At 39.6% G+C, this 144,179-nt stretch overlaps 8 protein-coding genes across 10 annotated transcripts in view; 2 read left to right on the forward strand and 6 right to left on the reverse strand.

The window, feature by feature from the left end:
* plpp2a (phospholipid phosphatase 2a) overlaps positions 1-18,416 on the forward strand; it is a 24,603-nt gene extending 6,187 nt beyond the window's left edge. Inside the window, exons 2-6 of the mRNA XM_023268995.3 lie at positions 12,508-12,659; positions 12,746-13,008; positions 13,787-13,844; positions 14,693-14,869; positions 17,212-18,416. Coding sequence (XP_023124763.1) covers positions 12,508-12,659; positions 12,746-13,008; positions 13,787-13,844; positions 14,693-14,869; positions 17,212-17,361 — 800 coding nt within the window. The 3' untranslated portion in view covers positions 17,362-18,416. The remainder of the gene's footprint in view (positions 1-12,507; positions 12,660-12,745; positions 13,009-13,786; positions 13,845-14,692; positions 14,870-17,211) is intronic.
* A 2,798-nt stretch (positions 18,417-21,214) lies between these two features.
* LOC111567718 (TLE family member 5-like) lies at positions 21,215-33,998 on the reverse strand. The gene is made up of 7 exons (XM_023269005.3): positions 33,574-33,998; positions 29,444-29,541; positions 28,104-28,167; positions 27,617-27,661; positions 27,464-27,526; positions 27,086-27,160; positions 21,215-25,543 (listed from the first exon to the last, which is right to left on the reverse strand). Exons 1-7 carry the CDS (start codon positions 33,598-33,600, stop codon positions 25,304-25,306), a joined length of 612 nt encoding a protein of 203 aa, XP_023124773.1. The 5' UTR covers positions 33,601-33,998; the 3' UTR covers positions 21,215-25,303.
* Positions 33,999-36,790: 2,792 nt separating this feature from the next.
* gna11b (guanine nucleotide binding protein (G protein), alpha 11b (Gq class)) lies at positions 36,791-62,370 on the reverse strand. Of its 2 annotated transcripts, none has more exons than XM_023269010.3 (7): positions 61,194-62,370; positions 50,665-50,849; positions 49,419-49,573; positions 47,731-47,859; positions 44,183-44,312; positions 43,905-44,058; positions 36,791-41,795 (listed from the first exon to the last, which is right to left on the reverse strand). In XM_023269010.3, the coding sequence occupies exons 1-7, from the start codon at positions 61,327-61,329 to the stop codon at positions 41,605-41,607; spliced, it is 1,080 nt and encodes a 359-aa protein (XP_023124778.1). In that variant the 5' UTR covers positions 61,330-62,370; the 3' UTR covers positions 36,791-41,604. The 2 variants fall into 2 exon arrangements, with proteins under 2 accessions (XP_023124778.1, XP_023124776.1); XM_023269008.2 differs by lacking the exon at positions 47,731-47,859 and adding an exon at positions 46,667-46,795 and having other exon boundaries at positions 61,194-62,366.
* Positions 62,371-62,943: 573 nt separating this feature from the next.
* Positions 62,944-69,979, reverse strand: LOC111567723 (uncharacterized). The gene is made up of 4 exons (XM_023269013.3): positions 69,701-69,979; positions 65,699-66,247; positions 65,450-65,610; positions 62,944-64,563 (listed from the first exon to the last, which is right to left on the reverse strand). The coding sequence occupies exons 1-4, from the start codon at positions 69,863-69,865 to the stop codon at positions 64,131-64,133; spliced, it is 1,308 nt and encodes a 435-aa protein (XP_023124781.2). The 5' UTR covers positions 69,866-69,979; the 3' UTR covers positions 62,944-64,130.
* A 2,027-nt stretch (positions 69,980-72,006) lies between these two features.
* On the reverse strand, positions 72,007-75,086 carry tpgs1 (tubulin polyglutamylase complex subunit 1). Its single transcript, XM_023269012.3, has 2 exons — positions 74,680-75,086; positions 72,007-73,085 (listed from the first exon to the last, which is right to left on the reverse strand). The coding sequence occupies exons 1-2, from the start codon at positions 75,018-75,020 to the stop codon at positions 72,428-72,430; spliced, it is 999 nt and encodes a 332-aa protein (XP_023124780.1). The 5' UTR covers positions 75,021-75,086; the 3' UTR covers positions 72,007-72,427.
* Positions 75,087-76,927: 1,841 nt separating this feature from the next.
* On the reverse strand, positions 76,928-86,910 carry LOC111567717 (inositol-3-phosphate synthase 1-A). The gene is made up of 11 exons (XM_023269004.3): positions 86,746-86,910; positions 86,335-86,459; positions 84,386-84,547; positions 83,665-83,794; positions 83,168-83,361; positions 82,939-83,088; positions 82,096-82,311; positions 80,093-80,257; positions 79,882-79,995; positions 78,008-78,225; positions 76,928-77,848 (listed from the first exon to the last, which is right to left on the reverse strand). The coding sequence occupies exons 2-11, from the start codon at positions 86,446-86,448 to the stop codon at positions 77,653-77,655; spliced, it is 1,659 nt and encodes a 552-aa protein (XP_023124772.2). The 5' UTR covers positions 86,449-86,459; positions 86,746-86,910; the 3' UTR covers positions 76,928-77,652.
* A 4,596-nt stretch (positions 86,911-91,506) lies between these two features.
* Positions 91,507-102,705, forward strand: LOC111567715 (programmed cell death protein 10). Its single transcript, XM_023268997.3, has 8 exons — positions 91,507-91,630; positions 93,754-93,974; positions 94,606-94,659; positions 98,097-98,214; positions 98,434-98,560; positions 99,704-99,782; positions 99,895-99,977; positions 101,828-102,705. Exons 2-8 carry the CDS (start codon positions 93,885-93,887, stop codon positions 101,907-101,909), a joined length of 633 nt encoding a protein of 210 aa, XP_023124765.1. The 5' UTR covers positions 91,507-91,630; positions 93,754-93,884; the 3' UTR covers positions 101,910-102,705.
* Positions 102,706-107,941: 5,236 nt separating this feature from the next.
* Positions 107,942-123,542, reverse strand: LOC111567720 (uncharacterized). Of its 2 annotated transcripts, none has more exons than XM_023269006.3 (5): positions 123,387-123,542; positions 113,733-114,347; positions 111,621-111,951; positions 111,352-111,527; positions 107,942-110,858 (listed from the first exon to the last, which is right to left on the reverse strand). In XM_023269006.3, the coding sequence occupies exons 2-5, from the start codon at positions 114,326-114,328 to the stop codon at positions 110,627-110,629; spliced, it is 1,335 nt and encodes a 444-aa protein (XP_023124774.2). In that variant the 5' UTR covers positions 114,329-114,347; positions 123,387-123,542; the 3' UTR covers positions 107,942-110,626. The 2 variants fall into 2 exon arrangements, with proteins under 2 accessions (XP_023124774.2, XP_023124775.2); XM_023269007.3 differs by lacking the exon at positions 123,387-123,542 and adding an exon at positions 121,620-122,804.
* Positions 123,543-144,179: the final 20,637 nt, after the last annotated feature.

Genomic DNA, 144,179 nt, shown 5'->3' on the forward strand with positions numbered 1-144,179 from the left:
CCTATACTGCACTCATGATCTCAAAGCTTCACTACTCTGAAATAAAGGTAGTGTGACCCACTGAATGTAGACTTCAAGTATAAATCTACCATTTCCACTGCACATTTCATGCAGTTTTTTTTTTTACTTCCTCTTCTGCTATCTGCATGTCACCATTTTGAAAATTCCATCCGATATGGGAAACATAGAAATTTTCAAGTTTTGCTGAAGATTTGCACCAACAGAGCTCAACTGCCTGTGTGCAAATGTTCTACCAAAACATTTCACCCGTTGCTGTTTTGCGGAGGCACCGTTGCTGCATCTTGGGCTTAAACGATTGTTATTGGTTACAAACAGATAAAACAATTAAGTGTATTTCCCCCCTATTGCAGAATGATAACGATGTGCTGTCAGACCATTCTCCAGTAGATGCGAAACTATGAAGAATGGTCTGGTTATCATATAGGTAAACAAGAAAAGCACTCACAGTGCACAGTACTCAGCCGAGAATGCTCAGTCGCTGTGTGATTTCCGACAAATGAAATCTTGAAAAAAAAATTGTGGTCCACAAAGGTCGATTTGTAGTAGGATCGCAGCCATGTGATTGTAACTTGTAGTCATAGTTAAAGTGACACCGTGCCGCTATCTCGCAGTAATACATAAATTAACAAATCCATTGATTGAGACTATAAGCCGCATCGCTGCCAAAATCTTATCAATTGGTCCTTGTGTCATTTCTGACCTTCCCTGAAAATTTCATCTAAATCTGTTAATCTGTTTTTGAGTAATGTTGCTAACAGACAAACCAACGCGGATCGTCACGTAACTCTGCCGCTTTCCTTGGCAGAGTGATAAAAACAACAAAGAAACTGAACCATAAACATAATGGAACAACATAGAGCAACCCAGTAAACCTATAACCTTTATTACAACTGACCTGAAACTCTCCTGACACACCTGTTCAGGCCTACAGTAGACATCTATTTAATCAGTATGACTCATTAAATGTTCTTATTCAGTGAATGTTTTTTTGTCGTAACACACACGACATTATACTGATTATTCCAATATGCTGGGGCATATTTTTGGCTATTTTTTTATGTTGCAGCCAACAAATGGGTAGTGTCGGTAGAATTTACACATTATGATACGTAACAGTTCACTTGTAGACGTACTGTATTTCACTAGCTGAGAATTGCTCAGGTGGTTTCGTGGGTTGTCCACTAATTTTAAGGTTGGCGGTTCAGTCCAGGCTCCTCTATGTGCTGGTGTCCAAACTAGGGATGCAAATTTTGAACAATTTTCCAAAAATTGGCAACCGTGCCAATCATAAGTTGATTAATTAGTAACAGGAAACTAACTAAATGGGCATCATTCTGAGTCCTGATATAGTTATTTTGAATGCTACAGTCGATACAGTGTTTAACGGTAAGAGTGTCCACCTGGTGGCAAAATTAGGTACTACAGCTAAAGCGCATACAAGTTATTCTGCCCTGTTAGCATGTTTTTAATATGTTTTTGTTCATTTAATCATCAATTAATCACTAGCATCCCTAAACCAAACTCCAAGTAGCTTCCATTAGTGTGTTTGTGTGAACACTTAGTAGAATGTTTAAGGTATTTACCAGCCTCCAAATGCCTTTTTTGTACAGTAAGTTTGATCAAAGGTCAAAGTCGCACTAATTCATAGTATTAACTCATCCTCCATCTAAGCAGATAAGCACAAAAGAAGGCCATTGTTAAAAAAGATCAGTCAATATAGATGACATCTGGAATGACTGTATCAAGTGTTATATGACGGGATATTACAGGTTTTTATGTACATACAGTGTTTGCTTCATAAACTCATTAGTGCTTCAGTTGATCGGAGCCCATAAAACTGACAATTTGCTGTCGTATATCCAAAAAAAAAAAAAAAAAAGCCTCTTATCACTCATTGTTGTGTAGGAATTTCCCAGGGAAAATCCCCAGCCTCACAGGAAGCAATGCACTTTCTTTTGCAACAACAGTTTTCCTGGATTTAACAGAAGATGAACCTGAGAGAACAAAAACATTTTGAAACTTTATCAGCAAAACCTGTAACAGAAATCTCGGCAGTGTTACTTTCTTGCTGTTCTTTCTGAGGTCATTTCTTGGGAATGCAGTGCCGGAAAAAAAGCACAGCAATGAAGATAAGAAAAGTTGCCAAAATAAAGAAAAGAAGGCTTTTCGTAAGTCAAATATTGGTTTTCTGACCACCTCGGTGTGATGTGCAACACCAGTCACAAATCCCTGTTAACCAACGAGCTGCACAAATCTCGCAGTCCACTGTTGAGATTTGACATACAGGCCTCAGACAAATGTTCACATACATCGCTGTTGCCCGTTTCTGATTCGATTCCCAACAAACGTCCCAGTTGTTCAGTTATTCCTCAAGTCGAGTGGCTCCTGGGGGTCCAACAGTGCCGCCCCCCCCCCACCAGCATGTGCTCATCTTGAGAGCTGAATAACAGGAACACTTCCCCCTTCCTGCTGGGTCAGAGGTCAAGGGGAAGTTGTACTTGTGTCTGATCCCAAATTCCATCGTGTTTATTTTCTCAAAGTGGAATCGGGGGTTTACTCTTGCCAGAGGAGATTATGAAAGCGTAAAACAATACTTTCCCTTCTTCCTTTTTTATCTCTCCCGTGGACGTTTTTGTTACCGAAGACAAAAATTCAGCAGAAAGTCTGTGTGTGCGTCCGTCTTTCTTTGGAAGCGAGGCTGGAGACCAATTATTACATTGTTTGCACATGTAAAGGTTTCTGGAGAAAGTAAAAGTCGAAGGCTACGTGTAAAATGTCAGCAGGATGATGATGATGTTACAGTCCACCAAAGTATTTCTGAGAGTTTCGTCCAGCTGTGCTAAATACTTTACTAGAAGTTATATATACAGTATATATATATATATATATATATATATATATATATATATATATATATATATATATATATATGCCACATTACAAGCCAATACTGTAGTTTAGTGCCACTTCTGGGGATTTTTCCATTAGTTAAAGAAGAAAAAGAAGGATCTGAGGAGGGACAGGGAAAGACAGGAGTAATGAGGAAGGAATAAAAAAAGGAGGGTGAAGGAAGTCTTGTAAAGATTGATAACATTCTCTAAAACTTTCTAGATAAAGTTTTAGAGAATGTTAAGGTTGTTTTGTGAGTTCCTAAACGTTGACATTTTGCACATACAAGACTTTTATTAATCTGAAAACTGCCATTTGAACTAAGTTCCAACCTGCAGATTGCCAGATAGCTGCTGCTGGTAAACCAGTCGCTGCTTAGATGACCTCTAAAGATCGCAACTCGTGGTTTCAGAATGAGTGTGTTTCAATGTGCAGCATCTCCACTGGTTACCTAGCAACCTTACTTTGTACGACTGCATGCAACTTCCTCTAAAACTGCCTTTTTACATTTATGTTTGTGCACATTTCAGACAATAAAGTGTTTTCCAGAGTTGTAAAGATGTCAGTAAGCAGATTTTTTTAATTCTGCAGTCAGTCCATCTCTCGGCTCACTTACAGTCATTAAGTCATCTTTACCCTCAATTTATTTGTCTGAGTTTGCTGGTATTTTTGAATCACATTCAGGACTGTTTTAATTCGCATAAGCCTGAGTGTTATCTTAATTATATCATATCTCCATTCTCTCTTGTAAGTTTCAATGAGACCTCCTGGTTAGATGAATGAAAACAAACCACAACACCAAAAAAAACCAGACATTTCCCCTTAATGTCTCACAGATAGAGGTGTTACTTCTCATTTACTTTTTACTTAAATGCCATACGACCAGAAAACATGTTCTCTAATCTCAATGAGGAAGAGGAACTGCAACTGGTACATTAGAAATAAAGTAGTAATCAAGATTAAATGAATTAATAATGGAATTAAGCTACACTGTTAAAAAAGGAATCCCGTGAAAAAAGCAACAGAAAACATTAGAATACGGTAAGATTCAAAAACTGTTTTCAAAAATTGAGAAAATAAAGGTAAATATCAGTAAAATCTAACATTTTTAGCTGATTTAAATACAGTAAGAGTAATACAGTATAATTTTATGGTTCCACATTGTAAAAACAAAAAAACAGATTACTCTTTGTTAAAATACCGATTTTTGATGTGGACATTATTAATAGTTTTGGCCTGTTTTTTATTTATTTTTTTAACAGCCAGCATGTAAATTAATACTTTTTTGTGATATTATCTACAGATTAACAAAATGGGAAATCTTTAAAATAGCATTAAAAAACATTAATCCTTCATGTAAGGATTGATGTTTTTAAAATAACATTTTTAAATATTATTTTTAAAATAATGATTTTTTTGCTGATTTAAATACAGTAAAATAGTGTAAATTTACACTCAAACACTGCAAAAGAACAAATGATCACTTATAAAAATACAGATTTTTAATGTGGACACTCAAAACAATAACAAGTTAACATGTAAATTTATACTTTTTTCTATGATATTTACTAGTTATCTGTAATTTTACAAAACAGAGAGAAAATCTGTAAAACAGTACATTGTTCTAGATATTCTAAGCTAAAAACTGTTTAAAAACATCTTTTTTACAGTACAAGCTAGGCTAAGCATTGAAAATAAATTGCTTCACACCGGGATTTTTTTGTGTGTGATTATATTTCTTGGCCGTGACTTAGTAAATTTGAAAATAAATATCTCAAAGAAAGATGAGCTTTTTGCTGTTTATTAATTTTATCTTATGAATATTGTTGTTGGAGTATCACCTGGCCTCCTGTCATTCTGAAATAGTGAGTATCGCCGCTCTACAGCATGTTGAACTACTGAACTCAGTTGGGTAAACATATACTCAGTTATTTCCCATCATATCTGTGTCAAAGCGGTGCAGTTGAACTTTTGGTCATTTCCTTCTGGTTTGATCAGAAAACATGCAAACAGCCACATGCGTAAAACATACATTGAATTCTTTAACAAAGTTGTAATCTGCGTTTGATAGAACAACAAAAAGATAGTTGGTGACAAGAACTTAATACCGAAGGAAATGCTGAGATTCATAAAAACAAAGTAGGAAAAATTTAAAATGTACAAAGGAGTGTACGTCTTTTAGGCATCCTTTAATGAGAGATTTTTGGATAAATTTGTGGAACGAATCCATCCTCTCAGCTTGACCCTGCCTCCGGTTTTGGAGGCCGCCCCACCAGCTCAATCCTACAACAACATACCAGACCTTCTGTAATAATAGAGCAGATAAAAACAGCCCGTCCTGCTCAGATAATAGAAACCCTCCATGTTCTCGGCTCCCAGAGACTCTAAGTGCAGGTCTGATACCAAGGGGGGGGACGGACTTCCTCGCTGGTTCTGTGGTTAAATAAGCTCCACGGTGTCTAATGTTTTTGCCCAACTCCATCCATTCACATCCCCACCCTGGTGATGTTCAGCCACTGGAGACTTGTGTCAAACAAGCAGCCTGTTATCTAAATGTTATCCTTGCACTCTGCAGAATAAACACTGGCTGGGCCTGACTTCAAAGAGGAGCTGAGAGCACGCTTGACCTGCTGGAATAATGAACTCTGAGATGTGAGGAGCAAAGAGAGGGCTTCCTTTCATCATGAAATGAATTCCATTTAATGAGGAAACTGCTTGTCATCAAAGATCATTAGCGGCACTTGACAAATATCACATCAGCCATTAGATCTGTTTAAGTCTTCCTGTTAAAAAGTGCTGCACGTTCATCTGTATCTAGTAACATAAAGAACGAGGTGCGGCTGACTGATCCGAGTTTAAAGACGCAGTCAATAGAGAAAATATGTGCTTTTATGTTCTGTCACAATGAAACACAATGCAGTGCTGCTCCAGAATCAGGTTTGGCTGTTCACAATGACGCTTCTTCTTTTGTTTTTAGCAGAAAGACCTCTGGTTTTACGTTGAGTGATTAGCGTGGCTTGTTAGCTGGCAACCTTTAACCGCCAAAAAGTCCACAGTGTGAAAACCAGGCCTTTATTTCTTTTTTTTATGGCAGCAAACACATCATATAACATCTGAATAGCTGTTATAACCTTCCCGACAATTGGAGGATAAATCTGGCCTTGGATCTAAACACCAATGTTCGGCCCTAAATATTTTGTAATACATGGTTCACAGATCCAGTGTTGAAGCTCCTGACTTGCTGGCAGACTCACTTTGGCCGCCCCAGTTAATATCAAACATGTTCGATATTTAAAAGTTAAAATCTGAATCATTAGGACCATCGTGCTACTGCCCGGAGCAGCAAGCAACACTAAAAATAACTAGCACTTGAGGCTAACTTAACTGCATCTTTCTGACCATTTTCTCCACTTGTTTAGCTCGACCACAAAGCATTATTAACTTTACAGCAAGTTGTTGCTCTACAGTCTCCATTTTGTTTACGTCTGCTTCACCATGAGATCACATGAGGCGGTGCTGACTGCTCCCTCTGGTACAGTTATCTTGATTACATCCTGTAGCGTACGATGTGCCGTTATGTTCCAATCCGAGAGTGCGTGCATGTCTGTGATGTTTCTGTTTATGGTAAATGATGCAACTGGATTTCAAAATTTGTTAGTCTGAGCCCGGCATTAGACTGATCTAGACACTTTATGGCTGAGTACAGAAACTTAATCCTCCCTTTCGGCAGCAATGTTTTGGTAATGTTACTGCTTCACATATATACAAACTCCCCACAAAGCCATGTTCCTTAATGCCCAGTTTCATGAATATCACTCCACCTCAAGTTAAAGCGTCTCTTGTCAGTTAACCACGTTATCATGTGGATGAACGAATGCTCGACTCGAAGAATCCGAACTGAATCAGGAATTTTCGTCTGCTGCTTCAAAGCATCGACTTTATATCATTCAAAATTCCTTTTAAAAAAATTCCATTAATTTGCTGCAAGTGTTTTTTCTGTTTAGTAAACTCAGAACATGATGCAGAAAACACCACAAAATGGAACCAGGATCAATAAAAAGTGTAAAAACTGAGCTTTTTCTTAAACAAACATTAGGAATACATCCTCAGCTGAGATAATCAGATTTTGTTCAATTGTATTTTATGGACAGCTAAAAGTTTATACTTACATGTAATATATTGTTATCCCTCTTTTAGGGCTGGGCGATAAATCGATTTTATCGATTAATTCGACTTTGTACTTAATGTGGATTTGTTTTAATGAAAATCGATTTTCTCATCAACATCTGCCACCAACGCCTTCCCGCTGGGCTCCCGTAGTTCAGAGTGCCCCCCCCTCCCCCCTGCGCTTGATACACAAACAACATGGCGGCGAGCGGTGCAGCTCTAAAGGCGCGTGTCCACTAGATGCGATTTTCCCGCACGGCAACGCACCGCATCTGAAAATCACACGGACGGCGGTCACTACCGGACCACAACATGGTCACATGACAGCGCTGAGCAACAGCAGGCCGCTACGTGGTCACATGACCGAGCTTTCAGCTGGACAGTCCTGCAGACAAGTCGGATAAACACAGCGGGTCGGCCGCAAACTTTCCCTTTTATTTCAAAAAACACGTCAGCGAAAAGTATTTCTGAAAGCATTTGAAGCGAGGAATAATCTGTGCAGCAGCTGAATCTGTCCTTGTTTTAGGTCACTGACGCCTAGTTTAGAAGTTTGAGGACAGTTTCGCGATGCATGGAATCTCCGCACGCCGCATCAATTTGCATAAAGTATAAGTCAGTCTACTTTATGCAAATTAGCTGCAGCCTTCTCCGGGTAAACACACCGGATCACAGCTGGAAACACACCGCAACCGGACCAGCATGCCACATGCCATCTCATAACCTCTGTCCGGTGGCATGTGTTGACAGCTACGTACCAAGTCTCTGGGCTGACCCCTGGTGTATTTATCAAGGAAGTACAAACAATCACCTCTGTTGCTCGTGTTCTGCTCTACACAATGTAGAAATGGTCGGACAAAAGTTCTATACTGGAGAGGATCCCCATCAAAATATGGAATGATCTCTCGGTGGCAGTAGATGAGAAGTTTGTTGCTCCACTAGCAATGCTGTTGTTTCATTTTGTCTTTGTAATAAGTTGCATACAGTTGAACTTTCATCATTGTTTTGAATAATAATACTGGTTGGATTGGTTGACCGCTCAGGAGGGTCCACAGGAAGTTTGCTCAAGGGTTTTCTGTATTGTACTTTCAATTTATTGTCCTGTTCTGTATCCCAATATACATGCTGTTGGTATTGTTCTTGCCAAGGTGGTTGTTGAATGGGTGGTTGCTGAATGGATGGTTACTGAATGGGTGGTTGCCATGGTGACGATTGCTGATGCAAAAATGGTTGTGATTCAGGTAGTTGTGATAGAGATGGCTGGTAATCCTTGGCATGAGGATTGAGTGGCCTGAAGGTTCCTTTGGCCTTGTTCCTGTTCTATAAAATGAGTCCATTCCATCTGAGTGTGTGGTTGATGGAGCTTGGTGACTGGGGGGTTTTAGTACTGCTACCTTAGCCTCAGCAGCAGCCAGCTGTGTCACCCATATAACACACACCTCAGTTCACAAATAGAACACGTCACAATTATTTCAGTTCGAGTTCAGTTCGTTACCAATGCATTGGATTTGTCTCTTTCCTTTTATTTAGGGAAAACTGCCCTGTGTGTGCACACAATTGTTTATAGTTAATTATGACCATGTATTGTGTTGATAGCGCAACATACCTGTTGTCCATACGCTGTATGTGCCGACTGTCCGTGTCCAAACCAGCGCTTACCGTCGTCCAAACGATGCGTGCGGGCGCTTGTCTGAAGTAAACAGCAGGCCGAGCAGCGTCGTCCTCACATCCCGCTACACAACGCGGCTCCGGATTGCTCCGATCCAGCGATGTCCTCAGTGATCAGCAGTTGTTCAATAGGACAACAAATCCAGCGATGTCCTCAGCGATCAGCAGTTGTTCAATAGGACAATAAATCCAGCGATGTCCTCAGCGATCAGCAGTTGTTCAATAGGACAACAAATCCAGCGATGTCCTCAGCGATCGGCAGTTTCTGGAGCCTGAAACGTCCAACGTCGATCCTCTTCTTGGCTTTCAAATTAATAGTTCATATTCTCAACAATAAGCCAGTTTTCGACTTTTGTAACGCGTACGGCTTGAAATTAAAACAGTGTCTCTGCTCGTTTTTACTGATGTTTCATTTGTTGACGGCATTGCAGGTAAGTTATCATTCAGTCAACATTAAGTCTCCAATAAACCAATATTATACAACCTGACAACATTCACCTGCTTGACACGGCGTTTGAGCACGGTCGAAAACTGTTTGGCTTCAATCTCCAAACTGCACACCTGCATTCATTCATTCATTAGTCATTATATATGCAGTCTACTCCCTACGGTGGACAACCCCGTGGCTCCTAAAGCCACACCCACACAGTCATACCGACACTAACAACAATCAAAACAAAGAAATCATATTTTGGCTCCAACAGGGGGATTAATCATCATTTGCATCATTTAATTAAAAAAAACAAAAAAACCCTTAAACCTATATAGTTTACATCCATATTTGCTTGGTGGCATTCTTTTACTCCATGTTCAGCATGAAAACAGCAGGAAAATTGAAAAACATTAGCACACATGAAAATGAAGATTCACTCATCGAAACATAAATGTTCAAAAACCCCACAGTCTACATTTTAAAGCAGTCTATAAACATATCTACAATGAAATTTATCTTAATGGCGCACTTATAACTTTTAACCGTGTGAGTAAGCATCATTTAAAACCATGGAGCTTCATTTTAATCAGAAGTGATCAGAAAAAGTTGTGCAGAGTGAAATACTGACATGTATACTATAATGTGCACACATTATCACAAAAACTGCCTAACAATTAAGCATTAGTGTGAGATCAAAAATATACATTGCCTTTAAAAAATAATTCACTCCCTGTGTAAGTTTTATTATTTTGTGGCATTTCAACATTGAATTGTTTTCAATAAAATTAGTGTTTATAGCAAAAATTTACCAAAAAGACTCTTTCATGTCTGAGTGAAAACACATTTTTACAAAGTGGTGTCTATTAATTAAAAATATAAACGTAAAATAAGTGACTGCATTCACCCCCTTCCAGTCGGGTTTTAGTAAATGCGCCTCAATTACAACATTGAGCCTGTGTGGATAGGTCTTAATCAGCCTTGCACATCTGGACAAAATAAGCAATTTCCCCTTGGGAATCAATAAAGTATTTCTGATTCTGACACTGAAATTTTACCTCATTTTTCTTTTCAAAGCTGCTCAAACTCTGTCAAGTTACACAGGGATCATGAGTAAACATCCCTTTTCAAGTCTGCTCAGTTTTTTGATCTGCTCTTGGCAGATTTTATGTGATTTATTGGCAATATTCCTTCCATTTCCTAATAATGAATTTAACTGTACTCCCAAAGATATTCAGGAACTTGGAAATTTTCTTACATCCATCCCTTGATTTATGCTTTTCAAAAACCTTTCCACTGAGTTGCTTGAAGTGTGTTTTGTCTTCATAGTTAAGTTATAACCAGGAGTACTGATTCACCAGTGACTGGACCTTCCCGATGCAGGTGTCTTTATACTAAAATCACTTCAGACACATTCACTGCCCTCAAACGATCTCAATTCAGCTAACTGCGTGACGTCTAGCACCAACTGGCTGCACCTGTGTTGAATTAGGTGAGTCACTGTAAAGAAGTGAATACTTAAACAGTCACCTATTTTACATTATGTATTTTGAATTAACGGAATTTACTTTGTAGAAATCTGTCTTCACTTTGACCAGAAAGAATCTTTTTTTTTTTTGGAAATTCATCAAAAAAGGCAAAGACTTTTTTTATTTCCACTGTATACGTGACATATTCTTAGAAAATGTGGAATGCTGCTTTTTCTTGTGTTCTTTTATCGCCACACAGTTTTTTTCTTGTGCATAGCAGAGGAGAGGAAACAGCGGCTGTAAATGATCACACCTGACTCTCTGCCGCAGTGATCTCACACTTAATTTACGCTCTTAACCACAAGACATCCACACATGTTCACATGACATCAGTGTCCCAAAAATCACCTGTGTGGAACCTGTTTTTCTTTCTGTGTTTTCCCGTCTTCTCGTGCTTTCGTTCGGTTCTGCTCGTCACACTCTGGAGGAAGGAAGCAATCTGCTTTTTGGAGAGCAGCTCTTGTGCCATTACACCAATAAATATACAGCTCCTGCTTGAGAAAACAAACTCCATCCATTCCTCGCTGTTAGTGGCTTCAGTGAGTTCAGCAGGAAGCTCTTGAAAACAGGAAAACTATTTAAGGGTCGGAGTGTAGAAAGTTTCTGACATTCGGCCCGCAGATTGAACTATTTTCCTGCTCAGATTTAAGAGACAGCTTTATGTCGTCCTGATGCTGACTCTTTTGTTTGCACAGCGAGAAACTGTCCAAAATTTTTACTGTCTCTCACTTTCACTTCACCGCCTGTCTTTCAGAAAAAACACAAACCAGTTCTCATTACAGCCCCACAAACACGAGCATTTGTTAAAACGCCTGCATGTTAAAAACCTGCTTTTATCTGTCAGGAGTGTGCGTATGAGCATGTTTGCATGAGTCCGGGTCCACTCTTCAGCTCCCAGGACCTTCAAAGTGCAAACGGTGCCCCGATGTCAAAGGTCACGGTTGTGGTGTCCCGTGCGTTGCCATGGTGACAGGCAGTTCCTCTATAGAGAGCGAACGTGACCTGAAGGGGTGAAGCTGTTGCCGCTGATGACAAATTCATTCACTGTGCAGAGGCTGAAGCCAAAAGACGAGTCCGTCAGTGTGTTTTTAGCTGTTTCCTGAGCCGCAGATCATTGTGCTGTGGTTTACTTCAAGATCAGGAACAATACAATGTGGTTGCTAAAGGCTGCAGTGTTACTGTTTCAGCCCAGAGTGTTCTGTTTAAATGGAAAAACAATCTCTTGTAACATACATCACCTCCACACAATTCCTAACCGCAGTTCTTGTTTAAGTGCTGTTTTTTGCATCCATTTATTTTGGGTTGTTTTTTCAGTACAAACCTCAGTTGTATTGTCTAGTCAGTAGTATCGTATCTGCAGTATGTTTTGTTGTTTGTCGTGTGGACGGCAGCATATCTCAAAAACTAAACAAAATTTTAATCTGGTGGAAAAAGTGATTTGCTTTTGGTGCAGATTGAGAACAAAAGGCTGCAAAAAATACAGTTTTTGCTGTTAATTTTTACTCTTCAGCTGATTAGTTTGTAATTCAACCCCTTAACATGAACCCTTTTAAATGGAATTTTAACATTTTGCACACCAAAAATCTAAAGCTTATAGCGAAAAAATGCATGCATTAAGACTTCATTTAGTTTCAGATAATGTGCTTGTTTAGCAGTGTGGCTACAACTAGCTCTAACAAGTCTCTGGCAACCTGCTGGCTGTCAGGAAGGTTTGACTAGCATTGACTTGTAATATTCAAATTTCATTCTGTCTGTGCTCATGAAATCAACACACCGTCCTCTCTTCTTCTGTTTTTTTTCCTGCAGCGGCTCTGCCCTCAGGCATCCTCACGCTGATGTTCAGTCCTTACCAGAGAGGAATCTACTGCGATGACAAGACCATCAGCTACCCCTACAGGAGAGACACCATCTCCCACGGAGCCATGGCTGCCGTCACCATCACCTGCTCCATAGTCATTGTGAGTCCTGAAGTCTTGCCTGTCTGAGCCCATAAAGAAAAACGTGAAGATTCCTGTTGATTAAATCGTTTCCCTTCACTCCTCAGATCACTACAGGAGAGGCTTATCTGGTCCACACCAAACGTCTGCACTCCAACTCCCACTTCAACCAGTACCTGTCGGCTCTCTACAAGGTGGTGGGGACCTACATGTTTGGAGGAGCCGTCAGCCAATCGCTGACCGACCTGGCAAAGTTCACCATAGGTCGCCCTCGTCCGAACTTCTTATCCGTGTGCGCTCCGGTCAGCTGTACCGGATACATGCTGCAGATCAACTGTACCGGAAACCCACGCAATGTGACTGAATCCAGGTGGGCTGACAACGCTGCACCTCCATCACCACTATAGACAGAGTAAAGGGGGAATGGGCTGACAAATGTTGCCATGAAGACCTAATATTTATCAACTAACTTCATATAAAGTGTCAAATCAAATCATAGGTACACTCATATTATAACTAGTTATCATTTAAAATCTTCCAAAGTTGCTCTTTTAATACCAGATTTACCAGATAAGTTTGACTTAAAAAAAAAATGTACACATTTTGTGGAAAATATATTTAGAATAGTAACTAATGTTTTTTCTAATCATTTAATTCCTATAAAAGTGATAAAATATGGAAAAAATTAAGTTTTGTAAACCCCTTGACATTTACCAACTGCTATTTTATAACTATTACATCAAATTATGTAAGATTTTCTCATTTAAAAGGCTGTCGTCTGCAAATATTCTGCATTTTTCTTTAATATAAAACTGAAATAACCAGTCATTTTCTAAAAAATCCTTTCCACCATGCATGAATGAGGATAAATGCGTTCTATTAAGTTTGGACGAGTAAAAATGTAAACCAAATCCTCTGGGGAAAAAAGGATGATAATTGGTATCACATCAAAAATTCTTATTAGTATCAATTAGATTTTGGTGTATTTATGTAGCTGGGTTAACATGTACAGAGTGCATCTAATTGCAGGTTTACAAACTCACAAATGTGTCGGACTCAAATCCTTACACATATATACTAACCCTTATATCGTATTTATTGAAAACTAAACTTTTTTTCTGCATTAATGCTGCTGTTTTGCTCCTCAGGTTATCCTTCTACTCCGGCCACTCGTCCTTCGGGATGTACTGCATGCTCTTTCTGTCGGTGAGTGCGTCTTCGTTGCGTGAGATTTTCCGCAGCTCTGAAATGACTGTTTACCAAAAACACACAGGAGTGAGCAAAAACAGGAGAAGGTGGTCAACGCGGACACACGGCTCCGGTTTAAAAACACCATTGTTGTAATACTACACACTGTACAATGGCCGGAAGGTGACAGATTTAATGTTAGAGTTTTCAGGAGTGAAATACCAAAAGACTGGTTGAGCTGCTGATGTGTTTATTACATGAACTTCTGCCACAGGAGGGAAGGATTCTGCATTAAAACAAGACTGTTTGCACTTAGTATAGTTTCTATGTTGTAGTTAAAATGAATGAAAGTGATGGTGATAAGAATATAATAGGGGTATTTGTCAATATGTGTGTATTTCACTGTGTTTAAGGACATTTTAGAATTATGCAGAAAAGAGGCTAAGAGATTATTTTTCTGCCATTTTTTTTTCAAAAACAAATTGAGATTGTTTTCTCCTAACTAGATCCTTGCTTGTGTTGTATCTACACTCAGATGTACGCCGATGTGGATAAAAGTGTCTAAATGAAATAGAATTGTAAATTGTAAGAAAGAACAAAACCCTGAGAAAAATAATTTAAAACCTAATTTTTAAAACCCTTTTAGACTAATTCTAGTGTCACATTGAAGTGAGATGTTCATATATCAACAACTGGAAGTAACAAATAATAGAACAAATCTGAGGTATATTGCATGTTTATGTGAGTTAAGATTCCTGAAGACTAAAAGCATATGTTTAAGTGGCATTTTACAAATCCAGTTGTTGTTTTTTTTTTATTTTGATCCACCAGTTGATTTAAAACTCTCTACATGTGTGTGTGTGCAGCTCTACATTCAGGCCAGAATGCAGGGAAAGTGGACGAGGCTGGTCCGACCCACCATCCAGTTCTTCCTGATGGCGTTTGCTGTGTATGTTGCCTACACGAGAGTCTCTGACTACAAACATCACTACAGTGACGTCCTGGTTGGACTGCTGCAGGGAGCTCTCATCGCCGTGCTCACGGTGAGTTAATTCAAGTCGCACTGGTTTGGAAAACACAGATTTTTAAATATAAAATCAGTTTTAAACAATATATTAGTTTTGGTGAACTTGTGATGCATTTAGGTAATTTTTTTGTCACATTTCTAAGTTCAGGTTAATCATCAGGAAGTCGCCACCCTGGAATAAACCTGTTTGAAACTAGGGTGTTTTCCAGTACTCATACTACTGTACTATAGTAGACCAGTAAAACAATTGAGTCTGTGCCAGTACACTCTGTAGTATGCCAAATGCACTATGCCAAAAGTACCTGGATGTCCTACTACACCTGGCTGCATTTTGCACAATGCAAGCCTGCATGTTTTTCAACCAGGCTGACCCACAATCCTTTGCATAGTGGAAGAGGTCATGGTGTCCTACACAAGCATAAACAAGCTATAGGTGCCAGCAGTGCACAGACAGACGCACTATAGACTGAGACAGCTGTATGAACAAGACTTAAGGTGCAATATTATAACAAAGTAGTCATGCAATAGTGCGTACTTTCCAAGGGCAGCGGTGTAATTCCATATAAAATGAACCAAATCTGAAAAACATTTCCACAGAATCGGCTGATTTTATATGTACAGTAACTTTAAATATTCTTACTAAAGCTCTGCAAAATGTTACCTTCATAGAATGAATATTTTCCAAGTTACAGGCTCTTGATGTCCATTCACACTATTGTGTTGCTTTTTCCCAGTATTTTTGAGCCATAACTTGATAAGTTTAGGAGATAGAAGATACGCCTGGTACAAAATTTAAACAAAAATATGACCTTTTATATGCTAAAACTTGTGTTGACTAACCACTTATCCCACACATCAAAGTTCACCCAAAATGAACTTTTAATAGTTTTCTCTATGGAACTATTGACACTATGATATATCCGATGATACTGATGCTTAAAATTGGTTATTGAAAAAAATCATTCTGCACAAAAACAAGAGTTTGGCTTTAGATTGTGACATGAGGAGGGGATGTAAGATTGGTTTGGTTCAGGTTTTTAACAGAGCTAGAATTAGTTTTTCATCTCTTAAAAATTTGATATGGGTCTCTCCTTTATGTATAAAAGGGCTCAAAAATATCTGAAAAAAAGTGATTTTAAAAGGCACAAAATTTTAGCCCATTCATGTCATTTTGTAATTGGCTGGTAATTTTGAAAAGTATAAAGAAAAATGTGAGATTAGGAACGTAGGCTTCGTATTTGGGAGCTCCATTTGAGATGTGGAAAACTCAAAAATAGTGTTGAAATTATTGGTAAATGTATGTATTAACCTCCAACCTGTTTAGCCTCGGGAGTTTCTGTGTAATTGCATTATTTACATCCTGCAGCTACATTTTTTTTTTTTTTTTACAGAGTCTAATTCCTGTATTTAGCGGTGACTCATAACCAGCTTATTATAAAGGTTGTGTGGATATTCCATTAAATGCTATCTGGCATAGTATCATACACATTCTTGAAGGAATGGGCTGCAGAGGTGACAAAAGATGGCAGAATGTGTCGGCAACATTTGGAAGAGGCTGTAATTGGTCTGACCTTTAAGGTGTTATTTGTGTGTGTGAATCTGCATTGGATAGTGTCAACAATTAATAACAAGTTTCACAAAGGTTTTATTTAATTACAAGCCTGCTATACTCAGTGAAGTTATAGCAGTGTTATTTTATGGCAAAAATGCAAATTTAAATGTTTATGAAGTAGCATTAAAAGTGTATTTTTATCACTTGAAATGCCTTGATTTGAAATTGTCGCTTTTTTCCCTCTTCCGGTGGTGATTTCTGACAAACTGCCAATTTAACTCTTTCTTAAGTAGCATTAAAATCCTATTCTTATCATTTTAAATGCCCTGATTTGAAATTCTCCCTTCTTTTTTTTGTCCTGGTAGTAATGTCTGGCAAAACTGCAAATTTAACTGTTTTTTTAAGTAACATTAAACACTTATTTTTATGACATTAAATGCCCTGATTTGAAATCCTCAGTTCTTTTTGCTCCTGGTGGTGATTTCTGGCAAAACTGCAAATTTCAGTGTTTCTTACATAGCATTAACAGCTTATTTTTTATTACTTTAGATGCCCTGATTTGAAAGTCTCCTTTTTTTTCTTTGCACCTGGTGGTGATTTCTGACAAAACTGCAAATGTAACTGTTTAAGTAGCATTAAATGCTTATTTTTATTACTTTAAATGTCCTGATTTGAAATTCTCAATTCTTTTCGCTCCCAGTTGTGATTTCTGGCAAAACTGTAAAAGCAAGTGTTTCTCATGCAGCATTAACAGCTTATTTTTATCACTTGAAATTTGAAATCCTCACTTCTTTTTGCTCTTCCAGGTCCGATACGTGTCTGATTTCTTCAAGCAGCGTCCTCCACGCTGCACGCGACCCGACGCGGCAGAGATCGAACACCTTGAATGCAAACCGAGGCCGCAGCCTTCAGACTCACGGCAGGAAAACCACTACAACTGCTCTGGAACTGTATGAGCTCCTCACCACAGCTACTCTCACTAACCCGGGCTGACAGTCTCTTAACAGCAGCTCCGTTACCAAAGGACTTGTACAGTACAAAAAAAAAAGAAAAAAGAAAACACAGCGCAGTCCACAACTATTTTACAACTATGAAAACTTGGGATTCCCAAAACCTGTTGGAACAGAAGCCCGACCGCCTGCATGTCTTTCAGTTTGGGTGTGTGTGTTGCAAAAATATGCCTGATTTATGGTGGGGTGTTTTTTTTGTTTGTTTTTTTTTTTTGTACGTGTGTGTTGGTATGTGCAATGATTCTAACAATGTCTTTTTCTTAATTGTCTCCTGCCAGACGAGTAAAACAGATTTGTGTGGGATGATTCATGCTGTGAGTTGAGCTGAAAAGTGACTGACTGCTAAAGAAATCTGTCAAATTTCAAAAAACCCAATCTGAGAGACAAAAACTTTCCACTTCGTTACAGTCCGATAAGACTGTTGCTATGTTATCTACACTGGAGCTAGATTGTATCTGCCTGTCCCTGACACTTACTTGTCACGTTTTCTCTGCAGATATCTGTATTTTACTGTCTTCAGAAGAAGTGTAACGACAAACTCCTTCCACTGATATTTAGTATACTTACATGATAATGTATAGTGCTAACATTTTTATTTTGTTAATAACTACTTTATCTAATAAATTGTGTAGCTTTTTAAGAATTTATTACCACTGATTTGCTGTGACATTACAGTGAAAGCTTCTGCGCTGGCGACATTTTTCCGCCTGTTTTTATTTTGTCGAGACAAACTTTACCTTTTAAAGATTGGAACAGGACAAATAGAGACATTACTGGGACAAAGTCATCCCATAAACTCAGTATTTTCAGTTTCCTTGCACCTCCAATGCTTCTGGAACCATTTCAAGTCGAACACAAAGTAAATACACCTTCATGAACCTCTTCCTTCCTTTATTATAACACTGTGTAATCCATTGTGAAACTGTACAGAATGTAATCATTTTTTTCCTTCTGTCAGTTGTTTTTTTTGTTAGCAGTTTTTCCATAAATATTAGCCAGCATGCTCGGCGTCTGTGTTCTTACTTCAAGAAATGTGAAGGAATCATTTGCTGTGACTGTTGGGAAGGGAATGCTTTAGATTTTTTTGTATTCATGGAGCTATTCTCTGCTGTGTTCTTATTGAAAACAGTACAACACGGCGACGTAGGGTTCAAGTCTGAACCTGCTGCTGACGGTTGTGGGATTCCTCACTGCCAGAGGAATGGGGCTGTTGGCCGACATGACAAGTGTTTATCACAAAAGGTGGGAAGGTAAGTATTATCCTCATTACAGAAGGAATGTTATTACAGAGTCACACCAAGCTCTACTGAAAATAAGGTCATCTGACTCAAATTACAAAACAGGTCTCAGTTACCTTTACTGACAGGTTGTCTTTCAGATAGTCCTCATTTTCTGAGGTTTCAAATCTTTTTCTAGAGAAGCAACGTTGTGACTCTGGACAGTCTGCAGAACATGTTATTGTTAGGCAGATCAGTTGAGCGGATAGTCACTCTGCTACAAGTCCAAAAAGACTAAATCTAGAGATGGAGTCCATGGAAGCCAGTCCAGAGACTTACTTTGCGGTTAATTTCAGGGTTTGTACACATGTACATGGGAGTTTTTTCAATCTTTTCACTCTTTCATCCACATGCAAACCCAGTTTTAGGTCACTGAAAATTGACCTTTTGGAAAACTTTCAAGTGAAGTTTCAGAAACTCAGTTTGTGGTGTACACTATAAAGACTGGGTTTTTGGTTTGCGATGTAATCTTTCATTTACATGAGGAGATTTGGATGTAGTGGTGGACTTGGTCAAAATAATGCCAGTGCTAAACTTGCTAACAGGACTTTTCACGTCATAGAGTTACTCTTGCACTTTATTGAGGAACCGAGGTTTCAGAATCAGTCTGCACATGTTTTCCCCCTTCTTTTGATGTGCTATTGTTGATAGCCTTCTGAAAAAAGAACAGTCCTGGAACTTTTCGATCAAACCCATCAGCAACAACATTGAAAACACTGACAGCTGAAGTGAATAGCATTGATAATTTGTGGAATTTCAATGTTCTGCTGGGAAACCTTGGGCCATGGCATTTATGTGGATGTCACTTTTACACATACCACCCACTTAAACATTGTTCAACACCAAGCACACCCCTGATGGCACTAACCAACAACAGCAGCCTCCTCCAACAACACGTGTCCTACCACACTAAAAAAAACTTCTCAGAAATGGCTTGAGGAACATGACAAAGAACCCAAGATATTGACTCAGCCTCCAAACTCCCCAGATCCCAATCAGATCAAACGTTCAAGAGATGTGCCGGAACAAGTCTGATCCATGGAGAACCAAGGGATCCACTGCCAATTTCTCAGTACCAGACACCACAGGACACCTCTAGAGGTCCTGTGTCAATGCCCCAATGGTTCACATTGTTAGATTTGTTGTTAGTTTGTGTGTTTTAGTGGCAAAAGGGCGACTGACACATAATTAGGGGTGTGATTTTAATGTTGTGGCTGCTCTGTGGAATGGGCCTTAGTCTTCCTTAGTATGTCAACTGGACATTTTAGAGATCCTCATGAAAAAGGTTTGCATGTTATGTTCAATATTTTTGCAAAAAGACAATACCAGCTGATCTTATTGTTTTGTTTTTTTTGTTGTATCGCTCAGCATTAGTACTCAACTAAAAATCAAAGGTCTTTCGGTCATCCATGGTCAAGTAAATGGCGTCCATCTTACAACAACGGGAAAATAAAAGACTTTGTATTCAGTGGTACAAAAGTAACTTTGTGCAAAAAAATTAAATGTGAAAATGCATCTTAAAAGAGCATTTCCTATTTCAGTGACAGACGTATGGCACAAATATTGACCAAACTGTCAAAAATGAATACAGGTGAAGGAGGTCATCCCTCACTTGTGATTTCAATTGCAACCCAGATTCTTCCTCGTCTGGCCTACAGAAAACCTACCCAGGAATTAATCTGCTTCTTAAACTCTACTTTCCACCATAATCTACTATATACCATAATAAAATCCATTTGAGAATTATGTATCGACAGCTAAGAGAGCAGTATTTTTATGCAAGAATTGTAGCAGTTTAATTTTACTGTGAGCACCAAAACAAAATCTGATCTGTTTAAGCTTTAATAAAATATCCATTAATGTCACCAGTAACAACTGTTTACGTATGATTAAATGCCAAAATAGCTGTTGTGAAAAGGTCCATTACCTGCGATTTGGCAACAAGCAGTGAGCATAACAGTGAGCTACTAATTCATTAAATTGAAACAGAAAACTGTCCATTTACGCATCCAGCTGTTACAAATCAACAGCAGCAGTCATTTGCCACCTGATGTGTTTCAGTAAAATAGTCACTTTACTTTCAGCTGTGTTTGGGCCTTAACTATTGAGGGCTGCATCTTACTGCAAAACGGTAACTTTGTCTGTTGTGCCGGAAGCATATAGTTGGATTTTAGAGCTTCTTTTTCTGCAAACAAGAAGGACAAGTGCAATGAAAATGAACCATTTGGTAATATTTAATATAAAAGTAATGATTAGCGCAGCTTTAATGTGCCAAGGTTAGTGTCACATGCCAACTCATCCCGTGAGATGTTACTAATCCGACTGGAATTCGAGTCAGATATTACTCGCAAACTTTTATGCAAGTGAACTAGGAGTGTCAAAACTCATGCCACAAAAATTTTGTCCAGCTGGAGAGGAGAACAGAAAACTAAATGTTTAATCGGGCTCGCAAAAGTTGCAGTTTTCGATGTTCTTCAAACTGTTCTTTTCCCCCACATGCACCACAACCAAACACAAATAACCACTCTCAATCACATCTTTTATTTGTAAGGCACCAGAGAAGCTTCCTTACTGCTAAAAGGTTGATTCATTCTCATTAGAGTACACAGTTGCTTGTTTACATCTTTGTTCAGTTTTTTTTGTTTTGTTTTGTTTTTTTTGCCCCAGGTATTTTTTTTAAAATGAGACCGTGTTCATAAACACATTTAACTGTTTTTCGTTTGCACAAAAAAGGATAAAACATTTACAAACCTAGAAAACAATGTTAAGTGTTACAGCCTACTGAGAGAATGAATTGGAGAGAAAAAACAGGAAAAAACGACATGGTATACAACATTGTGCCTCTCTTACTGTAGGCTTGTAATGCACACATACAACACCAAAGTCTTCCATGATACACACACATTAAAAAGCAGCTTTGAAACATACAAAAATGCTTTAAAAAATATGTATATTGATATATTCATATGTATACAAATTGGCCCTTCACAGCAAAACAAACACACATACCATTCACATGTCTGAGTTTTGCCAAAGGAGGTTTTTTTCTATAGAGACCGACGTCAGTATAAAGAGTGCAAATGACTAACTGATCTGTTCTCGCGCTCGATATATTAAAGTCAGAATCTCTAGGGAGGGAAACTCTTCAGCTCCCCAACACTAGCACAGACAGGAAGAAGAAAAACAGAAGAGCATTGAGCCACAACTTAAGTGCTTTTCAAATTAAAATGCAGAGGAAAGGTTTAAGCTCTGATTTCGGACTTGCTCAGACGTTAAAGGTTAAGTTGCCAAAGCTCTGGAGCAGGCTACAGGGGAGTGACGTCTGCGGTGTACCTGTGGTCGGCCCGTAGCAGGAAATGAAAAAGGGAAGAGAGAAAACAATGAAGCCATTGTGAGCTTTAGGATGCTTTGCATTCACCTGCATTAGCATTAATAATCGGTGAAAGAGCGCTGCTGCCCTCTGCTGCCTAAATGAGGACATTTCTCAACCATCAGCTGTGTCCCACTTCCAGACTAACTGCAAGCATTATGAATACAGCTTTTGCAGGTGGTAGACAAGAAATCCTCAACAGTTTTATACTAAATAAAACATCTAACCCACTAGATGTCAGTTCAACAGTGACTTTTTAATGCAACTGCAAATTTAAAGGCACTACGTGTAAGAATGTGAAGCAATTTATATGTAATAATCCCTTTTGTATTCACTGATGTGGCAACACAGTAACTTAAAAAAAAGGAGACCTTCCTCGGCTGTCTAAGTGGAGGTCAGCGGATGAATTTTCCGAGGAAAACCAAAGGATGGGATGTTTATGCTCACTCGTGAGTGCGTTGCCTCAGTGCTGTTCTTCCTCTCCCCCCAATGCCAACAGTGTGCAACACAACCTAGCGCTGACTTGGAAGTAGACTCTGCTAACATCAACAAAGGACTGGCTCCCAGCACAACACAGATTCCAGCGTAAACTCCACAAAGGAACAAAAAACTTTTATCTAGGGAAGCCCGTCTGGCCAAATGGGAGTGTGACCGATGTCGAGGGAAAACTAGGGTCAACACTGGCAGGGCGTCTGATTCATGAAAAGACACAACAGGGTAAAGACATAACCGTAGTTAAATAATGGCTATCCGTGTCATTAATAATGGTTTTCTGAATGTTACCCAGAAAACCTTTAACTTAAGAGATGGAAATATGTATGTGTTCAACAATTTGTTTTTCTTTTCTCCAGCTGTAAACGGCTGCTGCATTTTCTGCATGTACTGCACTGTGGGAGATCAGAAATAACCAACAAAACCTTCAAAAATCAAGCAGGCTGTATTGAGTATACTTCATTTTTTCACTTCTCCAGTCTGAGCACTCTACAAATGGTAAACTGGTGTCCTGAACCCTTATTATGCACAAAGCATGTTTTGAGTTTGAGCCTGTTTTCAGACTTTTAAATCTCTACTTAGACCTCCAGTTAAGTTACATTAGTATAGTTTTATATTGAGCTATATTAGGCCTAAAAAAGTGAAAAATCTTTATGCTCAAATGGAGCTGAGAAATATGGCTAAATATAGAAAAATAGCTATTGTCCAATACTAACATTGATATGGTGACTGTATGCAAAAATCACATATACCGTAAAAAAACAACAACCCCGATATTACTGTTGAACATTCCATGAGATCCAATGTGTTATATGTAAAAAATAAACTATAAATGACGGATACATTTGTAAAACAATAGCATACTGATATCATGAAATATAACAATATAGAATGTATGAATATGAGAGAATATGAGCCACACGGTTAAGGTGTTTATGATGCAACTGCAACGTCTGCGTCCGTATTGTCCTAAGGTGATAAAGTACAGGTGAAATAGCAAAATTACTGTCAAGCCCTGAGCTTAATTCATCAGGATTCAGACTGAAGTGTTGATTTTTCAGTCGTATGGCAGACACTACTGTCCTACAACGCAGCGCGCAAAGGAAACATGGCAGCTGGTAACAGGTGGATATAAAGATGATGGTGAGAAGGCTCAGAACAAAATATGTTATTTCCTATTAGAACACAACAGTACATTACAGTACAGTATGTTATCAAGATGATATATAGGTAACGGAATTAGTATGTGGTGGGACACAGCTTATATAGTTTTTGAAAATGGGGCCAATTATTTGCTCACTTACACAAATTCTGGTTGTAATAAAATGTGATGTTGTCTCTTATAGAGCTTTAGCAACTCACCCAGGACAGATTCTTCGAATGAACTGGTAAATTAAACATGGAGCTTCTCCTTACAATCACACAAATCTCATAAAACAGGAAAAGACAGGTGTTTGATACGGTCTCGGTGTAAACTGAAGAACTCTGACAACTTAGAGAAATACAGTACTGCTCTGCATGTCACAACCACCCGGTTCTGAAATTTAGATCCTGTTCAAGTTTTGTTTAAGAGTGGACCAGAGTGGGGAAGGTCACAAGCAGGGAAGAGTGGGGTGGATGAGGAAAATACAAAAGGTGCTTAAAGAAAGAAAAGAAAAGTTAAATTAAACAAGTGTTTTCTTATTTCCAGTCCCATTCACTCAAACACACAGACACCTCTTAAGGTCTAATTACAGCCTGTCTTACTTCATGAAAACATGTCGAAATAAAATCTGTTTTTTTTTTTCAGAGCTTTAATTCTTGTCATTTAAAGACGAGTCATGGTCCATCCAATGTAGCGCACATAGCAGCAGCAGCTAGGCCTACGAAACACAAATTAACTCCCAAGCTGGGTAATCTTACCATTTGTACAAACTATAGAGTTTAATGGAATAAAATCCCATTTATCTGAAACTGAGGTACGCAACTCAGGTAATGCATCCAGTGGTTGTTCATAAACGCAAAAAACTGTGACAAATCAGGTGATTTATAATCGAAGGGCTTCAATGCACCTGGCAAGTGAAATGTCCCTTTACAACATTACACGTCTCACCAGGCTTATTTTGGCTCCGAGAGCATGAATTAATGGTATCACTGACCAGAAAGCTCCATTCAACATTTTCCATTTTGGAAAAACAGCTGATAGAGTTATTCTACAAGGGAAAGAAGTTATAGGGAACTGAGATGTTGTTAAAATTGCTTATTGTAACTGGCAGACAGCAGCCAGTAGGAAACAATCAGAGGGACTACAGAGAAAATAAACAGATCTGAAAACAAAAAGAAGTCAGAAAAATAAATCTGTGAGAGGCAGATCCATGTACAGGAGACTGCAGTCAGGTTTCATCCTCAGCTCTCTCTCTCTCCAAATGGGAAAACATTTATCTTGGTTAAGCCTAACAACAATGGCTTACACTAAAAAAGCGTCTATTTAAAGTCTAGAAGCCTGAACCGTGTCTATTACCACTAAATAATAAGAACATTTAACTCTCAGTCATTCAGGAGTTTCATCCTCTGCACATCCAAAAAAAAGTTTCCGTTCCGTCCTCTTTGCTCGTCATCATCCCTGCAGTTACTCTTCTACATCGACACTCAGCAGACAGGCAGCCAGACTTACATCAATATCCATTTACAGTTACAGTTTAACCTTTCTTTTTTCGACACCTATGACACCCCCACGCCACCCTCCTCCAAACCTCCTCCTGTGTCTGCGCTAGTCTGACTTGTCCCCGTCCTCCCCTCTGGGCGCCCTCTCTGCAGCGTCTCTGGCCTTGTCCTCCTTCGCCACCTGGGGCTGGCCGTGGGAGTAGTTGGCCAGGATGGAGGAGAGGGACAGCAGGCCGGAGCTGGAGGAGACGGCGGGCAGGGTGGGTGGGGTGAGTCCCAGGGGCAGCGGGGTCACCGGCAGGGCCAGGCCCTGGAGCTGGGACAGGTGTTGCACCTGGAGCTGTTGCTGCAAATACATGAACGGTAAAGACGCAGTGAGTTTAGACACCATAATACTGAGTTGTACATTTGTACAAACAGAAAAATCCCAGTTGATGTTGGGAGAACTACAGATTGTGATGCACAGTGTCTCTGTCTTTAGTAAATTTGAAGCGATGAATTATCACGTCTGTTCATTGTAAAAGTGCATGTTTAGAAGCTGAACAAAGAAAAAACTATTGTTATATTCAGCCGATTATGCATTGTTCAGAACGGTGGTTGTCAGTTTTTCTATTTTTTTTCAATAACAAATACTCTGTAGCTGTAATAAAATCATGATAATTATTGCACAAAATACAGATGTCTGTGTTTGATACATATCTGTATTCCCTATCTATATTAGCATTAACATCTCTTCTCTTGGTTCAGATATTGTGAAGCTGAGGTGACATATAAAGCTAAAAAAAATAGTTGTGCTGCAGGGTTAATACATCATTACATATGAAAAACAGTGACAGTGATTGACAGTCAGATGCTTTACTTAAGAAAAAGTACCAGTGCAGCCATGTAAAAAATATGCCATTCCAAGAAAAAGTCTCACAAGAAAAATCCTATTTAAATTCCACATTAAGCAGCAAAATGTAGTTAAATAATTTAAGTAAAAGTACTAGTTTGGTGCCTATTACTATATAAGACTTCATTAGATTATTATTATTACTAAAGCATCAGTGTGTCAGCAGCATGTGACTTGTAGTTGTTGTTGATGGGGCAGCCAGTTTGAATTACTTTATATCCAGTTTTACATTCAGGGACAGCAGATGAATCTAAGGGTTGTGAGATGACAAGTGGGAGAAGGCATGAGAAAAACTAAGATCCCATCAACAAATCTGCTTTCAATTTTTGGACTGTTTCTATAATACTTGATTTTTGATATTATGGATCATTTGAACATTTATTGTAAGAAACAGAGACAAAAATCACAATTTGGTATAACTGCTAACAACTCATAGACATCTCAAATGTGAACCCGAATACACACAGATTTTTGTAAGACATCAGAACCTCGAAAAAGTTTAAACTACTTGTTTAATCTTTAACAACTAGTATTTTTAAAATTTTGTTATATAATCCATTGTGTCAAATCTTCAACGTAAAAGTAATTAAAGCTGTCAAATAAATGTAGTCACGTGGAAAGGACAATACTTTTCTCTGAAATGTAGCGGAGTGGAAGTATAAAGCAGCAAAAATAGAAATGTTCAAGTAGAAGTATAGTACTTGAGTAAATGCATTTACTTTCCCAAATGAAAACTGGCATTAAACACAAGCAATCACAGATTAATTTCCTTCTTTAAAGAAACAAAACAGTGTATATGTACAGACAGTGATGTGAAGAAAAGCGACATGTATGAGGACGGTGCTCTGGTCACGTGACCTGTGAACGCTGACACACTGGCTAGAATGATGGCAGATTGTCTCTGGCAGTCTGATGAAGCCAGAACAGCAGGACACAACATCTGGTGAACACTGACAGTAACAACACAGCATTACAAAACTCAGCCACACTGCTCACCCGTATGATGGAGTTCATCTCAGGAGGTGTGACCTGCTTGGCTCTCTCTATGGCGCCCATGACTTGCTGTTGATGCTGAAACAAAGACGTCACACGCTCATACACAAATTTGCAAGTGTTTTGACATGGCTTAAATAATGAAGCACAAAGAAGATTTATAAAATGTTCTTGTTATTTATATCAATAACAGAACAAACAGTTGACATATTAAGCCCGTCCAATCCTACTAAATACTTTTGGGGGTCATTTTTATTGCATTTTTTAGATATTAGCAATGATAATCAGGTAAGTGACATGTAGAGGAAAATTTCCAACTGGACAGAAACTGTAATCCAAAGCAGGTGAAAGTCGGGAACATTAAGGCGTTACTGTCGTTACCTCCTGTGACAGGTAAGGCAGCACCTGAGCACAGATTCCATTCAGTCTCTTGACTATTTCAGCCTATAAAACAAAAACAAGAAAACATGAGGTCAGAATAACAGGCTGTCAAACCTGAGCTACTAGAAGAACGCATAAGGAGACATGGATTACCTGTTTGTGCATTTCAATGTTCAGCCCGTAGGACATTTCATAGTACTAAAATGAACAGAGGATGGCAAAGACGATAATTAAAACCAACGGAAACTCTACTTTCTGTAGCTTTTTATATACTACACACAAACTACCAATCCTTCTGGATAACAATATTTTCTTATATGCGTGTATTTTATACTCTAAGTGGATGATATGTTGAAAACCGTAGATATTTTTATCTCTTTTTCATGTGATCTGTAGTTGATCACTGGTCCATGACTCATCATGTAGTGAATGAACCTGACGAGGTCACAAAGCAAAATGCGCCCACAGATTTGTGATTATGTTCAACTTAACTAACAAACAGAGACGATATGGATATTCCTCGTGTGTGCAGGTGCTCCTAAGCCGAAGTTGCAAGACTTAAAGACTTACATTCGTATATAACAGGAGCCCAGATGAAGCAAAGCAGCTACATGTTGCTGAGAGTCAAAGTCACACTTACCATGATATAGTGACGCTGCATCTCAGACTTTTCAGAGGCCAGTTTATCACACTCCAACTTCAAACTGAGCAGGAATATAAATATATGAATTATATTAGAACAAACAATACAGGTAAAGTTGAAAAGTTGCTCTGTGGAGGAAGAGTTTGACATTTGGGGAATAATTTTTATTTGACAACCACTGACAGATGAGAAGGATGGCAACGATGCTAACCAATCGCTGTGGCTCCCCCAGCAGGACAACGCGCCCCGCTACACCCAAAAAACTGCTCAAAACTGGCTCAAGAGACATGACAAGGAGATAAAGATGTTAACACAGCCTTAAATTTCCCCTGTTTCCAATCCTATCAAGCATCTGAGGGATGCACGGGAAGAAGCCTGAATCATAGAGGCCAACCAAAGCTATCAAAGCCAATGTCCAACCACAAGAATAAACCCCTAGACGTCCCAAGTCCATGTCCTGACAGGTTAGAGCTGTTTTTGCAGCACAAGGGTCACCTACACCATCGCTACATCTTCTTTTAAATCACTCTTGAAGACTTGTTCATGTCAGAAGGCTTTCCCCTAAATTGTCAGTTTCCTTTTTAGCTATTTACTTAGACTGTATTTTCTTCTTGACAACACATTAGAGCTCTACTTTAGATTTAAATTAACTCAGATTTTAAACTGTGTTTTATTTTCAGGCTTTTTTTTAATCATGCATTGTTTTTAGCGTTTAGTCCTCTTTCACACTTTCACTTGATTGTATTTTACTGTGTGTTTTTCCATTTGCTGTAAAGCACTTTATTATTATTATTATTATGGCAGCTGATAGGTGTAGACATGAGTATGGTACTTATCCTCTCATCTAGATCCCAGCAAAAAAGAGAATAGGCGTATTTCCCAAAATGTCAAACTATTTGTGTACATGCCCTTATGCTAATACTAGTAAATAAAATTACATGGTATTCAAAACATTTTTTCTGGGTTACATAAATCTGTTTTTTTTTTTAAGGCAGTAAGTTTAACCAACATTTTCCTTCCCATGACTACTGTTTAAAGAGCCACTGCAAATACAGGTACATGATGTACTAAATTTCAAAAGATCATCTTAAAATCTAACTAGGATATACCTAAATTAAGGCAAGAAGACAGAAGGTGGCAAAAAACTGAGCTCAAAGTGTAGATGAAAAAATGAACTCCATGCCCTTCTCAAAATGAGATGTATTTCTGAAAAATAAAGCCTTGAATAGAGGGTTTCCCTCTAAGTCAGTTATTTCCCATAATAACAGACTGTGGGGAAATGTTTCCGTCTGACATTTTATTAAACTAAGCGTGTGTGTGGTTGTGTTACTGCATACCTGTGGTACTGTGCTTGGAGGAACTGGAACTCATCTTTAATGCGGTCACAGGAATCAGAAGTGGTGAACTTGAGAGGTTGACCGGACTGAGAGGACGCCTGCAAAACACAACATGATGAGTTTTTATAAATTCTCACAGAGCCCTAAATTGTTTCCACAAAGATCCTCGCACCCAACCTAGTTTATTCTCTTATTGTAGGCTGTAGCTTGGATTTGCAACCTTTGCTTTACCATTGCAACTAGAGAATAAATATCCTTTGCAGACTGCAGGACACTTGTATCATATGTCCTCCCTGCTGCTGAGTGTGTGTGCGTTAATGAAAGTGTATTTGGGTTTGTTTAGAAACAGCAGTTTGACCTCTGAGATTAACCCCTTGAGAGGATAGCCAAAATGAAGGTCGGCCTGAACTGAGCCTCACGTCTGAGTCTGCAGCACAAAATGAGATAAAGGAGGAGACAGCATGTTTGACTAATAGCACGCTGCTATCAACCAGAGCTCCAAGGACGCCCACAGATGTCTTAAAGAAACTGAAATTAAACATCTGTCGGCACAGAAACACCAGCTCAGCTCTTTCGGAACCCGCAAAGTGTGCTGATTGAGGAATTGTGTTTACAGAAGGCTAAGTGAGCCCATGCTGACCATATGCGAGAGGTATTTAGAGGCTGCATTAGAAGTCTGGTTATGTATAGACTACACTTAAACCATCAGTCCAAAGCTGTAATCCAGGATTTATCTAGTTCCCTAAACCTCATTACTCTCTAAATAAGTGGCACAAGGGCAAGAGGTTTCCAGCTGGATTATGGGACTCAGAGAAGATGGAGTCATGCGGGTACAAAGATGTCAAAACTCATGCGGTGAAGTGCAAAAGTAGTGCTGAAACTGGGCTTTTCATGAGCTGAATAACAGGAAAATAGTGTGGATCAATTAAATCTTCAGAGCAACTGCTCTTACTATGTGCTACTGAAACGTGAGGCAGGCTTAAGAAACCATAAAATGAACCGAGTAACATAAAAAAACAATTGCTGGATCAATCTACACTTCATGTACAGTTATTAGGAAAGTGAATATTCTAATTTCATCAGAACTTAGAAGCACATTTTCCAATTCAAAATAGCATAAACTTGCATGCTTGTTGGATTTTATCTTCCTCAGGTAATACATATTCGAGAAATGAGGGAGGAAGCAGACTAAAGTGATTAAACTTGTATATTAAAGGTGTGCATGTTTATCAGGCAGCTTCTTGCTTTATTTAAAAACAAAGAGAAAGAGATTTAACTGATGCTCATAAGACAAAAATGGTATGATACTACTTAGATGCAACTATGCTATTGAGGCATGACCACTGGATAATCAAATGTTGTGTTGTGAACAGTCAACATTGTCACATAAAATGTGCAGCAAAGAAAAGGAGCAAATCTGTAAAAGAGTTGAGAAAAATTAAACGTTAAGCTTCCATGAACCCGTTTTTCTCCAATGTCATCATTTTCCACAACTGCACCCTACTTGGAGTGGCTAAAAACTGTCAAGTAAGGGAGTACTTAAGGTAGTAAGAGGTAATAATAAAAGGCTGAAACATGACCACCACGGAATAAGATTCAAAACTTAAAAGTGGTAAAATTGGGCCAAGAAATAGCTCAAGGCAGATATCTAAAGGTTCTATGGACAGATGAAACCACAACAAAATCAGATATTTTCTTCAAGCAGAGTTACAGGAAGGAGTCAAGAAGGCCATGATCTCTATGCAGGACAATGCTCAGCTGCTCGGCTGACCAGCAGCAACCTCAAGGCTGACCGAACAGTGACCTGGCCCCTTCGTCACCTGACCTAAATTCTGTTAAGAATTTTAGTGAAAGTTGATCATCAGCACGTTAAGAAACTGACAGACTCAAAGGATGGAAGGTTCATGGCAGTAATTGAAAATGACAGATATATTGGTCACTGAAAACTTTTGAAAAAATGCAATTTAAGTGCTCTTTCAAGTTACTTATTTGTGACACTTACTATAAAATTGGCATAGAACAAATCAGTTGGGAAAAATCGTTACAATTTAGTTGCTTAATAATTATGCACACTAACTCAAAACGAAAACATTCAGGTTTGAGCTTTATTAACAAAGAGCATTGCATCTTTTCAATCAAAACATTAATCATGATGAACACAATTTGTCTAATAACTGTGTACGCAAGCAGTGTTTAAGATATTTAATCAACTATTTTGGCAATTTGGGAACACATTCTAATTACTCGCCTCTTTCTGGTTCAGAAAATGTCAAAATAGAATGCATTGCTCAGTTACATGTCACTCAAGTTATCTGAAGATGTTACTTTGAGCTGTAGAGACATTTTTGAAGCTTAAATATGAATTGATAAATCACAAAAGCAACTGATCAACTTATCAATAAAAAAGAGTGTTGGTTAAAACTCTCCAAAAAATAGACAATGAATATCTGATGGAACTTGAAGATCTCACAGTAAAAATGTAACATAGCATTATCTTACCATGACCTTATATGACCACACAACACCGCAATGTGAATGTTTGCTGTTGTGTGTTTGGTGTTTGTTTCCAAATACAGTTTGTATGGCGTCAGTTGGTCATAAATTCTTACAGTATGATAACAGTAGAAGGAAACAGGCGTAACCTTAGATTAATGTGACCCTTGTTTCCTCAATTAGTCATTTGGTAGATAAAATGTCTGAAAATATTGGAAAAATCCCAGTCATAATGTCTCAGGATGCAAGAGGTTTGTTCCAGCAAAAGACCAAAATTGAAGACATTAGATGGTTAAAAAAAAGATATACTCTTATTTTACAGAACATAATGGGGACAATAAATGCTTGGAGTAATTTATAAATGGTGTCAATACATAATCTGTCCAATGAAACTCTCTGCCTCCAATGTTGATAAAACTCTGTCTGCAGCACATGTAGCAGAGCAGACTGTGGTGCGGAGTCGAGCTCCATCTTTACTGTAAGCTGCCAACTAGTTTGTGAAATGCAGTGCTGAAAAATGAATAAACAACGACCCAATCATTATCCCTTTCTAATATTGTTCTAACATTTGATATATGTGCGCATATGTATAAGGAACTGACATATATCATATAAGCTGGTTAGAAGCAGAGTGACCTAACCCACAGAAAATCCAAACTGAGTTTTATATAACTTCTTTAATATTTTACGGTCTAGACTGTAGTGGCAAAGTGGTCTAACCTACAACCCAAACCTCAAATGTGAGACCAGAAAGAGGATTAGACGACTCTGCTTCCAAACTCTTCATATATATTTGAATTTTTTACTCTATATTAGCATCACCCACAAAAACCCACTATTGGCTGGACTGTAATCAACTGCAATAACTTATGCTTAATGCATTTTTCCTATCAGATATTAATACTAAGGATGGGCAGATGATTGATCCACTATCGTGGGAGTGTTAGCAGTGTTTTAAAGCTATGCTTTCAGAAAGGGTTCTTTTCTTCACTGGGTCGTTTTTTACAGTGACTATTTAATACTATTAATTTGGCCTTAGTTGACTATTATAGTAATCTTCAGCTTAGGTAGGATTAATTTCGTCTTAATGAGCAGTAACTTGTCTCATTTAGCTTCAAAAACAACCAGTATTATTGCTCAAATTTCGTTTATGGTTGACAAAAATTTTAATTAACCATTTTAGAGATCATAGCTTCCTCTACTGGGTGTCCATATATATATATGTGGACATTAATGCAAGTTTAAATTTGAGTAGTTTGTTTAGAAAATGGGTCTAACCGAGCCGAATACTTCAGAATAGCACACGAACTTCCTCTCACACTGAGCCCAGCATCAACTTAAATTAGCTGTTTTGAGTAATGCTAGCTAACGACATGCAGTGTTTTTAGCCAAATGCGGGAAAATAAGTGTCATAGCTAGCATGTATGGTAATTTTAAGTTTTCAGCTGCCGTCGTTTCTGCATTATATTGGATATATAAGCTGGTGAGGAGATGCAGGGAGGTCTGGCATTGTGAGAAGCTGACAGCTACCCGCAGCAGCAGCGCTAAGTATCAGCTGTGTGCTGCTAGCTAGCGTTAGCTCAGCCTGCTCACTTTGCTCAGTTTCCACCCGGGACAAGTTCCACTAGCCAACTTACCGAGTGCCTGGATTGAGGAAACATCATGTCAGCAGTGTGTTTCGCCGTGTTCCCTTGGTCTAATCGAAGTACCAGGCTAGCTGGCTAGGCTAACAGGTCCCCAGATATTATTAAATGATTGGAGACGCTATTCGCACTTTGTACTCTGTCATCCTTTAAAATAACGTTAGCTAACGTCCAAGCAGCGGGAGCCGAAGATCGTCTTGCGGTGCTCGCCGTCGGACAAACCGCCGCCTCCGAGGATGTGGAACAATAAAGGAAAAACAAAAAGCCCCTTCAAAGGAATATCAGGTTTTTTGGAATAACGTTAACGCTACGCCTCCCCGGGGAAACCCTGGATGTTGACACATGAGCCCCCGACTTTCCTCTGCTTTGAAGAGAAGAGCAGCATCACCCGGAAAACAAACCGAGCAGCGGAGGAGCGGGCGCCCCGTGTGACACAGAGCTGAACTGACCGGCGCGTCGCTGCAGCCAGGGCCGGAGACAGAGAACCGGGGGCCGGGGAGCGCAGGCTGGGGACCCCCGGGGCTGGATGGTCAAACAAGTGCACCGGAAACTCACACATTCAGGGTGGCTCGGTACGTTTTTAGCAAGTAGATAAATAAGCAAGAAAATAAAAATTGAAAAAAAAAAAAATCTTTTTTGTCAAATTATTTAAAAAAAAAACAAACTCAATTTAACTTTGGAATAAATCAGTTACCCGTCCTATATAGTCATTATTATTACTTCTATTTTCACATTGCAGCTTTTGTACTTTATAATACTCTAATTATAATCTTCTTTTTATTATTGTAAATACCACCAATTTGCACTTTATTGTGAATACTAACATTTTTTTCACACTTCTGTAAACATAGCATTTTAGGCACGTTTTAAAATTGCTATTTCTTCAACCAGCACAATTCGCATGCCAATTGCATGCTCTTTTGTAAATGTTTCCTTCATATATGTTGTATGTAACGTGAGCTACTGGATACCTTGAATTTCTCCAAGGGGATGAATAAAGTATCTATCTATCTATCTATCTATCTATCTATCTATCTATCTATCTATCTATCTATCTATCTATCTATCTATCTATCTATCTATCTATCTATCTATCTATCTATCTATCTATCTATCTATCTTAATGAGGCATTACCCCTTTGGATGCCCACCTGTATTATCCAATGCATCTATAAAAGGAAGGAAAATGTGTTAGATATCAACACAGCGCTCAAAAAGCAAAATTCATCAGCATCATCATACAGGTGTCGTGCCAAAAACGACAATCGTCTGCCAAAAACTGATTGCAAGCTTCTTGTCAAAGCTTTATTTCCCACTTTACATGCGACTAGAGCTGCTTTTATCTGGCTCAAATATTCCTAACATACAGATATAAATAAATTAATGTAACAGTGCGGTTTTGTGAAACTTTAAAGTTTGTTGTAACTGAATAATTGTGACCCCTCCTCCCAAAATGTTGACAGTTTATAGCATATCCAGGCATGATGTTTAGACTTTGTGTGTTTGGTATGTCTAATATTCTACTTTACAATGCAACTAATTGTAATAACATTTCAGTTACAATGTAGGGCCTGCAATAACTTTTTTGCAAGTGGAAAACTGCATAATATGTGTTGGTTCTTCTTCATAGCTATTATCAGCTGGTAAAAACAAATGGATTGCCACAAAGCACATAGAATCATGCAGAGATATACAGATGCACTGTCTGTGTGAAACATCAAGGTGGCAATGTCTGGTGTGTATGATGCAAGGAGACAATTTTAATTAAAACTAACCCAGAGAAATACACATCAGAGGGAGAAACAGTCAGATGAAGATGTTTCCATATCCAAAATCCGATGTCCTGACAAATATGATAAGGCCTAAAGTTAGGCTTTTACCACACATACACTACAGGCCAAAAGTTTGGAAGCAAGACCAGATTTATACAAAAATAGATCATAATTTTATCGGTATACTTTGCTACAAAATAAACATGATTATTACATAAAGAGTCACTCATCAGAATACATGTTTTGCTATTATCATCTTTACTCAGCTGTTTCTTTGTTGCCATTTCTGTAGTAGTGACAGAAATATGGACATAGTTCAGATTTATTGGGATTTTTGTACACAAACTCTCAAAAGCCAAAGAGCTAAAGTGAATAATGCACTGTGATGTTTTTTTTTGTTTTTTTTTTTTACCTTTGCACTGAAGTTGTGACTCTTGCAAATCTTCTCAATACTAAAGCTAAGCCAAGCCCTTCTTTTCTTTTATTAACATTTATTCTGGTAAAATCAATGTATACCTAAAGGTAAATTGAGGAAAATGGTGCATGTCAATGAAAGCAAAGTCTGATCATGCAGTAAATACATTCCTAAATCCATAGAATTCATACGGTTTCAGTTTTTTTTTATTATTATTATCTGCCTTTTCAAGAAAGACATTGTGAACACAAACTTGAAGTGGCTTCCAAATGTTTGGCCTGTATTGTATGCTGAAGTTGATTTTTAAATAGCATATTTAGTTGTATGTATACATCTGCAAGCAATTTAATTAGGGGACATTGTGTATAGTTTACAGACATTGTATATAAATTTACATGTATCCTGAGCTGGATTTTCAACCAAGTTACCAAAAAATCCCAGTTTTACTGTGGTTCAGCTGTGTTTTTGTTAGTTTTTTGTTTTTGTTTTTTTTAAAACAACATATTTTTGCAAATTATAAATTTATATCACAGAATTACAGCATCAACTAAGCTGGCTCTTGCTTTATTACCAAGGAGTCTTCTCATGCATGGTATAAAGGGCCTGCATCAGTTCCTTGTGTTAAATTACAACATTTAACTTTATTTTGTGACTGTGCACACATAACAATAAGGACCCATTAGTTAGTTTTTGCCCCCAACCAGTTACTCCCATTTATCTACCCCTGATCATACACTGTTGCAATTAAATAGAATAAGGTACTTTAGCATTGTCTGGGTTCAAAAAGCATCATGTGATCCAAACACGACACCCATTTACTACATTAGAGTTAGTTTTTTTTTCTTTTTTGCTCAATTGACACGAGAAATTTTTAAAAATCTCTCTAGTGGTATTTGTTTTAGAGATTTTCCAGGATACAAATTCTCTGTGACCTTTCTGTATTGGAAATTATAAAATTAGTTGGAATACATCAAGTTACCTCAGTCTTGCGTAGAAAATCATGAAACCCACTCAACACACACCATCAGCAAGTATAGGAACAAATTTATTTCAATTTAAAACAGATACCTTGTCATTATGTTTCTCTCTTAGAAGGCGGCAATGATCATAAGTCATGTTTGAATGAGGATCAGGCAACAGTGGTTGAAACAAATACATGAAACACATAAAAAAAATATGGCAAGAGTTATGTAAATCAATAATCGATAATAACCAACTGATTGAACCCCCTTCATCAAGGGCTCTGCTTCAATGAAAACATCCAAGCCCTCACTTCCAACACAAAATAAACAGCACATGCAATTATAATTACAGTTTCTTAAAAAACAGCAGATTATCTTTTAAATCTTCAATCTTAAATACAGAATAAAGTCTTTGTGTGTACTTAATCATCTATCCTTTTAGTCTCTGGTGTATTTTATTTAAAAAGGGGGACCATCTCAGGCAGCGGTCCTTCTGATAATGACCACAGCGTTGGCACTTAGAGAGAGCCTGGCTCTAGAGAGAGTGGGGTTGGCACACTCAGTATAATACATAATTTACATTTGGTTTACATACAAAATAAAGAGAAAAAAAAAACAGCATTTTATACACACCACTACACAGTTGACCTTCAGGTTTCATTGGAGTGAGGAAAAAATAAATCAAGTGGTCCTAAATAATAGTGTTCTGGTAATGTCTTGTCAAACAAAGAAAATATCGCAAAGAAAGGGAGCAAGCTTTAAGTTGAGTATGCACCAACTTCATACTGATGTCTAAAGATAAGTTCGACTCCACTCAATCCAACATCGAGCCCGCAGGAAGGGGCACCACACAACGACGGCCACCCAAAGGTCACAGATCGTGCTCTGAAAACCATATCAAGGGGCCAGCATCCTCATCTTTTCAAGGCAATGAAAGGCAATAAATAAGTGTTGTACTGAAAAACCAACGCAGTCTTTTCACTGGCTAATGCTAAAAATCGGACAAGAGTGAAAGAAGGAGATTGAATTTCATACAGACTTGCCTTCCCTCTTTCCAGCTCTTATATGTTGAGATAAAATGTGTCCAAAAAAAAAAACAAAACACTGTGCAACGCTGGGACTGCTAACATGCTACCAAAACCCACACTAACAGCCACTTGGCCCTTCACCATGTGCCAGAGTTGTAGAGTCAAGTTTTAAAAAAAATACATGGTTCGTCACCATTTAAAGTGAGCTGCACTCAACACACAGGAAATATTAAAACAACTACTGATAAATACTCGGGTATGCATACTGGGTTATCGTTCCACTTTAATACTGGCTTTCTGATCCTCTTCATGACAGCAGTCTATTGGTTGGCCGATTTTTTTTCCTCAGCGTGAGGTTAGTGTCATTTTCAGCAGAAATGATGGCAGATAAGGACCATACTGGTGCGTTTCTGCAAAATATTTCAGCCCTGGTTTACTTTAGTGTTCAGACTTTACATTACTAATTGGCATTTTTGAGGAATATATTACATTTTAAAATTAAAATGCAAACTTAAAGCAGTTTCACAGCAGCATGAATAAAATCTGTCACTGCTTGCCATGAATTAAATTGACTTTTGCTCTCGGCTAATGGCCCCCAAAATGATTTCAAGAAACTACATATAAAAAGGGATCATGTTGAATCCGATGCCTTCAAATTCTTGCGAAAACTTGAAATGGTAAGTGTTATTTTGAAAAAAAAAAATGTGCTAAATTCACATTAACTTTCATGCAACTTATGAGTTTAAGCTGAAATATATGCAAAGACACCAGCATGGTCTTTGGAAATTGCTTGGCTCTACATGTTCAACTCAAATACTTGGGGAAACATGCAATACTCATCCTGGTAGTAGTGTCTTTACTGATAAGTGTTTCTATACTGCACGGGGTATTACAGATAACATTGTGATACTAATGCAAACAAATGAAATGTAGTGAAGATCAGAGAGGTGCCAAAAGGACCAGATACCTAAAGAAATACATAAAGAAAACTGCTTAGTGTTGGTAAACTCTCTACACACACACCTTACATTTGCATTAACACCCTGCTTATGCTTCTTATAGCACATACTGCGAGTAATCTCTGTTTATAAACAAGTATTAGTAGTGGATGACTTGGTTCACTGTGGTCCTGTACTCCACTCCCCACTGTCTGATGCACTGTGATAGCCCTTAATGAGGATGAAGGGTAAGTCACCTGTAGAAAAGGTCAAAGACCAAAAAAGTATATCTGCACTTCACTGGCACTATTCAAAGCAAGCCTCAAAAAACTGGAAATTAACAATGCAAAAAACCAACAACAGAATTTTTGTGTTAAATTACAAACAGCAAGCATGGACCGCATAGGTCTCCAATCACTGATAAAAAAAAGTCCACCTATGTTCGTACTGTACATTTTTCTAGGTATGCATTACAGCGCTGCATCGATAAACCGAGAGGAAATCAGAGTTTTTTTTCTTTTTTGAAACAAAAAAAAAAACAAAAAGAAAGAAAAAAAGAAACAAATGTGAGGGCTCCTAAAGAAACCAAACAGTATTATAATGGATGGAGATGCGATGGCAAGTACAACTGGAAATTTCTCAGTAAGAAATAGAAAGCAGAGATAAAGTCCTTACTATACCAGACATTCGATTTTTTTTTTTTTTTTTGTTTTTTACAGCAGTTCAGACTCAAGTAGGCTCCATCGTGAGAAAAGGAGCACTTCAACATGACAGAATCAAAAGCAGTCAAATTATCAACACCTTCAAACCTGGTCCATAAATTATATAAATTAAAAAAAAATCTTTAATTACTCTTAAAATCATCTTGTCACCATACTGTGAAGCTTTTTTAACCAGCCCTAGTTAGTATTACTCTGGAGACAGAGCTGTTGCAGTAGTGTGGTGTTCTGAGGCTGGTTGGGAGGAACCCCTTTTCTCTGGCTATTGCCGCTTGCCGTTCGCTTCCTCATCACCACTCAGTTCTGTGTAGTCCTATTACTCAAGTGAACAAAACCCATAATCACAGTATCAATACTACCATAAATTCATAGGAAAAAAACTGTATGCTAATGAAAGAAGTTGATACTTTTTAGTAATTTTTTTTTTGTTTGTTTTTTGCCAAAGATGGTGTACCACAGAGCGTTTTTTGTACAGGAGTGTTTTGTGTATATGTATTTACAAACAAATATACACAAACAACATTTGCAGACTTCAGAGTGCGTTTTTCTGTGAAAGGTTCATAGCCCCCCCTTCCTCTCATCACTCAACAGCAAGCAATCTTTTTATAAACAAAGTGACTACACAGTAAAAAAAAAAAAAAAGAAAGAAAGCAAGAAAAAAGTAAACAGAAGCACATCCTGATATAATGGATGACTATGTCACCGTCAGGAAGTGTGTCTGATTGGACGGCTGAGTGACGCAGGTGTGACGTCATCAGAGATGTTCCCGCATGGATTCTGCTCACACCCCGGCATGTGGGCATGTGTTTAATTTACAGCTGTTGCTTTGTTTGAATAAGCTACTTGCAGCCCGAGCTGCAGATGTGCTCTGTGGGCTGATTAACACTGATGACATCACACTCCCTCCGCATCCGCCTTCCACCAATCAGAGCAGAGCAGTGTCAGAAAGCAGGGTTCCTCTCACCCGCTGCTAGTGTTTTGTAATGAGGGCGCGTGATCAGTGGAGCCAGATGTGACGGTCACACGGAAGATTGTCCCTGTGAATCCATACAGAAAACATCTGGAGGAGGGAAGCGTGTGATTAACCTAAACATTAAAACAACAGAGATCTTAAAAGGATACTTATGTCAAGTAAATTTCTGGTTGCTTCTTTTTTAGATTTTTTTTTTTGTTTTGCAAAAAAGTTTTTATAGATTTTCTTACCATTTCTTATCATCTTTCCATTCAGCCAGTATTTGTTAAATAGAATTAGACGTAGCAACAAATTTCTATCATTAAAAACATTTTTAAAAAATCTCGGCAATGAATAGATTTTGATTAGCTATGTCTTGCCCCCCTCGTGCTTTTTGTCTTAAGTGTGTTTACATATGCATTTACTTCATAATATATACTTCTATTTTTTGCGACTGCGATGCTCACACCAGTGGGTACATTCATAGATGCGAGGTGGAGACAGAATCCTCTGCCCTGTCCTGTTGTTTCTGGTGTGCGACCTCACATCCTGACTTGAGTCACTCATGAGTTTCTCTTCTTCAGCACCGCTAGTTCTTGGATGGCGTCAGGAGATGCAGTACTCACTTCCTTCCACAATGGCAGGAGTACAGAAAGGAGATGGCAGAGGATCTGATCTCACACTGCTGAGAGTCAACTCCGAAGGGCCACGGGGTTTGATGCCGCTATTCACCAAAACACAGCTCCTCGCTAATCAATGCTGCCCCAAATACACACACACACAGACAAACACACACGCGCACACACACACAGAGACACATACCAAAATCCCCTCCAGTCACTGTACAGCCCGTGTGAAGGTTTGTGTGCCAGATAAAATATGCCAGAGCCAGCAGTCGAGGCCAAATCTGACACAAGGAGCAGCTTTGGGAGGACCGAATACTCTGACACAACAAGCTGCCAAGAGAATGGGGAAGAGGCTTTGGTGAAAGAGGAGGGGCACGTTTGCAGGTGGGAGGGTCTATGAATTCACTGTACTGGAAAGGAGAAGAAGAAGAAGAAGAAGAAGAAAAAAAAGAGCAACGGTTCTGTTGGAGTGTGTGTGTGTGTGAGAGTGTGTGTGTGTCTGTGTGTGTGAGCCGGAGTGGTGTGCTGTGTAATGCACGTGGAGTTGACAGCACATTCCCAAAAAAGTGTGCATTTGTGCAATGGGGAGAAGATGTGCATCGTACGTGAGCCCTCACACCAAGTTGTACTCTTTGAGATTGAGCTGTAGGATGGTGTCTTTGACAGCTGCAAACACAAAGCGGATGTTCTCAGTGTCCGTGGCACAAGTGAAGTGAGAGTAGATGATCTTGTCGCTGTCTGGGTTTAAGTCCACAAACATCTTGAGGATGAACTCCCGTGCTGCCTGTGCATCTCTCTGGGGACCTTAACAAGTTAGAAACACACAAGTACATGTAAACGTTCATATATTGACTTTAAAATGCTTCATAATATCTGCATCTACTGTGTAACAAACACTTAAGTACTTTCACACCTGTCATTTGATGGTTTTTCCATACGAAGTAAAATCAAACAAAAAAACAGATGCCTTTCAGTTCTCAACAGTTTTCCGTTCAAACTGATTAATGTACGAATCCTGCATTCAATAGGAGATGACAACTTGGAATTTCCAATCTCTGACTAGGAAAAATTAAAGAGAAACCGGATTTCCTACTCAGCAATTGAAGTACGGTTTCTCAACCTCACTAAAGTACAGCTTTTCTACTGATATTGAGTTTAAAGCCTTGAAAAATCAAGTTCTTTACCTTGCTGACATGTCCGTATGGTGTTTTTTATACTAAAAGACACATTGTGTGAAATAATATAGTCAATGCCATGGCTGAGCGTTTCTGTCTAGGAAAATGCACCATGTCAACAGTCTGAAAAACACGGATTCAGACATCTGTAGTTTTATATGTAACAACCATGAGGAACCAATCCTGTCAGCTTGCAGGTGGGGCGTTCTGTATCAATAGTCTTCTTAGAATCAGTTTCTGGTTTACACTTGCATGACTGAATAGCACCTATATTACAACTTGCCATTGTGTAGCGTTGAATAGTTTTCTTGTGTTTGAGCAGAGCTTTAGGTGAGTCTGTGTGCTCGGGCTGCAGGAAGTATAAAGGGCTGCCGGAGAAGGACTCCTTAGATCTGCACTACTAAAGGAAACAACAGTGCAGAGCTCCATCTAAGCCATTTGAAGGCAGGATGGGAATATTTTCGTGGCAACATCCCCTTGTTGGGGGGGGGGGGGGGGGGGGGGACGACAGAATTCGCACCAGAGTTGAGGGAGTTTATGGGAGCGATTCTCATTTACATATTGACATTGATTTGGTCGACATACAACCGAGTGCTGGGTCAAGGGTGCGATCACTGACCAAAGAGGTCCTTTACTGTCTAAATGTCTAAAAACATCAGACAACGTACCTTTTGTTTTTTCGTTGTGAACCACATGTATGTTGATGAGTATTTGCTGATTGCAGAAAAACAACCAAGCAAACCTGGAGATGTATTTTTTCCTATTCTGTGCACAGAATGCGCTGCAGTCAAGGATAAGGTAATTTTAAGTTCTAATTTCTAGTTCTGAGGTACATCTACCATTTTCTATACACCGCTTAATCCTCTGTAGGGTCGTGGAGGACAGACAACCAAGCACACTTGCATTCACACCTACAGGCAATTTAGAATCACCAGTTAACCTCAGCATGTCTTTGGACTGTGGGAGGAAGCTGGAACACCCGGTGAGAACCCCAACGGCACAGGGAGAACATGCAAATTCCACACAGAAAGGTCCCAGGTCGGAGCTTCTAGGTATGAGGTGACAGTGCTAACCACTGAGCACCTGTGTAATCCTGCTGAGCTGCAGCATAACTCATTCACTCATTCACAGGACAGTTTTGTTGGAGGAGACAGCAAGGTGTACAAGGTGAAGTGTTTTACTCCATGTTTATCTATCTTCACAAATACACGCCCTTTGAACTGCATGCAGCCCTGTCACTGTAATCGTGACTGTCAATCACTGCACGTTTATTATTTACTAGATAAAACTGATTAAAAACTGCTAGTCTAGCCAGCTACTTATCAACAACCTTTCCCCTATTAGAGTGGTTGATATCAAGGGCCAGGAAGTAGGCGGGGAGTTGACGAAACATTTTGAATTTATGGTAAAATGCAATGTTTAAATCACAAAATCCTGTGGATGGCCTGCTTTCGAGACCCAGAGACACCTATTTAAGCTGGTCCACACAGATTCAAAATGGTGTAAAACAAAGTCTGTTCAAATCACACTAAATTGGTCAGGTGTGAATGCAAGTGAAGTAGCATGGAGACAGTTTTGGAGAGGTACAGATAAAATAATCTGACAGACAACCAGAATGTGCTTTCACATCCTCATGTGACGGTCAATAAAAAGTGAAAGAAAAAAAGCCCATTATCAGATCAAAATTTCTAGAGGGAACCAGACATAAATAATAGGTTTAATATTTAGATGATCTCACCATCAAATTCAGGAAAGTAGTCCACCAAGTGTGAGTAGGAAATCTTCTCCTCAAGCAGGTCCTTCTTGTTGAGGAAGAGGATGACGGAGGAGTTTTGAAACCAGGGGTAGGTAATGATAGTCCTGAACAGAGCCTTACTCTCCTCCATGCGGTTCTGATGTGCAACGATGGGAGTGAAAGAACAAAAACAATCAGATTCATGTTGTTTGGCTTCAATATTCAAGAGATTTTTTAAAAATTATTATTACATATACAGCACAAGTTTTCTGTCCACTTACCTCATTGTCAGACTCCACCAGGACCTGGTCATACTCACTCAGCGCCACAAGAAACATAATGGAGGTGACATTCTCAAAGCAGTGGATCCACTTCCTCCTCTCTGACCTCTGACCCCCCACATCCACCATCCTGATCATAAGATGATGGTGAAGAGGAGGATAACAAGTGGAAAAGCAAGAAGGGAAATGATTAGCATGTACGTCTGGGTGGCCTAGTTAATGTTAAGCGTTCTATTTAATGATCAGACAACTAACAGTGCTCAGTGCTAGACAGGTTAAACAAAAGTTTAAGCTCTCAGTATTCCCAGTGCCCTGGAAGAGCTCTAAGAACTACTTTTTGCCATTTTGACATCAGGTTTTGAATCCATCAAGACAGATTTAGTAGCATTATCTGATTGCGAATTCTGTGCATCTGTGCTATTACAATAAAATGCATATGTTGCAGATGAACTCTCTAGAAAAATAACCATTTTGTTGTTTTAGGTTTGTCCTAAGTCCAGTAGTCCTCAAGACAGCTTCTAGTCTTCCTTCAACATTTTCAGCACATGACCTAAATAAAGACAGAACCTCTCATCCAGGGACTCATGAAAGTATATTTTTACTATAATTTAAGGAGGCATCAGAAGTAGGCCTATCACCTAATTTTCGGTCCTGACCATTTGTTAAAATGGTCTGGACCCAATCCCATGAATTGTAAATGTGCCTGATGGATTCAACACCTTAAGAAGAGGATTAAAAATGTTTCAGAACAAACATGGACAGATCTTGCAGTGTGAATATGCATTTATTGTTTTAAGTATGGGAGTCATGCATGCCACCACGAAAGCTTTCTCTTTCAGATAGATCTGGGATCAGTTTTAAGAAGAATACCACTCAGTTTAGGAATCTGTGCTATTTTTGTCATTTGCTAAAGGCCTATGCAGCATTCCTGAGCAGAAGAAACATATTTAAAAACAAAAATTACAAAAATCTAACAGATATCAGTTTTTTTGGAGGCTCACTACATTTATATGATAAATAATATTCTGATTTGCACACATAAAAGTTTGCTTTCACAGCTAAATGGGGGGATAGCTTCTGTAAAAGTGTACATGCAATCTCTTCTACCTCTTATCTCATTAAATTATATCTGTATAAAAACCTGGCAACAACATGCAGGAAGCCGACTATTGTGTATCCAGTGGTCTCAGATATATGTCATAGAAACACTTTAATGGAATTACTAAACTGAGTGGCATTTATCTTTAAATCCCTTATGGTCATACAAGGAGTCAACGTTATATCCGAGTAGATCAGTCTGTACTTCTGTTTAAGCGTTTTGGTGAAAGAAGAAGATCACAACACATTCTTTTTTTCAACTACACAGCTTTCTCAGCTTTTCTTGGTGTGTGTGATAAAATACCACATAATAAACACAAGTCTTGAAAGACACTTGGAGCAGACAAATGGGGACTTAAAATGAAGGACAAAAGAAGAACTGGAGAGGAGTGCATGGACAAAGGACAGACAGAGGACAGGAGGCAGAGTCGAAAAGACAGTAAAACAAAACAAAAAAATCCAGAGGGTAAGCTAAAAATTGGCATAAAAAGTTTGCTTTAAGTGCACGTGCCTGCAATAGACAGGCTGGTGACCGCAAAAGCCATTCATGGACAGCACTCAAACACTGACAGAATATGTGAGTCCTCATAAGGTTTCAGGTTACCTGAGCTTCTCCTTGACAAGGTCACCCTTCGCTCATCAGGGACTTCAGGTCCCAGTTTCATTAAGCCTTCATTTGAGACAACTGATTCAGTAAAACCTTTAACGTAAAGCCACCTTTTCCTGTCAAAGCAGCATATAAATGCTGTTGGTAAATCTCAAGCCATGTTTTGTGTATTTTTGTGCGCCTCTGGATGCACAGGTGCTTGCCTTCAGATCAGATGCAAGACTCTCTGAGAAAGCTGCACAAATCAGCTAAAATTCACAATGTAATGGTGCCCCCTGGTGGTGGCCCAGTCCACTGTGGTCCACAGAGACCCAGGGCCAATATAGGCCCTGCAGGACCTGCTGCCCAAAATAACATTGCTCCACCGCGGAGAGGACGACCTCGTTTCTTCTGCCAGCCAGAGAGGAGAGGAGGAGGAAAAGAGGAGGTGACCCATTTACAGGGACCGGGCACCAGAATGTAGGACTTTCTGTTCATTAGAGGGTTGTGATTTGTGTGGTACAATTGTTTCTTGGTGGCAGCAGGTAAATCTGACTATGAAGAGATTCTAAAATGGTGATGACTTTGATTTTTTATGACTGCATGGAAGAGGTAAGAAAAGTAGGGAGGAAAAACAGAAATCAAAAGTTGTGGGCTACAAGTTGCTTGGGGAGGACAAAAAGTCGGTTTATTTGGGGCTCAAAAAACAAAACAAACAAACAAAAAAAAAACCCACATTGAATGAGTTAATGATATGACAAAACATGGAGGGACGCAGCCACAACAGGGCATCTTTCTACCTGAAAATGATGCTTTGCAAGTCGAAGGGGTACTCTATGATTCCTGTAGTGGGGATGCGCACCCTGAGTACATCCTGCTGAGTGGGAAGATAGTTGGAATCTGCAATACGATCCAGATCCGAAAGATAGCTACACACGGGCCAGTCAGGAATAAAGGAGGGATAAAGAAGGAAAAAACAGACAGAAAAACAGTTATATAAAGCGTGACAGGGAATTACCGCAACCCGTCTGCCATTCCAGGAAAGTGAGGATGAGTCCTGTCGAGGAAGATTCACAGAGAAGGCCACATCACAGAAACAAAGGGGTGTTAGTGCCACTGCTCCACCTACACTGCCTTTACATAAACCTTGTAAACTTTTAAGATTAGCCATCAACTTCTTACTGGAGTTTATTCTATTTAGAACATAAATCAATTAACACTGAGGTCAAGTATTGTGTGGATTATGGTGCGGACAGTGAGGTGGCATCAGTGGCAACAGCAGTGACTTTGGCAGCAGAAACAGCCGCACTTGTGTCAGATAAAGAAGGATTGGACAAGTTTGACATCGAGGATTGCAGGAAACGTATTCTCTTACATTTACAAAGGCATGTTAATATGCCATTTCACGTTATTTCAAACTGTGTCCAATTGTCTCACGCATTTTAGAACGAATTCCTGGAGAATCTTTGACATCGCTGCCTAATCCTTCTTCATCTTGTATTTCGTGGCTGCTCCCCACACACTTCAGTGCAGCATGTCTAGCCTTAGGTGTTATCCTGGGGCCAGAATCTCAGCACGATCCTAAACACAAACCACTGATATCTAATCAGGTTAAATGCAGTATAATTTGTATCTACCCCAGCTCAGACTATCAATTTGGGGACTTTTGATAGTTTCTAATTCATCTTATACTGCCACAAGCAGGATGCAAGAAATATTTCAATCTTTAGGCCTTTTTAAAAAAAAAAAAATTACTACAATAAATCTTCCCCCCACTGAGCTAGTATGTTTCTATACTGACAGTCATCAGTGGTTTATGTCCTCTAGCCATGGTGATGCTGCAGTCCTGGTGCCTTAGGGGTACCTGAAGATGACGTTCTCCAGGTCAAATGGGTACTCTATTATACCCGTGGTGGGAACACGGACCCTCAGCACATCCTGCTGGGTGGGAACATATCCCTCCGCAGTCACACGGTCTATATCGCTAAGGTAACTGGAGATATACATGAACAGTGTGGATAACACTCAAATGCAGACATAGTCAATGACAATTAATTTTCTCAGGCAGAAAAAAAAAACACATATCTTACACATTTAACATCTCACTGCAAACAACGCTCACACACCTGCATGCATGCAGACTCACGGGAAAAATTAAACTGCAGTACAGCCAGAGCACAACCAGGGGGCACTATAAAGTGAGTCAACTGCCTTTGGTCATGTAGCTTGGGATCACAATATAATTGTGGCAAAAAAATAAATAAATCACTACAGAAGAGGAGGCTGACACATTTGGCCACAAACAATAAGGTTACAACACAATAGGTGCTCACTTTGCCAAGTTTACTTTTATCTATGGCTAGGAATGTATTAAGCACAAAGCTAAACCTGAAAATGCCATAGTTGTCTTCATTAGACCATGCATATATAATGGAACTACTGGGAAGTATAGATATGAAAAGGGTTAGGGTTTTCTCTGAAAATTGTTATTGAAATAAGAGTGGATTTATTAATTATTTGTTTACTAAGGGTGTATGTTCACATTGATAGCAGGTTCATGGCTTCAAAGTCACTTTTGGTCTCTATATTAGCTGGCAGGGAATTCTGGGTAAGGAAACTTCAGTGACATATAGCACTACCAACAAATACTGTAGTTCCAGACAACTGGAGATAAAGTAATCAAATAACATCAATTAAAAGCCAAATAGCACTTGCAATCTTGTATCTGTGTGTTATAGACTTTTGATATCAGATTGTAAAATTGTGAAAGAGAGGATTTTGAAATTTGTCGGCCAATACTGCATGTGAAGAAACGGCTAATGTGCTGCCCTGCCCAGCATACATTACAAAACCCACAAGATAATTATACACAGAACATGCACACAACAACGTGACACCAACCACACCTTTATCACAGAATCACAACTATGTGCATCTCACACACATAAAATCCAATGGTCATGTCCACCAAAATCATCCCAAATTTAGATATTTTCCAAATTACCATGGGAGTATCTAGCTGTGGATGTTGAAACAATGAAAGCAAGAAAAAATATTTTTTGTCTTCCTTTGATTCTGGTGAACTGAACCTTTAAACTTAATCTGTATACATACACAGGTTTATCTCACATTGATGAAAGCACAGACACACCCACATCGTTTAATTCCTGCATGCATGTGTGGTTGCCGTAAACACTCACACCCATTGTCATTCAACCATCAGTATGCGCCACATGAAAAAAGACCACGACTGTTTTGCACAGGTTTGGAAATTGAGCCATTTTTATCCTTAGTCATCAATTGCGTCTCTATCCATTTTATTTTTAGATTTACAAAAGGATCCCAAACAATTCTTTGCAAACTTTAGCATTCTCCCATAGCTAGTATGTAATAAAAGTTCCCAAACCAGCATCACAGACACATGGCCACAAAAATTACAGAAGCACACACAGAGATTGTGTCAGACGCTCATAAATACCATTCTTAAATCCTAGACAGACATCATACTCATTGTGTACACAGAAACACACATATAGAGATGGACAGACGTACTATTTAGTGGAGTCAGAGAGTTGGTACTCTCTGCGGCGGTCATAGGCCTCCTGGATCCCCGGGTCAGCCCACAGGCTTTTGATAGCTGCAATGTAGGGGTGGTCAAATCCATTGATCTTCTCAATATCCACTTCCTTCACAAGCATGGCATTAGACTGGAAAGACACAGCAGCAGAGAAGATTTAAGATGAATGACATAATAGGACGAACAAGAACAAATACCAGATTTGATAAGTTATTTCCATCGATTTTGAGCAGAAGACACTGGAGCTATCTGTAAATATCTTTCCTCACTGTCTGTTCAGACCTTGCGGCCGATCCCAACCACCCACCTATTCTACTTATTCCAAAGATAATGTTTCTGCTAGACAAACTAAATGCATCACTTATTGCGTGCCAGAAGTCTTTCCAAGGTAGGACCTCAAAGATGCAGTTGGTCTTAGCCCGAAAAATGACAGGTGAAGAGGTTGTAGGTTGAACAATGAGGAAGTATGAGCAGCTAAATTGACATTTCTATTAAATGGTCATCAATACTGTTCAAAATTTGTCCAGAATTTTTCCACCCTTTCATTACATAATTGAATGTTTCGTGAGGCCTTCATTTCAGGGGTGACCAAATGAAAAGAATGTCTACTTTTGAGGACACCCACACTAAATCTTTGTCAATACACAGATCTGCAACACCTGATTAAAGAAAAGAGGACCCATGTGTTAACTGGTTTCAAATATATTTTTTGGTATGTTGACAAATTATCTCTGTTTTAGACAAAAACTGTTTAAAACTGTCAACTAATTAGGACAAACTAAAGAGCAGGGTCATGTGTGCACATACATCAGATACTAAACATGAGGTCTTTCTTTGACATCATTACATAAATTTAAGACGGACTTTTGGTAAAAGGAATCGATTGAAAAAAAACATAAAAGTCAAAAAATATAATAATGGCATGTAGTCGATTGTGTAAAAAATTACTGTTTCATTATTTCTTGTGAAACATAACAAATTACGTAATACAATCATACAACATGGAACCAAATAATAACAAAGGAGGCTGTCCTTCTATTCTCATCACTGTGATATATAAAAAGTGAGTTTCATATGGCAAAGAAAATTTTTTTTAGACAATTAAACAACTTGCAGCTCCTACCACAACATTTGTGCTGTTGGATTTCCTACCAAGTATCTCTGGTTTTGCATACATCCTATGGTGTTGAACAAAACCTATCTACTTTGGCCAATTCTTACCCGGTTCTGTTCAAATTTGTAGGGGATCTTGAGGGTCTCAGTAGCACGGATCATGGACTGCATGGAGGTGAAGATGTTTTGGTAAACAAGCCGAATGAAGCCTCTTTTGTCTTCGTCGGAGTAGCCCGCTCCATGGATGATCCTCATTTGTTTAATGAAGGTGCTTTTGCCACTTTCTCCCGTACCTGGGCAGGACACAAAAAGACAGCAGCAAAAATTACATTTAAGGCGCAGTGGGATAGCAATGTAAGGTCTGGTCCAAGGATAGAAACAAGCCAAAAAAGGCCAAGAGGCAAGAGACTACCATTGCAAGACTGAATACAGGCATCCAAACCGTTCTGTTTGATTCACTTCATGTACTAAGCAAAGTCCTGGTACATAGTTTTATGGTTTACATAATGTACAACATGCTACAAAATAAAGATGTCAAAACAAAGACATCATTAAAAGAGAATGTAAGAGAGGGCATTACAGTTTTGGTTATCAAACAATCAGAAAAAAGCAGGAAAAGACTGATTTCTGTCGAAAAAGTCAACACAAACTACATACCTTTACTGAATACAGAATGGCAATGGCATAGAGTTCAGGCAAAGCATGTAAGGAATAAAAGTATTCTTGAAAAAAGTACCATATAAAGTCATGTTTTCACACCATAATGAACAATGGTAAATAAAAACTCAAATACTTGGTACTGAAAGTATGCAAAATCAAGTTAATGGGGGCCTCAGATCAGTTCCACGTGGTGCCATTGTTGCTTTAAACTCTTTGGAAAGACAGACAGAAAGAAAGAATGAAAGAAAACAAGTACAGAGAATTTTTTATGATTCCTGTTAACTTTGGTTACTGAGTGTTTTCCTTGTCTAATATCTATGAGCATACTAAAGCCGTGTCTAAACAGATAAAAGCCATGAGCAGCATTAGCAATATCGAGATTTAGACCATCCATGTTTTGGAAGCGCTAAAAGGTCAATATACAATCACTTTTTGTGAAGATGCAGCGCAAGACTTGTCAAGTTCAAGGTAGAAATGCGCAGACATTGCAGTGTGAATTATTCCAGCATTTTCTATCAAACTTCTGCAACTTTCACTGAGCTCACCGTTAGGTATTAGAGTCTATACATTGCATTATAGTACAATATATGCAAATATTTAAACTATGCACACTAATATACAGTAACAGTAAACAAAGAATTACGAACACTTTTTAGTGTAGGACAATAGAGTTCAAGAGTATCACAAGATAAGGCCTCCAAAATGACAAGATTCATAGCTTTAACAAAAACAGAACATTATAACTTTCATGAAGGTAGGACTTATGGCAGGGCTAACAGTATAAATTTATTTTGAAATTAGATGTCTTGTTTGTGCCAAGATCATGAGTACAAGCCAAATCTGTAACCCAAGACAGATGCTCCGTGAAAGGCAAAAAAAGTCAAAAGAAACTCCAGAAGAGATCCAAGAACGTGCTCATTCACTTATTTCACTTAATACGGAAGGCAAATCAACACAACCTGGTACAAATGAATGCTTCTCTCATAATGCCATTAATGTGGAATGTTCATCGAAGTCAGCATTACGAATCCCTCTTCTGAAATTCCAAGTTGATTAGTTAAACTGCAGATATGTCAAAGCTTCTTTGTTCAATGTCAGGAAGCTGTCCCACAGTAAAGTGAACAAATCAGAAACATTTCTAGGAAAAGAAGAGGGATGAGGAGGGGGGGAATATGAAGTAATCTAATGAAGATGATTAGAAGAACTAGCTCTGTATTTTAATGCTGAGCTGCCTCTGCCAAAAGGTGACAGCAGGGGTCGTTGTCAATGGGTTGCATTCCTTTAGTGATCCTCCTCTGTCCTCCTGAGTCCATATCTGGGTGTAGGATCATTGCAATATTTTAAGTGGTGTCAGGTTTCCAGATTTACACACATGTTCAGAAGGCTAAGAAAAGACTTGATTATAGGTATAGATGTCAGTGTTAAAATCACAATCTCTGCATTCAGAAAAACAACCGTATTTAAGCTTCAAACAATGACTGCAACATAAACCCGCACTTGCTGGGGGGTCTGTTGGGCCTAACCCACATTTCGCACAAGTCCTCTATGTTCTACATACTGCCTAGAAACACCAGCCTCAGGCCATGAACAAAAAAAAAGAAATAAGCTGATGGCATTTCAGTCCTCAGTCATATCAAAAGGGATCCAGCACATCCATAATATCTGCAAAACTGAAAGGGAAAGACGAGGTGGAAAAAACACACATACACTCATCTCACCACCACCTACATTCAAGGTTTTTGAAGAGCAGCCATATTTCCGTTACCATAGCAACCCCTCCTCTGTCTCCCTCTCTTTTTCGTTCCTGTGTTTTTTTTCTCCTTTTTTTTTCCAAACCCCTCCCATCCGCCCCTTCTCTCTCCTCTCTTTCGTAGCAGACAGTAAATATAACTGTGAGCCCCTCAGGCTTGCTGTGTGCTCTTCATCTTTTGGTGTACCACAGAGAAGAAGGGCCTCGGCTTCACAGAGAATTTGGGGAGGGGGGAGCTGGTCTGAGGTCAGTAACGGGTTCTAACACCGAAGGACTGTAAAAAGGTTGGGAGAGAGAGATACCCGCTGCTCCGCTGATGCAGGGAGAAATGCCTTCATCTCAAATACAAGTTTTGGGTTTCAACTCTGTCCATAAGGGGAAATAACCCTCCTCCATCCCCTCTTCCAACAAAATGTCCAATTTTGGAGAACAGGGACTAGATAGGCTCTACCACTCAGTAAGAAGGTATTAACTTCATCTTTTCTCCTGGATGAATCAATGCATCACAGTGAACGCTACACATTGGGGTCTAGAAGGTAGTCAGCCTAATAAAAACTGTTTATCTTGCTAACAAAAGGAGTCAAACACAGAGAGTGTATTCTTTGTAATGTGCTGCAGTGCTAGTGACTGCAGAACTGCTACAGCAAAAGAGCAAGAAGATCACTCTTCAGCTTAATGTCTGATTTATTTCTCGTGACCTCGTCACAAGATCTCCCTCCGCTGTGTTCTCTTAACTATCGTGTCCCTCTTTCACCAGACAACACACTACGAGTCTCTGTCTTCCCTTTTTCCTCCCCAGATTGTACCAGCGCCAGCTACAACCATTTCCATGCCCTCACCAACTCTCCCCCACAAATACACTCTCTTCCCCTCTCCCCTCCTCCCTTTCATCACAACCCCTCCTAACCTCCCTTAGGCAAGAAATATGCCTCTCCATTCTCATCCCTCTCTGTCAAGAATTTTGGATATTCATAACTAGAATCCATCCATTCTTTTTTGGTAATGACCTAGAAAAAGGAGGTCACCTTTTAATAGCTCACACACTACTTCGGTTTGATAACGCTTTCTGTCCTAAGCAGCAACGAGTGTGAGAGAAAGAGAGCTGAGATTATGTCCCAATGCAACAGTGCAAGGTACACTACGCAGCCCACACACTAGTCTTTTGTGGAGCCGATGTGTTTCTTGGAACAGCACTAGAATACTCAGTCAAGGGTAACCTGATGACAATAAGCATACAATTAAACCTTGCTCTTGATACCCAAATTAAGAAGAAATGGCTAAATGAAAACGGCCTGTAAATAGTATAACTATCCATCATGTAAAGGCGCCAAACACCTCACCTGCATCCTCCACTGCCTGGCTAGCTTTCATAAGCCTTTACATAACGCGACTGCTGTCAGCTTGTGACACAACACCTGATAGATTTGACACACTGCTGTCTTGGTGCAGCAGTTTTGGTTGAGCCACACTGTCTGGTTATCTGGTTTTGCCCCTGAGTGTGTGTGAGTGAAAGACCTGCTTTGTTTATACTGTCTGCTGATATCCTATAAGTCTTCCCTCCTGCCTCAAATACAGGCATGGGTGATCACAAAAGGCCTCACACACAAGCATGGCCACCTCTGCTAAACCTGGCTTCCCCCTGAAATGCCTACCACTGCTTTTCATGAACATAAGATTATCAGCATCACTGCAAACCATCATGCAAATACACACATAAATATAATGGTCCACTGGTAAGAGCAGTGTTAGCTTATCTGGGTTTATGAAGCATCCTATCAGGCAGCACATGAATACAATCTCAGCACAGAGGAAACATTTGCATAGATACAGCAGAGGTTAAGGTGTAATCAAAACCTCAGAAACGAGCATCATGCAGGTGTGAGCATTTTTATCTGAACCCTGGAAAGATGCTGTATGAATCAGACAGGCACAAGGCTAACTAAACTGAAGCGTGGGTCTAAATCTTTCACTAAATTCATCACGGAAACTGGACTCTTTTGGGTGTACAAAGGAAAGCCAAGGCAGCCTGGAGCTAGACAAGACACACACCACCTGCCTTACCAACTGTGGACACACACAGAACCTGTGGTCAACCTCAAGGCATGGATTTTACTTCTACTGTTAGGGCCCTATTTTTCCCTTTTTCTTGCAATAAACCTGGGCCATGCAGATGGTACATGGCTTCAAAAAACACACAGCAACAGGGACAGTTTCTCTTTCAGGTCTGCTGCTGCTTGCTGTCAGTGTCTATTGTGTTTCTTGCTGTCAGGATCTGGGCATAATACTGCTGCTTTGTGCGGATGTGTCTGCATTTGTTGAGTGCGCCACGTACGTGGGTGTCAGAGCTGTAAATCGACCATACATGCTATAGCATGCACTGCACATAACACACATACTGGCAAACTCACATCTTCATTTGACCACCTTAGGACGGCTGAGTCTGTTTACCAGCGAGTATGCGCGCTGAGTGTCGTTCTAGTCGAGTGGGAGTGGGTGAGCAAAAAAAAAAAAAAAAAAAAAAACATGCTTTACAAAAGATTGGAGCTAACAGCAGTATTTTAGTTTGCAATACACATACTGTGTTCAGCTGCTCAAAGTAAGACCAGCCAAATCCTTGATGCTGACATTATTTCTTAAGCCATCCCACTTATTTTTTGGAATCTCATAATGGAGATTCTGAGAGATAACATCAATGTGTCCACACGTGCAGAAAACGTTTGCAGATATCCGCTCCACTGATTTAATGCATCCACTTTAGAAACCATTTTTAAAATTGCCAAGTGTAACCAGGGTCTAGCTTTCCAAATTCAACTTGAACCAGGAAAAAAAAAAATAAATAAAGTGACAGAAGTTGAAATGGCATGATCAGAGAGAAGTGTGGGTTTTACTGTACACGGCAGCTGGTGGGAGTAAACAGGAATGAACATGGCGCCCTGTCACCACAGAGCGGGATGAAGATACTGGCAGTGAACAAAAAGGCAGGCTACGTCCCCGTCCTGTCTGGGGACCGGGGTAGCAGCAGTATGTGGGACAGTAACCATCCAGCCTCATTCACCCTCATATCCCCAGAGAAGCAGCCATGACCCCATTTAAGAACATGTGTGTGTTCATCTGCGCTCAAGTGAGCAAAATGAACAACTACGTAAAAGACACCATGTCATATAGAAAGACAAAGAGTGTATGCCAAGAGTGGTTTACAAGAGGCCTTAACCTGTACTGCCTTTACAATCAGAGATGTGAAAGGACTTTGCATGGCGACATGACCTATGTTCTGTGATGGAGAACAAACTGTGTGCGTGTACTTTACTGTGACTTCAATATTAATAAAGCGTGCAATTTTACTTTCACAGACAAGAAATGAAATCAAGACAACCTCACTAGCCACTTGTCATTTTATACAAAGAGAAATTAAACAATGCAATCCAGTCTCAAGAGCATATCTGACATTAATCCTGACATACATTATTTCATCAATAGTGCTACAACTAACAAATATTTTCACTGTTGGTTAATCTGTAGGTTATTTGATCCATTAATTGATTAGCTGCTTGGTCTACAAGATGACAGAAAATGGTGAAAAAAGTGTCAATCAATGTTCCCCAAAGCCTGAGATGACATCCTCTAAATTCTTGTTTTTTGCACAAACTAAAGAGATTCAGTTAATTTTCATAGAAGAATTAAGAAATCAGAAAATATTCAAATTCAAGAAGCTGGAATCAAAGATTTTTTTCCCCTTAAAAACTTATTCAAATCTATATTGATTCCAAAAATCGTTCAGTGTTAATTTAATATTTTACAGCTAATTGTTTTATCAACTAGTTTAAAATTTAAAATCTGACAACTAATTGTTGTAGCTCATCACACTGCAACACGAGTCAATAATGAACATATCTGAACAAACTGAAGTATTTGACAAACCTACAGCAATTTCTCCCAAGGCTTCACAAACAAATTGTTTTCATCATGTCACCAAAAGAAAACCGCACAAATTTTTCAGGCTTTTTGAAGCCAAGAAAAATGATAAATAAATGTCATGAACTTCTGTTTGTTCAAAATAATAATAAAAACAAACTTTGCACCAATGCCGGTACGTGGAACCTTTGTTGCATGGCATTCCTTCGCTCTTAACCCTCGTGCCTTTTTAATCTTTACACTTTCAAATATCTCAGAAATGCTTAAAACCTTTGAATGAGTGTAATGCTGACTCTCCCTATGGGCCACATTTAAACATGTTTGGAGAAAAAGGGACAAGCACTGAATAATCATTGTTCTTAGCAGTAGAACTATTAATACTGCACTCCTTCAGGTAATGATATAAAATAGCACTTTTACCAGAGACAGCAGATTCTTTCCTGAAATTAGTGTCAACATACAACAACTGACTAGTTTATTGTCTTATTGTAAAATGCTTAAAAGTTAATGATTCCCTAATTACCAAATATAAAGAATATTTATCAAACATTAGTAGATTTTGCATCATGATGAAAAATGAGTATCAGCCTATATATGGTTGTCAGATTTTTAAGTCCCATAAATGCAGAACATGTCTCACAACAGTTTCCATATTTAAAAGCTGTAGATCTCACCGTGATAAGGAGGATTTCAGGAATATCTGACCATCCGCATAGCTCCACATTTACTGGCATTAAAAGCACTGTATTCACACACATACGCAGACACACACAACCACTGAGGAGTAGAGCTAGAACATCTCTATTGCCATATATGATCAAAATAAGACAGCTTGGCAAGAGAAGTAAGGTCAGCAATAAACATCTGAGCCTAACCCCTGATCCTCTTCCTGGTTCAATAACACTGTTCCTCTAAAGGATGTCTTAACCTGCTAACAAGAAGTACGACTGATACAGGTAGGATCAGCAGGAACAATTAAATCAACGAGGACTTGGCAAATGACCGTACATCAAACCGATTTTCATCACCAACATAATGTGCTAGACAAATTCTCTAATGACCAAAAATGCCTTCCTGACATCATTATAGAGATGTTTTAGTGATCGCCGGGCTTTCCGTTTCTCATGTTCCATGTCAAACCCACATTTTCATGAAAAGTGAATGCCAACTGCTACACTGACAGCTTGACTGGGAGCATAACGTCAACGTCGGCAAGCACTCTGAAAACCCTAAAGCTACCATCTCACTTTACTGACCGCTCGCGCGCTCCAGCAGTTCATTTACCCGATGCAGCAGAGGCCACAGCTCCTGGCCCACTGTGTTTTGACCAAGTAGAGGCAAACCACTGGTCTGTGGAGCAGGAAGCTGTCGGTATGGCCTGATATGGCACTCAGTGACAGACAGCCAGACTGTGGGCACTGCTGCAGTTCTGGCAGAGCAGATATATCCTGAACAAGTAGCTAAACGTAACAATGTTAAAACCTTTACCTACATAATTTACTGTAACATTCACTCTCAGTGTATTCTCTTTCTGCGAACATTGTACCTGAGCCTGGTGTAAACTGTAACCAAACCTCATAACTGTTCTGTCAAGACAGGCTATTTTGGCAGTGGATCCTGGCCACATAGTACATCCTGCCAGGAAGGGAGAGGGACACTGAAGGAGGGTGGACCTGAATTAGTGAGAGAAAAACGTTGATGCAAGAGGAATACAGCATAGAGCTATGGTAGGTGTTGCATTAATCGAGAACTTAAACAATGAGCAGATTAATCAATTTGCACTCTCTAGCTCCAGAATCTCAAATGTGACAATTTGCTGCCGTTTTCTTTAATCCCTATTAACAGAAAATCTTCATAGTTTGGACTTCTGGTTAAACAAAACAAGCAAAATTTAAAATCTTTGGGCTTTAGGAGATTGGAACTTTCAAGCATTTATTGTCTGTTTCTAGTGCAGAGCTACAATTAGCAACAATTTTCAGTATGGACCAATGCTGCTTATTCATTTAAGATTGATTAGTTTGTTAGAAAATGCTGTAAAATTTCTACCACATGTTTTCAGCTCCCAAAAGGGATGTCTTCTAACGCCTTGTTCTGTTGTTGATTCATCATTTACAGCTCTATCCCTCCTTTGATAAATCCATGTTTGGTACAGCAGTCAGCAGTGACACATTAGGTACGAAAGCTGGAACGGTGCATACTTGACCAGATAGAGCTCTTGGGTTCACTGTTGCAAGATCAGCTGAAATGTACAACATATCGCCTGTATGTACACTGAACTGCAGGGTTAGTAATGACAGAACAACTCCCACAACATTCAGCTGAGACGGAGCTCAATATCATTTTCCCTCTCCTGTACAAGTAAAAACACAGCTGATGAGAGGACGGCTGTGTCTCGGCAGAGCAAGTACGCCACTAACCACAGGATTGGTGGTGTTCCTCATGTGCAAGATTCCAAATTATTTGCAGTGCTCAGGTCAGCACCTTGCATCGTAGGCAAAATGATTAATGAGAGGCAAATTGTAAAACGCTACATAACGCAGCCATTTTGGAACATGGGGGTTAAATGCTCAGAAATAGAGATCGTCTTCTTCCTCCAGTGAGGTGTGGAGAGGCAGGCAGCTCACCGAGGGCCTGAGAATAATGCCAGGGGATAATAGGAGTCAGTGACATCTCAAAGTCTGAGCGGCAGATGTGTTTAACCAAGCCTATTAAGACCTGGACTAATCCTGCCTTACACGTCCTTATCCAGGCGTCCACTGACAGCCTTAACTCACACAGGATAGTTCACTTACAGCATGAGTGACTGCAGTTCTTGCTTGCTTTCTGTCTTGTACACTGACAGATGTTTCATAATGCCCGCTGTCAAATTCAGAGTTATACTGGAGACAGTAAGAGAGAAACTAAAGCACAGGGAGTGTAAAACAAAAAGAGGCTAGTGTTTCGAGGGAGTGTAAATGATTGCCTGAAACCACTCAGTCAACCCATCCCTTCACTGATCATCTGGCACAAGAAATGTGATTGCAGCAAATCGTTTGAAAACTGCTGCACAGAACACACGCCCCTCTTCACCTGCTCACCTTGGCAGGCAGGTAGAACACAGTGCGACAGCAATTAAAATGTTTGACAGAGAATAGAATCTGTCCCATCAATGGTATGACTCTAGTATGGCCTACTTTACCGAGCTGAGGTATTCAGCAGGGAAATAAAAGAAGACACACATGTCAAATAACGGAGGCCGCTTTTGGTGAGTGAGAAATGGGAGCAAATGTTTTGAAACTAAGGATGCAACCTAGATAATTCTAATTGTCCTAAAAATGGACACCTGCTTTTTTTTCTCTCTCGAAGACACACTACATGTTGTTTTTGAAGAGCCGGTGGACCACATCATGCACACGCAGTTAACCTCTTAAAAGATGCATGGATGTAAAATACATTTTTCCTGAAACTAATGCAAATCCATTTGTGATAAAGCATGGCCTACTGTGCTTTTTTGTGTCCATAGAACTATGAATCAATGCAGTACAGAGCAACTTATTCAACAGCAGCTCCCACCTGCCCACACACCAGCTATAAAAATAGCTAACCTACTCAGCTAGACTCCAGGATGAGGGGGCAAATCCCTCAGTATCCTAGCCCTCTGGAAGGGTAGATCTGTGACACTGGGTGCACACTAATAAATGAGAGAAATGCAGCGGTGAATGAATGGACACCATGCAAGGTCTGGCTGAGACACCTGAAGGCTCATCCAGTTGTGCAAATGTTATGCAACCTGCTGAAAGCCACAATGCAAAGCAATCCAAAGCTGCTGCTTCTTCTACTATCGAGTGACCATCTTTTAAGTAGCACCAGCTAACGCACCACAGTGGCAGATCTAAAGCTGGGCAACTAGTTAGCTTGAGGGCTAGTCAGTGATGTCCAACTGGCCCACTTGACTAGCATGTGGTCGCCTGTAAACGGTGACATCTTAGCAACTTCGATGCCAAATGAGCTGTTGTCTGCACACCAATGCCAATGCATGCACTCGAATAAATAGACAGCGTAGCATGTTAGCCTGTTTTTGCAGATACACACCTGGACACGCCAAATAATCACCTTTTTTTAACCCAACAAGCTACAAGACAAGGAAAGCATTTCGGTCTAGAAAAAAATCATGCCATAACGTTGCTCTAACTGACACCAGGCGTCCAGCTAGCAACCTTAACTAGTAGCATTATTTGCTAGCATTGCCAAGAAGGCCCAAAAAAGGATAGTTGCCCATATAACGACACAAAGCATGACAATTAAAAGGATATTTCGCAATTAGCGTGCTACGTACCGAGAAGTAGTAATTTCAGCTCTCTCCTGGAGTCTCGCTTGTCTCGGCGGAGTTGTTTGTCAATTTCTGCATTGATTCGTTTCGACTCCTTCGCCTCTTCGCTCAGGCAGCAAGCCATCATGGACTCCAGAGTCATCCCCTCTGGTTTTGGCAGCCCGGTTTAGACGGGACCCGACTGACACTTTGCCCACGATTTCAAGTTTATCCCGAATCCCCGGGTTCTCGCTTCGGTCTCAAGCGAGGAGGTGGTCTTCTAATGTCGGGGCTGGCTGGCGTGCTGGCTTGGACGGATGGATGGATGGATAGACGGGACTAGGGGGGAGGGGAGGGGAGACTAGCCAGGGGCCTCGCTGTCAAGTTGTCCCCCCAGCCGAGAACAACTGCGACTTCGCCCGGGCGTTCTCGGCCAAATCACGGGAGAGATTCACACGGAGGAAGGAGGGAGCCAGGGAAGACGGCGAGGGCCTCTCCCCCCGAAATGCTCTGCTTTTTAATACGGCTAACGTTACAACAAGATTAGCTACGTGTTTCTATCATTAAGCCCTCGGAGCTCCAATGCTAGCTTCTTTTTTCGCCTCCGATTTAAATCACAATCCGCCAAAAAAGTGGCTCAGAACTGCAGTGTCGCGACATCCAAACCCGTAACAGCTGATATATGTGCACAGTTAGCTAGCTAGTTCAGGCTAAAATAAACTCAAAGAGCCGTTGTGGGTACGCTAACATTAGTGTGGTAACGGTTATTGCACTATCCGCACCGCAGCCCCGTTTTCTCGGCGACTACTAGCTAAATCAGACGCTACCGAAGCTGCCCTGCTAGCCCGCTAGCTTCCCGGCTAACGCTGAGTCGAAGCCGCAGTGATTGAAGCAGCAGCCTGGTTGAAGGAATTTGTCCGCCTAGCTAGCGATAACAGGACAGCACCCCCATCACATCCTGACTCATATATATTTTTTAACGGTTAGAAAGACGAGGCTACGACAACCAGCCCTGAAATATTTGGAGGAGGAAAGAAAAAAAAACAACAACTGCGTGCCGGACCGGCGGCGTTAGCTGGAGAGATGTATTCACTTCAAACAGATGGCTTTCGGGTCGCTCGTCGCTGGAACAAGGTGGGCACAGTCCGGGATGATGCCAAGCGAGGAGGAGGAGGAGGATACTGTGGTGCTGACTGACAGGCGGAGGATTGCATGGAGCAGGTTCGTGGAAGACCAATTGAATGAGCAAGGCGGGTCTCGGGGTGGGATCTGACTCCCAAGCACTCAAGTTAGGTCGATGAAATGCAAAACCTAATATGTACGGGTTGATTTTACACAAGTTCTTGCATCGCATGTTAGACCGCCGCTAAATCGAGTTAATTTCCAACACAACATCCTGGACAGTTGTGTGCAAAGATCTTTCAATATATGATGCACACGTAGTAATAGGACATTGCAATAGGTAGACAGTCCTCATCTTTCCATCAATAACCTGCAGTATAATACAGGCAGAAGCACATAAGACAAATAATCGGTGGTGGATGTGTGCTGGGATAGCAGCGACATCTTGTGGCCCGTAGAGCACAATTGCATATAACATCTGTTGACTAACATATGAGGATGTTTGGCATTCAGAAATAAAAGTGATCTGCATCTGCAAAAATACCAAGCTGTCTCAATTCTGTTTTGTGTATCATGTTTAGTTTTTGCATTCTTCTGTCTTTTGGGAAACCTGGAGCAGCTTGTAAATAAATGTTAAAATGACTTCTCTGTGCACTGAGTCAAGTATTCAGTTTAATTTCTATGAAGTAATGTGCAATGCCTCTGTTTGGGTCCAAGTGCCCTGAAAGCAGTAAAAGAAAAAAAAACAACTCAATATTTTCTGTATTTTTCCCACCTGTGTAATAAGTGTTAACACTGGTTCCAAGTACGGCTGCATGACATAGGTTTAAAACTGACAATGCAATATTATGTTTTTCTATGCTACACATCGTGACATGAAAAAAATACAGAAATTTTCACAACACTTAAATAATTGACCAATCTGACCAATTTTGTTGCACATTGCAATATGTTCTATAACTCTTTTTAATGAAGTGCATCTCTATCAAGAATAAAAAGTGAAAAAGCAGTTTGGAACTGCAACATTGACAAAGGCATTCAATTTTTTTTTTTTAAACTATGGATAAGCATTCATATCTGACCTTGCACCCGTCACACATAGTTTTGTGGTGCTGATAGAACAGTTCAATTCAAAACACTGCAGAAAAGTACCTGTTTTGAGTCAACAATATCCGTAGCTGAAACATTTTCCATACAACTAATGTTGTTTCTTTTGTAACCAAATCTTTCTTTTCAGAGTTTGTATCCCATTCTTTGTGCATTTTGCTTTGCACATGTGGAGCCTGCACCCTCCTAAACAAACTCTGTGTTGTGTGACTACAGTTTAAATATCAGTGATGTTGTTTGAGATAATTTGCAATACTTCACATTGCACATACTTGTGCATGTATACATGGCAGTGTTGATGCTGAAATGACATATTGTCCAGCCTTGGTGGCAAGCCCTCGAAATACACAATGAAACACCAACAAAAACAAGAGAAACCCACATACACCAAACTCATATAATCATAAATAACACTTGAATCTTGATGCAATGATGCACTACAAAAATGTGCAAAATACGTGAGAATAATCTAAACAACATATACAAAAATGTCTTAATATATAATGCAATATTTTTGGATGGATTTAAAATGGGACAATTATTATTTAACTCTTCTGACCTAAATCCATATATGATGCATGCTTGCATTGCTGTAACACGCCTACAGTTAGCTTAAGGATACATGTTAACATTAGACTGGCAGAATAAGTGACAGACTCCTACAGCACAGTCATGTTGGTAGTGTAACAAAAAATGTAAACGTTTACAAGGATTTTCAGTCACTTCTGCCCTTTATCAATCAATCTGCTGTTCAAAATAGTCACAGAAGAGGCGTCTAACCTCTTCAGCATTACTCTGGTCCATGCTAGTGGAGAGGAGCTGCTTGTGGCTGGGTTGGGGGCTCTCTGCCTCAGCCACCTCCACCTGCCACTCTGCTTTGAAAGCGTCCCCGTGGGACTCGCACATGTTGTGCAGAATGCAGCAAGCCAGGATCATGGTGGGCACCACGTCTAGCCCACAGTCGTTCCTCTTGCTCAGGCACTGCCAGCGGGCCCTCAGCCTCAGCAGCGCCTCCTCAGAAACACGCAGCGCTCTGCTGAGCTGCTGATTAAACAGCCGCTGAGGCTCCGTCAGCGCTGTGTGACTCGCCCTCCGGCTCTTTTCCTCAGGATAGGCCTTCATCAGCCAGCTCTGCAGAGGGTAGCAGGCCTCACCCAGCAACACATACCTAGACAGAATAAACAGGTTTCATTCAGTTATTCTGTGAAATACACAGCTTTTATCTAGTTAAGGCAGATTTGTTTCCATGTCCACCAGAATTATTAAAACAGAATCATGATGATTCACATACTTGGTTTTCACAATCTCTTTAGAATTAATTGTGTAATCCTTTAGTATACAAATTGAAAAGAATAAATAAATAGAGAAGGAAGCCATCAAATTTTCAAAAGGCAGAACTGATATCTTCAAACACCTCCTTTCCACAGTTTAAAGCCCAATCAGTTTAGTCGGTTCACTGTGAGAGAAATAAAGAAAAGCACAAAATCGCCCCAATATGAAGACGCAAAAGTGTGAAAAATCGCTCTACAAGGGAAAACTGAATAATCAGTAACTGATTTCCTAAAGTGTAGATTTTTATTTTCTCTTGACCAGTTCATTATTTCAGCTCAATCCATTGTCCATCACAAATATGCATTGTGTGTTATTTCAAAGTAGAGAGATAAATGACAAAAAGGCTGAATGAAAAACCCAACATACACAGGAACAACTAGCAGCTTGTTACTTTCCTTTAAGATGAAAATGTTTCATTCAACCATTACTTAAACTTGAAATGACATGTGGAGGCCTCTTTACAATACAGCCGAATAGGAAAATAAAATATATAGGCACAAAAATAAGAAACTTGAATAACAATAGCAATAAAATTTTGTTTGTTTTTTAATTGTCTCAGAAAGTATTTGTCATATTACAATGCCAACAATGTTTTTATTAATATTCATAGTGTATGCTATAAAAATTTCCAGCAAATCAGAGTTGGTCAAGTAGAAACTGTTCCAAAAGTTTGATGATTTTACTATCAGTTTGACTACTAACTATCAAGCTGTAAACTCTACCTGAGCGTCTTCCCCATGAAGATAGGTGGTGGGACAGGTGACAGTCCACCTTCTGCAGCTGTGGCCCACAGCGACGAGTTCTGTAAGATGTCTGCTGGATCTGTTCCACCTGGAAAGCTTGCACAAACATCCCAGAACTGTCCCCGACCGCTAATGGCAACCTAGAAAGAAGACAGAAAGAGGCAAGGAATCAAAATTTAACTGAACAACAGCAGTATTTGAAGTAGCATAGGTGGGTGCTTCCTCTACCTGAGACAGCACTGAGAGCCAGCCGGCAGGGTTGGCATAGTCGGACGCGTTGTTTGACGGAGTGATGATTGCTGTGTGTAGAGTTGCGATGGCAGCAACACAGTGAGGAAAACCCCAGTAGGACTGGAAGAGCTGAGCTGAATCCTCCAGCTCCTGCTCATTGGGGGTTCGCAGGTACACGGCGCTGAGGAGCGCCACGATAGCGTGACACATGTCTCTGACACACCTGCACACCGTCGACTTCCCCACTCCGAACAGGGTGCTTATGGTCCGGTACTCGATGTTGGACGCGAGGCGCCACAGAGCCACGGCCACACGTTTCTCTACCGGCAGCGCCAGGCGGAAGCTGGTGTCCTGTCGGGCCAGACGAGGCCTCAGCTTGTCACAGAGGTAGAAGAAGGTCTCCTGGCTCATACGGAACTTATCCAGCCAATCACAGGGCTGGAATTCTGTCATCACCACACGCTCCCACCAATCGGTGCTCGGAGTGTTGGTCCAGGGACGCGTGCGGATGCGGACGTTGGAGCGGATGCCTCCTGCTATCATCATCTGGGGAGAAAGAGATGAAAATGAAAGAGGTTTCAATAAGTCAACTTGTGTTTTGTAACAGGCCTATTGAGACTGCTCTCGAATATCCCGAATTTGTCATTATTTTCCTCTTAAATAGTAAAATGTATTGATGTTTTCTAACAGATATTTTTTAAATCATATTTGTAGCCATATTTAATGTCTATAATTTGAGTAGTTGGTGACAAAAACAACAAGATCTCTTTAATTGCTTATGGAAAAAAACAAAATAAAAAAATCAAACCATATATTTGTATGTCTTTTTAGTTCACTTATTTACTTATTTATTTATTGTGTATGTTTGAGGTATAACTCCTGGCTTAATTTTTGTTTTGCTGTTAGCATAATGGCAAATGAGCTATTATAGATTCTGTTCTTGGACTCTTGAGATAATTTATCATTCATTTATGTATATTTTTGAGCACAAATGGTAAACTACCTATTGCAAATTTTCAGTCAAAATTAAGATGACATGCTGCACTCCGGGAGACTGTTTGGGAGATTTTGTGGGGAGATTTTTCAGATACTTTTATTGATCAGACAAATGATTTAGCAAAAACTAGGAAGATTAATCATTAAAGCTCAGGTTTCATTTATGTCTTTAACTTTTTACTTTATGTTAATGAACACTTTTGTGCTCATAGATTTCTTTTAAAAATGTGTTAAGAGGAAGAGACGAAACTCAAAATCATGAACACAGTAGTGGTGCCTGGATAAGCTTCACAAAAAATTGTAATTCACAATGTCAAAAAAAAATAGCCTGGAGATATTATAGCCCAGAAAGTGTTCTTAGGATAATGTGTCTACATTTATAAGGCCTTGTTGTGTAAGATGCCAAGGTATTTAACATCCTTATTTGAAATTTCAGAGCGAATGAACAAGTTGCTTTGAGTTAACTGCTGTGATCTATTATCTTTATCTCTTTTACAAAAGAGTCTTGATGAATGAAATTTGTCAACAAAGTTTAACTGGTATGCTAAGTTGACGTGCTATTAATCACCTAGGTTTACTTTCGACGGGATTTTTTTTTACAAATTAAATTGTAACACAAATTGCTTTGCAGAAAAATAAAAACTAGACTTCACATGCTTTAAAACTGTTGTAAAGTGTGCTTTATTTCTGGTATTAGTCAACACTTGTAAATCAGTTTTGAGGTAGTTATAGTTGAGATAAAGGGGTGTCTCCATACTGACCTGAGAGCAAAACAGTCTCACATATCATATATCAAGTGTTCTAGAGCAGAGATATTTTATCTCTCTCTCAGCAGGATATTTGCAACCGTAACATTATTATTCCTTTAGATGCTTTCTCATAACTACATAAAGACCATGGCCTCTGTGATCATTAAATTGACTACTAAAGCTGGCAGCTTAGTAACAATAAAAAACACGTCCTTGTTTTAGTTGCAAGTTGCTGTAGGTAACAGACTCATCCCAGCAAGATGCAGCACAGAGCGCCACAAGAAATCATTCCTGCCTGTGACCATCAAACTGTATAACTCCTCAATCAGAGTTTCACACACTCTGAGCCAATTTCAATGCAAGCAGTTAGCTATTTTTTCATTTCACTTCACTTCTTGAGTTAACACTGTGCAATGACTATGTACCTCTGTGCAATAACACACTATTTATTACACTGCATACTTACTTTTTTTCTTGGAAAATGCACATTTTACGTTCATGCTAATACTGTTTCTACATATATTTATATTTTTACTTATTTTTAAGTTTATCTATTATATTTTGTGCTGTTGATATTTATAAGACTTTGAATGGAAGCAACTGTAGCATAAATAATTTCACCTCTGGGATCAAAAAAGTGATTCTGATACTGACTAAATGCGTTATCATTAGGCTAAACATGGACAGAATTTTCTGGAGTTTTTTTTTTTTTTTTTTTTGCTTTTGTCACCTTTGCAGACTTCAGATCTGGTCTGATAATTATGTGTGATTTATCTGGGGTATGGGTGAACTTCCTCTCCTCACCAGCAGCTTTTCACCCTCCTGCCCTCTGGAAGGAGACGATGCTGCATCCGGGCAAAAACATCCAGACTGAGAAACAGCTTCTACCCGGATGCAGTCAGGCTGCCTAACTGGTTCTCCCCACAATAAATATTTGCACATACACACTTTCAAGTAGTCAGTCTACACTTTAACAACACGCCTAGATGCTGCAAAACTGTTAGTCATTTACATGTGGTGAATTGTTGTAGCTCATGGATGCTGCTGCTTCTCTTCATTGCTGCACTGACCACCTTAAAGCCATTGCTGCTATTGTACATCGTGCAATATTGTACATAGATAAATTTATTGTTTACCTTAGTTTTACATTTACCTTAGTTCCATGTCAACCTTAGTTTTATTTCCTTTATCCTTGTTCATTATCATTTATTCTGATGGACTATTTTAAGAGTCACCCATTCAAAACAAAACAAAAAACAAAACATTCTAACATAAAATCATAAACAAGTTAAAATGAGCATCATGAACCTATAGGGGCTTCAGCTGGAAACTAAAATTTAGCAGCCTTGATCTAGCTCAGTGGTTTGCAAACATTTTAGTCACGAGGCACACCTTTACATACAATCCTAAAATCATGTAAATCATCACTGAAAACAGAAATTCTAAGGCACACAGTTTAAGAACCATTGCTCTAGATCAGGGCTGTCAAATGTATGGCCCACGGGCCAAAACTGGCCCACATGAGGATCCAATCCAGCCTGCAGGATGACTTTGCAAAGTGGAAAAAAGTTGGCAAGTTCCAGGAGCAAATTAAACAGTGAGTAAGCCTACTTAATGTAAAATGCTGCTTCAGACATTTTTGCACCCTAAAGACAAAATAAAATACTGTATTGTTCAGTTGCAGATACTCTGTGATCTGTCAGTTGTAATGTGTAAATGATAAACTAAACATAATGTTGTTGAAATAGAACACATTTTTCTTAAGAAATTTCAGGTTGTCCATAAAGTTTTGTAAAAAGATACTTCAATAATATGAACATTTTCAGAATGTACTTTTTTGCACTAAAACAAATGCAAACATTAGTGATTCATAGGTTATTATGCAGTGATTTTACTGGTCCACTTGAGATGAAATTGGGCTGGATGTGGCCCCTGAGCTAAAATGAGTTTGACACTTCTGATCTAGATGGTCTGCACTCACTGGAATGACCGGTGTCTCACATTTCATATTTATTTTACTATGAAATAACGTCAAAAATAGCGGAAAAAAATCTAAAGATTTCTAGCTTGGACTCCTACAAACTCCTACAATCCTACAAACACCTCTGGTACCAAAGACTTCAGTTTAGTCCAGTAGGAAAGTCTCTGTTATCCATATCTAAAGTACAGTCTGAAAGAACATGCATTTGAAATAAATATGTTCGTGTTTGGGGCTGTGTCCGGTATAAACGGATATAGAGATTGAGGGACTGACCATGAGCATCCTCCTCTGTCTCTGGAAGAAGTACTGTCGGTGTCTGATGCGTCTTTGGATCTCGGTGCGTCTCTGGATGTTTGCATCGTTGATGTCTCTCCTACGCTTCAGCAGCATGTAAGTCATGAGGAACATTAAAGAACGAAGCTGCTCCTCTTCCTCCATTCTGACTGAATCAACCGGGGTTAAACACGACAGTCATGGAGCTACAGAAACGAGAGTAACACAGCAGGACGCTAGAACATCACGGTCGCTCCAGAGCAAAACAAACCGGAACACTTCCGCCTTCTGCCTGTTGGTGCTGAGTGGTGCTGCCGCCTAGTGGCTGAAATACGGCACTGATTTCAACAACGCTGCAGCACTTAATGTGAAAAATGCGAAATATGTCACTTAATGTGCCCACTTAAACTCATGCAACTGTTTTTTGAGATGCACCAGTAAACAGAGGCTTTAAAAAATATGTTTATATGTAGTTCAGTAACTTTCTTGCCTTTCAGGACAGGAAAGGCGACAAAAACATCAGTCAGTTAAATCCAAAATAATATAATGTCATTTGCAATATTAATTTCTCGGTAGATTGTGCAATGTCAGTTTCAGTGTCATGTGCAATATTTGAATTTCATGTGCAATATTTAGTTATCATGTACAGTATTACTTTTATTGTATTAATGTGTCACTTTTTACTTTTCTATTCTAGTTTTATTTTAATTTACTTTTATTTTAGTTGTGTATCATCATTCATACGTCATTGATTTTCTATTAGGCACTGCATTTATTCTCATATTATATTGGCTTCATTGCCAGTATTACCTCCGAACTTTTCTGTTCTTATTTTGGCTTATTTGTATTTTAGTAATGCTGATAGTAATTGGAATAGTAACTGTTTTTCTATTAGATACTATATTTATTCTCACGTTATGTTAGTGTCCTTGCCTACATCACTTCTTTTTTCCATTCAAGTCTTATTTTAGTTTACTTGTCTTTATTTTTAGTGATGCTAATAGTAATTGTAATAGTAGTTGTTTTTCTGTTAGACATTGTATCTCATGTTATGTAATTTTTTTCTGAGCACAAGAACTGATTAAGTATTTTCTTTGGGATTAATAAAGTTCTATCGTATCGTATCGTATCAGAACTTATCTTATTGACCCAGTAATGTTACTACATTGTCTCAGAAGTTTGAAAATTGTTTTCAGACCTAGGAATTTTTCAAATGTAAATTCACTGAGGAACCTTTAACATTTTGTTTTGTTGCTGTTTTTAGTACGGCATTGATATCCTGTTTCACTTATCCAAGAGTAGTTTAGTTGATTTTAGAAGTAGGAACATTTCCCCAACTCATGAAGGAACATTAATTCTTCAGTTTATCACAAACATTCAACATCACCACATCTGGAGGCCGTTGTTTTCACAGGAAGGGCCTGAAAATTTGCGATCTGAAAAATAACTATGATCTAAAACTGTTAAGAGAATAAAATAGAAAATATTTGCCTCATAGATGTAGTAAAACAGACGTATAAAGCTTAACAAAATGGAAACAATCATTTTCATTTTATGCAAATTTCTACTTCTACTCCACTTAAGTAAATCTGTTTAGTTACATTTAAACACTGAATAGACCTTAAAAAACTAATTCAAGGAATGCTCTGTCTGATATTTTACCAGACTGACTGAAAACAACTGCATATGATCAAAAATAGTATGGATTCAAAGACTGTTTTCCTCTTAAATGATCCTTTAGCATAGGTGTGTTGACTGGATTATCTCTCTGCGCTGCCCTGCGAGCATTTATTTTGTGATTTGATCATTTAATTACTGATGAAAGAAAAGTTTGTGAAACTTGGGCATCAAAACTTCAGTGGAACTGCGTCCATTTTTAGTCTAGACATCTTGATTGATCTTTTATCAGTATGATACTGCAGTTTTCTTTCTTTATCAGTGCATGGATAGAAAATCTGGGTTGTTTGGGAAGTTTGTTAAGTCGTCTTCCCTTGGGAAGCTCTAGTTTTGTTCAGTCTCTTTAATTTTCTGATCCAAGTGAAGGTTTTTGGTCTTTTTTTGCGCACATCACACATGAGGATGGCTTTTTAATTCCTTGTCTGTAAACTTCTTTCTCTGCACCAGCTTGTCAGTGTTTACTAATTTGTAAGCACTTTCTTTGCTTTCTTTTTGGCCCCCAAATGGAACTACCTGACATAAAAATACAAGTTCAAAAAAATAAGTGAACATCAGTTTTCAATTTGAACTCTCCTTTAGAGTTAAGTCAACACCTCGCTGACAGCCTCAACAAAAGACAGAAGCAATAATTTTTTTTAAAAAAAGTGCGTTTATTACAGCAATGACGGCTTCACGGGATCTAGAGGAGAGAGTGTTGCTTTCTAATCCAAGAATTTCATGTCAGGTTGAACAAAAAGAAAACTATCAGGGTAAATATGGATTTTGAGGGCAGAATGTAGTCAAAGAAAGGATTTTCTTTTCTTTCACACAGCACACATATAGTCACAGCAGACGATTCAGTACGATTTCTCATTAGGGCCATATTAAAAAGTCAAACAGTCAACAAACATATTTTACACAGGAAATATTGGGTTTAGTGACAGTCTTGAGAAGAAGTCATGTCTATTTTAAATTTGCTATTTGGGCAGCAGCATGTTAGAGGTTACAGAAGGTGAAGAGAGTTTCATCTTTTACTGTGAATTGCTAAACATTCGTCAATCATAACAAAACCTAGGACACAACTTTCACTCGAGTGATGAACAGCTCTGCGGCTGCGTTTTCAAACTCCTTTGCGTCCATGTCGCCGCCAGGCCCTCGTGTCTGTCCTCCAGCCATGGCCTGAGCCACCTTGTAGGGGGAGATCTTGGCACTGGCCTCCAGGTAGCGGATCGCCTTCGCATTATTCTCCAAACAGGAACTAGCTTTAGCATTGGCGTTAACACAGCAGTTTGCATCAGGGCCCTGGGAAGTCTCCAGGGCTTCCTTTAGGGTCCCCAGCACGGCCAGGCACAGCGCCCGCGAGGCAGGCCCTTCGTCTGGGCAGCACACCTCAGCATACAGCCTCTGAGCCTGCCGGATGTAGTCTGAGAAAACGGCACAGGTGACCACGCCGTAACGGAAAACATCGTACGGGACGGCCTCGTGGTCCTGGCAGTGGAGGCGACGGAGGAGCGGGGCGGAGGTGGAGGCAGGGACTCCGCCTTCACTGCACAAACACTGCAGAGTCTGAGTGTACAGGCCTCCTCTCACTCCTCCTCCGCATCCTCCTCCTTCTCCGGTGGGGCTGTCGGCGCCTTCAGGGCCTTCAGGAGCTTCGCCAGCAGGTCTTCGAGGCCCAGTGAGGTTCAGGAGGTCGTAGGCCACACAGACGTTGTTGCTGAAGGCAGATCTGGGTGGAAAACGGAATAAAAGAGAGGAAATCATTAGTTAAACCATAGAGCTGTGACGGAAAGAGCCATTTCTCATTAGATTTAACCCAAAAGCTCTGATAAAAATATCATTGCTACCAAAATAATGAGCTTTATTTCACTGTATCAATGGCAGGAGGCAAACTGTCCAAATCGGGTAGGATGATAAGGCAGTTTTTAATTTTTCATCCCAAACTTCATTCCTTTCAATAGAGGTATGATGTCTATGTCATTATATTACGTAATTCTTCATCAAATAGTGAGCTCTGGGGAATACACAGGAGTGACAGGAGCATGATTCTGGGGAAAAGGTGTTGAATTTCTTTAATTGTTCTTTAATCAAAGGACATATTAAATTCCATCCACCCACATAGTATTAAGGTGGTGATCTGAAAGACAGATATCTCATAACTTGGATACTTAAAACTGGCAAGACCTCTGAAAGAAAATCTAAGGTAAAACAAGTCCTTCTAACATAAGAGCTAAAATCTAAATGAAGTGTCAGACAGGAAGAGGAGAAACAGCAGCTATAATTCTTGGAAGATTAGTGAACATTTAGCTTTTTGTAAAGTCTTTCATAGGGATTTAAAAACTTTTTATTAAGGGCTTTCCTATCAGAAAGTGAAGATCAGAGTTGTTCTGCTGAAACTTTCGCTGTTTTTTACTGTCTCTGAATGCGAGAATCAAGTAGTTCTTTGATTTTCTTTTTTCAATCAACCTCTAACAAAACTAGTGACTCCCACATAAGTTGTGTTTTGGGTCATAATTTTTAGTTGTTCTATCCTATTGGTAGATTCAGTGAGCAGTATTTGGGAAAAATCCCACCTTTTAGAAAATGAAGACCCATTTTTATTTTTAAACCCCGTTTTGAGTGTGCAGTTTCCCCATTTACAAACTTTCGTATCTTGTGTTGTGTTCTGGGGGGAAGGAAACGTAACAATACATGAATGTAAAATTTCACAACACCATTTTAAATACCCATAGTTTGTGATAAAGTTCCAAGTGATTCAGACCTGGTCGGGCAAAAGGAACTCTGAGGATCTGAGATGGAATAACTTAAACAGCATATTTTTCATCATAGAATTAGCTTTATAGTGACACTACTAGCTTTTTATTCAATAAATACTATGACAGAAAGGTGTTAGTTATTCTTTAACACTGAGGCCTAGTCATGATCTTAATGACAAAGATTGTATTATTATTAGAATTTCCATAGAGACACCAAGGGAAATCAGTATAGAGATGTCAAGAGAAATTATAAAGCTGCTTGGTTTAAATGTATTAGAATTATAGAACCAGGTGTTTCTGTGCATCTTCCAGCAAAATGAACCTGAAACAGATGCTTCTTAGTAGATTTCAGGGCAAGCTGCTAAATTCACAACCTTTTATTTAGAGTCAAAGCCCATGATGAAGACCCAGTAATGCTCAAACGTTCATCTGTTTGCTCAATAATGAATGAAGCAGTGAGCTCCAGACTCGTTTTAATGGTTCAGCCTGTCAAACTGCTCCCCACTGCTCCACCATCTGTCTGTGCGGTTCCGTTCAGGACCGTGGACCTCTGAAACCCGCCCTCACCTCTGGGAGTGATGCGCCAGCCGCAGGTGCCACAGCGCCCGGTTCAGATGCTGCTGCTGCTCCTGCGCTCCTCCGCTCAGAGATCCGGAGTTCAGCGGCTCCTCGTCGCCGCATCCAGCGGTGCCGGTGTCCGTCACGGAGGCGAGGTTGCAGAAGTGGTCGGCCAGGAACCCGATGGGATCGTCCGATCTGGCTTCGACCATCTTCAGGATGGCACCGCGGAGCAGCTCTCCGACGCCCGCCTGCGACAGAAACTCCCTGTCGCTGTCCGATTTGGTGGCTTTGCCCACGGGCATCCCCGCGGGAGTCACTCCGGACCGGCGCTTCTCCTTGTCCGCCATTGCTGTTGGCGTCCCGTGTCGCAGCAACGGCAGTGGAAGTGATGAAACAGGAAACGGAGCCGAAAACGTCGCAAATCAATTGATTTGCAGCAGCTGAAAAATCAGACATCACATCAGCTGACATCCTCTGGCTCTGAAATGACTCCAAACATGGCGAAGACTGAAGAGAAGGAGTTAAAACGGCTTAATTTTAAGACCACTGCCTTCTCCAATATACTAACATTTGCTTATTTCACCTAAATAATCATTAAAGAGTCCTGTAAAACCCCATCACTGCCCTCTGTCGGTCAGACTGTGTGCGTAAATTGCGCACAGGAGCGGATTCTGGAGATTCAAATCCTTCTGGGCAAAAATGAACTGCTGGTCCTGTTCAAGTTCCCCTCAATCTCGCTTTGTTTAAAGTGGGGAAGCTTTGTTCCCCAAGTGAAAAAACTAAAACACAAAACAATAATTGATCATTACTGACCTATGTATGACATTACATCACATTATTGCACAAATAAATTCATGATGTTGACCTCTTATTTCAGAATTTTGAGTTTTTGCCTAATAATTTCTTAAAATCTATTGTTTCATCATTTTATTAACTTCTGCTTGTTGTCTAAACATAAGCATTTACACTGAGTTATGACAAACCTTTTGAACTATTGTTTTTATTCAGATTTTTAATATATATGCATTTATTTATGATATCCATATATACTGAGCAAAAATATAAATGCAGTATGTAAGATTTTATTATTATTATTTTTTTTATCTGAAGCACATATCATCCCTACAACAGCATATATGTCAATGAGCATCCAAGTGTACACTGTGTAGGAAATGATGATGTGCAGATGTAGAGTCGGGTCAAAGACCAGAAACTGAAGGTCAATAACCGGTCGGTCCATCATTTGCATCATGTAGTGCCTATTATCTGTGACCCACAGAGTTTATGAGGTTGTTAATTTTGGTTTGTGGAAGTATCTGACTACAACACTGACTGCTAAGGCAACAGTGTGCTTGTCTTTCTCTTGTTGTGTGCCGAGGGTTTTATTGTCACAGGTCAGGGAGTGTCTCCGTACTGGTCATGTTATCTGATCCGATGTCCTTTAAAGCCACACTTGACTAGGACACGGATTAACTCACCGGTTGAGAATTTGACACCGATTGAACATCTCAAATAGAAATTAGTCAGAAAAGAAGACCATTTGCATGCTGTATATTTATTTTTGTTTGTGAAGGCAAGCATAGGAACAATTTTATTATGCAAAACGATATGAAAATGTTTTAGTGGGGCATAGGCTATTCAAAATATTTCAGTTAGAATACCAAGCAAATGCTACACAGCAAATCGGAAGCTTTCAGGGCGGCGGCTTGCTGCCACCCATTCGTGGTCTTTGATCGCGTTTTAATATTAAAGTAACCAATGGCATATTTTGTAGAACTTCTCTATCATCAGTCATACCACTGATGGGCCCCTGTGTTTAATAGGATGTGTATTAGGACATTATAGGTGAAGATAGAATGTAAGATGCAAAATTTTCTAAATGTCAAATATCACATTAAACACAAGTAGCTGTACAATAACTTACTTATATAGATATGAAAGCCTACTATCTAAGTTTGGCACTTTTCAATGTTAATAAACCTGATTTATTCCAGCCAACACTGGGCTACACTGGGTAAGAAGATGGGACCAACCTTGCACATGCTGCTAGAACATCCCAACTACAGCCACTTCAGAATCACCAATTACCCTACCGAGGTCTCAAAAGTATATTAATTTGTTCTCTTATTAATTTGCTTTATGTGTTCTCTTTTATGCACAATGAATGCACATAAAGAAAACTGTAATCTAATGGGCTACTCAATAAGTTCAAATCTAAAAAGACAAATACAGTTAAGGTCACAAACACATTAAGTTCAAACAACAACATGTTTATTGTATATAAATAGCCCATGTCACACAAAAACATCAGTATGCCTACAAAAAGCAGCGATAGATATTAACACATCAGCAACCCAGTGAATTAAGAGAGATGCCTCTCATTCAAGCTCATGTCGCACATTCCAACAACAAATACAGCAGTTAGAAGATCCGTTCTCACAACTTCAAGATCAGTACCACGTTTACTTGTAAAACATATTAACCTAGTGCAAAGATATATACAGTACACTGTACAGGTGTGCTTTATATCTGCACTGAGCATTGAAAAATTCTTAAATAAAAATGTAATAAGAACACAAAACAAACAATTTCAATTGCAAAATATTTAACACACCTACTTGCCTTAAAAACTGTGAAATATATTTTAACAAAATTGCCTGGCTTGAAAAATTCTATACAGTATAGAGACATAGATGATTGCAATCTATGGGCTTCACACACTGTAGACTTCTGTTAAAGGTCAGTAAATATAGATCAGGTATATTAATACTGACACCATGTATGATGTGCCTGTTTTGTTGCAGCACTTTGTGGAACTAAAACTTGCTGAAAGATTACAGTTTTAAATGAATCTTTTACGGAACTTTACAAAGTGTGTTTTTGTCTAACGGTAGCTTAATCGGTCAGGGCCCTTGTTCTTACTAAACATGGTAATATGTTGTTTCAGTGTTGTTTTGGGCTGCAGTGTTTTATTTCGTGTCATAATGCACACGCTGCATCGTCCACATGTGCATATATCCCATTTGTTCGAGGCATATGATTCCCGTTGGTGAGAGGAACCTTTTTCAGAGAAGCCACATCGCCGTTCGTGTAAGTTGCATGTGGAGGCAGGAAGTTTCTCTGCAGCTTGTGCTCCAGCAGCATGTGGTTCTGAGGAGGAAGACCAAGGCAGGCTCTGAGAAAGACAAGGAGGGAGACTGTAACTAAATGAAACTATAAAACTTCACACACATGCATACAGTATAAACACATGGGTTGTGAAAAGCAGAATTCTTCCGTTAAAAGAACAATGCAAGCTTTTGGGGAATTTCCCCAGCCTCAAACTGATCCGCACCTCATGATGTTCTCTATGCTGGCCCTCTGGCGGAAGAAGGCATTGACGACCGGCGTCCCCGATGGGACCAGAGGGGCTTTACAGAGAAAGGAGAGCAGTGCTAAGACGCTGTGAAAAGACTGGAAGTCCTCCTCCCCCTGAGGCTGGACAGTGATACGCTGGCAAAGCTCTGTCAGGATCACCAGGTCTAGAATGATTGGGCTGGCTAGCAGAGAGTCCTGTTGCAAAGAAAAAGAGATCACGTTGTGTAATGGTGTATAGAACTGAAGGACAATGTATCTGTCACAACATCATCCCATGTACATGCAAATATTGCTTTATTTGTCAGTTTCTTTTTGTTACTACCACTAGGAGTCACCAGGGTTTACATTTTTAAATATTTTACACATGCTAGTTTTAATGTCAGCTACACTGATGAAGTTATTTTGTTGGCTGTTCATAGATCAATGTAAAAATAGTGAGATTTAAACTAGTGGTGGGACATGATTAATCGTATTTTTGTCAAATAGCAATATTTGATACATTCCAATAAATTTTGGTTGATGATTGACTCAATGAATAGAAACAAAACAACAAAAATGTTTGTTTCAATTATATTTATCTGCATGTTTCATCTGTCTGCTACATTCACAGATTACTGTAAACTCAAAATGCAATTATAGCGATTATATTCAATATTGTAAGACTTTTTGTAAACTTAAGCACTTTCAATGTCTTGAAAAGTGGTTTTTGTGGGCTGGCAACACCATTTGCCGGTACCAAGACTGTCATAGCTAACGTATGGTACATCGCCCTGGAGCTCATTTGCATAAAGTAGTTTCATGTATGCAAATGCAGCGCAGGGAGCGGATGTCCGACGCATCACGAAAGTTTCATTAAGCATCTAAACTAGCCGTTGTTGAACTAAAACGAGGACAGATTCAGCAGCTCATTTCTCACCTCCCAAGCTTTCAGAAACATTTGTTGCTGAACAGTTTTCATAATAAAAGAGAAAGTTCACTCAGTGCGTCCTGTGCATCTTCTTCGCAGGTGGCAAACAGACTTTAGGCGCATTACCGCCACCTACTGGGCTGGAGTGTGCATCAGTGCTACCGGTGTACCAGAAATTAGGGAACTGAGAAAGGTGCGATTAAATGCATAATTTTTTTTAACATGTTATTTTTTCTGTAATCAATTAATTGTGATTAAAGCGTTTAAGTCCCAACTTGAATTTAAATATTTGAATAGTTTAATTTCATTGCACATTTAGCAATTACTTGCAAGAAAAGTATATGTAGATCCACAAAAAGCTGATTTTCAGTGGATTTTTTTTCCTATTTAGAGCGACTTCATGTAGTAGTTCCGTGAACGATGGATCTCCGAGAATTATTTTGACACCTTAAGTTTTTCTATGCATAAAATTGGTGCAGACGTATATTCATGCAATGCAAAATTCTTTGTTTTTTTTTCTACCACTGGAGGGTGCCAAAGTTGAGCAAAAAAAGCTTAAGGTCTGTTAAAAAAAAACTAAAAGCAATTTGTTTTGTTGTGAATGCTCATAAATGATACTAAAATCCCTTAATTTGGTACAGATATTATTAGCATGTTTTTTGTAGCAATGGTTGTGGGTTACAGCAGACACAAAACAACTTCAATATGTCAGTGACCTGCATCGGTCTGTTTGAATTAGCTCTAAGGCTTGTTAAGGAGGATTAACAGGAAGCTGCAGCACTCCTGAGCCTCCCTCCTACAGCTACTGTCAGATGAAGACAAAAAGCTCTCAATGTTATATTTAGCCAGCAATTAACAGCTCCCACTCTAAGACAACTGTTCTATTATTGTAGTTTTGCTCGTTTCTGATGTTGTTCACAGGAATAGATGAATTGATAGCTGACCTCACAGGTGTTGTGCAGTGCGATCGTATTGATTCCTCCCATCATTATTTCTGAAGTGTACTCATCCATGGCACGCTTGCTGTCTCCCACACAAGGGACGTACTTAATAACCACCTGGAATAAAACAGAAACGGGTAATAAGTTTGATCAGCTTTCTGTAAACATCCACATTGGAGCTTATTCTGCGTCTGTGTTGGTGTTTCTTACTCACACAGTGGTCAGGTTTCTCTCCAGGCTGGTACAGTATGGGGTTGGACTGGACCATATCATCCACCACATTGCTCTTGGAGATCTCCTTGGAGCGGAACTGCTGCGGAGCCGACAGGTTTTTCCCGTCGTTGTTGCCGAGGTGATTGTAGCTGACAATGGAGGTCGGCTGTCAAACGGAGAGTCACGTATTAAAATCTCTGTCTATACTCTCAGTCATCCAGGTCATGGTGATCCTAGGAGCTTCTGCTAAAAGCAACTTTTGGGTTCTTGTTTAAGAACCTCCTTTAAATCTAGGACTGTCAAAATTTTGATGTTTAGAAGACAAAATAATGCAGTTGGTTAGGAGTGTTGCAGTTTTCCTACCAGCAAGAAGAATAATGTTAATAGTTCATGCTTTCAAATGTAAAATTATAGTAGCGCTTTCAAAGTTTTGTACAATTTTTATTGTTATTTCTGTTGTTAGCATTTGACACTTAATAGTACATTTTTCAATTTAGTACATATTTTATTCATAGTGTAATTTACACTTTATTGTGCATTTTGTATCTGAGTATACTTTCTATTATGTTTATATTTTTTCTATTGTGGTGTTGGTCACTTTACGCTTTTTACTTACTATCTTCACAACAGAATTCAAAATCAATGAAGTATTTCTATTCTATTCTATTCTATTCAGGATATCTGACCCTATCCATGATGTTTCACATGTGTTCTTGGAGCCCTTTCGCCCTCCCAACTCATCACACACAGCCGTTTTGTCACATTTAAACGCATTTGGTAACCTTTAGAGTTATTTTTCAACACACAGGGGCTCAAATACATATCTAAAAATCCATAAATGTCACAAAAGACAATGTGAGTCCTTGTCCAAATCTCTACTTTTGCCATCCCTGTCACTCCTTTTCAGGCAATGAGAAGTTTTTCTTCTGACATGTGATTATTGTTTTGAACGAGTGAACGTTGACCCAAAGCACAATCTTTTTCAAAACTTAACCAAACACTGTTGGTGCTTACATCTATGCAAACAGAAAGTGAAAACAAGAATTCAGTCAGAAAATAATGTTCCAACACAGGACAAAAATCAATCTCCTGTGTTAAAGTCCCGTGACTTGCACCACCTTTAGATGTCGTAGGTGCTTTAAACCTGGAAAGATTTTTTACGTTTATCAGAATACGACACCTGAATACTGAATATATATCGAACACCGATGTACTTGACACTCTGGGAAAGAGAACACGGTCAGTCTGTTTGATAAATTTTAAACTAGATGCTATTTAACACTGCCAAACACACAGAACAGGATACTGTTATATAATGTTATACAAGGCGCAGCAATTCTGGGATCATTTTGTGTTCAGACTGTCTGTGCTTTAGTTTGCTCATGTTTTGAACACAGAATGTGTATGTTTCAATAATTCATACAGCACTTTTAAACACTACATACAGTGCATACATGGTGCTTGGCTATTGTTACTGATTTAGGTAGGTGGTAGGGATGTTTAAAAAATTGGTCTGTAGTAGTTATTACTTTATTGATTAATGGCAGAATTAGTGAACTTAAGATAAGCCTGACGCAAATTAATAATCTTATTTTCCAATTTAAAGTTCTATTATCCTACTTAGTCCAGTGTGATTTTTTGTGTTTGAATTTGTGTAGTAATATTTTCGATTAGTTAAAGCTGTTGTATCTGATTTACAATTTTAAGATGTGCATCTGGATAATTAGATATATTTTTTCTTAAATTATGATGGTGAACATTTCTTGTATTTGAGCTGATTCATTATAGGCTCTTTTTTGGGGGGATTTTATGGCTGGTGTAGTTAAAGATCCACAAGTGTGATATTTGCCAATTTAAATTGCACTTAATTATTAGCCAAGTGCTAGTTAATATTCTCATTTGTGTTTATTTTCCTTCCTAAACTCCAATATAAGATGACCTTTCAAAGAAGTGGTTCAGTCTCAGTAATCCTCCTTTATCCAGTCCATATTTTCTCTCTCTTACCTTGATACCTGCGCTGACCAGAAAGTCCACCAGCACCGACTTGATCTTGGTCTGGCCAGATTTGAAGTCGTCGCCGCCGATGAACACGCCTCTCTGCACGGCCAGCTCGACAGCACCCGGGACAAAAGTGTTCTGTGGGGAGCCGTTGATGTAGGCGCAGCCCTCCAGTATACTGGCCACAGCGAACAGCGTGGAGGGAGAAACTTCTGCTCCAGCCTCACGGATGTAAGAACAAACAAAGCGATGATGGCTGTTACTGAGCGCATCATCATGTCACATGAAGGAGCAACGCTTGACTCACGAGACTATGTTCCCCCCCTGGGACCCTCTTTACATCATCTCAGCGGCATTACTCTATTGTCGACTTCATGCCTATCCTAAATTGAGCTATTTGCTGAGGATCATAAGTCTGTGAAATGGACTATTATCATTGGTGACAGCAATACAAGCATGCTCAAGGCGGGAGACAAAATAAAAAACTTACCCAAGAGGGACAAACCATAATTTTCTTCCCCTGATCTGATACAAAAAGGAATTGCTGACTGCTTCAGACTCATTAAAGCATTTAATTTACAAATCCATGGCGCGTGTTAGAAGAGCTAATCTTTTCATCCTCTAAGCTTTATTAATCACTAAATGTAATGGAGGATTACTGTTTGGTCTCCAGCATTATGAAGAAATTAAAGTTGAATGGGTGATTCATGATGACTACCAGCCAGCAACACAATTTAGGCTGGTTCAAGGGCAGTTAAATATTTACTCCTCTTCCATTATTGAGATTTCTACTGAAAGCAGCTTCAGAACTTCAGGACTGAAATCTCTTTTTGCCTCTTTTGCTCTCACCTGGATTGCAGCCAGCAGGTTCTTGGCAGTGTCGTTGACTCCTGGTACGATATCGCAGAAGCGCTCTGTGTTGGCCGTCCACAAAACGATGACTTTGTCCACACCGCTGGACTGACGGAAATCCCTTATGTCAGCTCTGATCTGTTCCACCTGGAATATCATTTACTCTTTAAGTCAAAATCCAACAGAGAAGTAGAATAAATAAAAGCAGAGTCGAGACTTTTATTACCTGCTCTACCATTGTCCCAGTGAGGACATTGTCTGCCCGACTCTCCTGGTTTGCAGCGATGAATTCTGGGATATAGATGGACGGTCTGGGTTTCAGGCAGCTCATGTACGGTCGCAGCTGCTCTTGTAAAGACCAGTCAAGCACCTCAGCTCGCTCCATAGCGCCACCCAGATCCTTTGCGGAGATATCCCAACCTGAAAAAAAACACAGAAACGGGTTCAAATTAATAAAAAATGTGCTGGCTGAGATGTCAGTCATTTTCCAGAACTAAAAGGGCAAAAGCTTAATATGCGAATCCATTTCATCTTATAATGGGCATTATAAATGACCTGCTTGTTAAAGGTCTGCAGACTCGACTGCATTGGAAAAGACCACTAGAGCACATCTCTAACCTTTATGCAGAAACTCTCTAGCCTCTGTGCATTTCACTTTACATCTCTTTCACTTTTAAACACTCACACACTTTTAAAGCCTTGAGCTGACTGAATCGTTCCTACCGTCAAAGACAATATCATTAGGGTGCACCATGGGCAGGAGGTCACGGAAGGGCACATTGACTTCGCCCTCGAGCCCCGATCCGATGCAAACAGTAGACGCCTGCAGGAGGGAGCCGTAGTAGTTTGCTTTCTAAAGAATGAGGGGGAGAGAGGAAAGTCATTTTTCAGGCTTTAAAGTGTATTAAATCATATGAGCCAGAGTAAACTCAGCAAAATGGAAAGCAGCTCATGGAGGTAAAAATGTCTGCCCATATAAGGGGAAATCCCTGAGACCTGAGTAAGTTAAGCTCTGAACGCTCCGCTGAACATGTCAGCCTAACCAGCTTGTAATGAGTCTCTACCACTATATCAGGGGACATACAGTCAGCTATATTTATAAAATAGGACAAAAGCTTCTCGATTAGCTCCCTAGTGGTACCGTCAGGTTTTCACATCCTAAAATAGTGTGGTTATAAAGAGTTCATCCACTTTCCGGAGCTATTTTTCACCTTAAAATCTAAAAAAAGAGCCATCTTTCATGCTATAGCTACCTAACTATGGAATCCTTTATAAAAGTGGTGGCCATTTTCCAAGAAAACCATTAACTTTTTGTAGCATCTAGGCAGCTTGTGGTTTGCATTTACATCAATAGGCCACAGAGTGAACATCATGTCTGTTTTTTTTTCTAATTCCTATGTGAACTCCTCATCTCAGTGGGCCATATTTGACTCCCGTCACTCACCTTCTCTCCAGTCTTGGTCCTCCAGGTGAGGCCCAGCTTGTTGGCCAGTACAGCTGCTGTGACTGTGGTCCCATTGTTGCCTCCCCAACCCACCAGCATCACACCCAGCTGGGGCACCTGCCGCTCAGTACGAAATGTCATCTCAGTGGTGTGCGGGGTCACCTGTATCCCACACAGAGCAGCGTTAGTGGGAGACTGAACAGATGACACACACACACACACACGTAGCGAACACACTCATGATTGATGTACAAAAAGAACCATATTGTAATTATTCTGACAGCGATTATAACTGCATTATGAGTAGAGCTGCGACATTTAATTGATTAGCTGTCACCTATACAATTAGTTGCCAATTATTTTGATAATCAGTTAATTTTTTTGAGTAATTTTTAAAGAAAAAAAAATGCCTACATTTTCAGATTCCAGCTTCTGAACTATGATTATTGGGAACTGTTTCTGTAGTGAACTAAAAATCTTTAGATTGTGGACAGAATAAGACATTTGAGTACTTCATCTTTGATTTTGGAAAACATTTTTTTTAACATTTTATCAAACTATATAGACCACACACCAATAAATGAATCGAGAAAGTAACTGACAGATTAAACATTATATTAATTACTTATTTGTAGCCCAAGATATGAGTCAAGATTTAGTGGGAATGCTTTTGCATGTTTTATTTTCCACTGAAAAGAAAATAAAATACAAAACAGGATGTGATTTGTGCTGCAGTCATACAAGCATATTTCCTGACATCTGGAGAATAAAATCTGTAGGGAACTTTGTAGCGCCACAGAGCTCCCTTCACAGTGGTATGTTGTGACGTATTTTGCCTTCAACGTCAATAAGACAAAATAAATCAATTAAAAATTGCAACTCCTGCTATTTGGATATTGAACTAGACTAGCACTGCAAGGTATTGGAAAAAAACTGACATCGCATCCTTGTTTTTCTCAGATATTTATTACTATATGATAAAAATTACAGGAATTATTAACCAGATGACTTCAATAACTTCATTTGCGATGGCTGTATGGTGGTAACAACTATAAAACACTCCTGTCAGAAGGCCTGTTTTGTGTTAGCATCATTCTTTCTACAGTTGAAATATTTCCATGCAACTTATTTGCGTTTGTCTTTGCAAGCACATCTTAATTTTCAGTGTTTTTCTCTTGTTTCTCGCTCATATTTCTGTGCCCATATGGAGACTGGCTATCAACAAACTCTGTTAGTTGTAAATATAGTTGAAAAAACAAACAGTGTATCCAAGAACCCAAAATCTGAATAAATTATGTCCATTTATGCTTTTAAAAAAAATTATTCATTTACAACAGAATGAAATTGATTATTCAGAACAAAAAGTATAACAAAAAGAATAAGTAGTCAAATTAGAAACAAATTTTACAGAGTAAATACAACTGACTGACTAAACCAGTGAAGAAAGACAAAGGGTAAAACAAATAAAATCATAAGGGGAATGAAAAGTGCACACAAGTTTAAGGAAAGTACTGGTGGTTTACAACCAGACTTGAGAAATGAAATAGATTCACCTGAAGATCCATCTTTGTTTTTTGTTGTTGTTTTTGTTATGTTTTTTGGCTGCAGTTGGGGCATATCTAAGCTGTAAATTGATGTTTCTTGAAGATCAGTCATGGAAAATGCAAAGCGTGCATTTTCCTTTTCCTTTTGAAGGTTGCAGCATGATGCTTTTGAGTTAAGATAGAATTTCAACAATCCTAAACAAAATTCTTGCATGAGATACTGCAGTATCTAGTAGAAAGTCAATAAATAATTTAGAACTAACTGACCTTGCATCATGATGGGAGTACTTTGTACACTGTGTTGCCAATATGGTGACAATACATCTCTATGCTACACCCTTTTTGATAATATTTCATGTACTAACTGTTCAGTTCTACATCTGCACCCACACAAACATGACTTACCGTGACTTTGTTCCCATCTCTGTGCACTGATGTGGTCTGGTAGGAATATTTAGCCTCAATGTGGGAGTCTGTGTACTTCACATTGGGGCTGTTGATGTTGACGTTCATAGACATGGCAGCAGAATCTACAAATAAGCAGGAGATGAGCAACACACCATTCATGCTCTCTGTGGACAGCGGCTAGAAATTCGTCATTTCCTTAACACGTCATGTTTCAATGAAGCCATGCTGTTTTTTATACATTTTTATTCTAAACCGAGTTATCTCTGTGTCTTTCGTGTCCAACCAGCAGTTACGATTTTCTGAGCAGTACCTGGCATACTTTTTTGGCTTTGAAGCTAATAAACGGACGAGTTAATGCATAAATTACGCGCGAACACGACAGGAAACTAAACCCGGAAGCTGCCTCACCTGTTAGATTTCAGTAGCGTTTAAGAAGACAGTTTCGTTTTCGAGAGTTCTTCGTCTGTTCGGCTGGAAACGTGCGGTCCTGTTCGGTGTAAAAGTGCCGGGTAGAGGAGAGGTCCTGTGCTCGGATGATTATCCTCAGTGGCCGGACGGCTCCTTTGAGCCAATCAGCATCCTCCAGCGCTCTTATGTAATGCGTGAGGATGGAGAGATCTGCCAGCCGCGTGGCAACAGCAGCGAATAGCAGCTCCTCTTTCCACTCAGGTGTCCTCCGATTAAAATTTTCCGTTCTAGAGAGCTCTGGCAACAAACCACAAAGTTCCTCATAGATCTGACGAGATCTGGGCGTTTCTAGTGCTTTCGAGATGAATGGAAGGCAGTAGGATGGCAGTCCAATAAAAATAAAGGATGCTACTGCTTTTTATTCATAGACATCTTTATGCATTGATCTGTAATTTCAGTTTACTGTATGCATAAATATTATTTTTCACGCTCTGGGTCAATTGTGATTTTTTTTTTTGTTGATATTTTGCTTCCTTGTTTTAGACTAGTAGAGAGAAACAGCTAATTAAGTGTCAGACTGTTCCAAATTGTGTCACCTCTGCATCATTTCCAACTCAATGTTTAGAGCATTTTTCTCTCATGTGAAAACAAAAACTTTGGAAAGACTATTGAAAAAACAGGCCCTAAAGTAGAACTTCAGTGCAGCAAAGGTAAATACATTTGTTCATTTCATCCATCCATCTATTATCTATATACTGCTCGCGGGGGCCTGGAGTTTATCCCAGCTGACTTAGGGTGAAGGCAGGTGCAGGTGACACCCAGGACAGATCACCACTCTATCACAGGGCTACACTTAGAGACAAACAATCACACTCACATTCACACCTATGGACAATTTAGAATCACCAATTAACCTCAGTATGTTTTTGGACTGTGGGAGGAAGCTGGAGAACCCGTAGAAAACCCACACATGCACAGAGAGAACATACAAACTCCATGCAGAAAGATCCCAACCCCAGGCCAAGATGCGAACCAGGGATCTTCAAGCTATGAGGCGACAGTTCTAACTACCGTGTACAAATTCACAAGGGGGCCATCTGCCTTGACCGGTTGGGGTGAAAGTGGAGATTGAGGGGTGTGTTGAATATAGCAGAATGGATTGGGGTGGTAATAGCAGGAAAGCAGATGGAGAACAGACAATACAAACAGAACAATGAACTTGTGATGTCTGACATCAGTGAAACAAAATTCTGCACAGCTGCAACCCAATTAGTCTAACTGCATTAACATAGTTGTAAAATTGTCCATAGACACCAGAACTAACTGAGTTTTGGACCTATATGCCGTGTTCATCTTCATGTCTGCATCATGGCTCTGTATGAAAAAGATTCACCAAGATAGAAAAATATACAAGATGATGGGGGACTAACTAAAAATCATTTCAAACACAGCTGAATCAGTGATCAGGAGGTATAGAACGAGCCATAGAACCACTAATCAGTACCACAGAGGCCATCCTCCAAAAGTGGAAAACCATTACCAGAGGAATTGAAAAATCAGTTTTAGAGGCTTCACAATGATAGAAAAGGATACAAATGAATGGTGAGTATTATGATCGGTCGACAGATCATCCTCAGAAGCTGGAAGAATCCCGGAGAACCCTCTTTTCAGGACTGGACAATGGAATTGGGCAGAGCTGCTGCTTATGAAAGAATGTCATACAGGATAATGGACAGAACAGAAAAATATTATCTGAAGTGGGAAATGTACCTCGAGAGCATCCAGATGTCACAGTAAAGATCGGGCTAATGCGCAATGATGTCAAGGAGCTGGTGCCAGATGTATTTTGTTTTGTTCTATTTATGTGGCTACTTAGCCAGCTTACTCACTAAGGGTACTGCCTTCCATAATAGGCTGAGATGCAAATCACCTCTGAGAGTGATGGACCCTTCTTGGTTGTGGGTGGGTGGGATGGGAGGGTTTGAGTGTTGATGTTTGTATGTTGCAAAAATTTTAAAAACAATAAAAACTACAAATCATAAAAAAACAAATGAATGGTGAGTAACTAAAAAAAATCAGTGGACATACAGCTGCATCAGTACTCAGGAGGTATGGAATGAGTTATCATACCACTAATCAGCACCTCAGTGGCCATCCTCCAAAAATGATGCCATAAGCTATGCATTTCTCGCACAATGTAGCTCTGAAACACAGAATTACAAATGCTTCTGACTTAATATAGTGGTTAGCAATGGAAATCAGAGTTTCTATGACAGTTCAGATGAAACACATTCTATGACATCAAACTCTATGGATGGCATCTAAGAAAAACACCCACGGTTGCTTTTTTTTTGGCACAAAACTGCAAAATTAAATTTTGCTAAAGAAAATGAAAAGAAGCCTGATATATACTGGAGTATATTCTTTAGTCAGGATGATACCAAGATAAATTTGTTTAGCATGTTTGTTGTGAACCTGCTCAGGACTGTCACGGTGAATGCATTGTCATGACAGTGAAGCGCTGAAGTTTGAGTGCGATAATATGGGGCTGCATGCATGCAAAAGGTAGAGAGAACAATTGTAGATGGCACCATGAATACCAACACTGGCTGAAAAGATGACTCCCAGTCTGCAGAGGACTAGCAGAATTTCATAATTTCATAATGGTAAAGATACAAAGCATACTGCTAAAGTCGTACAAGAGTTTTTAAAGAAGGACAAAGTGAAAACTGCAACCTCGCCAAGTATGCTGAATGACTTGAACACCTTCAGGGTATTTTACAGAACAAGTTAGAGCGAGGGAACACATCCCTTCCAGCAATTAGTGACTGAAAAGAAATGTGTCTGAAGAATAGCAGAACATCTCTCCAGAAATTTATGCTACACTGGTTTCCTCCATGCAGAAGAGAATTGAGTCTGCCATTAAAAAGAAGTGAAATATGAGGCAATTAAAAAATAACAGATTCAAATCCGAGTAATGAAATTGTTCCAACTTTTGCAGCATTGATTTCCTACTGTGGAGCCTATAGTTTTAATAATGTAATTTTTAACTGTTAATTTTTTTCATTTTAGTTTTATCTAAAAAGGCCATTTTCTCAAAATTAGTTTTGTCTCCAACTCTGAGCCAGAAATCCCCACTTCAGTAACACTTACATACACCAAACTTTCCAGTTTTATTTCTATGTAACTTCTGAAAGTTTTTCCGATATACAGTTATATATCCGTAACAGTCTGATTTATTGAATATTTAATTCCTAAAAACATGGCTGAAAGGATTTTTTCCCCCAGTCTGTTGTTGATATACAGCATTTTGTGATTAATGTAGTGGTAAAAAAGAGATATACAAAATTAAACTAAACTTTTCAATCTGCCTTAATGCAATGTTCAGATTTCTGCTTTGGAAATCATTGTAAATTAGGAAATTTATTAATAAATTCCCACAACGGCATATTTTAACACGACGTTTTTACTGTAAACAGTAAACATAGAGTAAAGAATGTGCCAACAAGAGCTTTAAATATGCATTTTATACACTAAAATAGCATAATAATAACAACAAAGATGCCATTTATAGAGCTCCTGTAACCACGAATAGTCCTATCATTGAGTCCACAAGAAGTTGTAACATGAATTTAGAAGGGCATCAATAAATGAAGATAACAATGATGACCAACTTTTAAGAATAAAGAAGGAGTTGTAAATATAACATACTGATATAGCACACTCATCAGAGAACTAATCCATTCATATACTGTATTTACAAGAGAAGGCTTACTGGCATTTTCCCTCATGAAAAATAGAGAGGATTCTACCTCCTGTGATGAATTTGTTGACCAGGTGGCTACTCGTGCATGTACCCTGAGGGCTTCATCCATTTATCCAGAGCCGGCACTCCTCTGACCCATCACAGTGACACTATCCAGACAGCTCAATAGGCAGCCAGTAAGATGATCTCTACATTCCTCTGAATAAGATAACAGATGGGACCCTTGACCTTTTGACATGCTTAGAATGTAAGGAGGCGATATGGACATATGGTCATTAGGTACGAAGGGGATGTGCATCTTGGTTACACTTGATAAAAAATTTGGGGAGAAACACCATCTCATTTTGCTAGATGTACAGAACCAAAAAAAGACAGCTTATCTTGTCTCCTCACTGCTGTGATATTTTCTTTATTTAGTTTTCTCAGCGCTTTCTGTACATTAGAGGTTACCTGAGCTGGAAACTACATTGTAATAGTGTGCACTCTTACATCTCACTCAAATCCAACACCAGAAAAATATCTGAAAGAATTTAAAGAAATATTCCACCAATCTAGTGTTATGTTTTTATCCATTTAAATAGAGACTATCATCATTGCAAAGGTTTTTACAGACAGCTTTGTTCATATATTAGTAATAGCTTAATTCCTAGAACATTTTATTCTAAAAAAGACCCTGAAAATAACAGTAGGTTTTCTGGCTTTTGACAGTATTTTCTAATTTATTGAGTAATGAAAAGGAATATTCAAAATCCTCTCTATGGTAATATGTCCGCAAAATGGCTTAATTTAGTGATCAGATTTAATAACTTTATCCAATATACAGATTTTTAAACACTGAGTAAAGCCTACATATATCAGTCAAATAAAACAGCGGTGTGATATTTCTAAAAACTTCCACAAACCGACTCAAAAATGCTCCAAAAAAAATCAATCCAAGTGACGTCTCAGTCGTTCCATCCGCCCGCTCTCTGATTGGCTGTTGTGTGTTTACGTAGCAACGGTCCGGAAGATGTCGCTCGGGCCAGTCCTAAAAAACTTCCGCCTTAAGTTGTAAAGAAAACACAGCAGCTAAAAGGCGATCGACGGCGTAACCAGCCCGTTTAAGAAGTCAGACCAAAGGTAGATACCAGTGCACACTTAACACTCACACGCTAACTCACACACCCGCCATAAAGCGGTCTGTCGACGTGTTTTAGCTCAACGGCAAATACAAATCCACAATTTGGTGGAGCTAGCGTGTAAGCTACGTTGTTCACTGCTAGCAGTTCGCTACCATCGATTCACTCGGCCACAGGCCTCAAGTGGATGTCTTTATGTCTAAATCGCGCTAAATATGCCTTTTTACCCAGCCAGTTATTGTTCTGACAATGGATTTTGATAGCCCGTCACTTTACATAAAACAGCAAACCTTATTTGGCGTTACAATAGCTACTTAGTTAGCCTTGTCCAGTTAGCTTAGTAGCACTTACCTGGGGCTGTCTGCATCCATTTAGCTAGTTAACCAGTCAGTTTAGCCTGCCAGTTAGCCAGCCATCGTGTGAGTAACTCTGGTAGAGAATTTGTAACATTAATCAACGTTATGACAAATCTTTGGATATTTAAAGTCTTGAACATGCCATGAATTGCGCACGTACTTGAAAAGACTAGCCAATACCCTGAAGTGCCTCCTATTTAGTAAGCTAGTAACTAAGCTACCAAACATTTCTTATCCAGTCTTGTGTTTTTATCCAATAATACATACTGTTATCAGTGTATCAAAGCAGTCAATAAACAGAAGGGTGTTATCTTGATTGCAACAAGTCCGTCTTGTTTCCATGATGTTGAAATTGTCCTCCATTTCAGTTTGGTCATTTAAATCTTGCTGTCATCAGCCAGGTAACAGATAACTGTGCCACTCCCCTCCTTCAAGTTAAACAAACCAACAAGTTATCTCCTCCTGTTGACTAACCGGCATAGCATAGCTAAGTTGTAGTCTAGGTGGGTATGTCATTATCAATAGGTCATGTAATAAGGAACAAGATGTTGCATACTTGAGGTAATGTAATAGTAGATAACAACATATACTAATTTAGATAGGCTTATTGTTTGTCCTTGGACTGTGCAACAGTGATCATTTTAAATGACCTATTGATGAATGATGAATTTAACCACTTTAGTCTATTTGTTAAGGTACACAGGTGATTATTTACAATATTAACACATTATGTCAAACACCACAAATAGAAATAAAGGAGGATGAGGACTGATCCCACCTTAATACACATTAATAAGGAAAGCAAGACAAATCTGTAGGACCACATAGGACAACCAGAGCAAAACCACCACACTGTACTGAGGTTAAGCTTTCTAGGGGATGGCCTCCTGGACTAGCCATCACCAGACAGGGACTCTACACTGGCCTCAAGTCTACAGCCCTCAGTGCAGGCTATTGGGAATGTGTTGCTTAGATGGAGGTGGTGGGAGGTGCAGGGTCATGGGTGTTTCCAGGTTGCATAACCTGTATGGACTTGCAAGATCAATTACCTGTCCACCATGTGCCACAGCCTCCACTAGGTGAGATCTGCTGGTGCAGATGGGGTTAATGAGATGCCCAGGTGACTGTGGACTAGTGCACCTCAGGAGACCAGCAGGGAAGCTATTGTGAGAGCGATAGATGTATAGGGTTGCCGTTATTGAGGGATTCCTAGTCTGTTTATGAACCAAGGAGGGAGAATGCTTGGGATTTGATTGTGCAGCTGAACTTTGCATTTCTATTATTTGCTATCATGCCAATTTGTATCTTAAGCATTTATGTGAAACTAGCAAACCTTATGGAGCAATTTTCTCATTGCTGTTGTTCATCAATTGGACTTCATGTCCAATGCCAAGTACACATCTCTTATCAGTGCCCATTCAAATGTAAAATCTGTACAGCTCATTGCATGAAACTTACCAAAATCATTTTTATGTAAGAAAACAAGAGGCCAGGAATGAATGTGCTACTAGTCAGCAGCTACCTGTAACTGAATGAATGTAACTGTAAGCAGGAAGAGGGAATTTTCTAATGTCACTGATAAATAAACTGTACTTAATATTATTTGGTCTCATCATAGACAATACGGGATCAGTAGGAAATGATAAGGTGGGTTAGGTGAATGCATCCCTACCAACCAAACTGATATGTGTAGGTCAGTGTCTATAAAGAAGTAGTTGAAACTTACTTCATCAATACTTCTCTGTTGTCTTTCAAACGTTTTCTCCAGGCTCTTGTCACTCTGGAGCTTGAGTGGGTTTCAGAGTGTGTGTGAGTGTGAGTGGGTGAGTGCATGTGTGAGTGTGTGTGAGCTGCAGTTTCCTCCTCACTGTTTCAACAAGAGCTGCTCCTCCCTGGAGGATGACAATGGAGGAGATGAAGAATGAAGCGGAGACAAACTCCATGGTATCCATGACGCTGTATGCCGTGATGTACCCAGTTTTCAATGAGGTACAGCATCAAATGTCGACGAAAGAAACTTCTGTGTTTCCTTGCAAAGAAAAACAAACGTTGCAGAGGGCAATGAGGGAGATGTGAATTTAGTTTGTCTGTAATGTAGTCAGGTAACACAAGTGAATTGTTCAGTTACCTGAAGATGTTCAGTCACAGGAGGAAAAACTACTATAACATTGTTTTCATTACAATTTAATGTAACTTAATATATGTGACAGATTATCCACATGGAAGTTGAGGCTAAAGGAATAGAGTTAAGATAGAAGGAACAAACTGTTACACAGTGTGATTTACATTTGTATTAGACTGATAAAAATGAATTTTCCTGAGAACCAAAAGTGCAACGAGACTAAATTTTACTATATTGTGTAACTTATTTCCTCAAAGGACAATGATTTGATTGCTGAACTGGAGGATCAGAAATTGGAAACCAATTTTTGTGTTATTTTCCAAGTAAAATGAAAAAGCTGATGCTAGCTGAACCTGCGCCTGCCTTTTTAACATAATCATATCTAACTTGGCGCACAGCTGCATTTTAAACCTGTAAAACTTCCATTCATATGCTTGGTGACACAGTAAGGTGATTTTTGCAGTGACATGTGGTCTTTCTTTTTTTTCCCCCCATTAGCTGGAGAGGATCAACCTGTCAGCAGCTCAGACACTAAGAGCAGCCTTCATAAAGGTAGGACTGTGCATTAATCAAATAACCTGAAACATAAAATACCAATTTTATCAATGCATTTTATTGACCCGTCAGTTCTTCAGTTCTCTCTTTGAGGACACTATGGCAGATATTGTGTGCTCACTTTGGTTTGGACTGTGGTTGAAATGGACAGAAGCTTCCAGATTTAGCATGACGTGATACCAAAAATTGGTCCAGATGTTGCCTGATGCAAAATCACTTCGTAGAAATGCCAAAAGCAATACCGCATTGTGTTGCAAAAATGGAAGTGAAATGATTACATGAAACAGCAGCTGCTTGCTTCCTCTGTAAAGTCAACAGTGTTTGCTCTCTAAAAAGGGGTAACAAGCACTGACAGCTAGCGATTTTAAAAATTGCCCTCAGAATCATCACTTTTATTGAACAGAAATAACAATGGCACATTATAATGCAAACTGTTGATTTACAATAGCAGGCTGCCACATATTCAGCCTCACTTCCGAGTTAAGCTTTGACTTTTTGTGCTTGCCATAGTTTGCACATTTTCTGAGAGACATTGGCAACAGTGTCGAAGTACTCAGTGGCTGTTTTACTTCCAGAAAAAGAAGTCAATCTAATTTGGTGACTACTTGTGTTTAGACCTATTTTTACTTTAGTTTATAATGCTAATTTAAAGCACTTACTTTGCTGAGTACGGAGCTTTTGTAAAGGATGAAGGTGATGACTAGAGCTAAGAAAACACATCTCGAGCAAAAATACCCTTCATATATCTCCTGTAGTGGTTTTGTACTTCCTCTTGTGGTTTTGCTATCTTTTGCAATCTTTTTTAACCACATTTTGTCGATGTCTGTCCCCATTTTTCACTTGCAATATTTAAAATTGATTCGCTTGCCGAAAAAAGGAAGAAAAATGCACAGCAAAATTGTTAATTAGCTTTGAGGAGAGAAATCTTGTTACCAACGCCACGCTTCCTTCCTCGTTTGCACCTTCTTAAAAAGTGTGAACATTTTCCTTTTTAAAAAAAAAAAAAAAAAAAAAAAAGCAAATGGGACTATGGTGAAGCACAATCTCTGAAGGGGAGTGATGGTAAAATGGAACATGAGATGGACGGGCAGTGTCAACAGTCATGCAGGCATTGTATCAGGCTTTTGATTTACCAGTCGATCTATATTCCAATCCTTATTTCTTGGCATGGGCTTGAGACTGTGACTGAAAGAATGAGATTGTGGATCCAAGAAGCCAAAATAGTTTTTTTCTGTAGTGTGGCAAGAGACATAGTAAAGAGCTCGAGGTAGAGTTGTTGCTCCTTCATGTTAACTGAGGTAGTTAAGGTGGTCTGGACTAGTGCTGCAGCTGTCGATTATTATAGTAATCGAGTATTCTATCGATTATTCTGGCCATTATTCGAGTAGTCGGATTCTGCGTTTGGCATGCGCATTATAGCATCAAAAGCAGAAGTGAGCGCGCTATGCAACAGAAATAACCGTCCAGGCGGAACACAAGCGGACATCTGCGATGTATTGTACATACATTATAGTATAAGGGTTTTGTACAAATATAGTATATTACAGAAGTATTCAACTAAAACTCAAAGCCATGGGAACCCACATGTATTAAGTTGTTGATGCAGAAATCACATTAATATGTTTTTAGATTTGCTCCGTCTAAACTGCTGGAACTGCACCTGATAGAACACAAACAGGAAAACTGATTTGTATTTATTACAGAGAATATTCAATCAGTAACATTAGCTTCACTTTGATTTGGCCACAAATTAAAGTGATTTCCTTCATTATGGGACAGTGTCAGACCTACATACACTTTAATACAATATCATGTTTGAATATATGAAGTTTGGTAGTTTTACTGTGAAGCTGGCAGTTAGAAATAATCAGCTGCATTGATTGGTAAAATCAATACATTACACACGTTTAACAGTTTTCTACCAGCATTCCTGTCTTCCATAATTTCCAGTCGCAGCGGTTTTTACCATCATAAATTTTTATGTTTCTCATTGTTCTCCATTAAAACAACCTGTTTGTAATTGTTTCATTTTGTGCAGAAGATTGGTCAAATGATGCATTAAGCACTCCTGTTTGTGTGGACGAGTTTGAAGCAGAAAGTCTGAGTTAACGAAGAAAGTTGATAATTCTGACTGAGGTTTTAGTTTTTGTCAGGCTGACCTACACAAAGAAAGCCTGACTATGTCAAACGGCCTTCATAGTTCAGTTTTATGAGCTGTTAAATGCCGTAAACACTAGAAAAGCTGCACCAGTTAAAATAGAAGCGTCCCGTTTAATTTAAGATCCCCTTAGAATTTATTGATTATAGGTCGGGGTCTGTATAGGATGAAGTCTGGTTCCAGACTTGGACCGCAGTCTGCCACCTGCGCTCTAGTATGTAGTCATTAGACGAAACCTTGATTTAGAGAATTTTACTAATCATATAACTCGAGGAATCGTTTCAGCCCTAGTCTGGACATCTTTAGATTCCCTCCTGGACAACTGTTTTTGGAGGTTTTCTGTCCTCAGGAAAGACACCAGGTGGGACCCACAACCTACTGGAGGGGTTACATATCTCATCTGGCTTGGGAACACCTTTGGATCCCCCTGGAGGACCTGGAAAATGCTCTTGGAGTGAGGGATATCTGGAATTCCCTTCTTAGCTTGTTGCCACTGCGACCTAATTCTGGATAGGTAGAAGATAATAACTTAAACCGTAACAATAAGTTGGGAATTTGCCTCTAACATTTCGCCAGTCTTACATTTGTTATTGGTTATGTATTAGGTTTATATGAAGTTCATGAGACCACCTCATTTTTCATGATTTAGATTCAAATCAATTGACTCGTCAGGTATTAAAAGAACCGCAAAGTTGCTGTTATTCAAACTAGTGTGATTTTCAAAGCAATATCCGCCTATAGTCATAAGACGGGGCTCTGTTAATGTCTACACACTGCTCTGATTGCACTGGAATAATAAAAGCACAGTGGCCATAGATTGCCTCTATACCGCTACAGATGAGCAGTTGTGTTCACAGTGTGTGCCGATGAAATATTAATGAAGGAGAAGCAGCTTTGTCGTTATACAAACCAAAGGGAGATGTGATCACCTTACAGCTGTTTTACTATGACATTTGTGGGTCTTTTGTTCACTTGTCTCTCTCTGATTAGTCTCTCTGCTGCCCCCGCTGCTTGCTGACTGGTGTAATTCAAGGTTGAATTATTCAGGAGGAGAGCTTTTGTGCATTCATCTGAACTGCTCACAGCAGACACCTGACATTCAATAAAGTTCTGGCTTTGTTCTCTGCAGCTCCAGCTAAGCTTCCTCTCGCTTTTATTGGAAATGACAAACTGAGCTTTAGTTGTTTTTTTTTTTGGTTTGTTTTTTTTTTTCCTCGTATATGTGTTGCTTGTTGGTCTTCCTCACCCGGCATGTGCAATTCTTGTTTTTTGTCAGGCGGAGAGGGAGAACCCTGGCCTGACTCAGGACATTATAATGAAGATCTTGGAGAAAAAGAACGTCCAAATCAACTTCACCGAATCCCTACTGCGCATGGCAGCTGATGATGTGGAAGGTGAGCACATAAGAGAAAGAGGCACCTTGATATTACGGTAGAAATGGTGGCGGTGAAATCAGTGTTTTTGTCGGTTGATGCACCTAATTGCGATCATTATAATCTTCAGTTTATCGGGTGTACAGTTATGCTGTGACCTCACCAGCGGCATGCCCTGTCTGTGTCGAGTATCTAAATGATCGACATCCTGGAAATATTCCAAACACCTTTTTCCTGCAGAGTTCATGATTGACCGACCTGAGCAGGAGTTCCAGGACCTAAATGAGAAGGCCAGAGCCCTGAAACACATCCTCAGCAAAATCCCCGATGAGATCAATGACAGAGTACGCTTCCTACAAACTATCAAGTGAGTGTGAGCAACAGACACCCCCACGCACACACTCCTACACACACACACACACGAAGCTGTTTTAAAACACAAGTGCACACTGCGGTTAGAAATAAATATAGCAGTTTACACATTACCAACAAATCTGTCCCACAGGGCGCAGTGTTCAGGCCCTTAACTCCAGTCTCTCCAGTGTTGCACAGCAGGGGCATCAATTTGGAGCTAAAATGCAATCTGGGAATTAATCTCTTGCCCGGTAATGTTTAGTTTCATCGACTTGGTCTTTATCTTGCATTTGAGCAAATATTTTCCCAATATAAGACACAAAATAACTCACAGCGCTGGAGTTAGCTGGTTGTTTCTCTGTAGAAACGGTCTTGATAGGTTAGAATTTATTTGTATTTGAAGATTTGTAAAGTGTGCACACATAAATAGCGATGTCGTCTGAGAGAGATCTTGGATGTGCAATTCATGGCTCTAAATGGCAATAGCAGCAGAAAATGGAGAAAATTTAGGTCAACACACACCTTCTCCAATTCCTCTTAGACGCGTGTTCCTTCCATTAACTTTGCATCTAAACGTGCTGGCTGAATTAGCACCTGGTCGCATCTCAGTGAAAATTGTCATGGTAATTTTACTAATTTGGATCCGTAACATTTACTTTCAACATGGCACATGCCTGAACTGTATGTGGTTGTGCGTGTGAAAGGAGTTTTGAAATGTTTTGCATTGGAAAGCCAGCCGTTATTGTTGGAGACGGTGCAAAACAAAACACTGTTCTCAGTGTACGATTGTTGATTTATTGCAATGTGTTTTTTATGAGGAGGATAACGTTACTCATTTTTTGTAGACCATCATCCCCGAGAGACATTCTTTGGGTTGCACTGGTCTCTATGCATTTCAATTGACCTGATTAGGAGGTAATAAATGAGAAGAGAGTTAGAAAGCACAGTACAGCTGACGAACTAGGTGTGAAAGTGGGGTTTGTCGGTTTTGGAAAGTTACAATAAAGGGCATCACAGACATACCTGTCCAATTTCGGAAAGGTTTTGGACGAGGAGGTTCATAGAGAGCATGAATCGTTTTTTTACATTGACCGTTTACACCTCTCGTTTGAATTTGACTTGTGATTTCCTGTGTTCTCCTGTCTTTTGTTTACAGAGACATAGCCAGCGCCATTAAAGAGCTCCTGGACACAGTCAATAATGTCATTAAAAAATATCAGTACCAGAATCGCAGAGTGAGTACTATTAAATATGCGCATTTGTAATTGTTTTTGCATTTTATTATTATTATTTGTTTCTAATTACTGTCTTGTTTTTTTGTTTTGTGTTTTTTTTTTGCTTGCCAAGGCCCTGGAGCACCAGAAAAAGGAGTTTGTGAAATACTCCAAAAGTTTCAGCGACACCCTCAAAACATACTTCAAAGACGGAAAGTAAGTTTAACCTTAAGCCCACATATTGTGCCTCAGCTCTGCATTGCACTGTTTGTTCTAGAAAAATTGTGTCAAAGGACTGGGAAAGAAAAGTGAGATGGAAAGAGTGACAGGTACGGGGGCAGATTTTTTTTTCTATTTTTGTTTTTCGAGGTTAAAAACTTCCTTCAGCTGAAGTGTATTTACGTGATGTTAGGTTAGAGCTGAAATAATTTACCAAATTGTGTATTTTGTTGATTAAATAATACCTTTGAGGTAATTTGAAAGGAGTAGTTTGCTATTGTGGGAGTCTAACAGGTGGTTAGATGGTTACTTTTCACTGTTGTAATCAACGCGTTAAATCCATACATTATTTTTTAATCAATCACTTAATCATAATTTCACTTAAAACTTTAAATTAAAATAATATTTTTGACCTCTAGAAGAGATCAGAAAGCAAATTATGCATTATTTTGTAAAGTTTGATTTACACAATGCGATAAGTCGGGCAGGACAAATTGTGCCTCTGGGCATTTTCTGCTCTTGTCACATTTTTCACTCACTGTGGGCTCATTTTTCATCGCAGCACAATGTCCTGGACCTCTATAAAAACAGCACGACACAGCTACAAGCAGAGATAATTCAAAAGTATCTTTTACACAGTATTGAAAAGTTATAATGGCATCAGTGACAAAAACATAAAAATAAAAGTTGAACTTGTTTGATTACATATTTTACAAACATTGTAGAAACTTGGAACAATGTGCAACATTTGTCCCACAGTTGTTATCAATACATGGTGGCTCTGTGTACTTTAGGTTTTCTACTACTTGCATTTTAATTGTTTTTATATTTCCTGTTTGCTATATGTAAATGCAGCCTGCAGTTCAGCCAAAAAATCCCTGAAGTTTTGTCATGTCACTATTAACCACAGCTGAGTCACTAATGACTTTCCAGTTGCACCTGGGAGGGCACAATTTTTTGTTTTTAGTAGAATCTGGTTGGAGCAAACTATTTGTTTTTGGTGAATTTTTAAACAATGAGTCTTTACATTTAGATTTGGTTAATTTTCCCAACCAAACAGCACTTTGCAGATGAGTAGTTTAAGGACTATTGATCCAGCAATTCTTTAAATTTTTACAGTTCCTGTTTCTGACAAATGCTGTAATTTTGGTGATTGTTTTTAAAGATGCCTTTTAAACATGCTGGCTGGATTACTGGATTTCAGAGGGCTAAGATATACAATTTGCAGCAAGTCTGAGGAATTAAACTGTCATATCAGTGGTTTTAGAAATTCATGCCATCCTCATTGTGTATACTGAAATTGAAGCTTGACTTAAAAATATTACAAATGAAATTGCAATCTCTGCAATTAGATATTTTCCCCAATTCGTTCAGCCTAATGATCAGCACCAACATAAATCAGGATTCACAAAGTTATTAAACACACCTCACAGCATAATGTAATAGTTAAATATGGTTAAACAGTGCTACAAACTGCATGCTTCAGAACGACAGAACTTTGGTGACAGTGCTGACAAAATCCAAACCTGATAAGCTAGATAGCAAATACACTGTTTTGCCTGGTGTGTTTAGGACTTCCAGATCCTGTAGCATTGTTTTCATACCATTTAGCTCCTTATGCATACATAGTATCATCCTCCCTTGCAGAGAGGACAGAGAGGAACAAGAGCAGGAATGTTTGCAGTCGGTCATTTGTTAACAAGGCCTGTGGTTTGAGTTTGAATGACTCGACCAGCCAGAACCAGCTGGGCCCGGTTTTCCATTGTCTTTCCCCGCTAATGGTTTACCAGCTGTTGAAACGGCGTCTGCGAGCGTTTTTCTCAAGCTGTAATTTTCTGTGTTCCCAGGGCAATAAACGTCTTCATCAGTGCAAACCGGCTCATCCACCAAACCAACCTCATACTGCAGACCTTCAAAACCGTGGCCTAGCCTTCCATCTCCTCCCCCCTGAGACCACAGCGTCCCCTCCCACCCCCCTACAACGTCCTGCGGGGGAGCAACTGCTAGAACGGCGGAAGCTTGAAGAGCGCCTCACCCATATATGTAAATTAGAGTTAATTTTAGGGTCGGGGGCGATTTCATTGGAGTCGAGATTCTAGATTCCAGTTCAAAAGACTGAAAAGTGCCATTTGTGATTTTCAATGAGGATTTTCCAGTCTTGAAATGGAACTGAATGGGGCCCAAAGTCTTGGTTAATTGCTTTTATTTGGACAATTTTAATTTATAACCCCGGTCTTGTTGGGAGGTGGTGAGGCGAGTTGTTTATTAAAGACTAATTGCCATTTTTCTAATATATTCATGTTGATCATTTTACTTTTAGCTTTTCAGTCATGGCTACACATCTGAGACCGCACTCAGTAGGGGTGAGTCTCAGGCGTCTATACTGGTTTTCTCTTCTTGCCTCCTATTTTGTGTCATTTTTGCCATGGTCTGTATGCGCAGGACTGACAAAAGCACCTGACTGCAGGCGAAAAACAGTCGCGAGGAGAGGAAGCAGTGTTGGACATTTGAGGCAGACTCAGATTTTGTTTCTCTTTATTATCAGAAGAAAGCCAAATGACTTCCAGCACAGTGTGCGCCTTACCAAGTCCTGTAACATTCCCTCCTCTCAGAGTGTAATGAAGTGGAGCCAGTCCCTGCTGTTGGGGGATGTAGAGAGAGAAATGAAAGTTCTGTATTTAACTGATATCTGGTTGCAAATGTTCAATAAATAGTTTCCAAATGATGATGCTTTTTTAAATGTGTCTGAGTCCCAATATGTGTGAAGTGGCTTCTTTCCCCTGAGGGAGTGGACAGTGCTGAGGGAGGTTTTAAAATTTGGAAAATCCATTCTCTTTTACGCAGATCTCTCAAAAACGGATTTGTCTCTAACTTAGAACTCAAGCGATGTAGCTTTGCACTTCTATGACAGTCTGGGTATGACTGGATAATCTATAATTCATTTGTAATCTAAAATTGAGAAAACTGTTCTGTGTTCTCTGTAAAAATAATTCAGGTGTCAGAATCTAAAAACCAGTGAAACTTTTGACTGTCTTCTTTATCCTGATATAGATCCTCTGCTTGCATAATGTTCCACTCAAATAGAATGGCTCTTCTGACATCTTGTTTGTTTTTTTTTGACATTTTTACACTTCTGCTTCTTCTCTGCCTCTTGTTTGTGGACTGTCCTAAACTAGAAATGGAAAAAGTAATTTACAACAACCAAAAGTGGAGAGTTTTGCGGCTTTCTGTATTTCATGTAGAAGCAGAACAAATGCACATGTAACTTCTGTTTTTGGTTTCCAAACAGGTGTCAGAATCAAACAGGAAAAGCACTCGGAGAGCGCAGTACTCCACCAAGGCTGCTCAGTTGTTGTATAATCTTGAAAAAAAAATTATGGAAGAAATCACAGCAACATAGAATGTGGCCATTTAATATAGATGTACCCATTTTCAAAATGACTTTGCGCTGACCACAGGCGTATGTTATGCATGTGTATGCTATGTACAGATACCGAATCGAGTGACCTAAATATGTAGCGGGCGGTGGGAACTGATGGGACTCGGAAACACCCCCACAATTTAATCAATTGTTCCTTGTATGATTTCAGACTGATAAGTCCCAATAATTCCGCAGTGGTTGATTTTTAGAAGGATCACAATCGTGTGATTGTCAGCATTCAGCTGACATAGTGTTCACTTGTCATAGTTACAGTGACGCTGTGAATGATACAGAAATCTTTAACAAATCCGTGGATCCAGACTATAAGCCGCATCACTGCCAAAATCCAATCAGTTGGTCCATGTGTCATTTCTAACCTTTCCTGAAAATTTCATCCAAATCCGTTAGTCCGTTTCTGAGTAATGTTGCCGACAGACAAACACACGAAGGACAGACAAACGTACTCCGATCGTCACATAACTCCACCGTTCCTTGGTGGAGTAAAAACAGCTGTGACACCTGACACTATTTTTCAGTTCAGTTAATTTTGAAACAAAAACCTAATTCTGTTTTCATTTTTGAATCACAAATGAATCTTAAGGTATCTAATCATCCCCAGACCTTTGTCAAATGAGCAGATTGAAAGTGGGTGCAGCAAAAATCTTATTTTTGACTCCATTGTCTAAACATGCCATGTACCTTACTCATATTGCAACTAGATCAACAGTTCAGATATCTGGGTGCATTATATTAGCAGCCGCTAATGTAGCGTCAAGCGCATATGAGGAGGAGGGCTACGGAGATCTGGTAACCTCATTTCAATGCACAGACAACGGACATGACGTGTCATAGTAAGCTGTTGGACTACTGAAAAAGCTTCTTCTTGGCATCGATTCTACCAGTTTCTGGAGCTCTACAGGAGGGACAAACACTTCTCTTTCCAGCATTTGGTGTTTTGAAGATGGCTACTGTTGAACATACTGATTCAGAATCTCCCATAGGTGCTCAATTAGGTTGACATCCAGTGACTCTGTTGGTCAAAGTACATGATTCACTGAAGATAACGCTCATTAAACATTCAGTGACCCCTCATGCCCAATGGATGAGAGCAATATCATTCTAGAAGAGACAACTACCATAGAAATGTTTTATCAAATAATAAAAGGTGATCACTTAGAACAACTTTGCACTGATTTACAGCAACTCTTCCCTTTAAAGGGGAAAGTGGATCCAAACTGTGGCAGCAAAATCCCTCTTACAGCACAACAGAAGCACCAGAAACACCAGCTCCCTTCACAATTCAGGCTTTTCCTTTATAATTTGCCACCTGTTTGTCCACACATCCAGATTTTTTTCCCCATTTTGCCAGTTTAATATAATCTAAGAAATATTTCCCTTAATGTGTGCAGTTTTAACTAGATTGGAACATAAATCACAAGTCAAATCAAAGCAGATATAGTTTGCTTTATCTGGGGTGTTGCTTTGCTGCTTTTGTGCAACATGCACGACTATAGAAGTAGCAGATTGGGTCCTTGTCCTGTAGCAGAACCGGCAGCCGACCATCTAATAGTGTTATTTATCCTGACCTGCTAAAACAACCTTGTGAAATATGTCTCAGGTGCAAGTCAGCGGGCTTATCAAGTATTTAACGTCAGCGGCACATTTTATCTCCAATTTCCCTGCCCTTGATTCTGTTAAGCATGCACATTCTCACCAGCAGATGCTTCCTAACTGTACCGGGTCATTTCCTTGATACTGCTCTTCTCTGTTGAAATATTGTTGTTTAGCTCCCTGGGGCACCAGGACAGGAACATTTCCAGCGTTGCCTGGAAACAACATAGCAGCAAACCATGAAATTGCTAAGGGACTGAAAGGCTCTAGAATAGCTCTGTCAAAGGAAAGGAGGGGGGTCCTCATCCCCATTTCCTGCAGTCTGATAGTTAGGCTTAGTTTGTTTTGTAAAAAAAACCCAGACCCTCGTTGTTTCTCAGATATCTATGATGTGCAGATGTTGAAGAAAAGATCCGCTGACACCAACTTGATTGCATAAAAATAAGTTTGTTACAAAGAAGACCAGCATCGATCAGGCATAAATACTAGGGAGCGATCTCAGTCGATATAAATAACTCCGCTTGAATCACAGAAATAATTTACTTACATAGATTTGTGTATGGAAAGATCTCGTAACATTTTTCATTGGGAACAGTGTTAGGGAGGGAGCTGGAGAACCCAGACGCAGACGTGTGAATAATGGAAAGAGTTTTATTTAACAAGATAATTAAACTAGTACATAAATAGAGAGCTGAACTGGGGAAACAAAACTAAACGTAACTATTCCAAACCCAACAAACACTACAAATACAGAACCGGAAGTCAGTCAATACTAAACTGGATTAACAAAACTAAAGAGGGGTACTCGCAAGACGGGGCAATTGATAACAGAGGGGAAAACAGGTTGGGGAAATCCAGCAGCAGGCAGGAGATAAGACTGATACCATGGGCTGGTGGAAATCTGGAAGATCAACAAAGTCTAAGTGGGGGAAAGGAGTCCAGAAATGGGGAAGCAGAATCCATGAGTGAGCAGAGTGTGTGAAGGCATGTGAGTCGTTGTGGGACTCCGAGTCTGGAGGGAAGCAGGTAACCAGAAGTTTATGGTCCGAAGGGGAATGAGTGAATGAGCAGAGTTTAAATAGTGAGCAGGGGATATTGAGGGCAGGTGAGCTGATTACTGCAATGTGAATCACCTGCAGTAATCAGCTGAGTGTAGACAGGTGAGCAGGGAGAGCAAGACACAGGGATGAGAGAGACAAGAGGGAGAGAGATGACAGATACAGAGGAAGACAGACAGGTCAAAATAGTTGCAGAAAAACAAGGAGGAAGAAAGAAAGAGGGAGAAGAAACAGGAGCAGGAGCAGAATCATAACAAACAGGTCCCCATTTTCTCCACATAAGGTGCACCATTCCATGATGTCCCAGGTGCAGGCACAGGGACTTCTTCTACCTAAACATTTCCAGGAGGTACATAAACATCCCAAAACTATTGCATAAGTAACATATATCTCTGGTCAGATGCTACACCCTCTTTTTGAGTAAAGTTTGTGAGTCTGGTGAGAAAGGGAAATAATTTAAGGCCTGTAATTGCAAAAAGTGGCGCGAATCCACTAAAAATAACTCTATCATGTTAATTTTAACATGTCCAACTGTTACGTGATCATGAGTTTAACTACCATGTCATTAAGACTTTTGATCTACAACAATTCACTATATTTTCTACACTTCTTCACATTTTATCTTAAAAGGCACAATAAGTAAAGTTTTCATTAAAAAATGGAGTAAATTGCATTACATTCCCTTCTATAATGTACTGGAAATACAAATATAGACAGAAAACCGATGTTTTTATTAACAGTGAGTCAACAATGTGAACCGTTCTGTGAATGAATAACCTTAAATGCACAGAAAAGGGGGAAAAAAAGGCGAAATTAGCTAAATTATGCCCTGAGGTGATTTTACAGTGGCAGGAAAAACAGTATGTGAATCCACTAGAATGACCCGGTTTTCTGTGTGAGTTGTTCATAAAATGTTCTTTTTAAGTGCAGATGAGTACAGTGTGCATAATCAGACAACACACCCACCAAACTGTCACAGTGATTTCATAACCGCTCTCGAGCCACCAATAACCTAAGACTGATTAGCTGCAGACCAGATTTGTTCTCGAGGAGTTCTGGACTGTTCTTTGTTAGATCATATTCTTAAGTAGTTGGTTATGACTGTCACTTTTGGGTCATCTCACATTAGTGAACTGTACAGACCCAGAGGTAGTAAATTAACCCTTTAACCATGATGCTGCCTCCACTGAACTTCATGTTTGAGATGATGGGTTTTTTTATGCCGCATTTCGTAAGTCTGCAAAACATTTTTCAAATTCTGTCTATCCAGGTGCTTTTTGGCAAACCTCCTGCTCATTTCTTTGTTGTTGTTGTTCCTACAGAGCAGCACATTCCTCCACGGTGTCCTGTGTGGCTTCAACCAACTATGGATCATGTTTTTCACATGTTAAGCTCATGAATAGAGATGCTACCTGACTCCAGTGATGCTTTAATACTTCAGCCTCACTGAGTTTTCAGCCTTTGGAGTCATCTTAGCTGGGCGGCCACTGTTTGTTCGTTATTTTAACTTGAAGACGGGACCATGAGAAGAATAATCCAACATCTACACATCTGCCAAACAGTATTAATACAGTCATTTGGGAGTTAAAACCTACCAAGCTGAGAGATGCAAAATATTCCACAAGGTTTTCAGGATTCTCAGTGGTGAGGCAAAATCCCAGCCAAACTTAAAAGTAGAAAAATCCGCAAGGAATTTAATACAGCTTTGACAATAATTAAATAAACCACGTTTCTTTACAAAGTCTACAGAGCAGGCCTTCAGCACTGATAATTTAGTTTGACTTTTATAAGTAAGTGGTTAAGTAAATGCAGAAAAAAATTGCAATATTTCAATATATGCAAAATATGTTTTCAAAAAGTGGAAGACAAAATCCAAATTCACATTAAACTTTATTGAAATCTGAAAGAAGTCTAAAGAACATAATTGGGAGATGAGAAGACAGTCATGATGGTGTTTAACAAAGAGGAATACAGCAAAAAAAAAAAAGTACATTAAAACCTAAAAGAAAATAGTAAAACAGCATGTTTCCACCAAGTACTTCAAAGAATGAGGCAGAAAACCGTATTCACAGTGGGTTAACAATGATTTCTGAAGCCGCACAGAGCACAAAATATGGCAGACTGGCTTCTCATGAGAATCGGGGGTTTATCCACCTTTATTATTTACTGTAACTTTAAGAGGTGCACTAAGGAATGACACCTCACAGAAGGAGAAACTCTGTAAATGAACAAATGAATATGACCATCCATCACCTCTCAAACACTGGACATAGTTAAAAGCTTTTAGTCAGTCAGTTCCTCATGACACAGACACCGTGTTCAATCAGTCAGCCTCTAGCTTAGTGGTGGATATTGTCCAGATATCTATGGCTCTACAACAATGTTCATTCCCTCATTCAACCATCTAAACTCGGAATATACAGAGGTATTGAGGCCTCATTTACAATATAACCCATTATGTTAAAAAAAAAAAAAAAAGTAGAGGCACACACACAAATACCTTTTAACAACCCTTTTCCGTGTATCAAAATTACATATTTACAAATATTTTTTTCAATGGAAACAATCTCTTAATGCCTTAAAGTGCAGATCTACGATGCTCCCACCTCTATCTCTACCCATCCCATCGCTGCTTGTTGCAGCTGGAGCACACCAGCTCACCTACAACTCTGCTCAAACACTAAAAAACTACTCTACGCTACACAATGGTAAGTTGTTGTCAGTCGTACATGTTCGAATTGGAAATCGATTTTGAAGAATAATGGTATAGAAAACCCTGTAACCATTAGTAGTAGACAAGTAGACAGGATTGGTTAGTTAGGTTTGTGATGTATGAAAACCAATCTGTCTGTGTTTTTCATACTGTCATTGCTACACTACAGTTTCAAGGTGAAAATGCTCAGCCACGACCTGGACTACTAATTTTGCTCATGATGCATCTTCCAGTGAATAAAACTTGATTTTCACTAGCGGAGGTCTTTAAAATGATTAAAAAAGACTAAGCAAAATCACTTAAATACCAAAAACCATTAAGAATAAACAGAACATTTAAAAGTTACAGCAAATAAATCAACTGAAACAAAAAGAGCTGGAGATTTTTTTAAAAATTTAAATGGCAGAGTTAAAAACTTAAGGATAAAAATTAGCCAAGCTTTAGATTGTCCTACAGGTCATTCTAGACTACAGGTGTACAGTGAGAAAAACAGGTTTTTCTGCAACACAAACAAGTCTTTTGTGCACTTTTGGTTAGGGCCCCTATCAAAAGACAGCATCCAGGTAACGTCAGAGGGTGAAAACCCAAGAAAGGCCTTATAAATAAATAAAGCTCACAATGCTGCACCAATGATTTGTATTATAATTATCACTTTGGAGTGCATCCATTTAGAAGTTTAGACTCACAGCTGACACATGCATGTATAAAATTTCACCTTAATCCAAGTATTTTTCTAGAATGCAGTTTCTTGTAAAAGAAACCAGTTTTCTCACATGACATCTAATTTATTCTTTCAATATTATGTATCCTCAAGACATCCCCTCAAACTGTGCAAACCTTACTGAACCCCTGACTTGTGAAACCATGAGGTCCGGACTTTGGTGTGTCAAATACACAACAAAGACACAAGTTACTTTAGCAAAATGGTTGCAAAAATGTTAAATTGTGCGTAACGGCTCTGATGCTTGATGCATTTGCGAGTCCATACTGTCCCTGCTGTCCTGCCGCAACACCAAAAATCTCCACAAACCAAGCATGAATGGTGCAGGGAAGAAATCCACTAGGAAGTTTATGTGTCAGTAACAGCATCTGGCTGCTATTGAGGGCATTTATTGAATATTTGTAGAATTGCTCGTATTGTCAGTCAAACATTCCCTCCCTGTTTAATGTCACTAAGGAGCAACTGAACAGCTAATTTAAAAAAACAAAACAAAAAAAACAATAATGACAATTCATTGTTTCCATACTAGCGCATCTCATTTCTCCTTTTGTATATTGTTTCGGCCCTCTGAAACTCAGTTAAAGCTCAGGCCTTAAGTTGAATATTGGTGTTGCAGTAAACATTTTAGCAGCTAAACAGTAGTCTTTTACTACTGTCACTGTCAGCATTGTAGAAATGTTGATGTTCTGAAGTCTAAACTCCAAACATGGCAAAAAATTTAGTCATGTTTCCATGTAAATGTACAGTAAAACGTGTTAAAAGTTGGTTACAGTGTTTCCACGTGGAAAAAAGTGACTGTGCTGACTATACAGTAGCGCCACATGAGCCTGAACGCTGAGGACAGCATGCCTGGTGTGAAAGGGTGTGGAGGCTCGGAGTTATATATTTGAATATTCAAAACACCAGTCTGGGGATCAAGCTGGAGGTTTCCTAGCACAACAACCTCTGCAATTTTGTAAAAGTGTAGCACCAACAGTGTTCAGTTCAGGGCGGTGGTGGCTGTTTCGTGCAAAATAAGACAACTATTCAGAAAACAGCAGTAGTAAACAATCACAAATGTCCCTGCTAAATTTGAGGGCGCACATTCACATTGAACCAGTTCAGCAAGCATCCGTCTGCCCATCAGCTCCGTCTGTCCGAGTGCAGCAGTCCCACTCTCTGTAGCACCTTGTCCACATTTGGAATCAGTTTTTCCTGAAAATCCCACAACCTTTTGTCTACGTGAAGCTGCTCCAGCGTTAAAGACCCTTGCAGACCCACGCGGACGTGAATGATCCGACAAACGTCTGGTGGAACCTTGTACCGCTGTCCAAAATTCTTGAGCACCTCATGCACTGAAGTCTGCTCCACCATCCTGCGATGCACAGAGACATCAGTGAAAAAGTTCATTTAGATTTTGATGCATAGTATGATACAGTACCTTTTTGTTTCACTGGTGTGATGGAAAATAATGGTTCATGTTGAATTACTTACATAGTGTATATACATATAAAAAATCAGAAATTGCGTACAGTGAATGGGGTATTGTATTAGAAATGCGATATCTCTAGTGTGACGTTTTTGACCATCAAAATCAGAGACAGTGCAAGCTGTGTTCATCCAGTCAGGCATTTTCATAAGAACATTGATCGGCTGGTATGAGTTTACTGTTATTTTGCATTGCGTAAACTACCCTTTCCACTTCACAGTTTAGCACCAATATATCCGTTGAATCTCTTGTATGTTGCATTGGCATGTAATTCAGTTTTTCTGAATTTGAAGAATGTTACAAGAAAAGTTTTATAAATGAAAAAAAAACTAAGATGTGGTTTGAACATGTGTCCTGAGTGAGTGACTCTTCAGCCTACCTCGGTTGAATTATCATCTTGTACGGATGGTATACGTTTCTGTCAGGATTCTCTCTGTAGATGTGCTCCAGAATATTAATTCCCGGCACCTTGTTCCACTGAGGAAGGTGAAATCTTCCGCTCGGCTCGAAGTGTTTCTTGGGGAAGATGTGGTTCTCAATGAAGAACACCCCTGTCTAAAGAATGTAGATAAAAGAACGTAAACACAAATATGACACTAAAGTATGCATACTGATTTAATATGTGTCTTTCTCTAACATTTACCCTACATTTGGTTGCTGTTGTTGCAGCGTGTTCATCAGAGACATTAGGTTGTCGTGTTGATAAGGCATTATGATCTCATCTATGTCGTTCAGCAGGACGTAGCGTGAACGCTCCATCGACCTGTAGATGCACTCATTCAGCGTGGTCAGCTGGCCAAAGTAGTGCACGTCTCCTCCCACGAGTGAGAAGAGCCAGCCATGAGACGGATTCAGATGCTTGTCGATGGGCCAGGAGACCACTTCCAGGAAACCTTCCTGGCTGTAACTGTCCAACAGGCGGCTGAGTTCTGGGCCGCAGCTGGTGTTATAGATCACCACTCTGTTCACGCCCAGCAACCTGGGGCCAAAGTGAAGCAAAGGGTTCAATTACTTCAGTCAAATTATCTGACAAATACGTGTTTTTCATGTAGGTACATTCTGTTATATGCCAAAATGCACAAAGTAGAAGTTTGCCTATATAAAAAAAATACAATTTTAAGATGATATGGCAATCTTTTTAGCAATTTTTTTAAGATTTCAAACATTCTTTCTAACATTCAACTTTCATATTCAAATAGTCACTTAATCTATTAATACTCTGCCTAAAAACTGCCGGTGTATCTGAAAGGTGGCATTTTGAAAAAAAAAAATGCCAAAATGAAACCATTTATCAGAGCAAGAATCTAGAAAAACAGAAACAATCATCAGATTTTCATCTTTCTGGCAGTCCTTGAACTGCCTACCTGGTTTTTGGCATTCTGCACTTGACATACTATGCATACAAAATCTTTTTCAGCAATACTAAATATGGTAGGTTGGGTACTGGTGGGTTCACTGTTAGTAGTTAAAGCCATCTAAGAGCAGAGATATTTCCAGCTAGACCAAAGTCAGCACACTAACAACAGACTAAAACTACCATCCGTTAAAGCTACAAGTGTAGCACAGCTAAAATCAATGAATGAAATGACTTTATACAGAAGACTGGTTTTCCAGAGTAACAAGTCAACACATGGGAAGGCATACGGAGTCTTGTTGAAAGCGAGAGCTCTCCTTAGCAACACCAGGATCAGAAACGCCTGAATAATGTGATGCAATCCCAAAACACTGCATCCAACAGTGTACACATCATATACTTTTCAGACCCACAATCCTCTGTGCAACAGAATATATGTCACAAACGTTGTAGTGTCTTGTGCGAGAGATGATTGGGTAAGAAAGCACAGCCAGTTTATAGTTCATTTTGCATCACAAACTACAACGGATATGTAAGGAAGATGGCCAAAGTTTAAGGTGCAATGTTATGGTGAATTACTATGTCCCAATCATATGCACGTTGCAACAGAACATGTTTTGTAAAGGCAGCTGCAGTTTTTACTCAAAGCAAAAAGAAGAACTATGCCACTTGGATGGTGTATATCTGCTTAACACTAGCATTACCATGCTTGCATGCTGACATCAGCAGACAATCAGTATTACCATGAGCTGTTGTTACAGTGTTTTGTATTAACCCTGTATGAGCCCCAAGTAGTTTCTGACTGTTCATATTTTTTTCATTCATTTTTTCTCTCATTTTTCTATGCAGTATAAAGCCTTGCACCTTTATGGAAAGAGTACAACCATGGCTGAAGTAGAGAAAGGTTAAACATATATTTTGTGCAATAAAACAAAGTTATAATGCCATACATGAGAGGAAAAACTATGAAAATTGTATGTATTTACTAATGAATTTTACAAAAACTGGAATCAACATGAACAGTTTTTCAGGATTTGATTGATGTTAGAAATAGTGGGGAAAAAATGGTATCAGATATTTTACTGCTTACATTTTTTATTTGTTTCCATATTTGTCTCCTATTTGCTTTGTGTAAACACAGCCTTCAGTTCAGCCAAAAAGTCCCAGAATTTTTGTCACGAGTTTTTGTTTTTTATAGAATCTAGTTGATGCAAAGGTGCTTTTTTAAAAAATGAGACAAGGGGTTTTGATGATTTTGAGCTTAGATTTGGTGACGTTTCCCAGTGGAGCACATAAGAAAACCCTTTGCAATAAGCAGTATTGATTTTTTTTCACTCTGAGCCAAGAGAGACATTGATGTTGCTGAATCCTGACAGTGTGGTTTGTGGTGTTGTTGCTGTGCTGACCTGTACATCTCCAGAGTCTGTGCAACCTGCAGCACATTGTTGTAGTCTCCAAACAGGTTGGAGATGCAGACTGTGAAGTTAAACTTCATCTCTTTTTTACCATTGGTCTTGTGGTTCCTTATAGGAAGCCAGCTCAGATTAGATGTTCTCTCAGTGTGCGGTTGAGTCAGGAGAGTGACATGAGTAGCGTGGCAGTTTTTAGGAATCCCACACATGGCATCTGTGGTGACAAAGGGGAAGCCAAAGTTGTCAGAGTGTTGTAAGATTGTCGTTGGAGTTGTCGTGCTTGAGTGGCCTCCACAGCAGAAAAGGCAGTGAAGTGGTTGGACGGAGTCTCTCCTGAATAAGCCAATGATGCGAATATCCAAACCCTCCACTCTCTGGTCCATGTAGGCCGACACCAGGAAGTGTTTGGTGTTTCTGAGCGGGGTGATGGTGTCATTAGAGACCCACAGCGGGCAGGCAGGTGGAGCCCTAAGTGGCTTCGGGGCTGATCTGTCTCTCCTGGGTGTTTTCCAGCTGAGGATGAAGATGAAGACGAACGTGGCGACGAAGAGGAGGAGAAACTTCCCTTTGAAGTCTTTTGCCTTCTCCATCTGGCCACTGAATCTCAACCTGAGGCAGAATTTGGAATCACAGAGAGGTTACACATTTGAAAAGCAAAGAGAACACACTGTTAATACTAAAGATGGGCTGATCTGTTGCTACAAAATGTGTCGTTTTGGTTGTCAGATGTTGTTTTGGTGACCTCGGAGTTTATCACAGGGAGTTAACCAGCCAATGACTGTGCTTAGAACAAGGTCAGAGAAAGGTTTCTTAAAGGAACTCAGCAATGAAGTCAACAGTCGTTCATGTTTATTCACTTCTATTTAACCTCTGTCAGGCAAAATGAAATCTGTACTTGATCCCATGAACAAACACTTTCTTATATATACACACAAGAGACAAAAATCAGGAAGACAAACTAGACTACACTAGAACGCAGAAATAATCTTTCATTCCAAGGAAGACTCGATTCCTCCTAGCAGGGAGGTGGACTAAATACAAGACAAGAGAAAAGGGTAAACATTAGTAGACCCACTTATGGTAAAAACAAGGCAGGAATACAATCAGGAAATAACTTAGTATATGGATCAAAGATAATACTTACAACTAGCAGACCTACGTATGGTAAAACCAATGCTGGAATACTCTACTTGAAATGAGAAACAAGCTCGAATAACTACCATTAATTGTTATACAAAGACCATAGATCAGATAGTACGGAACCCAAATACTATGCCAGAGAATTCAGACACAGATGAATAATGAATTAGAGTCCGGTACTGTCCAGGTTTGAAGACTTCGCTGATGTAGACGTTTTCAGCGGAGACCAGTGCACTGAGAGGTGGTGGTTGGCAGCCAGCGGTGACGTGGCGGCTGCAGGTGGCTGTGGCTGGAACCAATGGTGGCGTGGCAGGGATCCAGCAGCAGAATGGTGGCGGGGATTTGTTAGGTTCACGTCGGAGGTGGAGTGGCAGCTAGGGTTTGTGGACTGACAACAGAGGTGTCGTGGCAGGTGACTGGTGTCGGACGTGCAGGGATGAGTGAACCAATACTGATGTGAGGGGAACAGAGGGCGACCAAGGATTTCCAGGGTTTGACCAAACAGGAGTTCTACAGAGGGATTCAGGAGAACTCTCCAACACAGGTTTCAGTTGCGATACATGGAAGGTAGGCTGTATCTTCATAGAGGCAGGCAGGTGGAGACGTACTGAACTGGAATTGACCACCCGATCTACCTTAAACGGTTCAATGAACCGAGATCAGTCCATCGTCCATGATAACCTCAATTTCCCTCAAGCACTAAAGAGTTCAGGCATCTGCACTCTAGACACACTTTCATTGGCAAGCTTTTTCCTGTATAGATGGGAGTTTGAAGGTTTTAGTAAGTACAAAAACTACAGAGAAATACACATTTCAGTCATTTCTTGAACCAGTTTTGTTAAATGTGGCATCATTTAAACAACCGGGTTTGTTGATAGCAGCAGGGAAATGTAAATTTCTGTCAAATCACTCACTGGCTTTACTGTACATGTGCTTATTCGGGCTACTAGTCACCCCTCAAAGGCCCATTCTGAGCTGTGAAAAATGTAAAGAGATGCATTTCTCGTGCCACATGTGGGGTTGTTTTTGTGCTAAAATGCCCCGATGGCTTGTTATATGTTGGGAAGGCAATTAAAAATGCAGATATCAGAACATTAAATCAAAAGCTGATGACAGGATTTAACTCCTAAGTCAAGCATTTTGGAAGCATAGACTAAACACACTATCTCCCCCATGGACTGTAATGACAAGCTAGATTTGAAGTATTTCATTACAAGCCAATGTTAGCTGCTATTATTTGACTTTGGTGTAATTTGTTGGAACATTATTCTTGATTCTTCAGATTTTTCAGGAAAAAAATAAAACAAAAAAACAAAAACTTTATTATTCTTGCTTGGCCTCTTTTGATGACTGAAATGTTGGGTTCTGACTCGTGCTATCTGAGTAAAGAAGTTCAGGAAATGAGTAATCCTCTATCTACTAGCCGTTAAGAGTTTCAAGGCTATCAGTGTAAATTTTACAGTGCTGAGGTGCTTCTTTGCGTCAATACATGCCCACACAAGTGTTGCCTGGATTTCTGTCTTTGTCATCCATACTTAAAAACGAACATCACACTCAGTTTGTTTTAAAGGCAGATCAATAAAAAATTTAATAATAAAAAATAAACTAAAGGAGGTTAAGTGGCAGGACTGTTGCTAAAACTGAGAATCTACAGAACAAAAGTGAGCATGCTGAAGTTGAAGTGTAGGTGATTTGATCTTGTGCATTGACACACTGAGACATGTCTAATGCAACATCCTGAAGGCTAAAATTGAATAAGTTGTGGTTTTTACAGGTTCCGTTGTCATGTTGTGAGCATTTGCTGGAAATAATACATGTCAATTTTTTTGCTCACTTTTGTTGCTTAACGTTTTGAAAACTCACTTTGGAGGCCTTTTTTTTTTACATCTAGTGCATCTAAACATCTAATGTGTTATCATTCTCACATTTGCTAATTGGAATCAACAAAAAAGTACAGCTGAGGCTGATGTGTCATTTGTCAACTCAAAGATACCACACTGAGACTTCTCATGAAAAAAGCAAACCCGTAAACCAGAGAACCACTAGAGAGAAAGAGGATCTTCAAAGTCAAGATCAAGTCAGATCAACAAAATGAAGTCAGTTTCATCTTGTAGCCATTGAGATATTTCATTTTAGTGAACATCTTGACTTACGGCTTAACAAATGAAATATTATCAAAATTGCAATATGGAGAAGTGCATCATCCAAATCACAGGAGTTGCAACAAACAATTTCAGATGAAACATTGTGGTGCCACTGAGAATACAAAATTCAATTGTTGTAAAGAAACGTGCTTATTTGGCACTGTAGGGTTTTGATGGGGATAAGCCTCTACAAACGGAATGAACCAAACGGCATCAACAATCACAATTTACTTATGTCCACACACTAAAAATCTGCATCACCCCAACCAGCAGGACAACGGAGTCACCAAGGTGCAGTGGATCCCCTCCTTCTCACACACCACATTAATCCCTCACCTGTCCTTTATACCTGGACTCTCCTCCCACCCCAGTGAAATTAATCTGACATTATTTACACTTAAAATACACAATGCAAATGACTGCAGCCTGATGCAGATTCAAGAAAACATATAATAAACTGAAGAAATACTAAATAGAAGTCAAACTTGGCAAAAATCCCTCTATACCGCCTTCTTTCTCTCTCCTCTGATCTCTCAACTCAGCCTAATCAGATAATAGGTAACTGCTGGAGTCCTGTAGCTGCATCCTCATGGATGCACGCCATGAAAACACACCCCTGATGTGTACCTCAAAGAGAGAGCACTTAGCAAGGGTCTTCTCACAAGAACACAGCAAATAACAAACAAACTTCCTGTATCAGTCTGTGTTGTCCAACTTTACTGTCAATATGCATGAGTTCCTTTTTCACCGTAGTGAGGGAGATGCTCCCTCACAGGCACAAGCTGGAGCAAAAAATTCCAGCTACTATTGTTCCTTATGTTGCAACATGAGCTGCGCAGTAGCTTGATGGTTAGCACTGTTCTGTTACCTCACAGCTAGAAAGTCCCCGGTTTGCATCCCGGCCTGGGATCTTTCTGCATGGAATTTGCATGTTCTTTCTGTGCATGCATGGGTTTTCTTCAGGTTCTCTGGCTTCCTCCCACAGTCCAAAAACAAAAACTGACTGTCTCTATGTGTCTCTATGTGTAGGCCTGCGATAGACTGGTGACCTGCTTTTGGATATCATTCAGCTTTACTTTAACCTAAAAATCTCAAAGCCAGCAGATCTTAAAAGCCATTAAGATCCATCCTTTGCATGGCAATGTCAAATCAAACTATCCAACAGATCTTTTTTTACAACAGCCACTTTGACATGAAATAGTAGGTAAATACAGACATTACTATGTTTATATGCTACATTAAAAATCAGAATGGTGAACCTTGACAACAGTGCTGGATTAACTGGTGTCAGGTTTCTACACTGTGGTCACATAACTAGTCGTGAGAATCAAGTACCTTTTTGCATGCACAGCTGAATGGCAAACAGGATGTGTGTAATGCACTAATGTACACGCGGTCTCCCCACAAAGCGGAGATAATTTTCTGTTTCAGTGAAACAGAATCTCACCGTACAGCAAATACTGCACAATGGACAAGTCTTATTGTAACAGAGGGAAAACATTTGCTTTACAGGCCCACTGAACTTGCAACAGGTGGTCTCCCTTACATTAGAATTAGTCCTCTGCTCAGACGGCTACAGACCTTTTTCACAGCAGACATTTTGACTTGTCCTAGCAGGAAAAGCACAGGTGTAATCAACAGCAGTAACAATGGCAGAGCTCCATTAAATGGCTGATTACACCATGCCAACCACCAAGCGTGCACAGTGCACAGTTGACATTTTGGTTTGTCACAGCAGGAAAAGCACAGATGTTTTTTTTCCTGACATTAAAATGATTAAAGGATCCTTGTATTGTGCTTTCTAAGTCACTACCATGACATACTGGGACACCATCTGAACCTTCAAACCTAGGTTTCAAAGGTATGTTGTCTTCACAAAAATCTGCAAAATTACACCATTTATGAGAGCCAGAAGCTCTAAAAACAGAAAATAAAATGTCAGATTTCTACATTTACTGCAGATCTTGAATAACTTCACAGTGATGTGTCCTTCTGTTAGGAAAATTAACAAAATCTAAGCCTAAAATTGAGATATTTCGTCAAAAACATTTTATTATTCATGCTGAAAAATTGACAAAAATGAAAAGATTGGCTCCAACAAGACCCTTCAGAAATAAAGAATTCTGTGCTCCTTACGTCAATCGTGAAGCTGCTAGCGACCAACAGTCATGCGACAAAAGTTCAGGGACTTTTTAGCTGTACTCAGCTGAACTGTAGGCTGTGTATACACAGAGCGGCATGAAAGTAAGAAAACAAAATAAAAATGTAAGTTGTAAAATATCTGTAGTATGTAGAGCCACCATCCTCCACCATTTTGCTAACATCTGTGTGCATCTGGTAAAATGCTACATCTTGAATCCATATTTTCAGTATTTATCAAAAAGAAACTAGTCAAAAGCAATCTACTTTTGTTTGTCTTTTTTTGTTATTTATGCCGTTATAACTAGGTTATACTGCACGAGACATTTTTGCGTTGTCTCTGCTAGTAATAACTGAGCTGTTTTCACAGAGTTGCAGGACTTGTGCAGTGAAAAAAGAGGCCACAGTGAGTAAAAATGTAACAGATTATTGGAGCTGAGCCATTGTTAACACACTTTTCCTCACCGGTGTTTTCCCTGCTATAGGTCAAAATGTCTGTGGGGGGAAAGTGTCTATGACAGACACTAAAGAAGAAGATTGACCTAAACCTCTGCCTTCCTGTAAACTTAGATGTAACTAAACCCTAACCATTGTTGTTTGTATGCCCTGCAGGGGGTACATCTATAGAAAGTATAGAAAATATTCACCCTCGTAATCTAATTCAGTCCCCTGACCTATGCTTCTCAAAAAACTTTTCACAGAGTTGCTTTTATTTTCAAGGCATAATGACTGGCCCTTCGAGATACAGGTGCCTTTATGCTACGATCACTTGAGATGCATTCACTGCACTCAGATGATCTCCATTTCACTAACTGTGATTTCTAGCACCAAGTGGCTGTACCTGCATTGAATTAGGTCATTAGGACTTTAAAAATGCAGTGTTTTGGTTTCCACAGCAGAGAAACCCTTAAAAACTAACTGGGGGAGCACTGGAGCAGCTAAAGAGCCAATATTTCCATCAGGAGGTGGAGGAGATCAAAAACAGAGCTAAAAGAGTTTGTCTCACTCAGCAGATGTCGATCTCAGGGTAAAAGTTTGCCAATAACTGCATATTTTATTCAGCTTCCTCCTTCAGTTCCACTATCTACATGTTGCTATTTTCAAAATTGCCTTCACTATGGGGACCAGCAACAACTTCCTCCAAACAGCAACCTACATGCTGAAAATTTCAAGTTTATATTGTGCATTAAAGCAGCCTGGCTATTTCTTTTCAATGAAATATTCACTTCGATGGCAGTGCTGACCATAGGTCCTATTCTTAGCCCCTTCCAAGATGACCCCCCACCCCTTAGCAAAAGGATGAAGTGTAGTCAGACCATTCTACACAGCACCACACAAATATTCCTAATTTATCCCAAATTGTGAAAATCTTGCATTACAGCAGCTAAGTTGAAAAGGAAGCTCAACAAATAGCATATTAAGCTAAAATAAATCAAGCAAATAGGTCACAAAATAAAATATCTCAACATATAATTTCAGTTTCAAAACTGCTGATATGTTAGTTTGGTGCTGACCCCAATTGCAAATGAAACGAATAAATTCAAATCCATTAATTCAGGTTTGTGTACCCTGTTGAGGGAAAAGCTCTTAACATATATATATATATATATATATATAGATAGATAGATATAGATATATAGATATATATATATATATATATATATATATATATCAGTGTGAATGCATGTGTGTCTTATTCTACCCCGAAAAGTCAATGATTATTGACTTAGCCAGCCATAAATAAATCTATGAGTGGGTTTAGTTCACTCATTGAAGTTTTAAGGTTGGATTTGATGTCCTTGAGTTTATTTTTCCCCATGCAGGAAGGTCTAATCTGTGACGGGTGACGTCAGTGATGCCTTTTACAACAGATTGCCAGTTTAGAATGTAATCATGAGCAAATAACAATGTCCATGTAAGCTAAATATATAGACAGAAGAGATAAACACTAGTTGTGCACCAACCAGTAACTCGACCGAACAGAGCTTCTTTTTGTCACCCACCTGCTCCTCACTTATTGCAACTTTGGTCACAATATTTCAAAACCACCAGTCACAAGTAACAAAATCTGCTTTTTATGAGTAACTTCTGCTTCCCATGAGGAACTATTGTCCAGAAACGTGTAGCTAGATCTTAAAAAAATCAGACAAACAGCAGCACATTCTCACAAACCACAGGCCACATTCATTGCACAACATTCTGAGACGAGACTAGAGTCTAGATGGTATGATCAAATATTTAAAGCAGTTTGCAACTACTTGTGTGCTGACACTGATCCTTTCAGGAAGGTAGGGTTTATCTTAACATACGGCTGCAAACAAAAGTCATTTTTAATATATACAAACCAATGAAGCTACAAATTCCAACTTATCACTGATGCAAAATCAGTTTGTGCCTTTAAGAATAATGTTTATAAGGATGAACAAAATCTTCCATGACACAAATTTGAGCCTCTTACCGTCAGTGTCCCTGCTTGGAACCACCCCTCCCCGTCTCGCTGCTGCATTCTCCAGGCTGGTAGTCAGCGCTATTCCAGGCTGATCATCGTTGCTATAAAGCCTGGCTGCGGATCCCACTTGGGTGAGATTCTAAAAATTTCAGTGACAGTTCAATTGGCTGGACTGGTTCACCCCTTTTTTGTTGGTTAGATTCCTGACATTATTTAGTTCCACCCCCTCCTCTGTACCTGTTCCCGAGCCATATGCTGACGACATGGAGACCTGCCAAGCGTTCCTCATGCAGGTCTCCTTGGTATTTGAGCTACAGCCCCTCATGTACAGCTCTGACCGCTCATGTGTGCCACTCCCATGCAGCCTTCATTCAGGAGATGAGGAGGGTATTCGATCATCCCGCCACACACACCCCAGCCGGCTGCAGTGTACCGGAGGAGCTCAGAGCCGAGTCCTCACTTGTCCTGGAGGAGCCGAGAGCCAAGTTCTCACCTGTCCTGGAGTGACCCCGCTTGCCGGACCTCCGACTGCCCCTGGACTCCCCTCCTCGTCAGGGATGCTCTGCCAGCAACCTGACCAGCTTAGTTGTGTGCCAGGAGATGCCTGGCTGTGGATTCCACTCAGGGCTGGACCCTAAAATCTTCAGTGACAGTTCCGCTGGCTGGACTGCCCGGTTCTGTCCTCATTTTCTGGATCCAATCGTTTGCTGGAATTATGTTTCCGCCTCTGGAAGAGGCCCTGGACCGCCTTGATGGCGCTGTGCAACCCGGCCACTAGCCGGGCATCTAGACCCCTACTCCCTGAGGAGGACCTGGCTGCATTCCAGGCTGCCACCGTCGCTCTCCTTGGGCGCCGACGTGTGCCTCCACACTGCCGGTCCTTAGCAACCTGCCTGCACACATTCCCTTCCCGCTAGTGAGTCGAGCTTTAGTTTATTTTTAGTTAGTGACCCTTTGATGCGCAGTGTGGGTCAGGAGATGCCCATCTTTCATTGGATTTGAGTCACATTTGACCCATGTTGCGCATCAAAGGATTAATTCATTCCCCAGCCTGGCATGGTTCACCTTGTTTTTGTTTGTTTGGATTCCTGGTATTATATAGTTCCACTCTCTCCTCAGCCTTGATCGTATCAGGTTTTTGTTTGTAATATAACCTGTTAAATTGCTATCTGCTTCCGCCTGCTCTGTGTATTCTTACTTTGGGTTTAACCCCCCACATGGCGTGACACTTAAAGAATAAAAAGTTACATAAATGCATTAAATTCTGAGAAACTGCCATGTTCTTTCTCTATTATTCTACATTGCAACAGGATGAATGCAGCCTTATGGCTTTGCTGCTTACAGTTCTGGGAAATGGAATGGAAAAACTGGAGATTTGCATAGATGTGAAATAATCAAGCTTTTAAACATTTTTCCTTCAGCAATTTTTCTCAAAGTAGATCACTTGGTAGTATTGCAATGGCCAGGTCCTTGCATTTGAGAAAGGTACAAATACAAGATCGGGTCACTGTAATGTGAATTTCCAAAGAGAGAATATCATACATTTGAATGTAATGCATACGCCGCAATGTGATATCTTAGAGCTGGCAAAGTACTACAAATGCTATGAGAGGAGTGTATTAAATGTAAAAATACATATTATAGTAAGTAGTGAGGACGCTGTATAATTAAATATACAAATATTAGTAGAGCTGGGTGAAGAAATATTGTAAATATTGGACTTTTAAGCCGATTTGTAATAGTTTCAGGAAGAATAAAAAGACTGTATTGACTCACTCGAGGCTGTGAAGTGTAGTCAGCGTGCTTCCTCCGGTTGCTGGGCTTCAGATAAATGTTTGACTCCGGGTTTTCAGCAAGTGTACTTGAATCTGTCCTTCGGCGCTTTGTCCCCGACTCACAATTTATCTTTTCTCTCTGGGTGTGCTTTTTCCTATCAGGGCGTGACCAGCAACGTCAGGGGACTTTCGGGGGATGAAAACGTAACCCTGCGCACAAATCACGACGAGAAAGCCTTTTTTTGTTGTTTTTATTTTCTTTTAAACATAATTCGCAGACGTCATAAGTCAACTTTGCTGCGCAGCTGCTACCAACTAAACTTAAACAGTAAGTGACCACAGACGTATGAAATGTATGTCAGAGTGGGATTCTGTAAAAGCTGCACACGCTACGAGTTACATTTTGTAGAAATAATTTGTAATTTTATTCCTTAAATACAACTTGCATAAAGAAAATCTGTAAGATTACAAATTATTTCTACAAAATTGTATTTTTGATTAGATCGAAGGAATTTTAAAGCAAGTACAAACTTTATTTATCACTTACAAGACTATACACACACACACACACACAGTTATTATTGTTATTTTCTATATAAAATTTGATATATTGCAAAAAAGAAATATCTGTCATGATTATCTCAACTTAATAAAAAGAACACAATCAAAACAATTTTTGAATAAGCTCATTTTATGATTGTTTAGCTAATTAGAAGGTGGCTGTTATGAAATTTGGACGGTTGTTTGGTTGACATTTTAGTGATATCCAGTCATTTTTTATTAATAAGTGACTGTTTCCATAATAAATAAGTATGGAATTTGTAAAGACATGATCATAATGACTATAAAAAGCATTAGTTTATTTACTTTTAATAAAAATGCATGCAAGATATATCCCATGGACTTCAAAATTTCCTCAATTATCTATTGACCCATATATATATGTATGACCACTGACAGGTGAAGTGAATAGTATTGACTTTGGATTGTGGCATCCATGTTGGTGAGACTTAGACACCCAAATAAACATTGCCCCAGAACAAGCACACCCCTTCACGCAAGTAACAATCCCAAATGTCACTGGCCCACCCATGACAATTGCCCAAGATGTTGGTTTGACCGCCAAATTTCCTAGATCCCATTCTGATGAAGCATCAACAGGATGCAGTAGAACAACTTTGATTCACAGAGACCCCCCTGCACAACTCCACGTACCCAAAAGATCCACTGGCAACATCCTGGTGCCAGACCCCATAGGACACCAAGAGAGGTCCTCTTGCCCAGGCCCAGTGGTTCAGAGCTTTTTTGATGACAAAAAGGGGAATGGCACTATAGTGGGCCTGACACCAATCAAAATAGTAAGTACAACAATTTCCAATAACAAAACACTCTATTAGAGCAAAAGATGATTATATACAAAAATATGATAAATCAGTCTGAGTGCAACAAGGAATTGGTAACATATTAGCAATTGTCCAGGAATATCTTGGTGATATTGCATATACATCATGTCATATTGCACAGAAGGTGAGGTTTTTCTCTTTGCTATCGGTCTCACTGTGGCGGGGGAAAAGCTATAGTCGAAACAGAAGAGACTATTGTATCTCATTGACCTTACTGACTTCATAAGTGATAAATACAATTTGTACTTGCTTGGAAATTCCACTTGAAGGCACAGTTATTCAGCTTTTGATTTAAGCAACACATGTTCCCCCATGACTGCACAGTGGCTCGGTGGTTAGCACCGTCGCCTCACAGCTATCGCCTCACAGGATCTTTCCGTGTGGAGTTTGTATGTTCTCTCTGTGCATGCGTGGGTTTTCTCTGGGTTCTCCGGCTTCCTCCCACAGTCCCAAAACATGCTGAGGTTAACTGGTGATTCTAAATTGTCCGTAGGTGTGAATGTGAGTGTGATTGTTTGTATGTGTAGCCCTGTGATAGACTGGTGACCTGTCCAGGGTGTCCTCTGCCTTCACCCTAAGTCAGCTGGGATAGACTCCAGGCCCCTGTAACCCTAATGAGGATTAAGCAGTGTATAGATGATGATGGATGTTCCCCCAGGATAAACAGTCAAACACTGTGCATATTACAAAAATAATCTATTTGACTTGAAACATGCATTAAAAAATAAAATCCATGGATTCAACTGCAAACAGTTTTGTGTTCCCACTTCTCGGCACATTTGTAGACCATCGTTGTATTTCCTGTATCACACACTACACCTAACCATCATGTGGTTCTTAATTTCCTTACACCCCCAACAAACTGCAGTTCCATAGCAGTTTGTCCTACGTTCTGCAACTTCACTTTGTTTCTTGTGTCATGGTTTGATTTTTAACGAGGCATATATGATTCACGTCATGATGAAAAACAAATTCAAAATTATGGCTGTTAGGCAAAACATTCAGATTTTATGCTGTGGTTTTCATTTAGACATGACACTGATGCATTAAAAGCTGACGCAAATGGCAGTTTAGGATGTATTGATTCATTTTTTTTGAGGGGAGGAAGTGTATTGTTTGTCTGGCAGACAAGAGACTTTGACATGTGTATGTTTAAAAAAAATGAAGTCAGGTACTGCTCAAACCCTGCAAAAAACAGAATCTTGTGCCTCACCTGTTCTGCTCAGAAACATGCAACAAAGATTCCTTTATGCTGGATCTGGATGCTGGAACAGTCAAATATATAGATTTTCAATAACAGTCAGCAGAATAACACATATTGTAGCCTGCAGGAGGCAAAACTAGAGGCCAAGGAAACTAGAGAAAGGCTGCGGTAAGCTGAAAATATAAAAATGAAACAGAAAAAGGACATAGCAATGTAGAAATACTGACCTACACTTGCAGATCATTCCTTGTATTGTCACACCATAGCTTGAAGAGCTGATCATTAAAAGTTTGACGACCGATTTTGAAAATACTCTTCAGTTCTTCCTTAGAAAATACCAGGAAATGGGTAAAACAAACATTTTCAGGGAAGGTTTTTTGTTTGTCAGGCAGGGTTGTTGATTAGTTTGCCAGGTGATTCCATTTAGAAGAAAACCTACTTAAAGAGGTAGCTCCATAATATTGAGTAAATCACAGCTCCGGCAGTATGAGAAAAATAGTCAAGCGGTGAGAAACTGACTGAGATATTGCAACGACTGAAGTAATATCATGGAACTATGCAGAGACCTGTGAGTGATTCAGAGTCTGGTCACACAGAGCTTAATCTTTCAATACAGTAATAGTAAGAAAAGGGGCAGCTGTAAAAGAAAAATGTTTGCAGTGGGTTCAGAAACACATAAAGACCATAGTTCACATAGTGCCAGTCATCCTGAATGGCTTAGCTACACTGTATAGTCCAAGATGGATGGAGTTCTGGATGGGTGGTGAATATCGCACTGTTACAGCAAGACTGCAACGCCAGCAAAACAGTGGGAGGAACGATGCGGGCTGGAATATCAAGAAGTGAGATATGCAGAGGTCACGTTAGGGTGTCAAACTGACCTCTGCAGGAGTTCCCCTCTCTTGCCAGAATCTTGCATTATGGAATGAAGTCATTTTCATGTCGGACAATGCACCATCACATGATGCAAAATACACCACTGACTGCTTGGCAACTGTGGGCATAAATGAAATGAATAAACTGGGTAACAGAAACACCAACTGTGGAGGTCAAAAGTGGCAAAATACAGGCAGAAAATATACACAATTTCCATGGATGAGAGAGGAAATGAAGATAAAGCTCTCATATACCTGTTCTACCAAATCCACATATTATAGCTGTTGAGGTTACAACAAAACATTGCTTCAGAAAAACACCAAAATTGGATATTTATGGCTTGTAGAACAATTTGGAATGTGTATGTTGGTTATTTGCTGTGATATGTTTATTATCTTTATTTAAAAAAAGAGAATTGGTATTTATTGTAGCTGTAGTGATAACGATGGGCATTCATCATGAGTGGTAATATTACTGGAAATTTAACTTAATTTCCACCAGCAGATGTCCCCATAGAGTTACTATCACCCACTCTCTGTTTCTGCATTGAGTTTGTTGTTTTCTCGTCATTACAGATGACACTTTATCGCAGACATATTTAATAAGAAAAAATAGGTAATCTCGGTTACTGTGTTGCCTTTTTCATTTGTCTGTGAGCAAGTAAACCCAGTGAAAGTAATCCGTTAGCCACAAAACACAAACGAAAAAACTGGCTTCTGAAATGGGTCAGTGTAAAACACAGAAGAAGAAAGTGAGACCGTTTCAGTGCTTCATACATGCCATCATTAAATGGCATGAATACAAAAGGGTAGGTATGTATTGCTGGTGAAGCATCTTTAACATGTAACTCCACACCGCTTCACACTCTTCCGGTGCTCCCCTATTGAATAATTCAGTAATTGCAGAAACTGTGAAAACACAAGATATGCAGGCATTCAACGGCTCCTATCACCTGTTTGATGACACCTAAGGTCGTCTAATATTCTGTGTTTCAATTTGGCTCTGCTCAGTGTGATTGTGGGTTACTACTGATCCTCACAATCCCATACTGTTCGCGGCTAATAATTTGGCTTGATTTAATTCAATAAAACATTAAATTTTTATCCTTTTTTTGTCTTCCATTTTTGTTGTTGCCATCTGAGCCAGGCCATAACACCGGCACCTGCTGTGTGAGTTTTTAATAAATGACAAACCTCATTTCATTACATTAGTCAGACGGAAACATGTGGGCAGTTGAACCGAAACCACCGTGCAAGGTCAGATGTGGCCGGTTTATTAAGACTGTTAATGTCTTTCACTGTCAGACAGGATGGTAAACCGAATATCTCTGAGTTGTAGACTGTTGATGAGGCAAAATAAAACAGTTTAACGTTTCATAATGGCACATGTATTACAATTTTCTAAAACTTTAATGACAAAATGATAATGAAATGAAAAGCTGGTTGCTGCCTTATGTTGATAAATCAACTACTCGACATTTTTTATCCCAAAAGTTCACATTATTTTGAACATCTTGTGTCTGTCTCAAAACAACATAGAGCTCAACATATTTTTGCAGCATTAAAACATGAGTGAACAAAAAGCCGCAGGCCAGATTTCAGAGAAGCCCTTTAGCTGTCCTGGATGGTGAAGAAACTCCCACGCTTGTGGATATATGAGGCTGTGGTGAGCAAAATGCTAACATCTGCTTTAGCATGATAGATTTATTAACTAGCCCTAAATGGGAGAGCAAGTGATGCTGTGGTAGGGACCAAAAGAGAGCTAAAAGAGGGGGAATATTCAGCAAACATTCCCAAGATGGAACCAGATCTCCAAATCAAACAGAATGTTATTAATACATTTTGACTGACTGTTTGTAAAGATGGGGCTGCACAGTGGTGTAGTGGTTAGCACTTTTGCCTTGCAGCTAGAAGATCCCTGGTTCGTGTCCCGGCTTTCCCAGGATCTTTCTGTGTGGAGTTTGCATGTTCTCCCTGTGCATGCGTGGGTTTTCTCCGGGTACTCCGGCTTCCTCCCACAGTCCAAAAATATGCTGAGGTTAATTGATTATTCTAAATTGCCCGTAGGTGTGAATGTGAGAGTGATTGTTTGTCTGTATATGTGGACCTGCGACAGACTGGTGACCTGTCCAGGGTGTCCTCTGCCTTCAGCCAAGTCAGCTGGGATAGACTCCAGCCCCCCTGCGACCCTAATGAGGATAAAGCGGTGTATAGATAATGGATGGATGGATGGATGTTTCTGCTTACATAATCTAAAAGTCCCTGAAACTTATTAACACGCTGCCTCAGGAACTGACTGCAGGAAGTTCTAAAGGAATCCATCATTTAACACCATTTTTCCTTTCTACAGACTGTCAACGCTGAAATGTAGGACGAAAGGAAAAATCCAACAAATATGCAGATGTGCAAATTATTGTAGGAGGCGACGGGAACCTTTTGAGGTGTTTAACCATGATTTTGTCACGTGCGAAACCAGTTAACCTACAGCCTCCACCTGCTGTACAAGAAACATTTCAATCTGCAGAAATAGCGTCGCATGACATGGTATTTAGAATGGTTCAAGTCATATCAAGCTTTTATGTGTCTGCTTTTTTTTCCCTATCCCGTTCTGTCAAAACAGAACTCGAAGAGATGCTGAAACAGAAAACTGCACTATATGCATTTATTCATATGTGTATCTTTGTCATTATTCCTGGTAATAAGAATAAGACAACGGATAAAAAAAAAAAGTAGCCGCCGCTGTTTGCTCGCTTCATCACAGAGTGTTTGGTTTGTTCCCCTGTTGGGTTTTAAGATGTTTTTACTGAGCGAGGTTTATCTCGCCGCCACGCTTTGATGGTGATGGCAAGAACAGCATGCATGCTGGTATCTTTATTAGAGCGAGTTAGCGAGGAATCGCCCTCATGCATGAATCACGTACCAATAATGGCCTAATTTTACACATAATCCAGGATGATGATGATGATACAGAAAAATGGAAAAGCGTAGCAAAAACAGCACAGTGCCAATATTTTGGAAAGCCCCCATAATTTCTCAAAATGTGTTTGTAGTGGAGCTTGTGTTTATCTGGAGGAGTTAAGCTCTCTTGGATTTAAACCATCTCTACACTATCTAGCCCTTCAAAAACCCAGTTAGAAATGCATAGTGTTCTCTTATTATTGTATTTTATTGAGATCTTTCAGACCAAGACAGACTCTGAATTTCCTGTTGTCTCATGTGCACCTATTGCTCAGGTGAAAGAGCAGGTCTACCAATTGAAGAGTTAGGAGTTTGATTTCAGCCTCCTCTGCATGCCCAAAATGTACAAGACATTAAAGCCCAACTTCCTTCTTGCATGGTAAGTCCATTAGTGTGGAAATAAGTGAATAAAAAAGCGTTTTGCAGCTGCTAAGGCAACAAAATGTGCTGTATAAGAGCAGACGTTTAAAACTATGGCTTTAATACATTCCCTGCATGCATCACTTCTCCACATCTTTACATTTTTCCATCATACAGAGCTCCAGACACTATTGCTCTTATAGGGAGCTCTTCAGGTGCAGCAGCCTCCTCCAGTCTGATTGTGTGCTCTCTTTCCCCTCAGCCCAAAGCTGATGAAGACATCCTTATATTCGGAGAACAAATCATCTGTGTTGTCATCTGTTCTGCCACCGTTTCAACTCTATTTATTCTTTTGATCATTTTTTCACTAGGCCTTCAGACCTAATATCAACTTCACCTTCCACTTCAGCATGATCAATGCGAGCACATGCATCGTATTCACCTGAGCACCAGTATCAAGTTTATTTCATTGTTCTCTGAGCCCACATTCACTGTCCTTTCTCCTGCTGTCACTGCGTCCTTGTTTGTGTCATCTGGAATGAGCTGCACCAGGAAACAGACAGCGTTCTTTCATTAATGGCATCATTTGAATGTTTGCATCACTTTGTACTTGGACAGTGCATTTGTCTCCATACCTTTTGCATTCAAGCTTTTCTTTGTGTCTTTCTTTGCTGCTGTTTGCCCTCCTGTGTATTCTTTTTGTCTGCACGCATCTGTTTCACTTGTGTCTTAGCAGTTTCTGATGCTTGACAAATGATTATGGCTTTTTCCAGAGAGAAATCCGAAACGTCTCTCAGCAATGTCTCGCTCACAGAGTCACAATTGATCCCACACACTCCTCTTTCTCTAATTAGATGTTTTCAAGGCACTGAATTCGCATGATTTTGCTCTTTTCAGTTCACTTACATGCTGACAGTCTCTCTGGACACTCATGGAAACTTTTCCATTGTTGTGACCAAATCTTGTCTATCATCCTGATCTGTGAAGGAGAAGGTTTTCTACACTTCCACCTCGTCTTCTCTGGCCACATGCAAAAACAATGACAACTGTACCCGAGCATCTACCCAGAACTGACAGTTGAGGCACAGAACAGCAGTAAGAGACTGAAAAAGTGGAGTTATTCCTGCTAACAACCACATCTGCTGCAGGTATCATCACAGTCTGACTCTGAGATCTGCAAACAGAAGTCACATGCTCCGTGCACCATCTAATCATGTATATCCACAACCTCTCTCTCAGGAAATGCGACCAAAACTGTGCAAACATTTGCAGGTCATTCAGTCTGCATGCAACAGATCTGTGAACTTGCTGCTTCACTTCTGCCTGCTTTTCTGAGTTTTAGCTCCCTCCGCCGTGTTAATTCAGTCGCATGCACATTTTGAAGATATCTTTTTACATGTGTTTATCAAACATCTCACTTTTCTCACATCTCTCCAGCAGCAGCAGTTCCCAACTGATCTAGCCAAACAATAAACATTTTTTTTGGCAGAATAATTTACAAAGATGTATAAAAGGAAACAAATGATGATTCACACATCAGTCGGGACAAATTTTTTTCTTCAGATGCCTATTAATAAACCATAAAACATGACAGTATACCAGCTGCTTTTACTCAATGTCAGATCAGAAATTTTTATTATGGTATCTCCCGTTCCCAGCAGTTAGAACTAGTTAATTCATGCCAGCATTAATGGGGTGAAGCTTCCTGTTGCACTGCTGCTACCCATGAGGAGGCTGCGAGCACAGAATGAATGTCCTCTCTGCAGGTTCACTTCATTTTTAGATAAAGTTTAGCAATCTTCAAACTGACTTCAAAGTTCAGTTCTGTTTAGTGGCGGTGCATATTTAGGCTGTTCAGCTTGTGTGTCCATCTCATCCATCAGCTCTGCCCTTCTGATCTCAGCAGCCCTGCTGTCCTTAGTCAATGTCTCGCTCACATTGGAGAACAGTTTGTCTTTAAAGTCACACAGTCAGGTGTCCACACAGAGTTTTTCAGTTGCCCGCTGTGTCCAGCTACTGATTGGGGACAGAATGATCCGACAGATGTCCCACACAACCGTAAACTTTGGCCCAAACATGTTAAACACTTCATGTGCCGAGTTCTGCTCCACTGTGATGCACACCAATCTGCCACAACGTTAAAACTACTGACAGGTGAAGGGAAGAACATTGATTGTGCTGCTACAGTGGCGCTTGTCAAGCAGTAGGATGTATTAGACAGCAGGTGAAGAGCCAGTTCTTGAAGTTGATGTGTTGGAAGCAGGGAAAATGAGTAGCCAAAGGACCTGAGCAGCAGACATTTCCCTGGTATGAAGTGGTTACAGTCTACTAAAGGTGTTTCAAGAAGGATGGCCAATGATCACAAGGCTCACTGATGTGCATGAGGAGTGAATTCTGCCTCATGTTATCCCACAGAGGAGCTAGCATAGCACATTCTTAATACTGGCAATGACAGAAAGGTGTCAGAACATACACTGAATCATAGTTATATGATGTATAGCATATGGGGCTGCAAATCCACTGACCACAGCCAAAGGTGGCAACTAGAGCATCAGAACAGGACCACGAGGCAAAGGAAGAAGGTGAACAGTTGGCTGTGTGTGCATCCTTTACCTGGGGAAGAGATGGCAGAAAGATGGGAAGAAGGCAAGCCGGCAGACAAAGTGTGAAGCTGTGGGTAATGTTCGACTGGGAAACCTCGCATTCATGTGGATGTCACTTTGGCACATCCCACCTACCTAATCACTGCTGCAGACCACATACTGCATGTTACAGAGAGCCTGGGTATTTCCCTCAGGGAGATGTGCTGTCCTTCATGAGTATTGCAGTGCCCTCCAAAAGTTAACAGTAGAATAAAATGTGATGGTTTTTTGCTATTAAATTAAGGATTTTGTTATTGAAATCACAGAAATAACTGTGTTGCGTTGATTATACCGACACTTTCAGGTCTGCGAAAGTGAGTTAATGTGTGACTGACAGGTGTAACTCATATCCCAGGTTGTTTCATTTCGACTGTTTGCACATAAAAGGAAGCCTTATCTTTTCATCTGGAGCCAGAAGGCAAACGCCCACATGAAGACCGGAGAACTGAGTATGACAGAAGAAACAGCTGCAAAAAGAGGTGAAAACAAAAAGAGGTACTGAGAACCAGGATGTATGAAGTAAAGCAGTGTGAAAAAAATAACAACAAAAACACTGGTAGATTTGACAATAAGCACGACAGGTCGCCCACGTAAAACAACTGCAGTTGATGACAGAAAAATAAATAAATAAATCCTTAGAGCTGTGAAGAAGAACCCAAAAACAATGGTCAGCGACATCACTGCCATTCTGGAGAGCGTAGGTGTGGAAGTATCGCAGTTCACAGTTCGTGGAAGCAGCAGCAGGATTACAGAGGAGATACTGCAAGATGCAAACCTCTAATTGGCAGCAAGAAAAGAGAGATTGCCAAAAAATACAAAGACAAGCCAGAAAGGAAGAAACTTGAATGAACAACTGAGGCCAAAGTGAAGCTTTAGCAAAGTGGTAGAAATCCAAACGTGGAAAAAGACAGGTCCATCATTCATACCATTCCAGGTGAGACGTGGAGGTCATTGCCAGGTAGCTGCTTGTGAAAATCAGAAGTGTGTAGACAAATTTTATGCAGCCATGTGCAAAGTAGTTCTCATTAATCTACACTCTGCCACTAGACTATGACTCCAGACACGCTTCACGTCAAACAAAGCTTCCATCAGGGCCAAAAAACTGAAAGTTTATACCCTAATGAGCATTTACCAGCTGGAAAGGAGATTGAAATAAGCGAGCATCCATTACATACATCAACGGAAAGCAGGTGCTTTGAAGGCCAGGAAAAGCATTTCCAAAGGAAACACTGAACGTTAAGTCGTGTCAGCGGATCGCAGACTCGATGCCGTCATCGTATCAAAGAACTTCGCAACCAGATATTAGACTTTGTCACTTTATTTATATCCTTTGACATCCACTCAGTTAACTTACATTTGTGAAAAAAAGGGGGACTCGACATTAAAATAGCTCTTTGTATTATGTGTGTATAAATAGTCTGACATAAAGGACAAACGTCGGTTTGTGCTTGTTCTTCTCACTGCTGTATTTTGAAGTTCAAATGCCTAAAGTAGGGGAAAAAAATCACATATCCCTCCTCTGTTAACATACTTTTGGAGGGCGGCGGGTATTTTCAGATGATGTGCCCTTCATTCTTTCTCTCATGGGACTCCGAGAGATTCTCTGTGAACAGCGATGCACCTCACAACCATAAAGACTCTCTGATTGACACATACTGCCCATTGTTGTTGAATCAGCAGGACCCTTGAGGAGGACCTCATGCTGTCCGAAGCTTTGCAGTTTGCAAGCTCCATGTTGAGTTTTGTCAAAGGCTGGAGTCACTATATTCAGTGCAGATGCAGACAGAGCGATGACTGAATACAGAGACAGCTCAGTGTGTTATGATATTATAACAGTATTAGGACTCCGACATAATGGCTGCATATGCCAGACGTCTAGTGCAGGGTGACTGATGTGAAAATAGAACTATTTCTATGCGTGCATTATCTATCTGTTGTCTATCAGTGAATAGGTGTTTCAATTGTAATTTTCCTGTTTTCTTTGAAGAGATTTTTCATGCCATCTCTAATCAATACTTTAATTGGAACCCCTAGAACTGGTTTTAATCAGTTCGACTTGTTTCCATGTTTGAATTGTCTCAAATTAATTTTTTTCTCTCTTTTCCTCCCTGAAATTCTTTGACTTTGTGGTGAGGACACACTGACAAAATTTTTTAAAAAATGTGTCTTTGTTGTTATAACTGATTGTATTCTGTTCACTGGTTCTGACTTTACATTGCAAAAAGAGATTATTCCGAACACAATAGACACAGCAGTATTGTGTGCATTCATCTCCTCAGGGCTGGACGATTACAACTCACTGAACCTGGGTATTGACCAGACCTCATTATTACATTTGCAACTGGTGCAGAATGATGCTGCAAGACTTCTAACTGATACCAAAACATGGAAACCATTAGAAATGTGCAGCAGTAGCATCCCTGCACTGGTTGCCTGGTAATTACAGAATCAATTATAAGGTTTTTTTATTTGTTGGCAGGTTGGCATCTCGGTACATTTCACAACTTCTCTGCTGCTACTTCACCCCAACACGTTTTAGATCCTCAGAACAGCTGCTTTAAAATCAGTTAAATGTTCTTCCTCCATTGACATTCTGAAGGAAAATCTCAAGGTCTTCACATTTTCAATTCTTGCTTTTGCTCCTAGTGGTTCCGATATTTCATTATTTTATGTTTGTTCTATTTTATAATATGAGTTTGTCTTGTTTTCTGCTTAAAATGTAGCTGTTGCCTATCTTATGAAGTTTGCAGCACCAACTCTGGTGGCTCTAAAACATGTTCTATTAATAACCTTGATTCAGTTGTCATGTTAGCATCACATATTTGGAAATGTTGGTTTGTCTGTGCACCACTGTGGTTCAGACTGACAAATCTCTGCAACTATTCTAGAGATTGGTTCAGATTTAGAAAACGAATTCTGTTCTTGCACGAGGCACAGTGAGTTCATAGCATGTCATGTTTTCTTTGTTCTCTGCTGTCATGTTGCAGATTATTCCTAAAGTTAACAGTCAGCTGCGGAACTGAATTTAAAATTCTGCTGTTCACTTCTTAAGCATGTCATGGTTCTGCTCGCGGCTACGTTGCTGAATTGCTGCTCCCCTCTGATCCAGCCTCAGATCCTCAGGCAGAGCCCTGCCGGCTGCACCTCAGTCCCAGCTTAAGACTAAAGGTGGCCGGGTTGGAGCCGGAACTGCCTCCCCGCGGATCTACAACCTGTTGGATCAGTGACATCCTTCGATTTTAGTGCAAACATGTGTTATATGTTTTATTATTTATCTTTACTGCTGAAGGTTTTCCTCCCGTATTACGGCTTGATTTTTTTTGCCTCAGTCCCAAAATCCTCGTTCAACCATGCAAATCACCCTATAACGTTGTTTTGAGAAGTGCAGCACAATTCAATTTTATCATTTTTATTATGAAATATGCCAGTAACCCACGGCAGAAGCAGCTCTTCTGTTTTATGCTTTGGATTTACTTTAAAACTAGAATCAGAAGCAACTTGAGCAGCATATTTTCTCACTTACTTTTACTTCCATTTCACTTGCCACAGTTTTCTAATTGCTGTGATCTCTGTGGGACCTTATTCTTGTTCAATTTAGTAGCAGTAATGGGTTTATTTAGGCTCTAACGAGCAATTTTCCAACATAAATGCACATAGATAAACAGCAATAAGGCATTAAATGAAAAAGAGAGAACAAAAGATGTAAGCTGGAGATTTAGATTATTATAAGTACACTTTTCTACACAATATTCTGTTTTCCTTCTGGGTAAAAATCTGCTCCCATGAAAATAAAACTATAGTGAACATCAAATTAAACTCAGTGGCCCATAATGACAAAGCATAAACAAGCTTTTATTATCATTCAGATTAAAAATCCAAACCCAAAGTCTCTCATTTACAAATGTATTCAGACCAAATGAATCTAAATTGTGGTCAGCTGCATCCTGTTTGCCTATTATCTCTGAGATGTGTCGCTGAAGTGGCTGCTGCCTTGAAGTGGCCCTGCAGAGGCCCCTTGACTTAAACCCCTCGGAGCATCTGTGGAGAGACCTGAAGACAGCAGCTCACAGATGCTTCACATCCAATCTGATGGTGCTTGAGAGGATCTGTCAGGAAGAATGGGATAAAATGCACAAATCCAGCAGGAAACTAGCCCAGGAAGAATCATAGCTTTGAATGATGCCAAGTTCTAACTTCTGAGACTTTTCTGAATGACAGAATTTGGGACTTTTAATAAATTTACAAGAACATTTGGGTAGATTGATGGACAACAGCTGTTCCATCCATCATGTGTGAAGATTTCTTGGAACGTCCCTCTTCTAATTGTTATTCCTATTTCTTAAATACAAATAAATAATGAACTATTCCTACCAAAAAGCATCCCCTGTGTAGCAAAAGCCTGATATAGTATTCTTCTGTGCTGCAGAGCTCCAATGTTGTCCGAAACCTATTAAAAACACATCAGCTAACGTGACCCCTGCACCGTGTGACATGTTCCTTTATTGCATTGCACTGTAGTTTATTTTGAGTCAATCCCAAATACAATGTCCTGCCGCAGTGAATAACTCACTCGAGCACTAAAATATTCCCCTACGAAAGCTGACTGCTGACTCCAGCCTGAGTAATGCTTGCAAAAAATAAAAATCCTGTAAGAATTGAACGTGGGTGGACAGAACTGGAAGTATTAAGGCAATAATGCCATTAGAAGCAAGAAGAACATTTAATTTAAACAGAAAATATTCTTGTATAAATATAAAATTCACAGTACAAAAACATAAATGAAACAGTTTTGTTGCCGTGGATTTTCCGTGTAGTTGTGATAGATAGAGACAATTTTGGACAGGAGTTCACTCCTGGGCCCGTTTCAGCGTCACTTCCAGGAGACGCTGCAGTAAAAAGCCTCTTATTTGCAGAGTTATATCAAGATATATGGACAATCTTGTTGCAGTTGTCATAGTTATTTTTGGCATGCGGGCGAAGCAATAAAGCAAGATGATGAATTGTCACTGTATTTATATTTATCAAGCTGCCGGGGTGCCACACTTGAACTGTATGCATATGTGTGAGTGTGGCATTTCTCAGGTGTTAATAGCTATAAATTACCATTTTAAAGCACTGCTCTGTTGAGACCACTGGCTGCAGATGTTGTAGGCGTAGAGAATACAATGAAAAAGATATAGCAGAAAATGTATTATTATTTTTAACTAAACAGAAACTGTATTCTACATTCTACATTTTGCACTGCAGTTTGCATTTCCAGAGGTTCCTGAGCGAAGAATAATATGAGTCATGCGTTCATTTAGATGTTTTTTAAACCTCTGATACTTCTGTGGAGATCAGGGATAAACAACAAAACATCTTCTTTTAAAGTCTTTATGATAGAGTTTCAAGAAAAGTAGCTACCTTCTCTGGAATCAAACTGACTCCGACTCTGCAAAGTCCCTCCCAGACATTATTTTTTATTTTGCTCTACTCATTACCAAACAATTCCCTCTCAGATAATGTCAATATATGTACCTATACATGCAAACAAGGAATGCTTTGCATGTATAAATACATATATACATGCAAAACGTTCCTTGTAGCCACTAGTAAGTCATCTTAAAATGCCTTGTTGCAATCCTATTTAACAGCTGATTGGACTCAGGTTGCAGTCAAATATTCTATTTTTGCTCAAGAAAGTAGGCAATAAAGAAGCAATAAAGATCTGCAGTGCTTCTTTGGATGCTGCAGGTGAAGCAGCTGGTCGCTGAAGGAGCTGCCTAATGCTGCAGAATTCTCATGCAGGAGGTGGAAGATGTTGTCTCTTAAGGATAAAAGCCTGGCCATCATCCTTCTGTCTCCCACCACCTCCTCTGTATCCAGGACAGAGCCCCGATCTGTCTGCTGGTGAGATGCTGCTGCTTCAACACACCGCTGCAGAGAATATGTCTGACACCACCACAGAGTCATAAAAGGTCTTAAGATTTGCCTCCTGCATCCAAAAAGAGCTGAATCTCCTCAGCAGATAAAGTCTGTCCAGGCCTTTCCTCTATTGTGTAGTATATTCATATTGTTGTCATTTTTATATGCTTTTTCATGGCGGTTAGAGCTGTAATGTGTTTGTTGTAGCTGAGCTGCAGCTACACATCTGTTTGACTAGTCTGGCCTAATCGCAGCTGTCTAAAAACAGCTGGATGAAACTGAAATCTCATTCTTCTGTCACTATTTCTACATTGTTTTCCACAATTGGCACCCACTTCTTCAGCACTGACTGATTATCTTGAAGTTCTCCACTTCTAATATTCCTTTGACTACTTTTTGATGTGCATTTGTTGACATTACCATCATGGATTTAGTTGAGAGGCCAAACACTGAAGCATCGCTGTGTTCACATTTTGGTTTTAAGGCAAATTAAAAAGTAGGGCCCAATAACTTTGAGGATTTGCAGCAAGTAGGAGGTGGCAAAAAGCACTAAAACCACTAATCTAAAGCTAACAGAGGCATAAAATGTAAAGAAGAAGTCGATTAGAATGTCGATTGCAATTATTCGTAAGATAATTAATGGTCAACTAAAATTTCATTATTGTGACAGCCCTGTGGGAGGAACCCTGTAGGAAAGTGAAGAGGAAAAAACTTCATGTTTGTGTTTTGATCTGCTTCAAAAAAAGGGAGGGGGGGGGATGAAAGTTGAGATCTATCAACTACAAAATGATTGTCTGGGCTTTTGCCAGCTTTTTTAAAGGCCACAGTGAGACGGTTTTCATGGCCAAACATATTTCTGGAGCTGCAAGTGCTGCTCGTTAATGTTTTACTTTTATTGAGGCAAAACATCCTTGAATTAAAAATTAAATAAAGATCTTAAAAACTAAATGTGCTGTAGATAGTAACAGAACAAAAATATGTTGCAATTATGCCACTGTAATTCTTGCAAAACACTTCTTATCTAGTATCCCTTAGACTGCATCCTGTATACTGTAGCAGAAGCAAATCCAAATGATTTCTTTCCAGGTGTCGGGACTTGACCTCTTCTCTCTCTCTAATTATTTTACATGGATCATCCTGAGTTCATACTGTTCCTCTTGAAGTGTGACCATATCTCAGCGTTAAGCTGATTTAGCCACAACATTAAAACACCCTGAGTAATACAGTGCATGTCCCTCCTGTGCAGCCACAGCAGCTCTGACCTGTCGGGGCATGTACATGTTACCTCTGGGAGACCCGAGGTTTCCCAGCAGAACATTACATTGTAACAAGACAATTAATTAATCTGTCCATGGTTTTAATATTGTGGCGGGCTGGTGTGTATACCCCCCAAACCCACAAGAAAGTGTCGTTTTTTTACGCCATTCCAACTTTTTCGCTCTGTTTTCAGTCTTTCTGCTGAGCTAAGTGAAGTTTATCTTCTAACAAATACAACAAATGGGTGTATTTTTCAAAATCAAGTCAAACAACCCTCAAAAGGTGCTGCTTTCAGGTCATCTTGGAGCAGGTATTGATGGCCTCTCCTTGAGGATGCATTTATGTGTAGAGGCAGGTTGTACAGTATCACCATAGTGTATGCAAAGCCTTTTTTTTTTCTTTTTGCTGCATGCGTGGTGCTTGACCTCGGGCCTGACAGAGCATATATCTGAAGAAGAGGCAAAGGGAGCTTAACCTTCATTGATTTTTTTTTTCTTTTGTGTGTGTGCGCATTCAGACTACATTACAGCTACTGTCGGCACTTTATTACATCTTATTTATACAAGAAAAGACGACTGTAGGCACTTTGCTTCAGATTCTAATGTGCTTTTAGTAGTTTGTTTAAAGATAGAGACGCATTAATACATTGGATAACACCCAGATCTTGCTCCTGTGTGGTGTGAATGCACTAACTGTAAATCGCTGCTGACAAAAGCATCGGCAAAATTAATTTAATGCAATTAATTTAAACCATTGTGTGCCCCGGGTTGGACAGAGTGGTGATCTATAACGCCAGCCCCTGCTCAGACCTCAACCACCTGTTGCACAGTTGCAGTCAGGAGAATTTTGTAGACATGATTGGCCCCATTTACAGGCTGACTTCAAAAAGAAAGCCACTAAAATGCACTAAAAACAACTTTTTCCTCAAAACTGTAAACTCAACCTCCTCCTTTATTAACTTTAAGAGGCTGAATCTATTACCACACGTGCACTGGTCACTTCCTGCTGTTTGCTCTTTTGCGCTGTCATTTTGAGTGTTTTATTGTGTCTTTTATCTGGTCTCTTTATTGATTGCACTTTTTTGTTGTATTTTTGCATAATGACAAATAAATATGTATCTATCTTGTGAAGCCCCAAAGATGACAGTGATGTGCACCAGTGTGACCAGATAGCCACCATCATTGCCACACATTTGATATGATTTATCATATTTAATGGGGATTTATCATCAAACCTTGAATTCATGTTCTGCAGACAGGCATGTTCCTCACTGAGAACCACATCTTTCCCAAGAGAGGAAACTAAATGGCCCCCTGCCTCAGTGGAGGAGGGATGTCAGCCTTTAATGTTCTATAAGTGGATGCCCGACAGAACAGCAGCCATATAGAAGGTGATAGTTCAGCTTTTTTTAGTATGGTGATTTAATCCCATTTAAAACCAGTATAGTAAGAATTGGCTGCAGCACTGGGATAATGGGTGAATTACCCTATTTGTAAATGCCTCACAGGATGGCGGAGGAGACTTCAGTGCATTTGACGCTTGAGAAGTTTGGAGAGCGGTTCAAGATTCCACCTGAGTTGTGTCATATAATTCAAACTCCACTGAGGTCCCCCGCCGTTCAGCCGCTGGAGAAGATCCATGCCGACGTCTGACTGTGGGGCTTCAAAGACGAGCTGATCCCAAATGTGAGCAACATGCTGAGGACAGCGGGGCTGTTGTGTTCAGACGGACAAAGCTGGTGGATGGGATGAACAAACACTGAGGGATGGAGGTATTTAGAAATACATGTATGTTTTTATCTGTTGTATCTACAGTATTTGTAGCCATGTGAGTAGAATGTCTCTACAGAAATTATCTTAGACACTGGAAGGATTGCAATTAAATTTTGTGCAGACATTCATGGTCCCCTGAGGATGAATCTTACTGCTCTCTGTAATCCAGACTTTTGCTCCAGTGACATCAGCACTTCAAATCTTCACTTATGCAGTGACATATCTTAAAATGCACCTAGTGGATTAGCGCCATTATTTTTTTATTTCATTTCAAAAGCACAAAAAGCATTGCTACTCAATTTTGTGCAGACATTTGCGGTACCCAGAGGATGGACCTTACTGAGTTTTCTGATCCTGGCTTTTCCTCCAGTGGCAGCAGGTCAAATATTCACTGAAACAGTGAAATATCTTCAAATTTACTTGATGGATTGGCACCATTATTTTAGTTTTAAATGAATTGGAAGCATGGCCATTAAATCTTATGCACAGTCATGGTCTCCTGAGGATGAATCTTACTGTTTTTTTTAATTCAGACTTTTCCTCCTACATATCAAATGTTGACGTATGCAGTGAAATATCTTAAAATCTACCTAATGGATTAGTGCCGTTCTTTTTATTTGATTTGAAAAGCACTGGAAGTTTTGCTACTAAATTTTGTGCAGACATTTGTGGTACTCAGAGGATGAACCTTACAGACGTTTCTGATCCTGTCTTTTCCTCCAGTGGCACCACCAGGTGAAATCTTCACTTAAACCGTGAAATATCTTCAAATCTACTTAATGGATTAGATCCATAATTTTATTTTATTTTTTTAAAAAACGTCTGGAAGCATTGCCATTAAATGTTTTACATATATTCATCCCCAAACTGTACTGCTTTTTGTGATTCTAACTTTTCCTCCTGTGGCACCAGCAGTTCAAATCTTCACTTATGTAGCGAAATTACTTAAAATCTATTGGATGGATCAGTGCCATTATTTTATTTTATTTTATTTTAAAAAGCAGTAGAAGTATTGGCATCGATTTTTGTGCATATATCTGTGGTCCCCAGAGGATGAACCTTACTGACTTTTGTGATCTGGACTTTTCCTCCAGCAGCACCAGCCGGTGAAATCTTAACTTATGCTGTGAAAAATCGACTTTTCTACTATTTTACCAGTTTTTCTAATGTTTGACAGATTACTCATTGTCGTTCCTTTGGGATAAATTATGATCATTTTTGTGCTCTCGAGTGTTTTCAAGCTATTTTCAGGTCACACCTCACCTGCACTTTGTGTTTAAGTTGTAATGTTAAACTCAATGATTCAGAACAAATCTTTAAAATGACAGAAGCATCTCAGTCTTCTGCGTCTTGTATCTCCTTAATTGAACCACACCTGGTTTTCTCCAGTAGCTTTTCTCTCCTTATTGTGCCTTCACTCACTACTGTTGTGTATTACCATTATTTCTTTTAACCGGCAGTCAGGAAGCAGCATGATGACAATGTCACACTGCCCTTCTGCATGTATCAACTGATTGAAAACAGCCGAAGCCAATCTTTCCTCTTATTCTTTAACAATTACCACTTGATCAATGAAAGAGCTGCACTACTGAAAAGCTATTTGAAATCTCTGAATTTAGAAACTACCACCAAGCTACTGAGAAATGTTGTTAAACCATTAACGCTGCCACTTGTAATGACGCTCCTGCCCAACACTGTCATTATCTTTGTGCTGTCATTATTGTCACGCTGACATTACCATTTAACTCAAAGCACCTCTTTGCCTCAGTGCAGCCTCACAGAGCTGCCGCCAATGACTTTTAGTGCTGTTTAATTGAGCTTTTAGCTAAAGGTCACGCAGGAATACAAAGCCCATGCCGATATTTTGCAGTCTCTTCTGTCATCGTTACACTTATTTTGTCTATGCTGTCATTGCAGGTAGCACTGATTTGCTCCTCCAGCACCACAACACCACCGGCATCGAGGTCCTCAGCGATCTGCGACCACCTCTTTAGTGTCTTAATCCTTATCAGTAGATATAGTTGACAGGATCTATGCTGAAGTAGTAAAAATGTGTCCCTGCCAGTGCTGGTACCAGACAGTTTTTATGGGGTTTGTCAGACTGAGACCATTATTCACATTAGGATGGCAAAATGTCTTGTTAATTTGTTTTCCCAGCAAACCGCCGCAGGCTAAATAGTCATTTTTCTAGTCACTTACTCTAATAATTTGCTTATGCAGGCAATACTGCAGTATACAAGCACATGAGAAGTAGCACATAGTACAATGCACTTTTTTATAACACTCTGGGATGATTGCCAAAGCTATGATTTTGTTTTAAAATTGCTGATTAAGCTCAAAAGGCTATTAGAATTTAAAGTACATAAAATAATAAATCGGAAGACACTTACACCAAGAGTGTCCTTGTTCTGCTCAGGAA

The sequence above is a fragment of the Amphiprion ocellaris genome, chromosome 20 (assembly GCF_022539595.1).
Source record: "Amphiprion ocellaris isolate individual 3 ecotype Okinawa chromosome 20, ASM2253959v1, whole genome shotgun sequence".
Taxonomy (NCBI): Eukaryota; Metazoa; Chordata; class Actinopteri; family Pomacentridae; genus Amphiprion; species Amphiprion ocellaris.

Bases quoted from the DNA above. Each gene is read 5' to 3' on its own strand.
- LOC111567718 (XM_023269005.3), bottom strand. From the start codon at position 33,600: ATGATGTTTCCTCAATCCAGGCACTCG. The intron at 28,168-29,443 runs GTATGCAGTAAC...ATTCCTGCTCAG, and splicing joins CTCCAAGCACAGTACCACAG to TTTGAAGTTGGAGTGTGATA. The intron at 27,161-27,463 runs GTAACGACAGTA...TCTTTGTTTCAG, and splicing joins TGCCTTACCTGTCACAGGAG to CATCAACAGCAAGTCATGGG.
- gna11b (XM_023269010.3), bottom strand. From the start codon at position 61,329: ATGACTCTGGAGTCCATGATGGCTTGCTGCCTGAGCGAAGAGGCGAAG. The intron at 50,850-61,193 runs GTACGTAGCACG...TGTCCTGCCCAG, and splicing joins GCTGAAATTACTACTTCTCG to GTACGGGAGAAAGTGGCAAA. The intron at 49,574-50,664 runs GTAAGAATTGGC...GTGTCTTTCCAG, and splicing joins ACAAATTTGAACAGAACCGG to TCTAATGCCATGCTTGTGAA.
- LOC111567723 (XM_023269013.3), bottom strand. From the start codon at position 69,865: ATGGAGGAAGAGGAGCAGCTTCGTTCTTTAATGTTCCTCATGACTTAC. The intron at 66,248-69,700 runs GTCAGTCCCTCA...CTTTCTCCCCAG, and splicing joins GACAGAGGAGGATGCTCATG to ATGATGATAGCAGGAGGCAT. The intron at 64,564-65,449 runs GTAGAGTTTACA...TATTCTGTCTAG, and splicing joins TTCATGGGGAAGACGCTCAG to GTATGTGTTGCTGGGTGAGG.
- tpgs1 (XM_023269012.3), bottom strand. From the start codon at position 75,020: ATGGCGGACAAGGAGAAGCGCCGGTCCGGAGTGACTCCCGCGGGGATG. The intron at 73,086-74,679 runs GTGAGGGCGGGT...TTTTCCACCCAG, and splicing joins CTGGCGCATCACTCCCAGAG to ATCTGCCTTCAGCAACAACG.
- LOC111567717 (XM_023269004.3), bottom strand. From the start codon at position 86,448: ATGTCTATGAACGTCAACATCAACAGCCCCAATGTGAAGTACACAGAC. The intron at 83,362-83,664 runs GTAGGAACGATT...GTTTTTTTTCAG, and splicing joins TAATGATATTGTCTTTGACG to GTTGGGATATCTCCGCAAAG. The intron at 78,226-79,881 runs GTCAGCTATCAA...TCTTTGCAACAG, and splicing joins CACTGCACAACACCTGTGAG to GACTCTCTGCTAGCCAGCCC.
- LOC111567715 (XM_023268997.3), top strand. From the start codon at position 93,885: ATGACAATGGAGGAGATGAAGAATGAAGCGGAGACAAACTCCATGGTA. The intron at 94,660-98,096 runs GTAGGACTGTGC...GTTTTTTGTCAG, and splicing joins TAAGAGCAGCCTTCATAAAG to GCGGAGAGGGAGAACCCTGG. The intron at 98,561-99,703 runs GTGAGTGTGAGC...TTTTGTTTACAG, and splicing joins CGCTTCCTACAAACTATCAA to AGACATAGCCAGCGCCATTA.
- LOC111567720 (XM_023269006.3), bottom strand. From the start codon at position 114,328: ATGGAGAAGGCAAAAGACTTCAAAGGGAAGTTTCTCCTCCTCTTCGTC. The intron at 111,952-113,732 runs GTCAGCACAGCA...CTTTGGCCCCAG, and splicing joins CAGACTCTGGAGATGTACAG to GTTGCTGGGCGTGAACAGAG. The intron at 110,859-111,351 runs GTAGGCTGAAGA...TGTGCATCGCAG, and splicing joins AAGATGATAATTCAACCGAG to GATGGTGGAGCAGACTTCAG.